We start from the raw sequence: 125,754 nt of genomic DNA on the forward strand, positions 1-125,754 counted from the left end.
TGGACTTATGTCAACGAAGTACAGCTCTGCAAACTGTTCCCATTGTGATTATAAGTTATTCAAGATGATCAAATGTTAATCAGACTTTCTGCCCTTTACCGTTTGTTACTCACTAATCACATCTCCCCTGGATTTTAGCCTATTTATTTGTTTAATACAACTGCTTTCCTTGTGACGCGATGTTTACAGTGAGAAGAGCTGCTGAGGTCAGTGCAGAAAGCACGATAATATATATCGCTCAATGATAAATGTAACAGGCCTACATTTCACACTTTATTTGTAGGTTTTAGGAGATATCTACAAATAAAAAGTAGATATTTTTCATGAAATCATATAGGCCTCGCTTCACATAATAAAATATACAAGGGCTGTATCCTGATATTTATGATATGCTTTAGGAGCTGTTTGTGTTTGTTGTACAATGTGTAGGTGTGTTTTGTAGAGTGTAGGTGTGTGCTGTACATTGTGTGTGTGTGTGTGTGTGTGTGTGTGTGTGTGTGTGTGTGTGTGTGTGTGTGTGTGTGTGTGTGTGTGTGTGTGTGTGTGTGTGTGTGTGTGTGTGTGTGTGTGTGTGTGTGTGTGTGTGTGTGTGTGTGTGTGTGTGTGTGTGTGTGTGTGTGTGTGTGTGTGTGTGTGTGTGAAAGTAGATGCGCCGGGCAGACAGGCGGGTCTCAGTAGCTTAAAGGACACCTATCATGATATATTTAAATGATATATTTTAGGGCCATACCTATATAAGTTATATTTATACGTTTCTGTTTTCAAAATACCAAACAGATCATGCATTTTAGCCATGCCTAATTTCACTCTATTTGCTGTTCTCCAGCCCTGTTTTTGCAGAGGGCTGATTCTGTGAGCTGCAGCTGACCACGCCCCCCTGCAGGAGAGGGGAGCGTGCTCTGATCAAGTCAGAAGAGGGGGAGACAAATAGATCTCCGTCCTCCGTGTTTTACTATATAATTATATAGAGTCGTTATTCATTTGTTTTAAAGCTCAATAAATAATAAAGAAGACCTTTCTAATTTTGTCCGGAAGATTTAAACTTTAACGGACATCTTGACCGGCGAAAGAAACTGAAACTCTGCTGCACGGTCCCCTCGTTCCTTGGAAGAGGCGGAGAGGTGGGTGTTTGTCCAAGTTTGTCATCTGCTGGTGGACTAACCGGAGAGAATTACAGTGCTTGCCTCGACGGGGAGGGATTGCATTAAACTACAGCAGCGGGAGCAAACGCTTGCCTCGGGGAGGGAGAAAAAGAGCCACAGCGGAGAATAAACAGAAGGGCAACCATGGCAACCATGCGCGGGAAGTCTTCTTCGCTGCTTTTGTGGCAGACTACAGCGCCACTTACAGGCCTGGCATATGTACTACAGCGTCTCCAGCGCTTTCAAGCGGCAATGGCCGGCCGTGGCCCAACCTCTCATTCCCCTGATAGGTGGAGAGTTGGCCCAATAGCCGTCAGGACAGTGTTCAAATCTGGATCAGTTTTTATCAGATCCGTTGCAGCCCCTTTTTTAGAGATTTGGGTATGGAGGAAAATAGAGAGGGTTGTGTTTTCTGACACTTGGTGAGTTCCTTGGAACACCGGGGACACATATTCATGTATAAAAGACGTACAAAAGTGCATTTCGCATGATAGGTCACCTTTAAGGTAGTATCTGACATATAAATGGTAAAAAAATGGTACATTCTCCGTTAGCCTACGAGCTCCACGTTTGAGCGATCGACTATTCCTTCGCAATGTAGCATCACATTGGATATGTGTTTAGTATGTCCTGGATTGGAATTTTCCTGATCATTTCCCTAGGAGGAGTTTGCAAAAATGTGCTTAAAGGTCCCATGTCATGCTTTTCCGGTTATTACCCTTCCCCTTGTGTGTTATGAAGGTTTTTATGCATGTAAACGGTCTGCAGAGTCAAAAACCCTCAATTTAGACCCTGTAGGAGTAGGGAGTAAAACTCTAACACAGAAAATACCTCCCCAAAATGCCTCGTTGGAGCACCAACAAGCTGTTTAGGACAGGTTGTGAATACCGGTGAATACACATACTTTACAGAGATGCTGTATGAGAAACCAATGTGAGTTTGGAAAATTGCACAGTATAAATCTATTTTAGTAGACCTCAACAATGGAATTATGATCAGTAGAAATGGCCATGACATGGGACCTTTAAATATGACACACATTTTTCAAAATGGCCGACTTCCTGGGGGGCGGGGTTAATGGAAGGCAATTTGAAAAATGTTTGCAATCATACTAGAAATGTGTATACAGCGTTTCGTGAATATTGGAAAAACTATATGCGAGTAGTTTGGAGTCTTTTTTTTTGCATGGGCCCCTTGCCGGCTCTGGGCCCTGGCTGCACCGGCTGCACCGTCGATAGTTACGCCACTGCATACTACGGTTTAAAAAAGCAGAAATAAAATCTGAGTTTTATTCCATTTTATTTATACCTGCTGATATAAAATTCATACTTAAAAGTCTTAGCTTACAGAACAGTACAGTTTACAGAGAATAAATCAAATCTGCTCCTTTTACATCAAACACTGTATGCTCTTTTATGTAATCGTAGTAATCCCATTTTTTTTTAAATATAATAGTAATCTGATTATATATTGTATATGTAATTGTAAGGGAATACAGTTTCCTATTTTGTATTCCTGTTCCATGTAATCCATTACTCCCCAAGCCTGGATATAACTCAACAGAGAATATTACAAGATGCTTACTCTCTAATAAATCAACTAATGTTGCATTAATCAGCTGTATTCTGTGTGTGTGTGTGTGTGTGTGTGTGTGTGTGTGTGTGTGTGTGTGTGTGTGTGTGTGTGTGCGTGCGTGCGTGTGCGTGTGCGTGTGCGTGTGCGTGTGCGTGTGTGTGTGTCTGGATGTTGGGGAGCAGCAGGTTTCTTGTCTGCAGCTTCAGACAGTCCATCCATCAGCTCTGCCACCATCTGGCGCTCACACTGCGGTGCCGGCCCAGCTCAGAGCCATCTGCAGCCGCTTCATTTACATCGCTCTGAGAAGTTTTACTTTGGACTCACAACAAGTGCTGAGTGGCTTTTTGAAAAAGAATAGGCGCGACATAACGAGGCTCTGCATTTGATGTTCCTTCTGCACCATCAATAAGCAAACATACTCAGGTTGAGGGCAAAATATGTTTCTCAAGTAACCTATGTGACACACTTAATGATTTGTATAGCCTTATTTAGTGTTGATACTCTCTTAGATCCGACATAACAAACTGTGATTACACAATGTATCCACAAGGGGGAGACAAAGGCCTAAAGATATTTTGGATATTCAGAATTTGGAAAGTTAATTCTACAGCATTCTTTCAGCATGAGAGCAGGGTTACTTTTAAAATGTAATCTGTTACAATTACTACACATCAGGCACATAAATCCTCCACCTGATGATCATAATGAGACTGAGACCCCATCACTGAAACAAGTGTGTCATCATTTTAGTTATGGAAGCATCTTAAAGCCAAAGTGTCTCTGGAGGCGCACATAATGTCCCAGACTGTGTTGAACCAGATGTTAGACTGTAAAAATAGACAAATGGGACAACACAGTGGACAGTTCATATTAAAGAAGTATATATATATATATATATATATATATATATATATATATATATATATATATATGTATTTATAAAAGGATCGTACATACAAATTAGGGCTGCCATGTTAACGCGTTAATAACATTAAGCATCTCAGCAAAGAGAAGAGATGCAATATGCCAGATTATAGCTAATAGCTAATTTCCATCTGTGGCAGAAATTGCCACTCCTGCTGTTATAGCAAAGAAAAACGGCAGTGTAACCACAATGTTCTTAACCCTGGAGTAAGTTGAAAACAAAATAAAGAATAACTTTTTTTTGGGGTTGTTTATTTATTTATTTGACGTTTAAATATTACATTCAATTAAATGTTTTCAATCTTGCGCTTCCTGTACTTTTGTTCCTCCATCGTACATGATGGAGGAACTTACAAAACTTACAAAGTTAAGATGGTGTATATTTTACGTGCTTATGAAGAAAATAATACACTTTTGGGCACTTTTGTCAACTTAAATCTGATTGCATACATTTCTACAAGCGTGTGGCTTGTAGAAATCAGTATGCAATGATTTAAGTTGACATGAGTTTTGTACATTAAATCAACTATTGTGAATATTTAGTGAACAGGGTTTGTTTCAGCTTTGCAATATTGGTCTTTGACTTCCAACCAAGAAAAAACCGCATGTGTTGCATACTGTAGTAATGCTTGTTGGCAAGTACAACAATTATACTGGGAGTCAATCTTGGAAATGTATACTGTATACTGTTTATTTTATTATTTAAAAAGCATGACTGCAAATCTGTGAGAACCTCAGAAAATGAGCAGAATATGTCCTCTTTAAAGTCTAACCTGGACAATTTGCTCTATTCCCCTTTGTATTGTGTTTCTGCTGCTTGATTTACTGTAAACACACACAAATAGATCTCAAAAAGAAGTCTCTCAGTCTCAATGATGCCATTTGACATGCACACACACACATGCTGTACCAAGCATCCTGCAGTATCTCCCTCAGCCGGCCAGGCCATGCTGCACGACCAGCTTTAAATCAGTTGTTCAGACTCGTCAGCATAGCGTTCCCACCCTCAAACATGAAGGCACTAAGAAATACTGGCCTGTGTGACACTCAGTCCACTCAGGCTTAATATGATTGTGGTTCGTTACCCATTACAACAGTGTGGAGGTGCTGTCATTAGGAATTCAGCCGGGCTGAAGCTCATGATAATGATAAGAATCCTGAAAAGCTCTGCGCTATAAATGGAAACCAAAGTGCTGGGCTCGACAGAAAAGGAGCTCCGGACACAATTTGTAGAATTAGGTGACCACACGACCGGTGACCCAAACCCTTGTAATGCAAGGTCAGGCGGACGATTGGGTGATCTGTGAGCATTAGGAAACTCACTTTGTTGGCACGAGCTGGTGAATCAACAGCAGCAGGAACTGATGGAGAAACGAGGAAATTAGGCTAGGGAAGAGGAAATGGAGAGTAAGAGGAGAGGAAGGACTGTGTGGGGGAAAATCATGATCAAGGTGATCATTAAAACTAAAGCAATGACTCAATGTATTGTTTAGTCTAAATATATAAAAAGAAAATGCCCTTTTTGGCTACATTTCTAAGCTCTAAGAGATACATTTAAGATATCGTTTTTTCCAAAACTCTAAAGTATTACATTGAAGGGGCCCTATTAGGCTTTTTGGGGTTTTCCCTTTCCTGTAGAGTGTTCTAGGGTTTGTGTGCGTGGTCTGCAAGGTCAAAGTTCCCTCCAGAGGGAGTTTCTCTCACACACACTCCCCCCCTGCCTGAAACGCCTCCATTGGTTTCCTTTGTTTACTTCTGTGACAAAGTGACATCACTATGTAGCACTCATACTTCTATTTGCAAGCACCAACACATTGTGCGTGATAGGCATGGTTAGACCAGAACAATCTCAGAGCCGGTAATTTACCGATCATTTTTACAGAACTGCTCTTGGTTGATATTTTGTGCTGAACTCGTCTTAAAACGTTTTCTTTTGAGACACAATTAAGCACATTTTAAGTTAGTGTTGTTAATTAAGGTGGAAAAAGAAATGCGGTTCCACAAGTACCAGGTTAAGTATTTGATGACAGCACAAATCCCTCTACTTTTATTTCTATTGGTAAATAATAAATGTTTACTTATTAATTTAATAAAATAAAGCAAACTAGAAATTAAATACAATTTCAACCAGGAAAGCTTAAATAATGATTTACAGATTTTAAAATGTAGACACCTGAAGTTTCAACTGCAGCACATTGGAATAATTTCAGCTAATAAAATACTGGAATTATCAAAAAATACATCCCATTTCAAAAATTCTTATTTATTTATTGTAATTGTAAATGGAGCATTTGAGCATAAAACCACAGAACATAAATAATAGTTCAAATATAACGAGGGGACATTCTTTTAACCGTACACAGTGCGGCAGCTCTGATCACAGGTAAAAATGTTCCAACATGTGGTTCACTGAAGAATCACAATCCTGACATGAAGGCGTATCAGTGTAGGTCCGCTCTGCCCTCTCTGTGCCGCCCGGTGCCAAGGTGCTCAGGATTTAGAACCACTACTGGTGTCCATCTGCACACCGGATTTAAAATGTGGCTTCGCTGTGACCCGTCTGTTGTCCGAGGCCTCTGGAGACGGAGGAGGAGAGGACGGCGTGCCAGGAAACACTGACAGTCCTCCACTAACACGTGCAGTGATGGTGCTTTACTGGTGGAAAAACCAAATCATAATGAAGAGTGTCAAGCGTTCAGTCATGAAGAAGAATATTCAGAGGTTTCTCTGTCTACCATTAGACTGATCACCTGACTCAATCTCTTAGTCATGGAATCATATGAACAATGTAACGATTTTCCTGATCAATGCAATTGCCATTTATGATGTCATAACGATAAAAATGTGCCTCAAACCCTTAAAATTTAATTAAAACAGGATCACTGTACCCTAAATCTTAAGAAACTAAATACCCTTACTCGCATCACAGATAATGAGGTCCCCCTATATATACAAAAAAAAGAGAACAAATTGAATTAAACTTGTTGGGAATGTTTTGTATTTTATTATGACTTTGGAAAACATTTGATTTTGTCCCATATCTAATTATAATCACTGGGATTTAAATGCTTATTTGGACAAGTGAAAAATTCTGGCTAGGCTGCTTTGTTTCCCTTATTTTCATGCTGAATCAAATTTCCGATTAAACATTTTGGTGTAAAAATGTGTGTAGGTTGGCGTTATAGCAGAGAAATGTATGACCTGTAAAAAATGACGATGTACAGGAGAGAATCTGTGTTGTGGACGATCCTGCCTGTTGGTTTAGGGCGGCTTACTGAGCGTCTGTCCCAGCCAAATCCATTTTTATTCACCCTGTGGATTATAGGACTAGTTGGCAAGGCTGCCATAGTAGAACCAAAGCCAAACAAGGCCTGTGCAGGTGGGTGCCCTGCATGTAGCAGGAATGGGCAAATGGCGGCCCGGGTGCCGCACGCAACCCCCACATCCTCTTTTTGCGGCCCTCAGATTAATTTATAAACAACGTAATTAATTTTTCTTTTGTTTGTAGTACTGATACCATCCACTAGACTCCTAGTTACTTCGCTGCGTACATGATCTCGTTCGGCAGCCAAATACCGCAAAATAATCTGTGACGCGTTTGTGCGTATTGTAACACACAAACGCCGGCTGTTGTTATGCCTGCTGTGACGTTAAGTTACCGCTTGTAATTATGCCTTTACAAGCTTAAAAGTTGTATTTATCATCTGAATTTGGCAAAACAAGTTTAATATTCTATTAACCAAGACTTTGTTTGAAATCAGATGAAAACAAACTGTCACGGACCCTGCCGTGTTATCTATGATTACTATACGCTTTTCATTCATAATTTCAGTGGGAGGGAGGGGGAGCGGCGCTGAGGAACAGCAGAGTGCGAGTTGACAGGTGTCTGTGTTGACATTCCCCTTATTGTGGAATAAGGGGAATGCAGAGACAGGCCACAAGTGTCTTAGGTTCAAGTTAGACAACTAATGTCTGGGTTAGTGTTCATGACTTTATGTTTATGTCATCTTAATGGTTCATCTTAATGCACACACAATTTCCGTGCTTTCCAATGGTTTAAAATTGTTTTATTCTACTGTTTAATAACCTGTTCAATACAAACATGCCACTTGTAAAAATGAAATAACATTTCTGTGAAATGATATTTGTTTAGTGAGCTTATTAGAGGATGTTCCCTGAAAGATTGTAAAATGTCAATGAAGATGTCAGATTTAGTATATTTGTTAATAATTACATAAAATACATGGAATGTGTGTGTGTGTGTGTGTGTGTGTGTTCCAAGTGAATCTGCGGCCCCCTGGTGGCCAGTACATAAATGCTGTGGCCCCCACCACCATCCAAGTTGCCCATCCCTGATGTAGAGCATGGAAAATTGTGGATACCTCACAAATGCAGGTTTTTTTCATCTTCCATATTTCCCTATTTTAGCCAAAGGGGCTAAAGCTTTGGATAGTAAATCAAATCAGGCTGTTGGTGTCAGGTTATCCCTCTGGGCGGCCTTTAGAGGGCGCTGACACACTGCTGACACACTGCTCATGACAGTAGACGTTTGTACAGGTGTGAGGACACACTTCTCAGCCGCAGCGTGTTTTAAGTCTCGGGTACAATGCTAATAAGTGACGCTGGCCGTCTGAGAACGTCCTTAATCAGACTCCTCAGCCTGCCACAGCAGGCAGGAGGAAACACAACTGCACTGGCAACAAAAATAAGTGTTGATCAATGCACTGGAAAGTGAAGAGCAATCATTACATCACATCACATGTCATTTGTTAGACGCTTTTATCCAAAGCGACTAACATACAATCATTCAGTACTGTGGACAATCCCCGCAGGAGCAATTTGGGGTGAAGTGTCTTGCCCAGGGACACAACGACCTGCTGACTGCAGTAGAATTCGAACTTGCTATCCCATGATTCAAAGTCCAGCACACCATCCACTGAGCCAGAGACTCCTCTTTATCATTAATGAGAGCTCTTTTTGTATGTTGTGTCTCTTGCCTTGGGCACAGTAGTCCAGTGTGCCCAAAAGCTAAATATAGTATGATAATATTTTAACAACTAGCAAAACCAAGATGTTTTATGTTATCTGAAAAAGTTGTGACATATAGTATGTTCACCAGTGATGGAAGAAGTAGTCAGGTCCTTTTACTTAAGTTAAGGTAACTATACCACATTTTTTGAAATTATGAAATCTTACTGACATCAAAATACTGTAGTACCAAAAGTGAAAAGTACTTGTTAATATAGAATAGATAGAATCGGAGGGATGAAACCCGTCACACATGCAGAGCACACAGCACACACAGTGAAATGTGGCCTCTGCTTTTAACCCATTCTTAGTACCGAGTCTAGTACTAGGAGCAGTGGGCAGCTATTGCACAGCGCCCGGGGAGCAATGGGAGTGCGGGTGGGGTTAAGCAATATGGCCCATCATATTTATTAAATTATGGCAGTATGATTACTTATGCATTGATGTGTTCATCACGTCTGGTATACGTGGAGCTTTGTCATTTATAATTATATGGAAATGTTTATGTATTAGTCGATTTATATTTAGTTTTAATAATCTGTATGTGTAAAGTCACTATTAACTAAAGCTTTCAGATAAATGTAAAGGAATAAAACTGCAATATTGGATTGTGAGTTAAAATACAAAGTAGCATGAATTAAAAATACTCAAGGAAAGTACAAGAACCTCGAAATTGTAGTTAATACCGTACTCGTACTAAATGTACTCGTGCCGGCCCTGACCAATTTGCTGCCCAAGGCAAGATTTTAGCTGGGGTTTTATAACTAAACGTAGCAGTTTGAGATGTCTTGTTGAAGGACTCTGTGAGCAACAGGGCCTCTGCACTACAGTTCTATATATATAAATATATATTCCCTGACATTTTTCTGTAGCCCCGGTAACTGTCCGCCCAGAAACGCAGAGGCCTCCGATCACTGTGACAGTTTAGCTAATGGATTTGGATTGCAAACATGTTTCCCGCTCTGGTGTGCAGTTGTGTGTGTTCAACCCAGTCTCACGGCATTTCGTGTTCACCAACACGATTTTTAATCTATTGATTCGTGTTCACCAACACGATTTCCCCCTTTTTTCGTGTTGCACAGCACGATTTTAAAAGCAATGTATTTCTATTGGTAGTCTCACGACATTACGTGTTATAGGAAGACCGGAAGCTGTGTGGTTCATAAAAGCATGTTCTTACTCAATATCAAGCCACAATTATTGCTTTTATTTTAAATCGTATAATTTCGGACTTTTGTTGCCGTCTGTGAGGAAAATAAATGGGGCTGAGAGCATCAGGATACTGAAATCTGTATACTGTATATGTAAATCTTTTTTTCCTTCTAATTTGTTATTCTTTTCAAAATAACACACTGTTATTTACTCACCAATAACACAATTATCCTTGTTTTTATTTATTTGTTTAATTCCATAATCTCTGGCTTTTTTGGCGTCCGTTAGGAACTGAATTTCAAAATAAAAATAACCGGAAACAGATGTACGCATTTCGAGTTCAGGATGGCCGTAGACACTACACTACTCATAATACCCAGCTATCGTTTAGGACTACAGTCCCCGTGATTAATCTTCAAGCTCCGGGATTGGATGTTGGAATGGCAGTGCGCCAAGGTTACGCCGAGCGTCAAACAGCTGTTTGAAATGGAACGAAACCACGCCAGACTATCCAAAACTGGAATCGTACGCCCCCCCAGGACTACACATGCTATGTTGCCAGTATTAAACACATTGGTGTTATCAAATGTAAAACATATAATTAATAAATGGGTGAAAATCGCTTGTGTCCATAATGCGCAGCATTAATATATACCCACATGACAGCTCATTGTTACTTTGTAATTCTACTCCACTACAATTCAGAGGTTAACCTGGTATTTTTACTCCACTACATTTATTTGAGTTACTTTGCAGATTCTGATTAATGATGTGAAATATAAACAACCCTTAAAGCAGACTTTAGTTACACCTGAGTAAAATTCAGGGAAGGTGATTGTCAAGTGCCAACAATCAGAGAGATATTTGATAGTTGGTGCTTGAGAAGACTAAACATTTATCTGCAATTGACATGAATGGAAACGAGTAATAAAGTATATTCATTACTCGTTATTCTCTACTAATAGTTCATTAAAGACTGTATAATGGCTATTTTGCACATCCCTTTCAAGATTTCAAGATTTTCAAAGGTTTATTGACATATAATAATATACAACTGTGTATGCAATGAATGAAAAACTTGGGTCACAGGTTCCTCAACAGCGCATTACAAGACATCTATCAATATGTGTGTACCACCATGGTACCACCACCATTAAACTGTCATATTCTGCACATTTCTTATACTATCTACATACATAAGAGTATAATTCATATGTATGATATCAGTTAAAATAAGTGCTTCAACATAGTCAACATTGCAGGAAAGCAATATATTAGACGTTAAGTACTTTGTCAGGCTTAATATGTATCTGTAGATACCCCCAAAGCTTTTTTCTTATTTAAAAGAAGACCTTAATCTAAAGTATTATTTAATGTTTGAATAAAGGTTAATTCGTTTTTCTGTTTTGCACATCCTAATATTAATATCTTTGTACATCCAGCACTAAACTGTTTTATTGTAGAGATCACTTACAGTATCTTCTTGATTTGTTATATTCTATATTTCTATCACAGACCTTCTACTTTCCCCCTATGAAAGTATGTACTCTTAATATTTTTTTAATCAAATATAACACATAAAAACAATAATTCAATAACATGCTTTAACCACTAGGCGGTGCACACAAGGTGCACACAGCCATAATAACTTTTTATTATTAGTGTAGGACACTTATGTATGTACAACATCTGAAGATGTGTAGTTTTATTCATGCTTTCGCATAATTTTACAGCATATTGCTATACTATTTCAGACTCAGTATTTACATTCTTATATTCAAAGAAAATCAGTAATATCTTTAAAAACTACAGGTCCTTTTATATCAGCTGTGCACCGTTATGGTGTAAATATAACCTATCTACCAATTGGATCAAATGTAAAAGTCAGCCGAATTAGTGCTGATACTGCAAGGAGACGAATTGTGTGAAGAAAAATTGAAGATGTTGTTTAATTGTTGATATATATATGATCCACGTCAAGTCTTCAGTTTCGGCGGCATTTCTTCCAGTTTTTCCAAAGGTCTTCTCATCAGGGCTCTATAAATAAAGAACTACGGCAGATCTGTAATATTTAATTCAGCCGAACCGTGTATTACAATGCCGTTATGTGATGACTTTCAAAGAGAAAAGCAAGAACACACGGAATTAAGTATTATTTTATTCTTTTAAAATATTTTCCGGATTTCAAATCATATAAACAACAAATCCCAGCATGCATTGCGGCTAAAACATCCAATCGGCGAGCTTAAACCATAGCTGAGGATCTTGGGTAATCGCTCGAAATGCCTACGTCTGTTTCCGGTTATTTTTATTTTTAAATTCAGTTCCTGACGGACGCCAAAAAAGCCAGAGATTATGGAATTAAACAAATAAATAAAAACAAGGATAATTGTGTGTTATTGGTGAGTAAATAACAGTGTGTTATTTTGAAAAGAATAACAACTTAGAAGGAAAAAAAGTTTTACAAATATACAGATTTCAGTATCCTGAGGCTCTCAGCCCCATTTATTTTCCTCACAGACGGCAACAAAAGTCCGAAATTATACGATTTAAAATAAAAGCAATAATTGTGGCTTGATATTGAGTAAGAACATGCTTTTATGAACCACACAGCTTCCGGTCTTCCTATAACACGTAATGCCGTGAGACTACCAATAGAAATACATTGCTTTTAAAATCGTGCTGTGCAACACGAAAAAAAGGGGAACATCGTGTTGGTGAACACGAATCAATAGATTAAAAATCGTGTTGGTGAACACGAAATGCCATGAGACTGGGTTGGTGTGTTACAGGATAACACCGGCTTGTGTCTGCCAACAGGATACATGTTTGACAAAGACGGAGGTTTATCAGAAACAGATCGTAAGTCAGCTCTGTGTACACTCGGACGTGACGATAGAGCCATGCTAAGCTCAGCTGCAGGTGGTAAATAGTATACAAGGACACAAACATGCTCGATAGAGATGAAGCAGAACCTAATTTTCGGTATATTTAAATGGGCTTTCCTGTTTTTGGGCGACATATGGCAGGAAAGGCAGAGAATGGACTAGAGTCCTGAGCACGATGTAGAGTTGTTTACATCTTCCATCAGAAAACAGGTTCTCTGCTTGGCATGGGTTCCCAGAGTGCACAGATGCTTAATGGCATGACTGGTTGTGTGCAGGCTCTCCGGGCCCTGACCGAGACGCTGCCGGATTCTGGGCGGAGACACCAGACAGCCTCAGGAGGCCCAGGGGCCCGCAGGCCCAGGCTGCAGCTACTTACCCTGATAGCTGGTTAAAAAGAGGCGTGAATAGCTGAATGTCACCACACTGCCCAGCCTCGATATGACTACATGACCTGGATACAGACCTGGAGGAAGGGAATACAACATTTAGTTGTTTTTTGTACAAATACTGTCTTCATATCTTGTGTTATGGTTTATGTTCAATCCATGCTTTGACAAATATCCCATTAGGATAACAACAATTAAAGCGAACCTATTCTGCTATTTTCAGGTTCATATTAGTATTTTGTGCCTCTACTGTGACATGTCTCCATGCTTCAATGTTCCAAAAGCTCTTTATTTTTCTCATACTGCCTGTGCTGCAGCACCTCTTTTCACCCTCTGCCTGAAACCAGAGCCAAGTCTGCTCTGCTTGGTTAGCTAAGCCTATCACGTAGGAGTCGGAGCGCTAGCCAATAGAAGTGCAAGTATTGATGTCACTATGTTACAGAATTAAACAAAGGAGTCCAATGGAGGCGTTTCAGTTGGGGGGGGGTTTACATGCACAACAACCTATATCACACACTACCGCATAATTAGTCACTGCAGTAAGCCTGGGTCAGATTGCTTTTGCCTGTCTACCATTTAGTCATTTAAAAATAATCAATGTTTTGTTTGAATAGAGCATCATCTTTAACTAAATCAAAACCAGGCACATTTTATTATTCTTGAGAGTTCCAAAAACATACAAATGCATGTTAAGTTTCACATTTATAAAACTCTAAATGCAGGATTTTCATATGAAATGGTTTACTGTATTATTGTATTGTTACTGTTGCATACGAAAATAATCTGAATCCTTTTTCAAATCTACGTGTCAAACAATAATGAGCACTACAAACATTTTCTATGATCTTTCATGTGTTTTACTAGTTTAATTTGTTTTATGTCCTATATTCATGTTGCACTGGAGGAGCCTGTGACTTAAGTTTTTCATTGCAATATCTACACTCTAGCTAATGTGCAAATGACAATAAAGCCTTGAATCTTGAATTGAATCGTTTTTCTATTTGCCAACTCTATGGTTAATCTGTCGTTAATTTGAGGCTACTTAAACTATTTGGTATGAAGAGGTTTGGTTAGACACAAAAAATCCTTGATTTTGTGAAAGGTAAAGATTGGAATAGTCCTAAAAAGTAAGACATTTTTTGTCAGACACCATCTTAGTCCTGTTTCTAAGTCTCACAACAAACATTCGGAACTCATCACTGCCAGGCTCTGAAAAAAAAACACTGGGACAGTAATTTATCCAATAATCACATGAGATAACTTTTCCCGGAAAGAATCAGAAGAGGTTCTTTAAATTATGGCCAATACCTTTGTTTATCTATTTGTGGATAGTAACTTTTGGTAAGTTTGAGGTAAAAAACGTCTATGTTACTGTACATAAACTGTTTATAACCATTGTTTATCAGCATACTGTACCAATGACTTTACTTCAGTGTTGCTTGCTTCAAACTCGAATACCAATAAGACAATGTTCCTTTGTAACCTAGAAACCTGAAAAACCTTGATATAAAACAGTCTTACAGACTTGTCGTGATGTAAAAATAGCTAAATCAATGCTTACTCAATATCTGCTATTATTAAACTCCACTGCCGCAAAATGTAGGTCAAGCACATGTTGTTCGTTCTTAGAAAGAGGGCAAATAAATCGAGACATTTGAAACACAGGTAATTAATCAACATCATTCTTGAGAATTAACAATGGTTTGGTGTGATTTATTTTGCCGATAGGCAGCAGTGTAGACAGAGAGCACTGAGAGCCTCAGTTGCTCTCCGTCTCAACCTTTTCAGGGTGTAAGCCGAGATGCAACTTGTCAATACTCAGAGAAGTCGGGGATAAATTCGGCCTTCCTCAAGGGATCTCCAACAGCCAAGTTTTTTCTTCTACCTCGCTGCTTTTCTGCGCCTCAGTCACAAGAACACTTCTTAAAATAGCCTCAAGAAAACCCAGATGGAAAAGACGAGTGCGTGATTGTAAATGCCAGGAGTTTGAGCCACGGCGACGTTGTGTTTTTCCATCTGTGAGGATATTATTTTGGGTCAGATGTGTATCTCTGCCATGTTGTCCGGTGAAGCGGCAAGGCCAGGCCACAAAGAGAGAGCATATGCCCGCCTCTTATTCTGCTGCCGCCCCTGACATGTGTTACTTCCTCCTCACTCAGCCCATCTGCTCTGCAGAGCCTTGTAGTTTACCATGAATGCCAGCCTACAGCAACAGTAGGGATGAGTGTCGTTAAGATTGGAACAGTAGCCTACTGCTACTCTTACATAAACTGTTTAACAATCCGCTACTTGAATAGTATTTTTATCGGTTCTTTTTGTTAGGTTTTATAAGGGAAAAACTAAACAAATTGGAAACATAATTGGCATTGCTTTTTTTAGTGTGGATTCTGGGCTGCTTGAACACATAACATACCTGCAGTAAGTAACAGCAAGTAGATTTACTCTTGTTTTTTTTGTATCGCCATCGATTAACTAGTGGACAATGATCCCTCGCTCTACGCCTCCTGTACCTTTTCGCTCTGCTATCGCGTGAAGGGTCTGCTAACAAGCGACCAACAGAAAGGTTCATGTTAATGTTAATGTTGTTAAAGCTCCCCCCTCGTGCCCAGCTACCACCACAAGTATATTTTAGATCCGTGGGAAACACTTAATACTAGGGAAGCTCCGATCGATATCGGCCGATACTCACTCTCTGCCGATCGATCGGTGCTCTCTAAAAATGCCGATCGCGAGAGCTGATCGCATGACCTAAAATGTTGACGTAAAATACATGACAGTTTTCTCTGTGCGCGGCAAAACAAGCTCGTCAAAATGGCTTCACCAGCCTGGCAGTATTTTAAGGTGTCAGAAAAAGACAATGTTTGTGAAGCAGAAATCCTTCAGCTCCACCCGCTGTGACGGACTGGTGAGCGGAGCGAAACACACACTAAGAGTTAGACCTAACACACTTAGCTAGTTTATCTACCTCTGGTCTGGAACAAGCTAAACTAGTTATAAATATATTTATTCTTCACTGTTGGGTCACTCATTACTGGATCAGTGAGCTGCATGAGACGATACTGACAGGCTGTCAGGAGAGAGAGAGAGAGGGAGAGAGGAAAAGAGAGCGCGTCCGCTCATTTCTCCCGTGTTATTATCCAAAGTTAATGTAAACTTGAATAATGTACTTCATTTGAATGTAATAATTATGTTGGTTGTTGTTTTTGGAAGCGCCAGTGAATGAGCACCATTAACTGAGTGTTAAACATCACTTTAAATGGAAGATCCCCATAGGCCCCGCCCACTCAAGCTGTTTGGACAGATTGCTTGTTTTACCGCGCAAAGGCGAATATGCTCATTGCTAACGAGCATCGATTGTCCACATTGAGCCTTGTAGAGTATCACTTGAGCGCTGCGTCCTCTCCGTCCCAAGCAGATCTTTGTGTGCAAGGCGCTGCAGCGTGAGTGAGATGCCCCGCCCCTCGCGCACAGACGAGAGAGAGAGAGAGAGAGAGAGAGAGATCCTCTTCTGGAGTAAAGAAAGTGGAAATAATGATTTTGCAAATAAAAAAACGTAGTTGAGTAAGATAAGATAAGATAACATTTTGTGTAGCAATAATAAATCTGAAACCTGTTTTGTATTTGTTTAACATTTTTCCAGTAACGAAAACAAAACCGATAAAGCTGGAGCTTAGTGATACCGCGGTCTTTAAAAAATGTAGCTCCTGGGCCCGTTTAATACCGGGTTTCGGTACCCATCCCTAAGCAACAGCATCCAGAAATGTATCAGTCTGCAGAGAGGAGACTTATCCAGGCTCATCAGAGAAACCTGTGTGAGAGAGAAGTATGAGTCTGGTTCAAATTAAGAACTGCTTGAAAATAATGTCCAGATACGAGCTATTTTCGCTTGTTGCAAATAGAAATACATTTGCGTTAAATATTCATAAGACATTTTTTTTTAATATAAAATAAAACGAAAGCAGTTTGAGAGAATGAGTCCACCTGACTGTGATCATTATGATTAGACCCTCCAGAAAAACGCTGAATCTACAGCATAATCAGCAAAATGGCGCATATTTTTAAAAGGCCGCATATTTATCAAAAGGCCGCATAATCCCCGCATTTTTCCACACAAAGTTGAGAAAAAAAAAAGTTAACTCGTCTTCTTGACGTGAAGTAGTGATGATGATGACGTGACGTCATCAGCTCGCGCATTATAGAAGGTAAACAACACCGTAGACTAGAGTGAACGTGTGGAACTCACACAACGAACATTTCTGCTAAAGACCGGGTAAAGCAGTACCCCGGTGTTTTTCACGAAAGTGGGGGGAAACTATTCTGCACCCCGTGCAACTGTGTGTTGGAGCATACGTCTTAGAGAAAATCGACAGTGACGACCCACTTTGATTCATTCAAACATTCGAAAATGCTTTCTGCTGCTGCGGACAAGAAAGCCAAACAACTCACGTTCACCGAGGCATCAACCTCCAAAACCCTTTCGAGGGCTACAAGAAACGAAGTGAGTAGCCTACAAGATTTAAGCTGGTCAGATAACGAACGAGTAAATGAAAACAGAATGAGGCGAAGAAGTGTGTGTGTGTGTGTGTGTGTGTGTGTGTGTGTGTGTGTGTGTGTGTGAGAGAGAGTGTGATTAAAATATCCCCATTGCTTTTACAATAAACAAACATTGAATGTGTTTAATTGAATAGGAAAGGGGTTTAACGTTAGTGGCAGGTTGTGTGTGAGAGAGAATAAATAAGACAGCCCAATATTTTAAAAAAAATCTAGTCTTTTCCGCAACTTTCCGCATACTTTCGATTTTAACCCGCATAATCAAGGATTTTTGCCCGCGTTTTTCTGGAGGGTCTAATTATAGATGTTTGGCTGTGGGTTGGTTGCACCCAACAGCCTAGTTATCAGAGCCAATTCGCACTGCCAGACATGCAAATATTTTTAACATTTTGATCGAGAAAAGGAAAGACTTTAAAAAAAAAAAATGTAAACCTCAAACACACTTTCATAAGCCTTGACATGTTTTTGTCATTATCGCTTAAAAGTGCAGAAATTTCATTTTTCGACAGAATAAGCTATTTATATGCATCATCGTACAAGTAATATAAGGATGGCCAGGACGTTGCAGTCAGGCTGTGAGGATTTGCGGTACCTCCTTCTCCTTTTTTCTGTTTGTTTGTCTATCTGTTTGTCTGTCTTCCTGGCTGGGCGTGGTTGACCTACTTTCCGTTTTCCACCAACTCACCTCCGCTGCTGTTTCTCATCATCACTGATTACCACCACTCACCTGCTGCTGCTTAAAACCCCAGTTCGATCATCAGACTTCGCCAGTTCTTCGTATACTCACAGTGGTAAACTCCAGTTCCGGCTGACTAGATTTTCTAGTACTTTTGTATACTCTTCCTGTTGGATTTTTTCGTATGCTAATCCTGTTTTGTTTTTTGCCTGTTCCAGGAACTCCACATTCCATTCCGTCCTGCCTGCCATGTCCAGCCCAACCTCCGTCTCAGCCCTGCTCCACGTTCTCCACACTCTGTTCAGAGTTTGCTTTGTCCCCTGCCTGGTTTTTGTGGACTTATTAAATCCAGTCTTTTTGACACTTCACCTAAATCTCCGTCCCAGTGTTCTTGCATAGCGGGTTCTAGTTTTGTGTCTCTTTACGAGGAGCTTAACACAGGCTTGGCGAGAAACTGATTACATGTAATGGGATTACGGAATCAGGATACAAAAAAAAGGTAAATGTATTCCCCTATAGTTACATACACAAACACGTAATCAGTTACTGTAACATTTCTAAACATAAGGGTTTACTCGCAGGATTACAATATTACTATAAACAAAAAACAGCATATAGTGTTTGTTGAAAAAGGATCAGATTGTATTTCTTCTCTGTAAACTGTACTGTTCTGTAGGCTAATACTTAAAGTTTGAATCTGTATATGCCTACTGCCTGAATTAGCTTTATGGTTTTCAATTTATTCGGTTTACTTTCTTTATTTTAACTCATCAGGTGAAACTATAAATTCATAAAATAGTGTGTGTGAGCTTAACTGTATGTATTAAACTAAAATAGAGCATTTTCTGTTAACTCAGATTTTATTTCTGCTTTTTTAAACTGTAGTATGTGCTCATGTGTTTCATTGTTGGTGTATAAAGTACTGCCTGCACATGCTAAATGAAAGGCAGGTTTTTCCTTTTAATACAATAGTTTCTGATCCTCAATATCTTGGTTTCTTTATCTAAGGTCACATTGTTCTGTTGTCTTACATGATACACTTAAGTTATACAAATGTTTTTGTTACTTTGTTTCTCTTGTATTTATTTGCATTGCATTTGATATTGAGGTAATCCAAAAGCAACAAAATATTTTGAGGTTACATTGCTGTTAAATTTGATACTCAGATAACGTTACTAATAAGATTTTCTTTAAAGCTAACTAGTAATTGCAACGGAATACGTTTTTAAAGTAACCCTCCCAACCTTGGTTGCGCTGTTACAGGTTGATCCGCGTCTAACACTACTGTAGGCTGGTCTTCAGGTAGAAGCTGTTATCTTCAAAACAAAACACATTCCTGAAACCCACCCAACCTCAGAGGACACGTATTCCTTTCTTTACAGTCCCATCTGTATGTCCTATCGATCACCTATGTGTGTGCTGTGTAAGCTGTTGAACCCAAGCAGGGGATCCATGAACATTTATTATGGTACAGCAATCGATTGAGGTCATGCTGCCCGGCCTGCACCATCGGCCACAGAGAAACAAATACGGCCTTGCCGACAAATCTTCCAGTGCGGCTCTGACAGCCTCATAAAATTACCACTGATGTCCTCCTGCCTGGGAGAAAGGATTCATTTTTCGAGGGTCTCATTCCACAGAAATTAAGATGAATGGCTTTTTGTGCTCTCCATAAGTTTGCAATTGTCTAGTAGGGAGGCATGTGGTGCAGTGGGTTGTGCGTTAGTGTTCGGATCACAGGTTCAAACCCCACTCCAGTCAGCATGTCGTTGTGTCCCTGAGACACTTCACCCCAAATTGCTCCTGTGGGGATTGCCCACAGTATTGAGTATGTAAGTCGCTTTGCATAAAGTCTTTGGGAAGGTGATTGTTTGCAGCTTGGCAATATGTAAATGTAACCTGGAAGTGCATAAATGGGTGCTCACAGAATGATGATGTGCTTATTGAAGGTCTCTGGTGAGAAGTAAAAGCAGGCTAAAATTCTAAGATGTTAAAGATTAGGGCATTGGAGAGCACAGAAGAGGGTGTTTTATTTATTTTTTGGCCAATCATTTGTCCTGCAAATCAGCAAGTGCATTTCTCTTCCCTGAACTCCAGGGGGGGCTCATGCCCTGACCCCCCCATCAGGAAAGTGGAGCTGATATTGCTTCAGGCAGCATGTTTGTGGTGAGTTTGAGAGAAAAAGGGACAGACGTGAGGCACCTGCTGACAGCCTACACTGGTCTGTTAAAGTCAAGTCCGCCTCACTGCTGTTTCTTGTCCTGAATAGCAGCGTGACCTTTCAGAAATCTAAACTTTACACATCCTGTAGACATCAACAGCGAGGCTCTGTGCTATGAGAGTTGGGCAGGTGGAGTACACGTGTTGGATTATGACCAAGGTCGGGCAAGGTCAACACTGATGCTTTCCAGCATGGTCACAGTAGGAGAAGAATAAATTCTCCAGTGGCCATTGTACCGTTTGCATGTTAGAGGTTCCTTTAATACCTTTAGTGATCTGCATTGTCAATTAAACTCTATGTCATGCATCATACATCAGGGTTTCCTACACATAGACTTTACTTTGGCGGGCCGACCAGGTATATTAACGTCCGCCAAAGTATATTTCGCGATCCATTTAGGTTAAATCATTTTTTATCCGTCCGCGAGCACGACGCTATCTGCCATCGATTAACTACCCCTCCTGTACCTGTTCGCTCTGCTTTTCGCGTGAAGGATCTGCTGTATGCGCTCTGCAGTAACTCCGCTGCGAGGCTCCGGCAAACAGTTCATGAGCTCATGAGCGTTTTTTGTTACTCTTTCATTTATATTTCATATAGTACAATTTTCGACAACAGTATGCTTCCTGTTCTTACACTTTCTTTTGAAATGCCCCAAGTTTGGTGTAAAATAATTGGACCGCTGTGCAGACGTCCTCACTTCAACCCCATCCAACAACTTTGCAAAAACTAGAACAGCAGCTAGACCTTATCTCCGAACATCAGTGTTGAACCTCACTAGAGCCATATTTATACTCTATACTATACTCATACAGGCAAAATATGTACTCCTCAATGCCAGGAACGAACTGTAAAGTAAATGTCATAATAGTTGACATATTGAATCGCTTTAACACAATTCTTATAGTCCGAAACAAATCAAATATAAATGTATTTTAATAAAACTGAGGTAGAAAGGTTTAACATCATGTGGCGGGGGGGGGGGGGGGGACTTAGGGATTTTAGCCTTTTGCAGACCATTTACATGCACAAAAACCCATATCACACACTGCAGGAAAGGGAAAATCCAAAAAAGCATAATATGGACTCTTTAAATGCAACAACTTGAAGAGCCTCTGGCATTAGGCACTACCCATTTTCTACAGCACCATTCCTTCTTGCTACTGAATGAGAGCCAATCCCTGCAGCCTTGTTCCAAAGTCAATAGAAAGATTGAAGCTAGAAGAGTGGAGGCAGAATAATGCCAATGGTTTTGGAATAACCTGTATGGGTTTCCGAATATTTTTGTTCTTGGACTGAACAGGACCAACATGGCCGTTGTCTCTGATGGGTCAGTTGTAAATATCGTACATTCACTAACCATAACCCTAACCCCAACCCTATTCACATACAGTGGATTAATGTACTTGCACACCCATATATGCAAACATCCTGCATCTTAAAGCTCTTATTTCAACAGATAAAGTCAATGATACAAAGTAAAAGGTGAGCACTGATTCTGTTTGTCCCAGAGAACGTTTCAAGGACAAACCTGTTGATGTGAGCTGCAGCAAGACACGGAGTGGAAAGAGAGAAGCCAAAAAAAAAGAACAAGCTGACAAATGAATGGGTCCCGGGGAAGATAGAGGAGAGATGATACATTATACTGTGATGGCTGAAAAAGAGGCTGTATTATGTTGTATAGTTGTAAAGCAGAGGGAAGGAAATACATGGGAGGGGTGGAGGGAGGGAAGCAAGGGAGGAGGGAGAAAGAATGAGTGGATAAATCCTTACTACATAATGATTAGAGCTCACAAGCCCTTCCTGTGACACGGAGTGTAGGAGTAGGATTACAGCCGGCCAGTGAAGCCAGAGTGACAGATCTGCGGATGGAGGAAGGAGGGGCGCAGGTAGGAAAAGACCAACAGGAACATCAACTGCGGCTAAGTGCAGACCAAACAAGCAAGGTGTTTCGAGGGGAGGCAGGGGGCGGAACAGCGCAAAACAGACATTTTAGACGACATTCCCAAACTCCAGTGGCTGACTCGCATCTGTCCCCCTGCCCCGGCCATCTGTCGCCGGTCGCCAACAGCCTCGTCCAGGGCAGCTGGATCCTTTTTGTCTTACTTTGATGGAGCGGCCACAAGAGCGCAACTCGCACCAGAGGAGGGCGAAGAAGGGAGTCTGGGAAATTAAGACGAGGGTCACCCTGCACAATCTGTGATAGATGGGACTCACAGCGCGGACAGGTGTCTCGGCCGAAATATGGAGTACATCTGTGTCTCTATGTACTGGGCAGTGACAGGCAAGGACAAGGCTGAGGAGTTTGTTTTGCGCTGATATATAACATGGTGTAAGTTTCTGGCAGCTTCCGGAGCTTTTCTGAAGTGTCAATCTCCAGCCAAGCGAGGAATTATCTGTTCCCCAGAGGTGAGCAGCTGCTGAAGACCTTAAAAAAGCAACGGCTTTACACACAAATATGCACACTGACAGGTTTTTCCTCAAAGCATTCTGGGACATCTTACCTGAACACCTGAGATAGCTGTCTCGACTTTAATTCTCAACGGGAACATTTAGCCGAAAGCTTAAGTGCGACTACAGACAGCAACAATTTGGTCATTTGTTTCCTTTTTCCTTCTACTCCTCCTCTGGCACCTGTTCACTTTGATCTCCCTCCATCATCCCATCCATCCTCCTCCTCCTGCTCCTCCTCTTCTTCTTCCCTCCCCTCTTTTTCACCAGCGAGTGATAATGTGACCTTCTGCCAAAGTGCTGGAAACCATGCTACCGACGCAGCGGGCTCCTCTGTTGCTGCCACTGAAATAGACTCAAACAAGTGCAGGGGAAGAGGAAGTGAGGAGGGAGAGGACGAAGGAGGGGAGGAAGAGAAGAAGAGGGCCAAAGGGGAGAGAAAGAAGGATGAGAAAAAGACAGGAGAGGAGGAGGTAAAAAAAAAAAAAGGGGAGAAAACGGGAACAGGACAGCTGAAGCAGCAGACACGGGATGAGTGGTGACGAGCCAGGGCTGGATGTGGATTGCCGACACAGGTAAGATCACCTTCATCTTCCACTTAGTGCTGCACTTAGATGTGTCATCACTTTACTCTCCACATTTATCTGTCTGCTTAAGGTTAAAAATCCCCAAATGCTGTTTTTCCAATTTCAAAAACTGAGTGTAGAAATGCTTTCTGCTTCTTTTTGTTTGTGTTTGAAGAGGTGTTGTAGTTTTAAGTAGCACCCCTCTCCTTCCCCATCCTCCCTCTTTCGTCTGAATGTCAATAGAGGAATTGTCTGAGCGCAGAGGATCAGATCAAAAGCGGGGCTCGACAGGATCCTTGTCGGGGGGATCAGACGGCACACTGTGTTTTGCTTTTGTGCCCGCTGTAGGTGTGTGGTGGCTGTAACTGTTGCTTTAACTCAGCGAGCTACCGGGGGGATTAAGCAGAGCGGATCGATGCGTCATTGTAAACAGTTAGAGCAGCTGAGAGGGGCTTTGATACCTGCCTGCCGGACCCTGGATGATGCCGCTGCTGCATGGGAAATTGAACTGCCACTGAAGAGTGACTTTTCAGGATGCCATAGAAGGAGAGGTTCCTGTAATTACTGAATGATCCGTTCTGGCACTTTGGCACCATGAATACAGAACAAGTTTTCTCTTTTTTAAATCCTAGTTTGTTATATCTGTAATTGGAATGTTGAAAGTGATTGACATGTCACATAATGAATGATGAACAGGAACTCATCGGATAGCTTTGTAGAGGTGAGGGACCTTTTAGGTTTACCTCGAAGAAACAATCAAGGTGTGGCGATAAATAAAAAGGCAACAAAAGAGCAGCAGAGCAGAACAGGGACAAAGCCATATTTCCTATCAACACTGCCACATGATTGCGGCTAAATCATCAGCGACAAAGTGTAATAAAACGTAGAAGCAGCTGCTTATCAGCAATGTGTGTCCTGATTAGACATTGTCAAGGTGCCGTCTGCACTGCGAGCTCAACACACGGCTGAATCCATCCATAACAGCTGATGTGACTGAGTAACAGGCATTTTATCTCAAAGTACCAGTTAGATTATTCTGTCATGGACCGCAAACGCCTGCCGAACTGAAACGTGTTGGTAAGAGGTATGAGTGTGAGAATGAGAGGTCAAGGAATGTATTGAAATGTTGATTTGATTGGTTCTGGCACTGGGACGTCCTATACTGTAGATCAGAGTGATGGTTTCCAAGAATTCAGTCTCATTTCCACTTATTTGGCAATTATCCAGCATTTAATCTAAAGGCTCAGTTTACCCTAATTACAAAATAAACACATCTTACTTTGTATCTGTAGTTGTATCTAGTCTGATACCGCATGGAGGAAAAACATGTTTTATCTACACAGCATACAAATGTGGAACGCGTGCAAAAGGATCTTCAATGGGGGATATGTAATTAAAATAATCACTGTTAGGATGGGTTAGATATACCTGCCTGATTTTAAAAGGGCAGTTCAACCAAATTACAAAAACAATATTATCTTGTTAGTCTTTAGAAAAGTGATTTCCAACATCTAGGGTAAGGGTTAGACAATCTTAAATCTTAATGAAAGACTCTATTAAACTATTAGAAAGAAACAATCTGAGAAGCATACATCTACTCACAACTGAAGCAATCTCTAAGAAAAATATTCGTGAACGGTTTCTCTACAACGGAGTTTGAAAACCTTTTAGTTTTATGGCCAGATCAAAGAGAGCCTACCTCAGCATAGGTTGCATATGTCTGGTGGTTAACTGTTTCTTTCAGATGTATATTATTTCATTCCTGAAGCAAACAATTAATTTGTGATTCATAAGATGTAGGAGTGTGTCCAAAAAAACCATAACTTTATCTTTTAAGAGACTTTTGACAAATTGACACTAATAGCATATGAATTCTTGATCCATGACTAAACCCATGTTTGTGAGGTCACAGTGACCTTTGACGACCAGATTAAAAACAGTTCAAGTCCAAGTAGATGTTTGTGCCAAATTTGATGAAATTGCCTCAAGATAAAAGACGTCAGACACCAGCAGTTAGTGGCGTTAATTATTGCTTATTGGTTATAATTTTGACAAAATCTTCCATTCATCCATCCCTCCAGGTGGAGGTTTAACTCTGCCCTGATGAAATGTGCTTTTTCTCCATTGGCTTGAATAAAAGGGAGCTTAGAATGAGCTGATGTGAACAGTGTGTCACCATTTAGGCAGGTGAAAAATGGCTGTTCATTATGTTATGCCAACCATATCCTAGTTCCAGTAATTGGATGTAGTTCTATGTATATGAGAGCATTAAGCTACAAGCATGTGTGTGACTGCGAGTGTGTTTTTGTGTGCACGCCAAGGCAACATGTGATAGGAGAAACAGATGCAAGGATTCTCAGCACATCACACAGCATGATGCAGCCAAATACACACACACACGCACGCACGCACGTACACACACACACACACACACACACACACACACACACACACACACACACACACACACACACACACACACACACACACACACACACACACACACACAAGGTCACACACCATTGACCATGATGGAGGAGTCTGCTTCTGGACGTCAGGCTGAGGGAGGAGCCTGATCAATAACACAGCTGAAACATTCAGTGATTAAGCACATTTATTTGGTTTTGGCATCACACCCGAAACACCACTGTAAACTGTGGAGCTGCAATGATTAGTCCATTGAGAGAAAAGCATTGCCTACTATTGCAATGAGAAAGTAATGATTATAGTACATTTACATGCAAAAATGGAGACCAAAATCCAGTCTTAGCCTCTATTTTAAAATGTAAAAAAAGTATGATTTTATAGAAATATTAATCTAGAAAAGGATTTGCAGATGAATTGATAGTAAAATGAATTGTTAGTCTTAATATGTTATAGTAAAAGGACCCTCATTAATATAATACCCTCAGTAGAGAAGTGAGGACAAAACGACCTTACTGTCAAGGTTAACCTCAGATTGTCCTGACGAAGGTAGCCGTGGTTACGTAAACCTGACATGTTAACACATGCATCACTTACAGTTTGTCATGCAGGGTAACTAGTCTTGTAAATAGATGTTGATATAACCTTAGAGACAGCTGTGATCAATTACATTGTTACATTACCAGGACAGGATGAGGCATCGCTTACTTTCATTACGCGCAGGAATTTAACACAAGGGATGCAATGATAATTAGCATTATTGATTAATCTACTGATCGTTTTGTCAATTAATTGTTTTGGTCTAAAAAATAGAAGTTAAAAATGTTCAATGGTTTTGTCTGTCCAAACTCAAGGATATTTTCTTTAATGTGAAATAAAACAGTGGAAATCTACATATTTGAGAGGATAAAAACAGCATTTTTTAACATTCCTTCTACTAATGAGTTATCTATCAGCTGACTAATCATTGCAGCTCTACTTTACACACACACACACACACACACACACACACACACACACACACACACACACACACACACACACACACACACACACACACACACACACACACACACACACACACACACACACACACACACACACACACACACACACACACACACACACACACACACACACACACACAAATTCATTTACATAGTAATTAACTTAGCTTTGCCTTTGGGTGTGCTGTTAAAGTCAGTGTGTCACACAATCTGTATTTATCTGATGTTCTTGCAGTGTAACACATACTGAACATGGGTGCATTGCAGCTAGCAAAGCCTCCTCCCATGAATTTAACTTATTAATCATTATTGATATTTTCATATTTACATGAACTCTAGTGTTCTGCTTGATGTTTGGCTGAATCATTTTAGTCAGTCAACTGATGCTGGATGCTGCATTTGCTGTTTTATTCATCCAGTGTCTCCTAGCTTACTTAATAAAGGATGTGATATAATTTATGCTTGTTGTTTGTCTAGTGGAATTACAAGAGGACGTGGGTTGGAGAGCAGAAACGTGAAGAAAGTTAACAAAAAAACAGTCATTGACAAGATATTTTGATGAATGACTTCAACAATAAGGTGATAATGAAGCATCTGAAATAATCACATTGGGTTGAGAACCTGGGATTCTGACACTTTAAGTGATTTAAAATAATAATGAATCTGTAATAAAAGTTGTTAGAACTTGAACTGATGGAAAAGAAGAAACCAACAGCATCTATAGAAACAACTAAAGTAAAAAAGTTTGAAACATGTGGTTGCCAAAGATGGCTTAATCACAAGAAAAAAGATTCCTTAATAGCGCCCAATCCTGGGGCAACATCCTATTAAATGAGTGTCGGACTTACAAGGAAAATGTCGACCTGCTGAGTTGTTGTATTGGAGCATCTTTGCGTCTTTGTGCAAAACGACCTCTGGGTTTGTATCTCTAGGTTAGCAGCTGCTTTGTCAGCTGTCCAGCTCTTCCACGGACACTTAGTGCCTTTGTGCTTAATCAATTCTTAAAAGACCGAACCTCACGCCGTCTTCACTGTCTCTGCAGATGAGTAGGAGGGAGTGGGAGGAGGCTGACAGGACACAGGAGACAAAAAGCAGGAGGGGTTGGGCGGACTGGCGCAAGAGTTTAAAAAAAAAATTGGGGTAAGCTTGCATAAACAACTGTTTCAAATGGGTATTGTGCTGATTGACAGCCAGTCACAAGCATCAAGGGCAGTCAAATATTTACTGCGGGGGGCGGGATGGAGGTTGCAGGACATCAGAGCAATTTATCCAAGGTCATAGGAGAGGAGTAGTAAATCTCATTCTGAATCAGGCAATCCTGCGACAACATGTGATCCTTTTTCGCGCCAATTTGAAGGGCCACTTTTACGTGTTGAAGTACAGATCAGTGTTGCGATAATGCAGGTGAACAAGTCCTTGTGGTGCTCTCGTACTATGCGGGGCTATCTGATGAGATCTTAAACTCGGGGCTGAAGAAGTCTGGCAGGCTGTGTTGCTCTCCCTCCCCAAGTTTATGGCTGCGCTCACGGGCACAACAGAGACTCCCGGCCCATTTATATTCATGGCGCATCGCCGCTTGCACCTCGTCTAACGTCCTGTCCCTGTTGAGAAGGAAAACTGACACGCCGTGGGCTGAAGAATTGGTTGTGGTGGGGAGGGGGGCATCGCCTCTGTTTCCCTGTCATTCTTTTGCCTCTTGTGGATACCGATACCAACCTGAGTGTTTGTGCACTTGTGTGGCACGGGTGGCTGCATATGCAATATGTAATACATGAAATTGATTAGCCTAATTGCTTTCTATTCAACGCTGCATGTGTGCCACTTCATTTTTCACAATTAGCCCCGAGCGGCGACACAGTGGGGAGCGTTTCAATGAAGGATGATGACACCGATAACCTTAGAAATGAAGCCTGCAAAGTGGAGGGTGGTGGGGAAGAGGTACGTCTCGCAGCGTCCAAGCAGGAAGAGCAGTTTGACTTTGCGTGATGAATCTTAACTAATCAGGCTGGATGCTCTGCAGGAGTGTCTAACAAAAAGTGACAAGGCTTCCTGGTGGTTCAGTTGGCAGAGGCAGCTTGAAATGGTGACGTAGTTTAGGTTTTTATTCTGGCCTACCTTTGTCACATCTCTTCTATCCCTTTCCCAATCCCTCTTGTCACTCTCCGTCGACACCTAACAAATACAGCCAACATGCTCAGCAGACCTGGAGAGCTGTGCTAAAAACAGGCACAACTTTTGGCTGTCGACTCATACTCGGAGTTGCATATACACCCTTCCCAAAATATGAAAAATGGTTTTCACTCTCCTGGAGACTGTTTATCGCGGCAAAAAATCTATACATCATCTGTGGAGAAAACTGTAAAAGCTGAGTTGTCTGAGACATGCTCTGATTGCTTTCCATTGAGCAGTTTTACATGCTTTAACAATTATAAGGACACGACCTGTCTGTCACTACCACGACACTGAGTCAGGCAGCCAGACAGCAATAACAGCAAAAATGCTCTGGTACATGATACTAAGTACTTATTTGTCTGGTAAGTCTTATTCTATGTTTTTTTTTGTTATTCTCATACATTCCTCCTCATAAAAAATATTATATCATGATTTAATTACATTTCAAATCAATATTTGTGACATTTACATCGATTACAATTATTCTTCTCTTTAAAACGAGTCGCTCATAATAAAATATATTTCAGTCACCTGCAGCTTTAAAGAGGTTTTTTTTTTTTTATCTTTGTTGTGCTATGTTTGATGCTGTTTTTGGTGTTTTGATCAGCAATTCAATCTATCTGGATAAAGAAAGGTGGAATAATTTATATCAGTTCAAAGGACAGATATTCTTCAAAGCTTTAAGGAGAGCAATATGTGATAGCTGCAAATCAGCTGTTATGCTTTTCAGCCCCAAGGGTCCACATTTCAGCTTTTAACAGAGGCGCGCAAACGTACAGGTTGTTAAGATAAAAACGATTCATACTCCTTATCTTTGTCAAAATATTCTGTGATCTGTGTGAAGGATTGTCATCAGACATACAAATTGGACATTTTATTATGGTTGACCTTGCTGTCTTCTTTTTATTTATCTTTTTAAAACATTCAGCAGTTGAGATTTGGCATTCATTTTGCAAATCAAGTTAAGGTTAAAACAATTATCTGGGTGACTTAATACCACAAACAGCACGCAGTGTTGTCTTAAATGCACTGGCACTTTAAATTCATCTTGTTTATTTTATAGGTGGCTGCTTTAAACACATAAGCAGGAAGAACAGAGGAAGAATACATTGTCAGTACATTTCAAAGCACCGACACAGCCAAATACACACACACACACACACACACACACACACACACACACACACGCACGCACGCACGTACACACACACACACACACACACACACACACACACACAGGATAGATTAAAAACAAAGTGGTATGCTCATATGTGGATTAAAGCATGTGTACATGTGTGTGTATGTCAGAGGTCAGCTGTATGTGTGGGCAGCCACCGAGTCAACTGGGAGAGCAGGCTGATGACAGCTGGACAGGTGGCGGGGGTGGAGGGCGGTCTTGTTCTGCACGGGCAACCACAGTTTCAGCTTAACCAGGGTCTTACACTGATCCCTGCTCCATATACGAACCCACATGAGGCTGACGAAGAATTCTTCCTTCACACTGCGGGTCACCTTCCACTGCGGGTTAATATCCAGGTCAGCCAGCAGGGTCAAAGTAGGAATATTAATATCCGATCGCCTTGTCTAGGTCCTTAAGCTTCAGGTAAACATCCGCCCATGTGTTGTGGCAAAATGGATTAGATTCACAATGCCATTGTAATCTGCAGCCCCGCAAACATGATCACGCTCCAAAAACTTGCACATACAATCTTTTCAATTTCGCTGGCAAAGAGAGAGCCGTGTGATGGAGTGTTGCACTAAATGGAGTAAAAGGGATAAAGCAGAGAGGAGAGATATATCAAACATCTGTCCAATGACTGGCAAGCACAAGGACTTGTGTTCTTGAGAGAAACAAATCTTTCTTTGATGATCTTGTTTGAATTGTGTTGATTCACCTACTGCATTATCAAACTATTCAGTTGTGATTTTTTTAATGTATAGACAGTGTGACATACACAATCAGAGTAATACTGCATATGCTGGGAAGGGAGCTTTGCTTCAGCACTATGGGATTTCAAAGGCAGAACTGTAATAAAGCACAACGACACAGCTTTCCATCTGCTGTGGCATTTAAAACCTGCTGAGCACGGCCGCTCTGATACTATACAGTCAGAAAATCCAACTGCTCAGTTCAGCTCCACTCCTCCCCTGAATATTTAAATCCTTTAATGCACACAGATACCAGCCAAAGCCTGAATACCCTTCAATTGATTCCTGTTGCAGTATGTGGAAAATGTACAAGACATTTTAGGATTACCCACCAGCCCTTGGTGAGAGAGCAGTAAAGATCAGATCAGATTTATTGATATTTCTCCGCACAGGTTTTCATCCCGTGGCAGATCAATCACTTGTCATGTATTGTAAATGTAAAGTCGTGAATGTCTTACAAATGCTACAGTGCCATGGGGAGGAGTGTAGGGAGAGACAGAAACTAATATCACAGAGTGAATCTGTTTGGTGTGCTTTTGCACCATGGGTCAGCATAAATCACGTGTGGCTTGGCCTGAGAAGGCACCATTATGTTTTCACTGTGGGTGAACCTTGGTAGAAAACGCTGCTGGACAATGGCTTGGTCTTTTTTATGACAGCTTGGGGTGGCCATTTATCACATGGCCATGATATAGAAAACTATACCATAAAGAATAGAGCAGTAAATCAACGGACAGTTTCAGATATGGCCAACAGTGGAACTTTCTCACACTCACTGCAGGAATTAGGAATCTTATTTGACCTTCAGAAATGGAGCAACCAATCATGTTTTGTCAAAAGAGTCCAAAATATAAACACACGTGTTTGATATGTTATAACCAAAGACTACAAGAAGGATATAGCTACCGTGAAGTAGCATAATGATGTGTGGACTAATTTGGCGGTTTGGTCATTGGCGTTTTGTTTTTTGGAAAATAGAAGTGCCGTAAGAGGGTGGGGCTAAGTACAATTTCGAGCTACAAAATGTAACAATTTCCTTTAAAAAAGTGAAAACTGTGAAACAGTTAAACTTTTAAGAAGAAAACATAGACAAAACCCAAACCTGATTTTGCCTGTGTTGTAAATCACAAGGTAAGCCCACCCTAAAGCATATTGTGTTTTACTCTAAGGAGACCATCATTTATAAAAAAAACAACATCATGCTGCATTGATGAAGACTTTAAACTACCTATTGAGACCAATAACTCATTACCAAGGTATTTAATCAGATGTTAATGATAATTTTCTCATAGACTTCTATAGAATCTGCAACCAGTTTTGCAACCAGTTCCCCTTTTGGCTGTTCAAATAGAATGCAGGTTTAAGGCACTTCAGCATCTCATTCACTATTCACACCTGTAGGCCCGTTGGTTGATTCACACTTACACAGACTTCTCTTAGGTGTTGTTTTATCAGTAAGAGTTGCATGTGAAGGGCATTAGCAAACATCAAAAGCAAAATACATTTTTCAAGCCTCTCTCAGATTGTGGCTGAAAAAAGAATTGTGAGATTCGGGGATTGAAAGAACATACAGAGGTGTGCAATCTTTTGTCCATTCATATTTTATTTGATATTTGCAAATGCAATGGCACGAACGCAGGAGTAGTTTGTACCCTCTGCTGTCCCATAGAGGTTTACTAAATGCAACTCTGGCTTCAGTGTTTGTTCCCTAAATGTCTCAGCAACAAAAGTCCAGATTGAGTAGCAAGCACACAACTTTGTCACGTTTATTCAAAAAGGAAGGATCAAGCCTATCTTTACTGCTACTCTCAGACTAATACCTGTAGGGATGCTTAAGTTTAAAGCCACCAGCATATTACCATCCATCCTGTCTTTCCCATCAGGGATTAAAGCCAGTGCATGTCCTCATAAAACCATCATTTTTCTGGTAGTTTTTCTTGGGGATTTTTACAGTGTAAAGTGAGTTATCTGGACTTTTGCGATGGAGAAAATGGTCTTGCCCTGTTAATTAACTCAATTTCCATTACTCAATGTCAGGCTACGTGGAGCTGTGCCAGATTCAGACAGAAGAATAACTAGTCGTTCTCATGATGGGTTTGAATTGAGTTAACAGGATGTTTGTTGTGTTTTTGTGACTCTGTAGTGGTCTATAACTAATGTTACAAGCTGTTCAAATGTTTAAGAGGAGCAGCCAAACAATTCACAGAGAAATGATACGCTGAGGAGATTTGTCTTGTGTCTTTTGTATTCTGAGCAAATATCTTTAGATCAGATAGGGATATCAGGGACAACCAGGGAAATGTATAATAATCTGGTTTAAAATCACATTCAGCATTTCCAAAATAGATCGTTCAGGACCTGCCGGGGAAGGTCAGAGATAGACGCAGGGTTGCACAGATATCTATGATTTTGGCTCCAGATATTGTTTTGTTTATCAGAGATGGGTCACACAATATTTTGGACAAATTACATTTAGACCAGTGGAGAGAAGCTTTGGAGGGAATTTGAATTAAAAAACTCCTTTTGATTTGACATTGACTTGAACAGAGTGGACACACGCCAACTATGTTAAACTATTGGTTATTTTGTTTAGTTTTTTGGCCTGTCACCTCTCTCTGCTCTCACTGTACTTATGATGCTGATGAATCAACAGATTAGGTAAATGTCTGTGGATTTAAGAAGATTAGCATGGCTGTATTTTTACATCAGAGATTAATTAAACATATTCATACAAGTGGAAGCAAAAAGAGAAGAGACTGACGGTCAAAACGTCATTATGATAAATGAGTCCTTACTCTTTGTTATTGTGGAGGTCAAATATTCATTAGGCTCAGAATGAATTGATCTTAATAATAGTCAAAAATGTATCAGGAAAACGGATTTCAATTAATTTAGTTGTCGTGTAAAATAAAACCCTAATTTATAAAGCATGTCACATTTTCTATGTTTATTTCAGGCTGTGTTTTCTGTTAAATGTATTTGTATACACCGGATAAAAAATGTGGAATACACATTCTCTCACTAATGCTTGCTGGGATAGGTTATAGCCCCCTTAAGGAATCGATAAAGTATATGTACTGATGGCAAGAAAATGACTCAATTGCTGATTTGTTTTACTTTCAAACCTTTCTAATCACAATATGTTTTAACTATGTATACCCAGATACTTTATGAAGTATCTGGGTATACATGACAGCTCATACCTAGGTTTGGCACAAAAAAACGTAATAGCTGTTAGAAAAACCTGTCATATTAAGAAGAAACCTATGTTGACTGCTGATAGGAGAAAGCAAAAAAAGCAGCATTCATCCCATTTATTCACCTCGACTCCCTCGCTGTGAAGGTTTATGGGAATATAACTAGACAGGAGCCATAATTCATGATGCCTCTGGGAATCTTGTCAGTTTAACATCAACATGTTGTATTTAGGAATTGAGAAAACCACTGCCTGTTGTAGTTTATCTTAGGAAGACAGCCATGGAGTACAAGGACAACGTTAAGAGAGTCACAACACGTTTCAATTCTCAAGCCATGTGTTAAAGCCAATATTGATAAAGCATTATAACATAATTATTTTGTACGGTGAAGCAGAAGTTTCTCACTGGAGGTCACTGATGGTTCCTTGCTTAGCTACTTGACTTGTGTATATACTAATTTCGGTAACACTTTATATTAAGGTACACAAATTCACCATCAACTAATTGTTAATTAACATGCATATTAGCAGTATATTGGCTCTTTAGTAGTCATTATTAAACACTTATTAATGCCTTATTCTACATGACCATATTCTACAAGTAATAAGCCATTAGTTGAGAGTTTTTCCTCAATAACCCTCTAATTAGTGCTTATTTATTGCAAGTAAGGAAGTTGTTCTAAATGAGTTTAGGTCTTAATATGCTCTGCTCAATATGGGCCTAGTAAGGCAGTAGTACCACAAGAATAGTAATTCTCCCATAATAACACTTAACAAATATAATCTATTCTTATGTAACAAGACATGAAACTATAAGTGTTAATTGTGTCTAAATAACTCCAATACCCTTGGATGCTGCTGATCAAGATCCTGATCCGACTGTCGGGTGTTCTTTCCCCCATAATGACCGCCTCGCTGCACATTATCCCTTATCATTGTATTAAAGTCAATACTTCATTTATTTAAACCAATATCTTTCTTGATTCTTTGTACAGTATGAAAATAGTCTTTGTACCTGAGCTGAAGTTCACTGCTGAGTCCAGTTCGGTCTCTCACTCTCTGGTCCAGCCTGTCTGTATCCCCTGGACACCTTAAACAAACAGATATATAGGTAAAGTACCATGTGTACAAACAATATAACTGATTTTCCTCTGTTGAACATGTTGGATTGTGTATTGTCCGAGTCAGGGTCCTTTTTATTTTACTGTACCTTTGGAAGACCAAATGAAACGCAATGAATAAGCTTAATTTTAACTGAAGCACACATAACGTCTGATCTAATATTTTTAACAAATCATCCCTAAAGCATTAGGTAGGCTATTCATTGTCCTTAAATGCAGGTATTAAGTTACATGTTCACGTTCTACAGCCCCAATTAGTCGGTTTCACAAGTGTAATGAAAATCAAGTAAATAAGTATTGGTATTGTCAATACTTACTATTTATTTCATACCAATTTGGTAAAACAATTAATAAAAACAACAAGGTTTGGGTTTGTTCTTCAGATATGACTGACATTAACGTGTAAGCTCAATAATGAACTCCAGCTCAACAAACCATATTGTAATATTTAAATCATCTTGAAATATTACATTAATATACACACATCTTATTGTGAGGTTCATTTGACATACACTACGCTGCTATTCAACACTATTTTGACGTTAGCTTGTCTACATTCTCGAGCATAGTGAATTTAAATTAACCTTAGCAATGCGATACAGTTACCTACATAATCAAATATCTGTCTAACTTACAAGGATGACCTTATTTTACCAACCTCAAACAGAAGCCCTTTGTTCTACAGTATTATCACCCTTCTCTATTTTGCTTAACACTTCTCTATTTAGTTTTAACGCATTTTCTCATTGTGTTTAAACATCTCCAAATGTCATCACATAAACACAATACATATTACTAATCCTTACAGTCTAAGTGTAAGGCTTACACTTACACTTACGGTCATTGCTTTCTGACGGACTTGGGAAAATTAGTAGCAGTGTACGTACTGCCATGCTATTCAGTTCACTTTCTGCTACTTCCTGTACCCGGTTTCCTGTCTAACCTTCAGTAAACATTTTACAAAAATATAAATGTGCAAATATGAAATATACAGGTCAATATCACATTGCTATTGGTAGCTGAACTGTCAATACCCCAAAACATATTCTTAGATATAAATACCTAATTTTGAGTTATTTAGACACAATTAACACTTATAGTTTCATGTCTTGTTACATAAGAATAGATTATATTTGTTAAGTGTTATTATGGGATAATTACTATTCTTGTGGTACTACTGCCTTATTAGGCCCATATTGAGCAGAGCATATTAAGACCAAAACTCATGTACAACATCTTCCTTACTTGCAATACATAAGCACTAATTAGAGGGTTATTGAGGAAAAACTCTCAACTAATGCCTTATTACTTATAGAATATGGTCATGTAGAATAAAGCATTAATAAGTGTTTTTATAATGACAATATACTGCTAATATGCATGTTAATTAACAACTAGTTGATGGTTAATTTGTGTACCTTAATATAAGGTGTTACCCTAATTTCTCTTGTGTCAATTAAAGAGCATTGTTTAGTGGAGGGGTGATATGAGGCCAGGTGTATGTTGGTTTATGGCAAAGTCAAATCACCTTTCCTATAGTTTACCAATGGAGGTCAATAAAGTTCAAAGATTATTAAATGGCTCTTGTTACAGTATCAGAACTTCACCTAGAAGGCAATGCTGTAGATTGTATGGATGGTCAGCAGTTTTTCCTGATAATGATACAGAATATGACGAGTTTATCAGCACGTGAGCCATTGACGCAGCAGGCTGCAGATGCATGGCTAAGTGTATTGATCATGTAGCAGAAGACGGGACAGGTGCACGTTGTTAAACAGCTGCAGCTGAGGCGTCATGCCCGGAATATAAAGGCAGTCATTAAACACTGTGCCTATTGATGAGACCTCACTCCTCAGCCAGATGTATATACCGCTGCAGCTTCACGTTAATGAGCTGGATCAGAAATCAGGTGGAGGGCTGGACGCCTAGGCAGCGACTCGTCAATAGGTGGCAGCTTTTCATTCAAATTCATATGGTAAAAATCAGAAAATGAAGAGCTGTGGAACTTACAGGTTATTACAAAATGAGAATATGAATTGCATTGTGGGGATGCCTGGCTGTTGCAGCAGCAAATACTGACAGAGTAAAGCAATGGCATTTCAATATAAAAATGTAGAAAAACTTTTTTTTATATGATCAAAGACAGTATGAATAAGAAAATAAATGAGAGGTAAATTATACCATGACGAAAAACCAATATGTGAGATTATAATATAAACATACTGCAGCAGTTGTGTATTAAATTGTGCTGGTATTCTCATCACCGAGTCTGTGAAAGCCATACATATTGAGCAGAAAGTGTCAATGTGCGCAAACAATTCCTTCACCTTATCAACAATATTCAAAATACAGTAGAAGCGAGCATACTACTATGTACTATTTGCTTTATTACGTTCTTAGTTGATCAAAATGTACATATATGTCAGTAGAGTTAAGGTATCGCAGGATGGTAAGAATGACGGTATAGTACGATAAAGCCCTAAATGCCAGCTAATTCTGTAAAGAGACTTCTTCCACCATATGTCACCCACTAGAGGGAGATAAGCACATCATAAATGTTTGTTAGTCAAACAACTCTGCAGACAGAGAATACAAAGATTATTCAGTACTACAGAAATGTTCTCTCACATTAGTTTTTATTTAATCTTATCTGTCATTGAAATATTCTAATAATGTTCACATTATCAACGGAACAGCACAAATAAAAGGTGAGCTATTTTGAAGCGACTTCATCAGTAACATTTCATTAAATGTCTCCTCGTTAGGCCACTAACATTGGCGTGACCCAGCAAGAGAGGTTAGAACAACTTCAGCTGTTTAAATTATCTGCCACTGGGAGATGGAGTTGCTGTGTGTGTACTTATATTGATCATGTTACGGGGAGACACATTTTGGAGATATTATGGGGACTTGACTCCCAAACATTGCAGGAAAGCTTAGACATACAACCTTCCCCTCCATACCTTATTTCAAAGGCCAATATCCTTAAAAAATAGCCCATATAATGTATTTTCATTTACTTGTTAATAGGTTAAATAGGACAAATTATGCTAATTTTCAGGTTCATATTTGTATATTGTGCTTCTACTGTGACATGCTTTTATGACTGTCTGTCCTGCAGCACAACTTTCACCCTCTGTCTGAAATCAGAGCCCAGTCTGCTCTGATTGGTTAGCTGGATGGCTCTGTTGTGATTGTTCAACCGCTAAAAGATGTTCCGCCCCTTAGACTATCATTTAGAGTCTGTTGGGGTGCTAGACAATAGAAGCGCAGGTGTTAAATAGAGATGTCACTATGGTATGGAAGTGAACACAGGAGTCTAATGGAGGCTTTTCAGGCAGTGGGGGGAGTGTGTGGATGAGAAACTCCCACTGGAGGGACCATTTACATGCACACTATATAACAAACTACAGGAAATGGAAAACTCTAAAAAGTATATTAGGGCCTGTTTAATGTTTACAATACATCAAAAGAGTATTACCAGCATGTCTATATATAACATAAGGATAGCAAGGTTTATAGTAAATGATGTCAGTCCCTCTGTCATCACACACAGTAAGTGGCAGTGTCATGACGCAAACAGCAACCTGTCTCTTGCTCACGGCTCAGACTGCAGTTTGCACATTGTATCCTTTAGAACCAGGCTTCAGAGCCAAATAGACTGTGTCATGATAATGTGTGGAGGATGTACCTAGTCATGCACAAGCCACAGCGATTTTTGATCCCCGACATCAGAGTGAAGCCTCAAGCGGTTGTTTACACAGGATGTTTTTTTCCGGAGGATTTAGCCCAAGCACAGTATAAAATCCTCTTTGTGAATTGGTGCAGTTTACAGGTTCAGCTGACTTTTTGTTTCAGGGGTCAGGGCCAAGCAAATCAGAACCAATCTGCCATTCAGCTGTATCACAAGGCTTAGTGACAGCACTATCCAGAATCTAAATACTAAATAAGTTATATTGGAAGCCCCTGTTTCCCAAACCTATCAATTGTCTTGGTATATGAAGGTGTGTTGACTTTAAAAAGCCTTGTCAAATAATTATTGATGACTCACTTCCTGTTGCTTTAACTCTATATCCACAACCCCAGGATACAACCTTCATACGTCTGCCTCAGCTGTTTCCATGACTTGATTAAACATATGGGAGGTAGAAGCTTTTAAGCATTTTCACCACGTACGTTACTCCCCATCAAAGACAATAACCCAAACCATTCCGCTGCTGTCAAAGCTGAAACATGACTAATGTCATGATGCCCTCTAACAGTGGGGACTAATCAATTTATAAAATGATTTACGAGCCAAAGCCTACCTGGAAAATCACCTTTAGGACATAGCATATACAGTTTCCCACGCATGTGCAACGTCTTTATGTGGATTTCAGCATGACTGGAAAAACATTCTATGATAACTATTCTAGTGATGATCCTCTACAACCGGGCTTGTTTACCTGCCTGCCTGTTCTTTAAAGGGAGCTCATGGCTAAGTCCCACACAGGAAGTAGAACATGCTACGGCTACAGTGAGCCTTGTGCACTATCCACATTTCTTGATAAGTTTATACACTACAATCAAGCCCTAGGCCATGATGCCTGGCAGGGATTACCAAGGGATTACAATATATTCAACCCACTGGGATTCCATCACATGGTGGATCAGATCTCTGTGACAGGGGACCAGTGTGCAGCACTCTCTCAGGGCCACAAACACTACTCTGACAGATTTGACAAAGAGCCTAAGTCTGTCTGACAGCAACACACAAACCGCTGTCGGGCTACAATGTGAAAGCTAAACTGGTGTTTCTCCCCCATTACCTTCCAGAGGGCAGGAAACAGGAACTAGGGCTTTTGAAGAAATATGAAAAGTTTGGCAAAGGGTTACTGGTTTCAATTCCAGTCCATTAGTGGTGCAATGCAGAACAAAGAGCTTGGATTCTTTCAAATTCTTTCAATTTCATCCTTATGTATACAAACTTTTTTTGTCGCAATAATTTAAAGGACAGTATCTAGAAACTAGAAAAAATAACGTAACCTAATAAAAAAACTCCAAAACAGATAACACATTGTAATTAATCAGTATAGCCAAACACATGCCTGTAGACCGTTGGTAGATTTAGTTTGAATGCTTTGGACCACTGAAAGAAATTAAGCAACAGCTTCACAAGTAATGTCACGAGAGAAAAAATGATAAATCCTCTTGTTCTCCATTTGTTGCATTAAACACTGGACACCATCTGTTGGGTTGGCCCGCAGAATACAACAGCGGCAGGGTGGCAGCTGCCACCCTAAGACACAACAGCCTGACCATGGCCACACTCTAAATATAAACCATTCTGGGCCTGTTAATGGGTTCTTACACTGTCTTAGTTATTGCAGGCTGACCAGCACACTAAGCGAGATAAAGCTAAAAGGTCAATGATCAAAATAAGCCAACTCTAAACAAAAGGCAGTTTGGTTGGCCGCCAAACAGGCACTACTGCGTATTATCACAACATTTCAGAAAAAGACAACAACTGGTGCTGTGTATCTAACATTTCAATCCCTTTGCTGATCCCTCCCTCCACTCTGACCCCACCTCCAGGCAGTAGGTGACTGAGATGGGCGTTCGTCTAGGCTGCTTGAGCGACTCCCCGTGGTGGCCGCCGCCGCTGCTGCTGCTGCTGCTGTTCTTCACCGTACCCTTCTGCTCAGGCCGGCCTTTCGGAGTTCCCACTCCTGCTGTGAACGTGGCGGTGGTGTTCAGTGGCTCGGCCTACCAGACGGAAATTAAAGGGCGGTTGAGCCGGGAAAACTTTATGGACCTGCCTCTTGAAGTGAACCCCATCACTGTGCTGGTCAACAACACAAACCCACGGGCACTGCTAACCCGCATCTGTGACACCCTCTCCACCAACCGCGTCCATGGAGTGGTGTTCGAGGACAACGTTGGCTCTGAGGCCGTGGCCCAGATCTTGGACTTCATTTCCACTCAGACGGCAGTCCCCATCGTGGGCATCAGTGGAGGCTCTGCTGTTGTCCTGCCTTACAAGGTCAGTGTGATGGAAGGGACAGGGAAAGGGCTAAGAAAGAGCTGCTTTGCGCTTTTTCCAATTGCAAGGTCATCAACTATAACAATTTGGCAGAAAAAATAGGTATGATTGTCACTACCCGATCCGTACCCCTGCCCGATCTGTACTGCGCATGTGCGAGATGGTCCGCCATATTGGAGAACTCCGGACAGCAACTCAAGAGGGACACTTGACACAGTGGCTTTTGGCAAAGCTGAAAAATAAAACTCGAAAGAGCTGAGTTATTGTTATTACAACGTGACTTCACTATTATTTAACAACTCTTTTTATTGGGTTATTTTATTTGGGGTTAAATACATTGTCAGAATAAGTGAGAAATGAATTTAACTTCTGTTAGACATTTTTGCATACATTCACAGTAACTATTTATTCAGTATGATAGCAGAAGTTAAATTCATTTCTCACTTATTCTGACAATGTACTTAACCCCAAATAAAAGAACTAGGGCCGGGACTCGATTAAAAAAATGTATCTAATTAATTACAGGCTTTGTAATTAACTAATCGCAATTAATCGCATTTTTAATCACATATAAATATTTGACCTGAGAACAGTGAAAAGCAATTTTTTTCACATGGATTTTAGTATACCATTGAATAATGACTGAATACATAAGCTTAAGCAACAAAACATTGTTTATTTTTTTCAAGGTGGTACTTAACCAAGACCAACAGAAAAGTGCAATTTTTGCCATAAAGTGTAGCAATAGCATATTTAGGAATATAGTACATTTCAGAGATTCAGGTAGCCTATAGGTAGGTAGACCTTCTGTAAACTATAACACTTTGTTTTTTAAGTAAAACACAATACTTTCAAGTACATTCAGAACATTGGAAACCCTGACTATTAGAAAACATCTCTCTGTTGCTTCAGAGGCCATAACAGACTTTGTTGATTTACCAACAGTTGATTTAAAAAATCTAATCAATTTCAGTCCAACTCTCTCAATAACCTTGGCCAAAACAATAAACAGTTCAACATAAAGTGCCAGTTGCATCAACAACGTAATAAATAGTTCAACATAAAGTGTACCATTTAAAATAAAATAAAAAAGTGCCAGTGATTGACCTCAATCCCTCCTATTCTTCCAATATCCTGATATAAATATATATAAAATCTCTCTGTTGCATAGGCCACTGTTAGATCAACGCGAATTGGGTGTGGGTCCTTGTACTCCGAGTCGGGCTAACGTCCACGCTAGCTTCCACGCTAGCTGCTATATGTTTTGCATTGAGGTGATACTTGAGGCTTGATGTGCTGCGGTGATATGCAAATTCCTTTTTGCATAATTTGCAAACAACCGTGCTCTTATCGATGCTTCCATCCGTCCGTTTTTTAAAACAAAATGTCCCATCCACGGGGCCAACCAAAGCGGTCTCATCAGCTTCTTCGTTCACGTTTGACTATTGTTCACTGTGGTTTGTTGTTGTTTGAAGTCATGAACGTTAGTTGGTGCTCCAGTATAATCGGTACCCCTGAAACTCATCCAGTGAGAAACGTTCCGCGGTGCAAAAATAAGTGCGATTAAAATGCGTTAATTTTTTTAACGCGTTAATTTTTTCTGTAATTAATTAATCTTAATTAACGCGTTAAAGTCCCGGCCCTAAAAAGAACCCAATAAAAAGAGTTGTTAAATAATAGTGAAGTCACGTTGTAATAACAATAACTCATCTCTCTCGAGTTTTATTTTTCAGCTTTGCCAAAAGCCACTCTGTCAAGTGTCCTTCCTGGGTTGCCCTCCGGAGTTCTCCAATATGGCGGACCATCTCGCACATCCGCAGTACAGATCGGGAAGGGGGACGGATCGGGTAGTGACAGTGATAACATGATAACGCCACAATAAATGAATGTCCACACACTGGTGGGACAGGGAATAAGCTATGGAAGGGCTAGTTTGGGTTTTACTTGTGGACCCTTTAAGATTACAATTCTAAAGTCATCAAACTATAACAATTTAATTTACTTTTCAACAACTTTCCTTTGCATTAAATATGCCCTGAAAACATCATTGAAATATGTCAGGCTGCAAGGTCTAACGGAGCGTCCAAAAAGCAGCGTGCGTTGGCGCTTGGCGGTGGGCGTGTCTGAAGCTTGGGGAGTCAACGCAAGCAATGCGACCAACCACCAATCACATGAATCTCCTGCCCCCGACATACAAAGCAAAATGCTAGCATTCCATGCTCGCTATATATACTGTCCATGCCTGCTAGCTGTCCATTCAATGTTTAAACGGGGTACACTGGATATAAACTCCCCAAACAGGCGAAAACCTACCAGTTTCACCGGTAGATGAACAGAGACTGATCATACAGCACCGGGTGATTCACTACTCGCAGCATACACACGGTTTGATTGGCTAGCAGTTGTACTGGCAGATTTTCATAAACGGGATTTGATTGGCTGACGCTTTCGTCGAAGCTTCAAAAGTTGAACTTTTGACGCGAGCAACGCGTAGCTAAGCTCCCCACAATGCAATTCGGCGAAGCGTGACGTCACCCCATTCAAAGTGAATGGGCAGAAGCGTTGAAGCTTCAACGCACGCTGCTGTGTGGACGGGCCGTAAGGTCTAAAGAAAATACAACTTTTAAGTCTGATGACCCTGATTAGATCTTCAGGTAATGTCTTATTAATATCATTCACAGTGAGCAACTCACGTAACATACTTCAGTTAAACTGAGAACTGTAATGAACAAGAAATTACAGCCTGAATACAGATCATCATCAGTTGAATCTGGGCAATAGAGATGCCATCAGCTGCAGTCAATCATTACAGTAGGTTGTAAATCACACATAGTTTTCCTCATGTTATAGGTTAAATAATAGCCTTTCAAATTAATACGCTAGTGGCTGAAAGCCATTGGTTTTCCATAATTTCTTGCCATAATCCTGGTTGGTAACTGTTATACATGATTAGCTTTAAGGGAAGTAGGCAGAGCAACAGAGGCCGGTTATAAAATATCCAGACAGATCAATCTGGAATTGTGTGAGGGAATGGTTTCATATATCCTGAAACATTAATAGATTAGGCCTCTGTGATGAAGCAGTTATAATGTAAGTCTCATGTACATATTTAGATCTTGCACTTGACGTTAAAGCGGCCGAATAGCAGTGTAAAAAATATAAATGTAGGCAAAGGACTTGCAAAGTATTTTTTAAACGTACTAAATGTGTACCGGTTAAAGTACCCGGCACTAGTACTGTGATTCAAGTAATTTACCACAAATGCGTTGCAAAGTATAGTACTTGACTTAAATTCAATAAAAAAAGTTGCTGTTGAGGAGTTTGCTAATGAGATCAGATCTTTTATTTTGTTTAATTTCAGCAGCATAGAGTGAAAATAATACGAAGTAAACTTAGTAAATATCATAAAAGAGTGTCTTCTCTCCAAAGGATCACAACTCCAGAGGAAAGCATAAGTCTTTAAAGGAGAGGTGTCATGGCCATTTCCACTGATTATAATTCCATTGTTGAGGTATACTAAAATAGAAAAATACTGCAATTTTACAAAATCACATTGGTTTCGCATACAGCATCTCTGTAAAGTATGTGTATTCAGCAGTATTCACTTTCTCCACTAAACGGTTCGCTGCAGCTCCTCCCCCCCCCCCCCCCTCCGCGATTTCCTTGTTTAGCGATACACAGCCAAACACAGCCTCAACTCAACCTGAACACACACAAAGTCACAGCCGTAATAAAAACAATAAGTGTGGCTTGATATTGAGTAAGAAAAAGGTTTATAGGTTGATAAACGCTGTGATAATGGGTCTGCAGAGAGAATTTTGCGCGATCCCAACTGTCTGTTATCAGCCTGCAGCAGGGAGCAGAAATCAGCAGGGCTGCCTGCACTGAGTGTGTGTGTGTGGATTGGTCAATTTGGACCAATCAGCGGGGGCTTAACGTAACGGCTCCGCGGACGTAACGTAACGGCTCCACGGATTGGCCCATTTAGTTCCGGGTACATGCTTACAAAAGCACGTACCCGGAAGAATCAAATGACGATGACGTCATGATGACGTTTCACCATCGAGGCGTTTTGGGGAAGTATTTTCTGTTTTAGAGTTTTACTCGCTACAGAGTGTAGTTTGAGGGTTTTGACTCTGCACACCGTTTACATGCAGAAAAACCTTCATAACCCACAAGGGGACGGGTAATAACCGGAAAAGCTTGACATGTCACCTTTAAAGGTCCCATTTCATGGCCATTTCTACTGATCATAATTCCATTGTTGAGGTATACTAAAATAGATTTATATTGTGCAATTTTCCAAACTCACATTGGTTTCTCATACAGCATCTTTGTAAAGTATGTGTATTCACCAGTATTCACTCTCTAGCCTCATCCCAATACCCCTCCTCGACTCCTCTCTTCCCCTCCTCCGGGACATGACCCGGAAATCGATCAAGACACGCCATTTTGAAGGACGTCCCAATAGCTGAAATGCACACTGAGGAGTCGAGGAGGGGTGAGGGAGGAGGGGTGCGAGAGGAGACGAAAGGGAGGATACACGCGAGCAGACTACGCGGAAGTGTTTTCACTACTCGCGTATAAAAGCCCCGACAGAGGAAAACCGACAACTGGAAGATGAGTGGAAAAGTGTCACATAAATGTATAAGTGCTCACAGCTCCGTGGGAATTATTATGTGCAATTCATTTCTAAAAGGCTTTCACATTACTATAATTATAGTTTTATTTAAATGTAGGCTACATTTTACACCAAAACGGAACACAAAAGCAGGACCCACCATCATACATTAAATTCCTTGACTAACAAGAGAAAGATTCATTCATTTAAATAAATATTTAACAACAAATGGGCCGGTTCTAAGGAGGTATCCAATTAAGCCCGATGAGAGGAGATACAGCTGTGCACATGTCATCATTAACATATGTCGTTTAAAAGTGACGTTTGAGTGAACGAGGACATCCCAATTAATACCTGAGGACTCCTCTGTCCTAGCGTCACCTCCTCGTGTCTCTCGCTCGCATCTTACGGAGGCGGAGCTAAGATGCAAGGAAGGGAAGCAAGTGAGGGAAAGGAGGAGTCGAGGAGGGGTATTGGGATGAGGCTTTCGTCCTAAACGGCTTGTTGGAGCTCCTGCCCCCCCCCCTCCCTGTGAGCCCAGTGTGCTCTGATTGGTCATGACGTTGCGAGGCTCGCTGCTCAGTGAGCTGGCTTACTGGTGTGGTTTCCGGGTTGGCGATACAGCGAGACAACGCGAAACTCATCCTGAGCACACACAAACACTCACAGCCGAAGTAAAAACAAGTGTGGCTTGATATTGAGTAAGAAAAAGGTTTATAAACGCTGTGAGAATGGGTCTGCGGAGAGAATTTCTCCGCAATCCCAACTTGTCTATTACCAACCAGGGAGCTCTATGCAAGTCAATGGGACTCCCTGTTAGTTGAAGATTTACGCTAAAGGTCCCCCGACTGCGTTTGATATCCTGGTGTTTGAGGAGCTCCGCGGATTGGTCCATTTTGGTTCCAGGAAGAAACAAATGGAAAAAGAGAAGTCTCCAATGAGGCGTTCTGGGGCAGCATAGACAGGTATTTTCTGTGATAGAGTTTTACGCGCTACAGGGTGTACTTTGAGGGTTTGTGACTCTGCAGACCATTTACATGCAGAAAAACCTACATAACACACAAGGGGACGGGTAATAACCAGAAAAGCATGACATGGGACCTTTAACTTATATTTTAGTCAGAATTAGAATTGCCTATAGTTTTCTTTATTTCTACATTTGGAGTCCTGCAGCATTTTATTTTTAGTTTGTCACAATTAGACAATACATAGAGTGCATTCATTCCCTTAATTTATGTGGGTTTGTAAACAGCTCCCCTGTCAGCTAAATCCATTTCAGAAAACAGGGCTGATCTTGCCATCAGCATGGCTTCTCCAGGGTAATAAAAAAGATGCCACTCAGCAGGTAATGCCTGCTGCTGCTCATTTGCACTTTGCACAGTAACGGCAACTCAATTGTAATAATTTACCATGTAAACACATCTACTAAGAAACACATGTACTAAGAAATAAGTCTATTTACCAGGGCCAGGAGATGCTACAAATAAATGACTGCTTTTTTTAATCATTAATTAGCCAATGACCAAAGTTGAGAACATAACTGAATGGTGTATACAGTGAATGCATTAAAAGTGCATCACAGAACAGTGAGTGCATGCATTATTAATAAGGATGAACCCAGTCGGTAACAAAATGTAATCTTCTGGTACCCACAGAGGTACTACCCCTGTGATTGACATGTACACCTCCCTGTGTCCCCTTATAATTACATGTTTTTTGCTATGGTCTTGGGCCTCCGTGGAGTACATCTTCCATTTTTAGGTGCTCAAACTTTGACTTAAACTGCATGTCTTTTTAAAATACTGTTAAGTGTAAAAAAACTTAAACCTCAAGGCCTTTTCTGAAAAAAACAAAAACATTGTATGTAGTGATCGCCGTTTACCGGAATCAGTATCGGCCGATACCGATCGCCGATCCGATTGAGTGGGTGGGGGCTATGGGGATCTTCCATTTAAAGTGATTTCAAAAATGATTCCATTTAAAACTCAGTTAATGGGGCTCATTCACTGGCACTTGTTTTGCCGCGCACAGAGAAAAGTGTCATGTATTTTACGTCATGTGATCGGCTCTCACGATCGGCCTTTATAGAGAGCACCGATCGATCGGCAGAGAGTGAATATCGGCCGATATCGATCGGCGGCCGATCGATCGGAGCATCCCTAATTGTATGTAATTGAGCAAGGTACCCTACATTTTCTGAGTAAAAAATGTACTTTGCTAAGATAAATACGCAAACATGTAGTCTTATGGTCTACATCTAAGGCTATATTTGGGGAAATGTTAACAATATGTTTTATAACTACACAATGTGTCTCATGAATTCACCCATCTCAGATTTGAAAAAAGAATATGATTATCAATGAAAAGACAACTACACAACCGTATAAAAGTGTTGAGATTGCCTAGCCTACTTTACAAGCTCTCAGTGACATGCTGCCTCAGTGAAAAGGGGCTGCCAATAGCAGGCTTTCTAGAAGTAGAAAGAGGGGGTCTGTCAACATTTGCTTACCATCCAAGGGACCAACTATGGATTGTGCCAAGAGAGCTGGTTTAGTAGGACTTTACCTCTGGGCATAGTCTTTCAAAAGTTATTATAGTGCAGCATATCACACTTTCCAGTTTGCAAAGGACCGGGATTTTATAAGTGGAAAAAAATGGACCACTAAGTACTAACGCAAATAATTATTTCACACATATTTCTTCTTTCTTTAATTTTTAATGGGACTTAAGTACTGTTTTTATTAGTTACAACCTATTCTGGCAGTAATTCTTTAAAGTGGCCCTATTATGCTTTTTGATGATTTCTCTTTCCTTTAGTATGTTATATAGGTGTCTGTAAATGGTCTACAAAGGCTAAAATCTTAAAGCTCCCTCCAGAGGGAGTTTCTCTCCCACAGAAAAAAATAATGTTTGAACATTTAAGCATGAAAACATGTCACAGTAGAGGCACAAAATACAAAGATAAAACTGAACATTTGAAAAATATGTCCTCTTTATTCATGTATTAATTTAATAGTTTCCGACGCCGCCCCATCGATTGATTTATTGGTCTCTGTCAAAGGTAGTCAATAACGCAATGGCGCTCATTCACTTTTCATACATATCGCTTAGAGCCCAGGGTTTGATCTTTCTGGAAGTGATGGCATCAAATTATAAACTGATTTCTATCCTCAGGACACTTTGTTTGACCGATTTGTTGATCGGCAACGTGAGGGCGCACTAAGCATCAACCCCTTTTCATTTTCTATCCCAATGAGGAAATGTAAGGAAATTATAAAAAGCAAAAGGTCAGAAGAAACTATAGATTACTTACGTAACCCCAGTTCTCAGAGTAACATGAAGTGAGATGTCTCACTATGGGGATGCGCCTCAACGCGTATGCAAACAGAAGCATCAATCTCATTACGCCAATCCTGATTGGCTGGTGATCTTGACGTCTACGTCAGGGAATCCACCCACCCTTTAAGTAGCTTGCGCTACGTCGCAGCGTCATTCAAAATAAGCACCTCTTCTCGCTTCGCCTTAGCAAGAAGGGCCTTCTAGTGAGACATCTCACTTCATGTTACTCTGAGAACTGGGGTTACGTAAGTAACCTATAGTTCTCATTCATAACACTCCGTTCGATGTCTCACTATGGGATATTGAAGCTCCCGTATTGCTAGACATGCTTATCTCGAAAATCACCAAAACAACCAGAACTTAACAGGTAGAACCCTGTCTCAACACGGGGCCCAGGACTGCACGGGCCACACTTGGAGCAGAGACATCTAGCCTGTAAAAGCAGACAAAAGTGAGAGGTGAGGACCAGCTCGCTGCTGCACAAACTTCTTGGATGGAAACACCCTTGAATAAAGCCCAGGATGTAGCCAGTCCACGAGTAGAATGAGCACGCAGGCCCGTTGGTGCCTGCAAACCCTGACTCGTATAAGCCAGAGCAATCGCTTCCACAATCCAGTGGGAGAGCCGTTGCCTGGTAACGGGCTTGTCCTTATGAGTGTTAGCCCAAGATACAAAGAGTTGGTCATTGCATCGAAACTCTTTTGACCGTGCGTAAAGCACGGACTGGGCACAGCAAATTCGGCCGCTGTTCCTGAGAGGAACACAGCGGCGGAGGAAATGCCTCAATGTCAATGGGGGTACATGAGGCAACCACCTTAGGTACAAAGGCAGGGTTGGGCTTCAGCAACACTCTCGTTTGCCCCGGGGCAAACTGAGTGCATGAAGGATGTACAGAGAGCGCATGAATGTCACTGACTCACTTGGCTGATGGCAGAGCCAGTAACAACACTGTCTTCAGTGACAGGTGTTTAATGTCAGCTTCTTCCAGGGTTTCAAATGGAGGTCGAGTGAGCCCATCTACAACCACTGCCAAGTCCCATAAGGGCACCAGTGACCTGGAAACAGGGAGGAGCCTGCGAGCCCCTTTCATAAAACGGCAGACCAAGGGATGTTGGCTAGCCGTCTTTCCCTCAAAACCCACATGGCATGCAGCAATAGCAGCCAGGTACACTTTGATCGTAGAGAAAGCTCTGTGTTTATCAATCAGGTCCTGTAGAAATGATAGAATCACCCCGACAGGACATTGAAAAGAGATGTGTCCCTTTTGAAGGCACCACTCCTCAAACACCCTCCACTTACAGTCATAAAGAGACCTGGTGGAGGAAGCTCTTGCACTCTGAATAGTGTTTATCACCTTCTGAGGGAGCCCCACTGTATTCAGGTTATACCACTCACGGGCCAGGCCCATAGTGCCAAGCGCTCTGGGTGTGGGTGAATAATCCCCCCCCCCCCACCCCCGCCTGAGACAATATGTCCCTGCGTAGCGGGAGCTGCCACGCCTGCCCGCACAGCAGCTGAGATATCTCCGCAAGCCAGTCCATTGCAGGCCAGTACGGAGCTATTAGGATCAGTGTGTGGCGTTGTTCTCTCACTCTGGCCAGAGTTGGGGGCATCAGAGCCAGGGGTGGGAACGTGTACAGGAGGACCGGAGGCCAAACGTGCGCGAGCGCGTCCACGCCTAACGGTGCATTTAAATCGCGCATTGAAAACAACAGCTGACATTGAGCGTTTTCTTTTGATGCGAACAGATCCACCGCGGCCCGGCCGTAGCCTAACGCACCCACAGCTGACTCACAATTATTGGATGTAGAGTCCAGTCTGCATATAGTGGTGCACCTCTGGACAGCAGATCTGCCCAGAGGTTCATCACTCCTGGTACGTGCGTCGCTCTCAGAGAGAGGAGACGTCCGCAGCTCCATAAGATGTTTGCGTGCCAGCATGTGTAACTGCAGAGAACGCAAACCCCCTTGGCGGTTTATATACGATATTGTGGTCGTGTTGTCTGTCCTCACGAGGACATGATTTCCTCTGAGAAAAGGCAGAAAGCGTTTCAGGGTGAGGAACACCGCTAAAAGCTCCAGATAATTTATGTGTGACTGTTGGAGGTCTCTGCTCCAGAGACCCCTCACAGGTCGACCTTCGTATATACCCCCACAGCCCGTCAGACATGCGTCTGCGGTGACCACCTTCCGCGATAGGACAGCACCCATAGGCACGCCCCGTACTAGAAAAGTCGGGTGCAGCCAGCGGCGCAGTGCCATTACGTATTTCATAGTGACCATCACTCTCCACGCGCCATGACGTGCGGGGTCCAGTCTGAGGGCAGCTACCCAGTGCTGAAACTCCCTCATGTGTAAGCGTCCCAGTCGTACCACCAGGATGGCTGACGCCATGAGCCCCAGTAACCGCAGACATGATCTGAAGAGAACATATATTTGCGTGGCTGGAAATGAGCGAGGCAAGCCCTGAAGGCTTTCACTCTCTCTGCTAACAGGCGGACTGTAAAGGGCACCGAATTCAGGCGTAGGCCCAGGAAGAGTACAGTCTGGGCTGGGGACAACATGCTCTTTTCTGTGTTTATTACGAAACCCAGGTCGAGCAGGTATTTTACGAGGACATTCGTCTGTGTAATAGCCTCTTGCTCCGACTGTGCGAGAAGCAGCCAATCGTCCAGATAAGTTGCCAGGCAAATACCCTGTTGTCTTAACGGGGCTATCGCGGTTTCCGTACACCGTACAAACACTTGTGGGCTGAGAGACAGACCGAAGGGAAGTACTCTGTACTCGTAAAAGACACCCTGAAAGGCGAACCTCAGATATTTCCTGTGTGGATAATATACTGGGATGTGGAAATACGCGTCTTTCAGGTCGACTGATGTGAACCAATCGTTTTGGCGCACGAGACGCAACAGAGACGTGTGAGTGAGCATTCTGAATTTGTATCTTTTGAGGTATTTGTTCAGAGCCCTCAAATCTAGTATAGGCCGAATTCCGTTCCCTCCCCGTTTGGGAAAGAGGAGATACTTGGAATAAAAGCCGCTCTGACTCTGTTCGGAGGGTATTATAGATATAGCCTTCTTTTCTAGTAGCGAGAGAATCTCTTGCTCCAGAATATGGGACGACTCTCCCCGGGCTTGCGAATGCAGAATGCCCGAAAAGTGAGGGGGGGGTGACAGCGAATTGGAGTCTGTAACCCCGTGCTATTGTCTTGAAAACCCAAGCAGAATCTGTGAGCATCCTCCACTTTTCGCTTCTCAAAGCGAGTGGAGATGTCACGTCTGCTCTCTGTGTCTTTATTTGTTGTGTTATGGGGCCCTCTAGTGTCTGAACACGGTGGTACCCCAGGTTGGCAACCTCGGTCGACACTGCGCGTGGCGGTGGTGCCTTCACAGCCCCGTCCATCGTCCGCCTTCTGAGAGAGGCAGCAGCCGCTCTCAGAAGGGGGAAAGACATCAGACTGTTTATTGTTTTTATTGTTTTTCTCTTCATTTGTATTGACTGCGCCCTTGGCTTTAAGCCTGGAAACGACAGTGGAAAATGATTTATTGAGAAACAAGAGTGATGACATGTGTTTGTGTGACTTAAACGAGCAGTGGAGCTTGCGGTCTTTGATGTTAAGACCATTTCGGCGGGAAGATGGGGGCATGGTTGCACCCTGGAAACACATGAGCATTTAACACTGGAACGTGTTCTGGAGCTGGAGAACAGGAAACTTCCAGCTCTTTTATCGAGGAGAGGAGAGGAGGCTGTCAGGCCGCTCTTTTCTTCTTCCTCGCTTGATGGCTGAAAATCTGGGCCGGCTGTGCCTGAGCGGCTGCTGCCGGAACCGGAGACTTTCTTGGCCAGCTTGTCCTCGCCTCGAGTCTGGGCTGGAGACCCGGGGCGGGCTGTGGCCTCTGCTGTTTCGGGATCTTGAAACGGGCAGGACGTGAGGCAGCCTGAGCGAAGGACTGCCGCGGGGCCGTTGAAGGCGGCGGCTGGACCCTTCGGGGAAGACAAAGCCGTAGAGCCTAATCCTCCTTCTTTTTTGGATTCACAGCGCTGTTGTATTGAAGCCAGAGCGGTGCCAAATATGCCCTCGGGAACAATAGGCATGTCCAAGACGTCCTCTTTATCCCGGTCTGGAAGGTTCGTCAGGTTAAGCCACCTGGCTCTCTCCTGTACCACCATTATCCCCAGCGTTTTGGCCGTGGCTTGGACTGCACAGCGCTGCACACGGAGGCAAATGTCCGTGATTGCTGTGATTTCGTCCCACACGGCAGGCTCAGGTTTGCTCGTCATGTCCTTGCAGAGCTCCGCCTGGTAGGCGGTCAGCAGCGAGGAGACATTGAGATCCCTGGCGGACAAAGCGGCGGCTTTATAGGCTCGTTCGGTCATTGCTGACTGGAAACAGTCTGCCTTTGCCGGCAGCGTGGGGTTCCTGCTCGGTGCCGAAGCCAGCCGCGGTTGGAGGTGGGCTGCCATCACCGGCTCCATGGGCGGCATGCGGAGCAGGCCGAGCTTCTCCATGTCCTCAAAGTCCAAAGAAGAGGAACCCTGGATTGGGGCCTTGTTGTTGAAAGGGCGGTCTCTCCACGAGACCGACACCTCATCCAGCATCTCTGGAAAGACTGGGAGAAGCTGCCTCTTCATCCTCGCTGCTTGGGGCAAGTTCTTCCCCTCATAGCGAGATCTGGAGGTCTCCTTGGCCACTTCAGGCCAGGCGATGTCCAGGCTGGACGCAGCGCGTTGGCACAAGGCCTGCAAGTCCATACTGAGGCAGGGCGAAGCTCGTGTGCTTTCGCCCGGGGGAGCGGACATTGCCTCCGGCTTGGCAGCCTGGGCAGATGAAACGGAGATGTTATCTTCGTGCTCATCTGAGTCGGATAAGAGGAACTCAGAGGCACCCTCTTCATCCTCCTCCATATAATCCAGCTCTAGGACATCCCCCGCGGGTGGAACCATGGTGAGGTCCAGTCGGGAGCCCCAGCTTGACACAGCGTGGGGCTCCGCTCTCGCGGTTCTCGCCGCCACCGGGCCCCAGCCTGACATGGAACAGGGCTCCGACACAGCGTGGGGCTCAACCTCCGCTGCGGTCGTCACCATGTCTCGATTGCCGGCCGGCGAATCAACAGACATGAAGAGGTCCTGTCCCGACAGGCTAGCTTGGTGCGCTAGACGTCGGCGGAGGCTCTTGGTGGTGAAGCGGGCACAATGTCCGCACGAACCGGGGGCATCGATAGCCTCCTGGGCGTGTTCCAGCCCAAGGCAGGACGAGCAGATCTGGTGTGAGTCCGTGCTCGAAATCTTAAACCCGCAGCCGCAGAGCCGAGTCTCCTCCGGTGTGAGCGAGAGAAGGGTCCATCCTCGTTAGCCGGGGTGTTGGCGTGGAGGGACAAACTAGTAACAGGTATGTTACCGTTTGAAAGAAAAAATCAAAACCTTATTGTTATTCCGAAAGGAAAAAACGGCGGGCAGATTTTTTAATATTAACTGGTGTGTTAATATATTTTATCTCCGTCTCCTCTGGTGTGAGGGAGAGAAGAATCCGTCCTCGCTCGCCGGGGTGTCGGCGTGGAGGGATAAACTAGTAACAGATACGAAAAAAAATCAAAACCTTATCGTTATTCCGAAAGAAAAAACGGCGTGGCAGATTTCAATATTAACTGGTGTGTTAATATTCAATTCAATCTTCTTGCAAAGCAAGAGTAGCCGGCAGGCGCCCGTCGACCGAAAGTTAGCTTGTGGTTCAGTCTGTGGACAGTTAAGCTAGCCCGGCTACTGATATTTTGAGATGTGCGCCGAAGCGAGAAGAGGTGTTTGAATGACGCTGCGACGTAGCGCAAGCTACTTATAGGGGGGTTGGACCCCCTGACGTAGACGTCAAGATCACCAGCCAATCAGGATTGGCGTAATGAGATTAATGCTTCTGTTTGCATTCACGTTGAGGCGCATCCCCATAGTGAGACATCGAATGGAGTGTTATGAATGAGAACTAATGTTAAGATTAAGAAGTATTACATTTCTCTCCACTAAGGATAATGCTTATTGTTTATGCATCTCTGCTAGTTAGGATTCTAGCAGGCATTTGTCAATCCAAGCTAGGCACTTTACTATTGCCAGCAGATCAATCATTTCCCAAAAGTCTGCTCAATTTGAAAACAGTGGATATACCAATATCATTCATAATGGCTGTTTCTTTGGCAGAACAAAACAGCCCAGAGCTTGAAAAGTCCTCCAAAACGATGAAATAAGCAGTTGTTTATCAGTCTAAAAAAAAAACATGATATTAATAACATAGACTCTAATCTGCTACCTGTATGGTCAACATTTGGCTAGATTATTCTATCTAAAACTATTTGGGTTCCATTATATTGATTGAGTTCATATTATAAAAGCTGAATGGTGCTGGACTTTAATCTATGTTTTGATTAATCAATTCCTGGAGCATGAAATCGGGACAGTGAAAAAACTATTAGAGCACTCAGTTAGACAGTTAATTTTAAAGGAAAATCCTTCCAAATGTGTCTTTGAATAAACTTGTTTTGTTGTATTATGCAGGAAAAGTTGTCACAAATCTCTGATCATATAAATATATGCAGTGATTTCCTTCAGTTACACACAAAATGCAGTTGCACAAAATCCACTTGTTCTGTCATTATGCATTTAGTTCAATATACTGACCTAAAATACAAGCATTCTTTGAACCATTCATCTTGTGGTCTGACAGATCACATCCTCCGAGGCACAGCATTGTAAAGTGGACCAAACGTAAGTTAGACAAGAGCAAAACTCTGATTGTCTTCGCAGGAACATTTGCCAGAGGCTTTCTAAAAAACTAGAGCAGTTGTTTTTGTATCTGTCTGTCTTGGCTCAGACCTAAACTTGCTTTTCTCTTCCTCTGCCATCCACTGCATTTAAAAACCACTGACACAGTTGCAGTGTCACCTGTCTAAAGTGAGTACAGAAGAGTAATATAAAGCAGCCAGGGGGGCAGTGATCCAGTATGTACAGTTTGTGAAGAGTAACTTAAACTATATACTGCTCGGATCAGGGTAATGTTGAAGAGAGATATATAGTGACAAAATAAATTATATATCAGCAAGTACAGTGTTAAAGGGGCAACCATCCCTCTTTGATGTTTAGGGTTAGAAATTGGAGGAAGTCCTTCCCGCAACAATCGGTTGTTGTTTTTTATGGTTTTCAGAATGATTTTAGAAAGTCTGAACACCGAACAAATAAAAATGTTGATCCAAACCGTGGTTTGAAATACATATAAATACTTTATTTAGATGATCTCAATGCAGATAGATAGTGGACGAACAAATCCAATTTGACCACTTGCAAATAATAGTGTAAAAGGTATGATATTTCAGGAAAAATTCAAATCATATAAAGCCTGTCTAGAGAAAGAAGGTCCTTTAAAAAAATGTATGATAATTGTCTGGGAGATGAGTATTATCTTTTGAGAAAGGTGATACAAATGCAAGATAGTGAAAAATAAGGAAAGTACTTGCAAAGCCCTTTTTAAACCGTCCATTTGTCTGTATTTTGGTATTACAGTACGATAAGCCATATTTTTTATGTAATGCTTTCTAGTAAAACCTGTTTGGGTAATTCATCTTGCCAATCAACCGTGCTTTATTCTTGTCATTACTGTATTTTTCACGCTAAAAGTGAACATGGTGTTGCGAGATTATTCAAAAAATATGTAATCCAAGATGTTTTAAATGATTACTCTACTTCTCTTCCTTTTATCCTAGCAAATGCAGAGAGAAAATTCATGCTCAATTGAGTATTACATGAGTCTTGCTCTACGCCATCTATAGTGTCATGTTTTTTTTTAAAGTGGCACATGGCCACGGAGTTGTAGGACTGTTCCTGGTTGCCGCGCAGGATCTACGTGACGTCAACAGTATAGGAAAGCGACTCCAGGGCATTTCCTGCTGCGCCGTGGAGGCTGACATATGTCGCAGCAAAGAGCCGTTGCCAGAAGGAACAGAGTGATATGGCTGCAGTTTAGTCATGTGACCAAGGGAACCATACACCACTTCCATCTCCTCTGCTATAATGCCAATCACTGCAACAACAAATAAAGCACAATGCATAATGTCAATTTGGCTTCAGCCTCTTTTGAGCTAAGTGAGTGCAATCTCTTGTTTCTTTTAGATTTTTGGATTCTGTCCAAGTCTATCAATATGCACTCCTCACCTGAGTCATTTAAATAACCTTCAGCTACCCATTGGGAATTGTAGTGCAGGTAAACACAGCAGTTTGTGTAGTGGTCCAGTAAAATCTGAGAAGAAGTATTGGTTACGCTGACACAGAAACAGCTGTGGTTTAGAGATAATCACTGCTTTACACTCATCTATCTCCCACTCAGACCAGTTTTAAAGCATCTAAACACTAATCTTCGAGCTGCAAAGCATTCATTTAACTGGAAATCGCAAGATTTCAGCGCAACAAATGTGATAACATTTTAGATGGTCAAAAGAGTTGACTGAACTGTAGTGCAGAATGTCTGGATGTGTGTTGGTATAGTGATATGAGGTATTCTGTATGTTTTACCCTTGTGAATGTAATCTCAGCCTTGAGAAGCTAAGCTTCCACTCAATGGTCGTAATCTTCTTTGGGACTGTACACTATTACTGTGAGCTTCTGTGGACAACACTGCAATAGAGCTTACTGACTGAATGGTTGATACCCATTTACATTTACCCTGGTCATAATCTAACATACATTATCCATAGTATTGTGCACTATGATATTATTCTGTATGTCGTGAGACCATAGAGATTCATCAACCAGGGGAGATTTCAGTATTTCTACAATGTCTCTAATCGTCTCTATTCTAGATTTTAGATTTCTGTATCAACCTGGAAAAGTACTTTGGTTCTTCGCAATCTGTTATGATATAAAAATACATTACATACAGTAATAGAAAATGTAATCGTTTTCGCCCTATGCAACACAGTTTCTATTAGCCAACTGTGAAGAGCCTGCTGGCAACATTATTTGCAAACAACAATGGTGTGATCCAATGGATGTATAAAAAGAACTGGATACAGCTTCAGAGGCAGGGCCACGTTCATTCCTATCAAAGTTGCTCAGCCACTTCAGAATGTGTTTCAACAGCTGGCGCACTTCCCAGTGGCTTGGTGTGAATGCACATTTAGTGTGAACCAAAACAGAAAAACATGTTTACATATAGTCGATAAATGTGGACGTAGATAGTGAGTCTTTAAAAAAAAAGGCAAAGTCATTAAATACCATCTCTGGTAGAAAATACCCTGCTGTAATAACAGATAATAAGAGAGGTGGGATGAAACCAAGAAGAAGCTACTTCCAAGTGTGGCCATGTGGAAAGTGTATTCATAATTAGCCTTTAGATGTATTCAGATACAACAATATAAAACTTGTTAACTCCAAGCCTACAGGGGTCTGCATTTTGCTCCTGAAAATCTACTGGTGAGGAATTCATATTACATTTTGTGTAACCGACTGTGACTGTTTCATCTCTTTCCCTACAACCATATGCCTTGCACAGTACCGTACATGCTCTGCACATCGACAGTGCGGTCGTGACTTCAGGCTTTGAGCTGCAGCTGAGCCTTTGGTAATGCCCCAGGCTCATTTGACCTGCGCTATCAGTCTGCTCTCTGCTAATTGAGCTGTTGAGATCGTAGTTTGCAAGGGCCTTTATTCTGACAGACCCTTGGGCTAGTGAGTATGCACAAAGCATACACAAACACATGCATAAACACAAACACTTGCTCGCTCTGACACCCTAGCATCTGTCGCGAGGCAAACTGATTGAAAGGCGTTGCAGAAGCAGGACGAAGAATCAGCACATATAGGAATAACGCAATAACGCTGACAGATTTGCTGTGGGATGGCGAACGGAAAGGGAGAAAATGAGTAGATTTATACGATCTTCTCAAGCTCCTCCGTGACTAACCTGCATAAGAACCTTGCTCCCAGTGTAGATGTATGCAGCCAGCCTGCCTCCACTGCAGACTAATCCATCTTAGTCCGCGGCATGTCCCTTACACTGAGCTGAGACCAATTCCTCGTGAAGACGCTGATAACCGCATTTCATTTTTGTGAATATTACAGTAATCAGTCATTTGGGGGCAAGCGTTTAAAAATAAAAGAAAGCTAAAAATAGTAGCAACATTATGGCATCGCATAACCGCTGGCACAGTTACAATGTAATTATATATTTTATTTCTGTAGGTTTTGGTGTAATTTGCATTATTTCCGTAAAAAAACAATGCTTGAAAAACCTCCTCACTGTTTGGTGGATGTAAAAAGAGAGGTGTGAGAAAAAACAGCAGTGATTTCTGAACATCTTTCCAGGGGTGTGAGCACAGTACAGTCAGAGGCACAAAGTCAAGGGATTTAACAGTGACGTCTGAAATCATAAGATGCTCATACATCACAAGACCACTGAACTTCTTTCAAGGACAACAAGGAGACAGGCGGAATCAGATCACAAGCCTGTTTGCAGTCTCCGGATACCTGACCCCTTCAATTCTCAGCTATGAAGACCTGGCACTCAAGGTGGAGTGGTTTTTCCCAAGGGAGGGACAGGGTAAGGAGGAGGCCACCTACCTATCAGCCCAAGGGAGGATGAGTCAAAACATATATATTTCTACTTTAGATTCAAAGCAAGGGTTATTTTTCATTTTATACATCTAATAACTCTATACCCTCACACCAAAGTCACATTCTACAAATGACTCACCATTTAATTACAGTGTTTGTTTTGCAGAGCAATGCAGCACAAGATGAGGCACAGTAATAGGAATCTGCTAGAGAATCAATAATCTCTGCTGTACATGCACAGTCGCATCAATCCATCATCACTGTCACATTAATCGTGATACCTCTGTATAATTACTTTAAAGAGACGAGGCCATGGTTAAGACGACTGCAAGCCTGGTATGTTATATATTTTAATTCTGCTTTCTATAAATCTACCTTTGCTTATGCGTGACTCATTGCTTATTGGATTTAGTCATTAATTATGGTTTCATTTCCATATTAAGTGTGCGGTTGATGAATAGTCTGTTAACACATTGTTGATACAAATGTTTTTGGTCAAGATGTTTGGTGATCGGGATCCCGATACGAAGCACGACTACGTATTAAATAAACGACTTGACTCACATGCTGGTGTTGCTTCCGCTAAGATGAAATAGTCCACTCCACTGTGTACCAACGGCTGGAAATGTGGCACCAGCAACTCAACTTAAAATGACTACGTTTTATGTAACTGTCCAAGTTTCTTCACGTTTATTTTCCATTAACCAGTCTTTAAATACTGAAGTGCCCATACCATGTTCCCGTTAGTGTTTACTCCCTGTTTGTCTTCTTCTGATGTACAGAGATCTTTCCTTTTCTTGCACTGTTTTTCTTTTCTTTTGGGTAGTGAATTTACAAGCATTGCATTTAATACTTTTTTTATTTCATAAATACTATCCATTGCTTAATATTTAAGAAACATTTACTTATCCTAAAGTTTAGAGATTGGGATATACAGCATATTCGGGTTGCCAGATTAGGAGAAATTCCTTCAATGTGCTCATCTTTATGCCTTGATTAAAGCTAATGGTTGCAGATGCACTGCAAACTTGTTGATGCCTTTTTAAAAAGTAAGAAAACACATCACACAAAACTGTTTAGCTTGTATCTAGCATTTCCAATGAAAGAAAGCCCCTTTGAATAAGCCAACCTACACTTACTACATACTACTAACTACCTGCTACTAACTACCTTGTGGATGAAAGCAAAACTTAGACTCTAGACATTTCAGCAACTACATCAAAATGTGTGATACAGTCTTTGTGTTCAGCCTTTTTCCACCAAATACAAATGGTTCGGTAAAGTGCACTGGCCAGGTTTTCTTGCCTTTACTGTACGTTCAAAATGATGCAGAAAGCACTTTTAAAGGGTGTTACGTCCCCACTAAGGTCTAGGGGACCTGGAGACAATAACATACAACCAATAAAAATTAGGGAGTCAGTGTAACAGTTGACAAAAGGTTTATTTTGCGTAAACCCAGAACCAAACAGACATATAATTGAAACACTCGGTTGGTGAGGAGGAGGAGGAGTCAAAGGATTGTGCCAAACAAAAGAAACAAGCATAACAAAACCAGGCCTATCTCTACATCTATCCTTTGAAACCAAAACTCAAACAAAAAAAACCCTCACTAACTAAACTACAAAGAATTTGACAAAACAATATACAGGGGTGGCAACAATCCGCTAACCTAGTGTGTCTGAACATTAGTTAGCTACGTGGTGAGAAATGTACAGGGTACCCCAGACTTAACTAACTCCTCCACCTCTCAACACACACACTTTCACAAAGGTCAGACAATTCAAAGTTCATGAGTTGCTAAACACTGCAGGCTCCTTCATCAGCAACAGGCCCAGAGTGAGAGAGAGAAGACTTCCTGGGTGCCTCCTTTATGGTCGGCCCTGGCTGCTGATAGGCCAGCTGAGGGTGAGAGGATCCAATCAGCCATCAGATTCAGGTGCACAGGCAGATTCCGATCAGCTGCTGATTAGCTGTGCAGAAGACAGGGAGAAGAGAGAAACACAGGAGGGAAATAAAACCCCACAAGTACAGCCTGCCTGGCACGTAACAAAGGGTAACTCTGTACTAAATCACAGCCAAGAAACAGTTTCTGGGTTTTTTCTTTCAGGAATTTTACCAGGAAGATTTGGCCACACCCCAGTCCATGATGTCATTGCGTTTTTTACTTTGACAACTGATTGTAAAAACTCTTTAATTGAGTCCTACATTGAAGAAAAAACGTATTTAAAAAGGTAAAAGCATCACACACCACAAGACAGTAAAAAGTATTTTTCCCACCACTTTTGGAAGATAAAACGCCCTCATTCCCCTCTCAAAGTCATTGCATTTCCAGAAAAAAAAGGACATGTAGGGTAGGGCCAGAGCTGGTTAAAGTTATAGTGCCATCCCTCTGAATTTGCAAGTCGTGATGACGGCCAGTGTTTGCGCTGCAAAAGTAAGACGTGTGAGTTTAAGTGATGAATGGGGTCTACAGTCCCTGCAAGAGCAAAATAAAGCAGAATCACTTAACTCCTGTCAAAGCTGCACTACAGACCCTACTGGTTGGGGAACACACTTCTCTATATGCGATTTGTCTGAGCACAAATTATGCGTGTGTTCCCTAGTGTGTATAAAGAGGGTCCTCTAGAGATCCCACTGCATATTATACAAATTCAATTAGGGTGCGGTAATTCTGCTTGTTAGTCAGGAGAAAATTGCATGCAGTTAACTAACCATTAAGGTCTTTCTATGGTTTCCATCTCCCAGCAATATGATGTTTTCCCTCTTCCTACAGGGCGAGGGCTCCAACTTCCTGCAACTGGGATCCTCCATCGAGCAGCAGATCAACGGCATGTTCAAGGTGATGGAGGAGTACAACTGGGACAGCTTCGTAGTCATCACCAGCCTCTACCCAGGCTACGAAACCTACGTGGATTATGTTAAATCTTTCACCGACACCAGCTACTTCACATGGGACCTGCAGGACGTGCTTACCTTCGACATGTCTGCTGATGGCATGAACGACCTACGTGCAGGAAGGCTGCTGCAACAGATCGACGCCCAGGTGCTGTTGGTGTACTGCTCCCATGAAGAGGCTCAGTACCTGTTCAGCATGGCGGCAGAGGCCGGACTGGTTGGGCCGGGTTATATCTGGATTATCCCCAGCCTGTCAATGGGGAACCCAGACATGCCCCCGCCTGAAAGCTTCCCTGTGGGGCTCATCAGCATCATCACAGACCGGTGGAGGATGAGCCTGAGGAAGAGGGTGCGGGACGGAGTGGCTATCGTGGTGAAGGGCGTGCAGAGCTTTCAGACACAGAGGGGCTTCGTTCCCGAGGGCCAAAGTGACTGTCACAACCCGGTCAAGCCATCTGATAGTAATGACACTCTGTTCAGGTATTTCTAATTATTCACTATATATGTTATGATATTTTAGTGGGGAGCTGTTTTTTTTATCTGCTCCTGTTGCTGTTGATTCTTGTCCATGTTTACATGTTGTCTTGATAAATTCAAGACTATGTTCTTTTCTACAAAACCAGTCCACTTTTAGTATTATTAGCTTTCAGGAACTGACAATTCAACTCAACACTTCCTGAACGCATGTTTCACATTAAAGCTTTTAGGCAGCTGAGAAGACAACATTAGTCTATTTCTTAGTAAGTCTTTAATCATATAAAAGAGCAGAACATGTAAAGTTGTACTGACAGTCACTTTGCAGCGATTTAAGAAACAGCCAAGTAGAAGAAATTGGAAATATATTTAATCCAATAGTTCAGTATAAATATAACTAAAATTACAAACACTTTTTTAAATAAAAACACACACAATGGAAATGTACACTTCCAATTCCTTTCCCCTCTATGTGTTTTATCATTCTTTTAGAAACTGCACGTTTTTTCTGTATTGTTAGTCAACTGCTGGTATTTGATTCATGGTCATTATTTGAATACCACTGTTATTTGGAAGACTCATGCTTCATAGTTTCTGTGGAATAGATCAAAGTATTTACATTTTGTAAATGTTTAAAAGGATGTTTAAAAGGATATTTGACAGCGGGGTTGGACATAAATTCTTTGTACAGCTCTTCTACATCAAAAAGGCACTAACACAATTGTGATGCTTGTTAAAAAAGGAGTTAGTGGCCTGTGGTGGTTCTCTTGGCAAACTACACTCACATTGAACAAAAATGGCCACTTGAAGTCAGTGGTCATAAATGACAACAGTGAGTTACTGAGTGGAGGATCGTCCCACAGAAACAACTTTGTAGTGGATGGCTATTAATGGTGCTAATGGTGATATACAGTATGAACCCATGTAGCTCTAGGATACTTTCATTTTTCAAATTTAACTCCTGACTACAATGAATATTAAAGTTACTGTAACTAGGCAAGAGTCAAATCAAATATACAATACAAATATAATCTTCAGGACTAAAGCTTGTTTAATGACATTATTTAGTCCTTATACCTAGAAAGTAAAATAGGTCTTAGGTCACTGCTCTCCTTAACAATGACTCTTATGAATGGATAGGCTTGGATCATAAAAAACTTTGTTGCTTGAGATTAAGACTTTTGTAAAGAATTTTAAAAAACAATGCAGACAATTGGCGATCTGCAGTCTTTTGGTGACATAGCACTAGAAGTAGTGCCTTTGTTTCTCATAGAGGACAGACATTACTTGTAATGCCCCTTGGAGGTCATATGCTCTTTTTTGTCTCTTTCATTGCCTCGATTTACATGTGTAGATTATTATCTGCATAACCTTGATGGGATACAACAGAAGAATGTTGGCTGATGTTTACATTGGGAAAATGATTCTCTTTAAATCCTGATAAATCATGAGGTGTCTTCATGTCTTTGACTTACATCTGTTGGACCTGGCGAGAAAGAGTTCAGATGTTGTTTATTTATTCATGACTTCCCATCTGTTTGGTGCTGTGAAGCACATTGTATGGCGACTGTCACATTCCCAAACTGTGTCCTCAGCCTCACTGCTATCTATCAGCTCTTGTCCTCAGCACTTAGCGCTCCCCTATATCGCTTGAAAGCTGGGTGGGTTGGTGTTGATGACGATAAAGGGTGGGGCTTCTCCTTATTTAAATCATGTCCAAAAGAGCCATCTGACGCCATCTGTGCTACGCATCGTAGAGCACTTTTGAGGGAAAATGTTTCAATAAGCAGAGGGAAGAGCCAGAAAAGAAACCAGCATCAGCTTTTAGCTCATATAAACCAAGGTCATACATGGCAATGTGTGTTCAAAGCATATTGTTGTATGGTCACCAAAGGGATGCTAACATCGTCAGACAGTACTCTTGCATTATGAAACATCACTTTCTCTCTCTGATGTCAGAAGCTTTTTTACTTTTGGAGTCTTCAGAGCCGTAGGGTAGACAACTTTTTCTTTTGTAAACCCAAAACGTCCAGAATGTAGAAACAGTGAACCTTATCTCAGCTTTGATACTGTAAAACGCCCCTTCTGTTAGACTTCCTAAACACAGCAGGCTTGATTTGCGTAGCAGCAGCTCTCGTCTGTAACGTGAAGGTTGGGAAGATAGAACAAAGCGCTTTCCATTAACTTTATAGTTCGTAATTTATTCTCTTTCCAGCCAGATCAAACATTACCATCCTCCGCGGTTCTCAGATTTGTCCTCACTTGATTGGAGATTTTTTTTCACACAAGCTTTTGATAATGAGTCAGCACACCTGTTAATGGGATTATTGCAGATTACCAGATTAAATAGGCTTTTCACACAGACAAGAGCTGAAGGCTATTCTCCTCACAGCAGGCTTTCATCATCTCTGCTGGAGTATTGGCTGAGGTGAGAGAGCCGTGTCGCAGGTCTAATATAACAGGAAGTGAGTGAGGACACAATGGAATCAAAGGAGATCACAGTTTTTGTATCACGGTGCAGAAGCTGTCAGGAAACCTTGTGTCTCTGTTATGACAACGACACAGCTTTCTGTACGATGAAAAGGCATTTGTGAATTTATCCAATCAGCCTAAAATGGCTTTGACACAAGAGTAACATAGATGCTATTCCCACAACTTGGGAAACATTTAACACAGTAAAAATGCAATATGTATGGCATTTAAATAGAACAAAAAAGTTTTTTTAAAATGGTTTTAAATAAAAATGAGACTACGCTGTGCCTATGTGAGGCCGCACATGAGCTAAATGCCCACTGTATTGTGATGTTTACATGTTTGCATGAGCTAAACAAAATAAAATCATGGCATCATTATATTACGGTAAAACTATTATAGTCACATTGACCTTGACTATAATCAGTTCATCATTGGATGTTTGTGCCTAATTTGGAAAAATTCCCTAAAATCCTTCCTGATATATCTCTTTCACCAGAATTTCACGGAATGTGAACAACTCTGAACCAAAGTATTAAGTCAATTAAAATGTTGACATGATCATGTCTCCTGATGAAAAGTGAGGACATGAAAAGAGGATTTAAGTTCCTGAGGCAAAAGTCTATATCCTTACCAAAATAAAAAGCAAACCAGAAAATAGTTGTCTAGATATTTCAAAAAGGAACTAAAAAGTCGTGCCGGAAGACAATTCAGGGGTTGATCAAAGTAAAGGGGTTCGTCCTCTGCTGACCAGAAAGTTCTGTACAGAATGTTATAGAAATCGATGTTATAGTTCGTACTTCAGTCATACTTCCAATTATAGAGCCAAGACACTTTTGCTGTTATATGATGGTGAAAGGAGCATCTTCCAGGTTTTGGTGTTTAACCGTTCAGATTCAGGACAGTACTCAAATATACAGTATAGTCCATCAAGAAGGAAGTACTGTATAGACGGTGTTTTGATTACAGGAAATTGCATACTGTTGTTTTTTTTAAATGTCAATTATGATCATCTTTCTCTTTGTTTCTCTGTAGGCACATGTTGAATGTAACCTGGGAACACAATGACTTCTCCTTCAACAATAACGGTTACCTAGTGAATCCAGCCATGACAATTATCACTTTGGACAGAGAGAGACAGTGGGACAAGGTGAGCCTTTCACAATATGTTGATAAAATATTATGGTTTCTTTCCTTCAAAGGATCAGTTTTGCACAAAAAAATGTATTTTATATTTGACTGTTGCTAAACGGTTATGTAACAATAAAGACAAATTGCAGTTTTGTTCGGCAGGTACATTGTTGGTTTCATTGATCTTGCTAAAGGCAGTCATTTCATACATCACTGGTCTGTTTGCAAAGACCATTCAGAAGAGTCAGAGCACCATTGATACCCATTAACTATTTAATAAAAGGATAGTTTCCCCACACAAAGTACAACATCACACACACCTCCTACCCTCCATCTCGTTAAAAAGATATTACAAGAAAACCCACGCACACACGTTTATATGTTGCTTCATTGACTTGTCTGGAGATTGATTAATTTAACCGCAGGAGGGCGGATGTGTTGTTGACGTCCTGACTGGAGGGAGTTCACTTCCTCCACTGGTTGTATGGGTGTTCAGTTAAACATCCAAAAATAGTAAACAGCCCCAGGTGCTTCAAAAGCTAATTATGTAATATTTTTAAAAAAGATCTTCCCGGGGGAGCATGATCCCGGACCCCCCTAGAGTATGTGAGATCCACTCAAAAAATAAAGCAGGTTCACATGGATAGGATACTAGATAAGTTTGCCAGACATTTGGTGTTTTCCTTTTCCTATAGTATATTTTAAAGGTTTTTGTGGATGTAAATTGTCTGCAAAGGCTAAAATCCCAAAGTTCCCTTCAGAGGGAGTTTCTCTCCCACAAATAAAGCACTTTTTGAACATTAAAGCATGTAAGCATTTGACAGTACAAAATCAAATATGAACCTGAAAATGAGCATAATATTTAATATCTTTAATATTTTCTTTGGAAAAAACAAAAAGGACTAGGTATTTGGAATAATCAAAGTGGTTAAACATGTCACTAAAATAGTATTGTATGATGGTCCATATTGGGCACAATTCAGTACAATTGTTAAACTGTTAGCAATGTAAATCAACGCCTCATGTTAGAGTTGGCTTGGCATAAATTCCAATAGAAAAGCCCTACTGTATAATACTGTTACGAACTTGTAAAGTAATATACTTTATTTCCAAAATGTGTATACAAAAAAAGATCGACACTCTTAACGAGGTGACAAAAAGGCTAAAAAAAGGCACAAAGAAACTGGGGTCGTTTCTCAATCTCGAGTACGCTTGCTTGGTAGCACATGTCTTCCGAGTCACTTGCTTCAGAAGCGAGGCAAGAATACTTCCTGGCATTCGGAAAACAACGAGTGGAACAGGCTAGCAAGTGTCATATGAGAGGCTCCGCCTTACATTTTCCGCCGCAGATTTGGGGAAATTGGTCCGTGCGCAAAACATTGTGGGGATTTTAAGACCGCGGAGTCTACACATGTGCAGCCTCAAAATTTCTCCAAACGAAGTACGCCGGGCTCGGTAGAATTCCAAGTATGCTGGACATTGGAACAGTACTTCGGCGGCACTCGATGACGTAGTATGCTTGAAATAGTGGCTCTGGAGCAGCTTTACTCGTGATTGAGAAACAGGAATTTAAACAAGAGGTAACCGGGCACAGGTGGAAACAATCAGGCTGGCGCTGATGAGAGAGCGGGAGACATACACAAGGGTAGGGAGTCAAGGAACCTGGAATGAAACGTAACAGGTGAGTGTCAAAACAAAACAGGAAGTGGGAGACAATACAAAAATGTACAAAACTAAAACACGAAACATGACTAGACTCAACACTTTTGACGGGACACAACAAATACAGATGCTGCATACCATCATATCAATCAGGAAAATATATGAAATATTTTTTTTCTTTTTCTGCCTACCTGCACTTCTGCAAGATGCAGTGCATAAAACAGCAGCAACTGTGTGGCGTCAAGAATGGAAACAATATGAAATCAATCAATCAAAGAATGAAAGGCAGTAACAGATTACAGAAGGAAGGTAACAAAGACTGATCACCTTCAAACTAAAGCCTTTGTTCTTCATTCCTTTTGTATTCCTGTTGAGCTTTTTCTAATAACAACTTTCACTTTTATCTGGGCCTCCTGTCCTGCCGATAGACGTACATGTTGAAGGGCATTGTTCTCCCCTGCGAGCCAGTAGATTAGGGATTTATTTAGCTGTCTTAATATCCTCGTCCTCTGTGCTGTGCTATCAAAGACAAACAGAAGAGTTGGCTCTGGTGATAAAAGTGTCTCGTCCAATTGTAAGACTTTGAAATGTAAATTGAATCCAGTGACAGTAACATGGATTGGATTGGTCATTTTGCTATGAAGAGATTTACTTATATAGCCAAACGGTTTGAAGTATAAGGCATAAGGGTTTGGTCAAGCAGAAAAACGTACCGTTACTGACAGAGGAGTTCTTGAGTAGCAACTTGAACCCAAATGTGTCCCCTCATTCAACCCCTGATTTTAGCACTCATCTCCATCACGCTGACCTTTACATAAACCTTTAGTGGTAGAATAAAGTATTTTTCTCACCCCTTCAGAGCCTTACATTGTGCTCATTTCAGAAGAATTTTTTGTGAGGTGACACCTTTGCAGTGCTTAACTTTCTGTTGCCTGAGGGCTCTGAGAGCTGTGAGCTGAAAATCAATTCCATCTTTTGATTGCCTCTTTGCCAGCCTTCTTATTGTATGCGTTTACAGGGCAGCCTCTCTTTTACGTTCATGCACCACCAATGTGTAACTGGCCTCAGCCTGACACTTTACAGGCCAATAATTCGCATCACACTCAACTTTTGTATTTATTAAACCTAAATCACCTCAATGGTCTTATCTAATGCAGTTGTTTTGCTATTTCCCAAGTCGTTGTTCAGCTGGTGTTACAACTTCCTCCCGGATTTAAAAGTCGAGGTAACTTGGGAAGATGGAGGGAAAACATGACAGAAAGAGAGTAACGATGGAGTAAAGAAGCCTGGTAGGAAGACAAGGAGTGTTTCTGTCACTGATGTTATTAGGCAGGGTGATATACAGGACTGAAAAGCAAACATTTTCAGGCTGCCACACGCACAAACACTTAAATTACAGTCCAACTAGCCAGTTATAAACGAAAAATATGAAGTATTTTCCCAATGGATTTCCTCTAATATTACTATGCTACGGAGCCCCCAAAGGTTCATGGAGAAAAAAAAGATACTTTCTCGTTCGCACAAAACACTATTTTGTGCGCACAAGATAGTATTTCGTTAGTTTCTCTTTCGCACGAGAAAGTTACCGGTGCGCCAAGTAGGAAGGGGAGCACAGAGGAGACAACCGTTTCATTGCAGACTGTTATGTTTATGTGGAGAAATGGCAGTGCATACATTATTTGAGATATATTTCAAACTCGGACTTCATTTAGGGATATTTTGGCCAGGGGTTTAGAGCTATTTGTTTAAGCACCAGATTCGCAAAACAGAAGAGTCTGTAAACCAGTCTGCTTTGATCTATGAATTCATGTCCGTGACTCTCACAGTATCTGCTGCCCACAGCTGTTTTATAAAAGGAAAACCTCCTTCACTTTATGAAATCTCTGCGGCACCAGTGGCCTGTACTACGAAGCAGGATTTGCTATTTAACTATTCATTCATGAAGTATGCGCTGTCAGCACGCTTCTCCATGTTTGTGATTGGTCAAATGTTGCTAACCCCATCCCTTTCACGTGAACGCACACTCAGCCGGACAGAGAAACCCTGGTTGATTTAGTGAGTTGATAACCAGCTTCTTAGGACCGCTTAGGAAGATCGTGTTTGTTAGGGTTAGTTAAGCCGGGTAACTCAAACATATCCAGGGTCTCTTGAACTGGCTTCGTCGTACAGGGCACTGGAGGCAGTAACGTGTAACTCAGCAGAATCTGAGAAGAGCAGCACCAGCTGCAAAGAGCCGTGCCTTTTACTGTTTACTTCACTGTGTTTCCCTTCATTAGAACAGCTGAATGGAGATCGAGGCTGCTACGTTTAGCCACACACACCTATACACACATATAACTGCCCGATTATTCCCCCTATTACTTGTTTTATGAAGGAGATGCACATGATGTGTGTGTGTGTTTGTGCTCAGCTCCGCTCTGTGTGTGTGTGTTCGGTGTGTTTGTGTGTGTCCGACACCGGCATTTGTTTTCAAATGACCATGAACACTAATTTACACACATCTGGTGCTCCATGGTTATGTATTCTCAAGTGAAAGACATTTGTTTAATCTCAATCTCGATGTAGTGCTATAGTCCTGCCGGAGTGCACCGGAACGAACAACACTATCATAAACACACGTACGCCCTGGCGACTGGACATATTCTTCATAAAACTAATAATATGGCGTAATAATCGGGCAGTTTGATGTGTTTTACCATAAAAAGTATTTTGTGTGAACGAGAAAGTATATTGTGCGCACAAATTAAAAAAGCGTGGCCTTGTTTTATTTAAATTGAGGCCACGAATTACATCTCGTGCGCACAAATTGATAAAACGTGGCCTCGTTTTATTTTTCTCTCCAGGGCTTAACTTTTCAATATGAAGTGTAAAATATGTTTATTTGGTGAGATCATTACAGTCTGAGCAGGGTCGTGATGTTATTCATCTCGGTATATTTTCCTAGAATTAGACATTCTGATTGACTGGACTAAAAGCCCATGAGTGGAGCGCTCGACAAACAGCCAGACTGATCAAAATGACTGGCAGGAGAGAGGAATAACTAAAAAGTCCACAGAGAGTTGGGATTGCACTCCCCCTCCCTTTCATTTGTATGATTCCGTCATTCCAAGCTTTACTGACTGGTGTGATCAGAAAGGATTGTCCCCCGTCCTGCATAAACAGCAGAGATTATGTGGGAGGAAAAACATTTTGTCCAGAATCTTTTTTTGTTGAGCCCTCCAGGAATATCATGACTTTTACAGAAGCACAGCTGAATGTGTGTGAAATAAACAGACTAATGTTTGGCTTTGAGTTAGCTCCCGTTTATACCAACTTACTCACTATCAGAAGTATAGTGTATTTGATCCATGTACAGAAAATGAAACAAAAAGGGAAACTGCTCTTCTCACCTCTTATTTCTCCTAACTGTGACACATCTATTCCCACATGGTAAACTGTGCAGATTAAGCCTCTTGTCGAGACTATATAGATTACTCTATGGAAGTGACTGATAAAGGGGTTATTGACTTGTGAAAAATAACATATTTATATTCTACAGATGATACAAATGTATAGACTTTGTATCCCCAGTAGTAGGAAATAATTAATAAGGCATTTCATATTGGTTACTACTTGGGTTTAGATGTTGCCTACATCTTAAATGGATAAACAAATGAGAAGCGTATGTACAGTATGGGGACACCTATGTCAACCATTGTAAGTACCTTTGGAGCTCTTTTAGATGTTTTGTCCTTATTTTTTTTAAAACTTTGGGTCAACATTTTTGCAGATGACAAATAGGCAAATAGGCTTTTCTTTGCGGTTATTCATATAGACCAGGGGTCAGCAACCCGGGGCTCTCGAACCGTATGCGGCTCTTTAAGCCCTCTGCTCTGGCTCCCTTGAGCTTAGACAAAAAAGGAAATAAAAGAAGAAAAAAAAAGTAGTTGTAGGACTATTTACATTTTGTTGAATGGTTGAAAATGTTTCGTATCTTCTATTTTGAGGTGATACTTTGACACATAAATAAAAAACAAAACGTTTTTTATTAGGTCAACTAAAATATGCATACTGCGACGGTCCCGCGCCAGCACCTTTTCTTGCAGGTGAATAACCTGATCCCCAGCTCTTCCCAGTTATATGTTTTCAAGCAAAGTTTAATATCTCTAAAAGTGAGAATCAGATTTAAAAGTAGTTTTACACGAATAATGTCAGAAAGATGTGTAACATTTTAAAGTTGGAATGAGGTGTCTGGGTGAAAGTATGAATGAACAGTTGGCAGTTGAATTGCATGAAGATTTGTTGAAGTCTGAAGATTTTTTCCATTGACTTCAATGTTAAAAATTTGATGTATTATGGGATGTATCTCTGGAATTATGAAAGTTATGAATGAGAAAAGTAATAGCCATCAATTCCCGACCGAGCTGAACGTTTTGATGTTATAACGGAGTTTCTGCGATGTTCAATGCGGGAGGAGAAGCGCGGCAAAATACCGGCGGAATAATAATAAACTTTTCGTCCGTAGAAGAACAGTTAGTTGGAATGCTGTTAACAGCATTCCCACTAAATAACACGGGAATAATAAACAGAGCGCTCTCTCCCTCTCCTGACAGCCCGTCAGTATCATGCAGCTCGCGGATCAATAATGAATGACCCGACAGTAAAACTAAACATACCTATAACTAGTTACGGTAGTTTGAGAGGTAATTAAAATAGCTACGTGTGATATTCTAACCTGAAGTGTGTGTTTTGTCCGCTCACCGCTGCATGTGATTAAGCAGAACTGTGTGTCGACTCGTCAGCAGCAGCTGATCTCTCTCTCCCGTCAGATTAGACTTCACTCGCGTTTATGTCCATATCGATCAGATCCAGCTAGTTCTAGCTAATGATAGGACTACCTGCTTATTAAAAGAAATCGAAACAATAAGCGTCGCTATGCAACCGAGTGAGGCCGCAAAGTATAGCGCAGCATTATGCATTTGTTTACATGCCCACCGGAACCCCGAGGCATTACCAACAGATCAACGCACTCAACCCATACAGTACATCTCTTTCTCCACATTAAGTGTTAGACATTAGAATTTACTATTCTTGTCTGTCACATACTCTTTTGTCTGTCACATAAGTGGTGCAAGTTGCGCAACTGATGTGGTATTGCGCTAAACGGAAATTATTTTGAACGGACACTTTGACCGGAGAGATTTAGATTTGCCGGTCTTCAGCATATTTTACCAGTCGTAGTCCGGTAATTACCGGCTAACGGGAACTCTGGTCAGGGCCTTACAACACAGATTGCGACCCAGACCTAATCACACAGTTTTGGACTTCCCTGATGCTCTCATTGCTGAATGGGACCAAGTCCCTGCAAATCCTTCCAAGAATAGTGGATGGTTTTGTAGTAGCAAAAGTAAGTAGATTAATACCCATCATTTTGGATTGGCATTAGTATAACCAGATTTAGCGTGCGACGTTGTGCTGAGTCCTGCCCAATATGGACAATTGTACCATCTCTTCATACTATTTTGTTACATTTTCAGGCTCTTTGTTAAACAAAAACAGTCCAATGTTGGCATTTCAGGCAAGGTGGGGAGTGTGTCGGAGAGAAACTCCTTCTGGAGAACATTGCAGACCATTTACATGCACAAAAACGCATGTAACACACTTCAAGAAATAGAAAACGCCAAAAAGCTAAATAGGGACTCATTAATGCTGTACAGTTAATCTCATGCGGCTTTCACACCAACAACAACAACAACAACAACGGGGGACGGCGTCGGGTCGATGATCGTGATGCTTTTAATCATACGAAGCCAGATTAAATTAAATAACTACTTCTCCAACCTTATGCTTTTCTCCAGAGTGCCGTGGTTCATTGTTTATTAATGTGCTTCAGCGGCATTTACTGACCGCTGCAGTGCTGCTCGTCCATGGGAGTTTATTCTCCCGTTAGCTCCGGGTTAGCTAATACTTTAGAGCGGCCTCTCTAAAGTACTCACTGTCTGACTGTCACACAAGCAGCTGATACATATCCCTAATTCCCCTTAAGTGAATGTGTCTCAGTCTGAATTGACGCTGTTTGGCATCACAACACTGTTATTAAAGTTTCTCTGGTATAAAATGGGTGATAGCATAGCAACCGACGCTAAACTGACTACTTGCTATTGCTAACCTATTGTGGCATAAGCCGTTTTCTACAGGTACATTTTACCGGCGTATTTTTCATTATGATTCTACTTGTGATAGTCGGACATGACAACCTGTGCTGCCCATGTATTGATTCCATCCGATAGCTGCTATAATACAAAACAAAACGTCTGCCGAACAGCGAACGGATGGTCAAAGTAAGGTACAAATCATCACGCAAAGCCTGGTTAGTGTTGTCTGACTTTATAAATTGTGGTTTTTTTTACAAGTGTGTGGTTGCCTTCTAGTCACTTTGCTCAGGACTACTGCTTGTAGGCAGGCATGACGAGACTCTTCCGTCGACCCATGTTCAGGGGAGGTGGGTTTAGTCTCCTGCACGCCTCGACGTAAGAGAGACGTAAGCGGCGCCGCCTCTTAGCTCCGAAGCTCTTGCCTATAGACCGACAATTATTTGGAGCTGGAAGTGAACCGGATTCCGGAGCTAAGAGGCGGCGCCTCCGCGGTGTGAACAGGAAAAAAATTGTACTTTTCAGGCTGCAGCTCCGAGCCGGAGCTGAAAACGGATTGGTGTGAAAGGGGCATAAGAGTCATTTATATTGCCTACAGAGGACGTTGGAAGTGGCAAAACATGTAGACAGTGTGGGACACTACGCAAAAACATGGCAAAAAGTTGCCCAAAGACGTTGAATAATCAGCTTTTTCTGTCAGGGCCTTACAACACAGATTGCGACCCAGACCTTATCACCCAACACAGTGTTGGACATCCCTAAAACTCTCTTGGCTGAGTGGGACAAGTTCCTGCAAAGCCTTCCCAGAAAAGTAATGGCTTGCGTAGTATTCAAAGTAAGTAGTAGTGATGCACCAATTTGACCTTTTTCAGCCGACGCTGATTCCGATGTTAACAGTAACAATTTTGCCAATGCCGATGTTTTACTGTTACTTATAATAGTAGGTTATTTCGATCTAGGGGAGCCTATCCCTTTAAGAGAAAGAGGGGATGGGATACGTGTGTAGCGTGTGCATTTGTGGAGCGAGAGAGGTTGAGTGAGTGAGCGTGGTGTGTTTTTGAAAGTGGACGGGAGTAGCAGCAGTATAACAAAGTCACAAATATAAACAACGGCCTCACAAGAGCATTAAATGTTGTATTTCATTAATTGATCCTGAAAACACTCTCTACACGGGGCAGAAGTCCAGCAGCACGCTTGAGTCGAAAGCTAATGCTGGTGTTTTGCTTTACCTTCACAGTACAATGAAAATATTAATTATATCTTCCATATATTCATATAGTTGATCATTACTTCTGGTTGATTACTGCATTGTAAATGGCAATCCCTGGATACTTTTTTTGCATAATCAATCTTAGTAATTTCATTTCAGCCTTTTCTAGTTACGGAGTTTTGCCTTTCCCACGCATGTGATAAAACGTTTTAAATACAATGTAGTAAAGAGCAGCTAATTCAATCAGAAAAGCGGATTGTTTTGTTGACGAATCACCTCCGTCTAAATTAACTGGCTGCTTCTCATTACTGTGTCTAGTGAATGCTCACAAATGTAAAATCAGTTTGTAATGCACATGTTGAATTATGGCAGCCGAAGCAGCATTTAATAGCCCCATCAGATTCTGAATAAAGTCAGCAATCGGTGGGATGAGTCCGCATTCTGGCTAATTGGGCTCCAATTGGTCCTCTGCGACCTTCATTGCTTCATTTCCCAGCTGTGAGTCGGAGGAGCACATTTGTGGAACGTAGTCCTAAACAGGTCACGGGTTCTTCAAACAAAAGTTTCATTCCAGATGTTTATGTATTCAGCTCATTTCCCCATAACATCCAATTAAAATTAGCTAACTGGTAATATAGCAGAGGGTGGAATTGCTTTCATTGCATAAGATGTGTAATTGCACACTCTTCATCCCCAGTGACCCGAAAATCAATTTCCCTCCAAATCGACTACGAACAAAATCTCACTCTGCTGCACATGCACATATCACAAGGATGTGCGATAACAATGTATACAGTCAGAGAATTGGTGACAACTGTATTAAGATTGGAGGTCAAGATAGACAATGTTATGCAGTTGTGTCATTACTATTCATTGGAGATATGCGTGAGGCAATATGGCTGTATGGTAACCATCTGGAGCTAGATGCAGGGATTTCTCACTGGCTCGAGTTGATTCACCGCTTCTCTCTCAACTCATTCAGGTGGGGACCTTCGAGATGGGGATTCTGCAAATGAGATACCCCGTGTGGCCGCGGTATGGCACTTACTTGGAGCCAGTGTCGGACTACAGGCATCTGACAGTGGCTACGCTGGAGGAGAGGCCCTTTGTCATTGTGGAGGCAGTGGACCCTATGACTGGTACATGCGTCAGCAACACTGTACCCTGCAGACGCCAGTCCAACAAGACGGAGTCGTAAGTGATGTTGGCAATAAGAATCTATAAAAAAGTCCCATTTCAACATAATACACTCAGAGCCTAAAGGATTGATTTGCATAAACCTTTTGGGGTGGTTGATAGCTATTATTGTTATTAAAGCAGAAAAATCCACATATTGAACTGTCACGGTTAGGAAAGAAACATAATCTGAAAACTGGGGGTCCTGATTTAGAAACATTAGGCCATCAGGCTTATATAAGAGATGTTGCATTCACAATTGGTGGTAATTTTTTTGTTTGAGTTGTACAATGTAGTGATATAATTTCAAAAGAGAGGACATTTTAATCTATCAACCTTCATGAACTACCAAAATGCATTCAAATTTGAAGTGTGTGGTCATGTTATTGACAAATGATCCCAAGATCAGGCTTGCTGAGTTGAACCAGCCAACAGCCAAATATCATTTAGGCCAGTTGGCAAGTTAGATATAGCATTATTGGGAATTAGCTAGAGCTCAACTCCCATTTTACTCGAAGAATACCCTGTTAGAACTGTCTAGTTGCATATCGCTGACTGACTGTTTTTTAAACAGCTACTAAAAATACATATTTTCCAGATGTGTTTGTTCTGATCAACAGGAGTTCAACAAAAAAAAAGTAGTTGTTATTATTTATTCTTGCGCTCTCAGATCTTTTTTTGCCAATGTAGACGCCAGGAATGCGTCCATGTTTAATGCATTATCATTAGAAAATCAATTGCTTAACACAAAGAATCCCTGTTATGCAAAACCACTTAACAGTATATCACTGTATGATCCCGAATGCACTCTCACATGTTAACAAACCCATCTTAATTGATTTTGTATCCAACTTGAGAGCGCCATTAGGTATGAGATTAAGATGCTCTTCCCGCGCCATTAGCCCAGGCATGACTTCTTATCACTCAATGAGGTGAGATACTCATTAGGCTGCTTGGCCAGAGCGTAATATCCCAGGCATCACCCTGTGACCCAGTCAGGGAAATATATGTGCTGCATAGTAGGGTATCAATTAGATGGGTTGATTAGGCCATGTCATCAATCCTGAACACCTAGAGACTGATATTGGTGTGCATTAGTGGGGGGAAGAAGCCCTGGCCATTATCCATTACTGACAATAGTGTTAACCAGATGAAGGGGGCAAAATATGAGGATCACTTCCCTTCAGTGTTATAAGACTATAGTGCTTCATTGCTCATGCTGAACAAATCATCCTGCTGGTATAAATTGCATAACTCTACAGTTTGTCGGGCTAATGTTCATGAAGGTGCAAGAAAATCCAAGGCGGAGGCAGATAAAGTCAATAAGAATCAATCGGTACTGTGGTCTGCTGAAGTACAAACACTTTAGACAAGTCCGAATCCCAAATGCAAATTGGTCTGACTCTGGAACCTCTCAGTAAATATTTAATTTCAAATGTTTTTGTATTAACAATGTATCAGCATGTGAGAATACTGAGCGACAAATTACCAGGTTTTTCTGATATAGATATCCAAAAGTAGTTTTGGTTGTGATCCAGATAGGGCTGCCCCCAATTATTAGACTAAATGTTTGTCGGCTCAAAAAGTCTTAGTCGCATAGGAAGAAAGAAAAGAAAAGGAAAAAAAGGAGGGACCATCGGAGCGCAACTTCCCGAATGCCGGCTTCATTGCAAAACATGGAGCTTAATAACCTCTTGCAATGTGTGTTCCTTTCTCATAATCGGAAGAAAACAACAGCAGTCTGGCAGTAGCCCAGCCTTGTATCAACAATTACAGTTTAGACCTATAACATACTGTATATATATTCTTACCCCAGAAAAACATTTATTTAATTTAATTAAAGCTTTAATTTCATGATGAGGGCGTAATGTGCGGAGGTATTTTTGCCGACGTTCACATTTTCAGTGTTTCCGTTTGCTGTGAAGTATTTATTGGGTTGTTATATTCAGATAAGAATGATAGAAATGAGAACTAAATGTTCAGTGTGTGTCCTTGCTGCTTGTTCCAACACACACTAACCCTCCTTACCAGAGTCTCTGCTGTTTACACCGCTGACTGCTTCGCCCTGCGCCGTGACTCTCGTGCTCTTTCTACATTTTACATTACATTTAAAAGGTTCATTATTACGCACCATGCTGTTATAATAATGTTCTTTCCCCGCCCTTGAAACTGAAACTAATTTAGGATAAAATTATATAAATAATATTAATAATCATAATCTATCATATAAATAGGACGATTAGTCAACTAATCGCCAGAATTGATGACTATTGGTGGACTAGAAAAATCTTTAGTCGAGGGCTGCCCTAGATCCCGAACACCTCAACAGCACTCCTCTTTAACAGTTTCCATCACCAACGTGCCCAATATTAGATAAACAGTTTTGTTTGGCCCAGCATGAGTCCACTGATTTACAGAGTCGACAGTCCACTGTAAATCTGCCTCAAGTGGAGGGAGGACTAACCAACATGTTGCGACGATTGCTGAAGACAACAATGCTTTCTGCACTACTAACAGTCGGACTGAAGAAAGCTATGTGGGCACATTAAGACAATGGCTGCATCTACAGATCCTTTTCAATCAATATTTGTCAGTGGACTGTTTTTTTTTCTCTCTCACAAACCCCAAAGTGAATAATTCCGGCGCAGACTGAAAACTCATCTCTTTCGACTCCCCTTCGAGCGATAGAAGTACTAACAAAGAACTGCTAACAAAGCACTTATATACTAATCAAGGACTGGCTTATCTAAAGCCAGTTGAGTAGCACTTGAAATGTTTGGCTCTTTGAAACCTGATGTACTTATAGGATTCTGTTTTCTTCAAGGTTGTATCTTCCTGGTCGAATAAAAGGGTCAGCTAAATGCAATGTAATGTAATAATTGCTAATTCTGTTCATGTAACTTTCTAAAAACCAAATATAAGCAAATTACAATGATATAAAACAAAGCAAAGCAGCTATTACTATTTTTAGAGAAATACACATCATGCGGGTTAAAACTATGAAATGGCAACACCAGCACCAATTCCATGAAACCTTTTTCATTTTTTCTGAATTGCAATCCCTTTTTACTCGTCTGTAGACATGTGTGGCAATAATGACACATCTGTGATACCAGCCAGCCAATTTATCACTTGGCCTCTGTTTGAACCGATATGGAATCGTGTTCTCCAATACTCGCAGCAGGGTCACCTTTGTTTATCTAATTCTCCTCCCCGCCCTAATGTTGTATCACTCAAAGTGTACACAACTCAGACCCACATCAGTGCTTTCTGAATGGGGAGTCATTGGTCATGGCAGGCTCTTCATTCCAATCCCTCAACCGCCTTCAATGTCATATACGGAGCCGGCATGGTATACCATCTGTAATTCCCTCATTTGTTCTCACAGAGGCCTGACAAACAGCCAACAGTGCCTATCTCAGACCTGTTTGAAGCAGCCTAATGCAGATAACTCCAGCTTTTTTCCTTTGAGCCATACATGTTCTCCAGCAGGGGCGGGAAAATCTTCTTCCTGACTGCCTTGGTATTGCAGGCAGACTATTTTCCCTTATATCACAGTGGCAGAGATGAATTCAGAGGTAATGCCCTGTAGAAGGGTTGTATTGACCTGGGAAGATAATGTCATCATACATTAACTGCGTTCAATGCAAGCTAGATCATAACTTGATTTAATTGAAGCTGAGACCGAGTGTTGCTGTATATATGAGCTCCCCAGACTATCGAAGCAAGACAAAGCTCAATTTAGCAATGTTGATGCAATGCTTTAAAAGTTGTAGTAACTTTAATAGTGTCCCGTAGCGTCAGTATACTGCATATACATTCATATACAGGGAATGTAGTACTCATGTTTACAAGCTCACTGGTTAGTCACACTTTGGACAGAGAACTTACTCAATACCGTTTGCTACAACTGTTCCCAAACCTTTTATAGCTACTTTATCATGAATTGATTACCCAACAGGCCTCAGGGCCCAAGAGGTCTAGGGAGCCTTAATCAGAGCATGTGTGTGAAGGGACTGTTAAAACAATTTCTCAAGTGAAAGTCCCTGTTCTTTCAATAATTCTTAGAGGTCTAAGGAGGTAAAACTTCACGAGAAAGAAAAAGCTTATCTTACGACCTGAAGGCTAGGGTTAGAAAACAGTTACCACAATTGAAATGCCTTTTTGCAAGGGACCTTACTTTGATCTGCTTCAGAGGAATGACAAACAGAACAGATACAAGATAATAGGCAGTTTCAGGGTGTGAATGTGTGTGTGCCAATGTTATAGGGTGGCTATAGTTAGCGGCGTCCTGGTGACCAAGTGGTTAAGATGCACATCAAACATGTGTTGCAACTGTCCAATGCCTAATGAACGTAGAAAGGTCCCCAAAACAAAATATTTTTAAAAAGAGCAATTAAAGCTGTACTCGAATCAGAATCTGTCCAACCTAAAGATAAGACTATTTGTTCCATTATCTATTTTCCTCAGTGGCGGTGCCCTGTGACTGGCTCTGGGTCAGCTTTGGAAGCCCGTCTCAAAGCCGATCATTGAACTGGTCGTACACAGGGACCTCGCCACTTGAACTCGTTTGGCGTGACCTCTTTCCAGTAGGAACAGGGCACTTGGCTCCTGACACGACTCAACGGGGACATACTGAGTGCATCACGGCCAATTTCGGCAACTCATCGGACCCGTCTTGAAACAAATACCCTGTCACATTTACGATGCTTTCTTGTTTTGACTTTGGCTTGTCCTGACCTTTCATATAAATACAAAATATATTTATCAAATTTGATCGAATCAGACTAGAAGAATCTCCAGTCTCGCAAGCAGTTACCGACTTTCAGAGTGCAATTATTTTTATAGCTAGACTATATACCCTGCTATCACTATGAGGCTTGGACAGAAGGCCAGTAGAATCACTGTACTTTTCAAACGTTTCATGGGTAATGCAGCAGTACCGTTCTTTAAAACAATTTAGTTTAAGGTCAGAACGAACAAACTGTTCAGCTGTAGCTAAAATATTGTTTTGTTTATTTGATTTACCTTGCAGCGTGTACAATTCTCAAGACCCCTTAGCTGCAGATGTTAACATTTTGCATTTCAGTTTCTTCAAATGTGTCAAATGTACAGCACAGCTGGGGAAATGGAATGGGATTTTCTTTTCATTTTAATTTGGTGAAGGCTAACTATTTTACATAATAATCCCCTGCTTTACAACTTGATCAAGAAGAACATATTTCAGAGAGTGTTTTCTTCTTGAAAGGGAAACAACATTCATAGATAGCTACTGTACAGGTACAGAGATGGCCACTGACAGTGACACACAGACACTGAAATAACGTACTTTTGTCTGTCATCACCTAACCGTCCATGAAGCAGCTTCCAAATTCACAAACTGTGAAGTCCACCGAGAAAAATGTAACATTTGTGATATTGGGCTGTATAAATAAACATGGATTGATTGATTGATTCCAGACAATATTCTTAAACAATATCCGCACTTTGAATAAATACCTCACACATACATTTAACACAATTCCAAATCCCACATTCTGCCAGCCATCTTAAAGGCCAGACATGAACCCTGGCAGCTGGTGAGTTGGGGGATGTTAGGAGCGCTGTGTTTACTCGTGGTCTGCTGGCAGCCATGTTTGACTCTGAAGTGTTCATTTGTTTGGGTTTGTTGTGGCTCAGCTCTGCCTGTTCGTCTCATTGCTTCCCAGTCCTGATGTGTGGCTGCAGAGTCCATTAGACTGAAGGTCTGGTGGAGGTTAGGGGTGACGTATCATTAGTGCTCTCTGCATTGCGCCCATGGCTCACTAGTTCGCTGCCGCATCACCTCACACTGCCCACCTGATGCGCTATAGAGGTGTGTCTGTTTGGGTTTCTCTGAGAGCAAATAAAAGTCTAATGGGGGACCATAACACGTATGTGGATACATATAAACAGATAAAATGGATCTTCAAGTTTTTCTAAAAATATTCTGCTAGGCTGAGATAGACAGCAATTCTGAAGTTTTTCGAGTTTTAGGAATACATCCCCCAATACACAGCAGTAGCAGTAGCGTGGCGTGGGGAAAAAATTAGGGGAAGCCAATAATACCTCCTTTCTTTTTGGGTGGGGGGGGGGTGTGGTGGTCAATGTAATAACGTAGCCAGATGAGTGATTACAGCGCCCGGTATCATTTTACACACATTTGTATCATACAGATGCAGGACTTACACACGCCGGTTATCTGACCGACAGGTCCGCACACACTCTCCAGCCGAAACTCTAATAAGCATTCATTCACAAACTAAATCAGGAGACCTTTAACGTTTTACGTCCGGTTCGCTCCTTTGTTCCTCGCTGTACACGGCTCCAGTTTGGGCATTGGCCTGTCATCAGATTGTATTTGTTGTTGCTGCTGCAGCGGAAGTTTAGTCCAATTATTTTTGATTAAATACTCCAAATCTCCACCCTCCATAATTGCACTTGCTTCAGTTGCTTGCTACTTTCTAACGGCGGTGTAAGTGGTGCAGTGACGCTATCTATCTTCTATCGATTAGATTTATCATTCGAAAATTATAAAAGTAGGGTAGACATGTGGATATTATCCGACTGAACAAAATGTGCATTTACCTAACAGGTTCGTTTTCCACTGACCTTTTTTCGAGCTATTTTCCAAAATCCTATGGAGAAATCCCATTGCTTTTTTGTCGAGGGAAACCGAGCGCAGCTTACTTCCGCTTTTTGGGACGCGTCACTGCACCACTAAATTGATGCGATTTGATTGGATTGTGAGGCAAGGGAAGCCAACCGCCTCTGGCTTCCCTTGGCATGGCCCTGACCAATCACAGGTTGGCAGGGACATGACGTGAGCCTCATCTGATTGGTCAATCCCTCCATTTTTTTTCACCAAGGGAAGCAAATTTCGGCTGGCCTCCTCTCGCAACAGAGAGTGCAATCTACTGTTTCACCATAACATCTAGAGGGGCGCTGTTTCACTATTTGTAAAATACTCAATGAGAATGGGGGAGAGACGGGCCGGCAGCAACACACAACAATGAATTTCCGAAACTAAACGAAGTGTTTTTATCTATTTATTAAAATTATAACTATAATCCGAAAAATCAGGGGAAGCCTGGCTTCCCTTGGCCTCCAGGAGAAAACGCCACTGAGCAGTAGTTAATTTTCTCACTGTGAAAACTCACCACCCAATGGGCTTTTCAGGTGCAGTGGCCTGTATTAGTGTTTAACTACAACTAATGGTTGATATTACTACAAACAGAATATTCTCACGCCTATGAATCACTGATTGCTCATAAAGTAGAAAACATGGTCAGTTCCAGCCACCAGAACTGACCTTTTCAAAGTTTATTTACATCTTTAGACTAAATTAGCTTCTTGTTAAACGCAAAAACCAAAAAGCTTCCTGCAGGCTATTCTTCCAACTAATGATAACAAGCAACCAAAATCTCAAAATCAAATGCCTTGAATTTCGGGATGCTATTAAACAAATAAACGTTCAACAAGTTTTCCTCTCTGATGGGATTATAAAATTCCCTAAATTGTGAGGATTACAAATTCAGTTATTTTGCCCATTAAGGATAGTAAAGTCTATTGCTTTTGGTCTCGTGAAGAAAATAGGAAACGAAGAAGAAAACGTTTTCTATAAATCAAATCGAGAGGCTGTGGCTCAGTAGATAGTGTGATGGACTTCGAATCAGGGTAGCGAGTTCACAGTCCCACTGCAGTCAGCATGTCGTTGTGTCCCTGGGCAAGACACTTCACCCCAAATTGCTCCTGTGGGGATTGTCCACAGTACTCAATGTATGTAAGTCGCTTTGGATAAAAGCATCTAACAAATGACATGTAATGTAAAAAAAAAAATCACAGACCGAAGCAGTACACTAGGCTGTCTTCTGCCCTCTTCCTGACTCACTGACATCATCCTGTTAGTGTGAAACTGAAGGACATGTTCATCCCCACGTTCCTGGTAATCCTGCTGGTAAGTAAGAGGGAATTGAATTCAACCCTTACTTCAGCGTCTTGTACTTTGTATGCTGAGCCTGAAACTGTCCGTTAAGCTTGAGCTGCATGCTCTGTCTGGATATCAGAACTGTATAAGCAGGTACGCCGTGTCTTTTTATGCCAGGGTCACTCAGGCAGTTTGGCAGGTGGACGGTATTACTCTCATTAAAACAGTTTAGCATATTGTAGTCCACACCAAATCCAAGTCTGGGTCAAACTTGGGTCTGGGTGTTGCTTTGTTTCTAGATTATTTAAAAGATGCAATGCATAGCTTTTGAACAGCAATAAGAGATGTGCCGCAGTAGACTCAACAACTACAATACAATACATTTCAATGGAAACCGACAGCTTGACCGTTTTTACATTTTGTTTTAAATTCTAGTCTTTTTTTTATTTTTTTAAATGTGGTTGACACCTGCATAATAGAATGGTGCAGTGACGCGTCCTAAAACCCGGAAGTAAGCTGCACATGGGTTCCCTTGACAAAAAAGCAATGGGATTTATCCATAGGATTTTGATAAATAGCTCGAAATAAGGTCTGTGGAAAACGAACCTGTTAGATAAATGCACGTTTTGTTCAGCCGGATAACTTCCACATGTCTACCCTACTTTTATAATTTTTCAAACATAAATCTATCGATCACAAATCTATCTATTAGATTTATGATTCGTCTGCAAAGTCACAAACCCTCAAAGTACACCCTGTAGCGAGTACAACTCTAACACAGAAAATACCTGTCAATGCTGCCCCAGAACGCCTCGTTGAAGATTTTTCTTTTACCATTTTTAGTTCTTCCTGGTCTAAGTGACGTAGCGACAACCAAATGGACCAATCCGTGGAGCTCCTCACACACCAGGATCCCTTGGCATCACTATCAAACGCAGTGGGGGGACCTTTAGCGTCGATTTTTAACTATCAGAGAGTCCCATTGACTTGCACACAGCTCCCTGAACGTTGGTAATAGACGAGTTGGGATCGCGGAGAAACACTCACTCAGCGTTGTCTTTTCTCAGCCGTGCTACTCCGCAGAGTTTCGCCTGTGTGGCGAACAGCTTGGCTGTGAGTAGGGGTGGACTGGGACAAAAATTCAGCCCTGGCATTTTCTGTCCAGACCAGCCCACTACATTATCAGCGGACACTACATAGAAGTCCACTAATCTTGCGGCATCTTCTCTCATGCATACTACAAAGGAGAGTCATATTCCTTGATAGCAGTTAACAAATGAAGCACTTAACTATGAACTCAAGGACTAAAATTGACAGCTATATCAATCAATCTTTATTCATTATAGTGTCAAATCACAACAGATGTTATGTAATGACTAGGGGTGGGACGAGACTAACGGGAAGAACCCTTATGCTACCCTTTCAGTTTTTAGTCTGTGACTATGAAAATCTTTTGGTGTAAGCCCAGTATTGGTTAAAACCAGACTCGGACAATAATAACAAAAAAATATTCTGACAAATAATCTAAATAGAAACATATTACAGACAGTAGCAGCATTAGAGCTGAAATTCACTCACTCATTATGAAACCATAAATAGAGAATTGGAAGAAAAAAAAAAATATATATATATATAGCTGTGTGAAAAGTCTAAGACATGGGTTACAGGTCTGAATAGATATGCATTCTCATATACGTGTATGTGCACAAGTATGTATTGCTCTATACTTCCTCGTCCGCAGCCAGCCAGCTCCACTCCTCACCAAATTTGTGACCTGCAAGAAACAGCAAACAGAACTTGTACTCAGTATCTGTGTACTGACAAATATAAGTAGCCATGTAGCCATATTGTGACGTAGTGACACTTAGTGAACAAATGTATCTGTCATGAAGGATGACTTAAGTCTCAAAAGAGCCCTAAGGCCTACCTGCATAACTGTTAATTGAACTTAAAAGATATGCAGATGTTTGAAATTAAAACCATCAATATGAAAATCTTCAGCCAGGAAATAGTCATAATCAAACCTTTTGTTTCAATCTGAGACAAAACAAGTTGCATAATAAACTCACAAAGTCAAGACGAAGCTCTCAGATATGATGGATGACTCAAGCATCATAGAAGAACTTCTAGCAGGTCAGGAAAACCTGTTTGACAGGAGATAATGGTAGCAGAGAATATAAAGAGACATTTATGAATTACCAAATGTAATTTTATAACACATATAGTATGTTTCTTCACACAAACCTTTAAACATACACATATTGCATTCCTCTCACCACATGAAATAAGCTCAGGAACCCAAAAGTGGCCCAGTGAATGATGGAGGAGACGAAGCAGGTCCTCAAAAGGGGACAGAGGGAAAACAACTTCTTAGGCTCTCGGGTGGTCAACCTAAAAGAGACATGGAAACATTATTAAGTCTCTCATCATCACAAATCAAGTATGAATTCATATAACATTATAAGACACATGACATACTCAACAAATCATAGACTTCTCAGTAGCCAAAAAGTGGTGAAGTGGAGGAAGTAAGGGAGCAAATCCTTGAAAATGGACGGAGGGGGAACAACTCCTCAAGCTCTCACATGTCAAGTGGTCAACCTGAGAGGGAATTGGATACATTATTAAGTCTCTAATCATCACAAATTAAGTATGATTTCATAAAACATAAAAAATGATAAACTCACCATACTAGAGGAGACTCAACAGCCAAACTTTGGTGCAGTGAAGGTAGAGAGTGGACGCAGAGAGAGAGCAAGTCCTCGAACATGAACGGAGGGGGAACAACTCCTCAAGCTCTCACATGTCAAGTGGTCAACCTGAGAGGGAATTGGATACATTATTAAGTCTGAAAAATAAATAAAATATTTTCCTCTGTCCTGCACCTAAAGTTGAAAACTTTTGGGATGTGCGTTTCTTTCAAAACTTTTTGGAAATGATGAAGTATGAATTTATACAACATTAAAAAATACATGATAAACTTACCAAATTCTAACAGTGACAGAACAAGTCGACATATAGAACAGAGGGAGAACGACTCCTCAAATATATCAGAACAACCCGTAATGGAGAATAATTGATAATTTAGTGTACATGATCACACCATTAAGGATCAACACATAAGCACAATACAACTTCTGAAAAGCATAATTAAAATGACAAATAATGAATTACTACATCCATAATGTGTGATAATAACAATAATATTAAATATTTCTCGCCTTATCAGTGGACCAGCTTTTTAAGCAGCTCACTCTTCTCTGGAAGTCTGTCTATCACAGAGTCAGAGTCCAAGGACATGAGGATGTCTTTCTCTGTGGCCATCAACATAAATGCCTCCAATTGATCAGATGAGAGGGTGCTTCTGAGTCTGTTTTTAATAAATTTCAAAATTGAAAATGTGCGCTCACAAGCCACCTGTGTGAGGGATAATGTAAGCAGGTATTTATAAGCAAGGCCTAGGGCAGGGTATGCATCTGTTAGCATGTTGAAATGGCGAAGTATCTGGTAGCAGCACAGAGGGCATTCTTTGCAGGAGCAACAGCTTATGGGAGTTATCTCAACCTCTTCTGTGTTGTCCTCCTCACCACCTGATCCATCTTCTACTGTTCTTGCTTTGTACTCTGCCAATGGGGATGCCTTCAGCCTGTTCCACTGGAGTGCAAAGCTTTTCAACTCGGCCTGCATATTTTCCTTGGTTGCCCTGCTGTCAAATCCTTGCAAGCACTTGCTTAAGTCTTGGAGGGCAGACTGGGGAAGAGCACTGGTGCAGAGCTGAGGGAAGTTTCTGGGATCCAGACATGCCAAGTCCGCATATAGATTGCCGTGTGTTAAAAAGCGCCTATGAATGGCTTCAATTGCTGTGTCCATGATCCGGTTATGCACATTCACCTCATAGGATTTTTCTGCATCATCCAGGGTCTCATCCTGAGTCATCTCTCCAGGCAAGACTTTCTTCATCCTCCTCCTCTTTTGTGACAGTGTGGCCTCCACTTCAATGTCTGTGTCATCTCTCTCTTGGATTTCTGTGTTTGTCCAGTAGACAAATGTGTCTGCTGCTTTTTTTACAGATTCAAAATCTCTTCCCAAGCTTTTCAGCGTATCCTGTGTCGATGCCACTATTCTGTGAGCAGAGAGGATGTCCAATCCTGCCGTCTGAAGGTATTTAGACAATGGAGAGGTATGTTCAAATATGCGGAGGAAGATTTGAGCAGTCAAGATCGTCTCATACTTGAGCAATGACTCTGCATATCCTCTGGCCATGACACGGATACATGGATTCACTGTTGCCTGTTTCTGTATAGCTGATAATGTCAACAGCACATCAACGTACAGACCATCTTCCAGTTTTCCAAAGGAGCCAAACACCTTCTTCGGGGCCTCATGCTTGGCCCACCAGCGTGTCTCGCCAATAGGAGCAAGGCGTCTACGTCTCTTGTTTCGGCCTGACTCTTCCCACACATTCATCCTTTTATATGACTGTTTGATGAATACCGCAATGCCATTGAGGAGCGCAAACAGGGACCCACTCTCAATAACAATCTGGGTTGTGTTTGCAAGCACCAGATTTAGTACATGTGCGTAGCACCATACATGGTGTATATGCCTCCAATCTGACATTCCACTGATGAACAGACTGCTATCAGTTCTCTTACCGAATGCCATGCAGATGAAACAATACAGCATGTGACGCTCTGGACAGTACGTCAGCCACCTTCTACTGGTGCCGTCTCTGCTACAGAACACTTTCTGCACCACTGGTGGTGGTGGTGCAGTCTTTGGGCTGCCTGAATTGGTCTGGCTCTCTCCCTGAACTGACACATTTACACAGAAATTAAAGTTACACACAAATTATGAAATAGTTATCACCTCAGTAAACAATAAATGAATTGAAAGATTACAATAAATTCAATGGCAAATATTGCAAATTAATGTAATTATTTCCTATAGGTTTACTTGTATTTTGTGCTCAAATTCAAAGTATCTCATCTGTATTTACAGTACAGCTTGATTTCGCAGCTTCATCTCTACTTACAGCTCGTTGGTCCATGTGAACGTTTACTGTTGCTATGGCAACAAGAAACCGCTGACGTTAGCAGCTCTTAGCTAGCCTAGCTAAATCATCTGAACAATAATAACCCATAATATCACAATTCGGCATATTTAAACAAAATCAACCACAACTACCAACATTCACAGCCCTTCAACTCTGGGCTAATATGTTGTCACAAGTAGGACTATGCAGTTAATTAGGTCACATCACATTCAATGTAAAAACGTTTTCTACTTTTTTTTTGGACATGTCTCAAAAATGTAGCCTAGCCAGCCCCAGGCTAACGTTACTTACCATTTATGCCTCCACTCGCTCGTCTCCCGGCGCAGCAGCACCTGCTGGGGCGGTGACCCCGGCACCAAATAGGTCCGTCAATTTAGAATATTTAGCAGCCTCCACCTCTAGAGAGTTCAGCTTTTTAAGTCACAGTTTTTCAGCGCCACCCGGGCGTTTCTTCTGCTTATCCATTTTCAGCTCAGCAGCAGCCCGTCCCGCGACTCCCGCCCATGCCATGAGGTCCCGCCCCATCCTGGTTTGTGTTGGGATTGACAGCACTGTCAGGGCTCTCTGAGCCGGTCAGCCCATGATTGATTGACAATGACAAACAATAGACCAATAATATGTGTCGATGCTGGCAACACACTGCTAGCCCTCTGTAGCCAATTGGCCGGTTCAATTGGAGGGAATTTAGAGAAAGAAAAGAAAAGAAAAAAAAACCATAGCGGACCGGCCCACATTGGGTCAACGGCCCACCGGGACGATGCCCGGTATGCCAGATGGCCAGTCCACCCCTGTATGTGTGTGCTGAATCCCGCGATGTCTCACTGTCTCGCAGACCCCACGCAGCAACCAGGAAACGACACCCATTAATACAGCTCACGCTCTCCGCTCCTCGATCCTCAAAGGGCGGAGCAGCGAGCCCTACAACGTCCCGCCAACACGGTACCCAGACCCCACGCAGCATTACTGGTGTCATTTCCTGGCTGCTAACAAACGCCATTGTAACACCTAATCACTGATGTTCCGCTGTAATGGTGGTGGGCCGTTACAGAACAGAGTGGGCGAGCTGACCAATAAGAGCACAGTCGGCTCACAGGTAGGGGGGGTGGGGGGCAGGAGCTCCAACAAGCCGTTTAGGACAGAGAGTGAATACACATACAATACAGAGATGCTGTATGAGAAACCAATGTGATTTTGGAACATTGAACAATGTAAATCTATTCTAGTAGAACTCAACAATGGAAATATGATCAGTAGAAATGGCCATGTCATGGGACCTTTAAGGTTATGGTTTATCGTATTGTCATATTGATATTCCGTACAAACTGTGAAGTCCACTGGGATAAATGTAACATTTGTGATATTCGGCTATAAATAAACATTGATTGATTGATTGATTGATTGATTGATTGATTGATTGATGGACCATTGGTTGGACCAAATGACCCATTTCATTTCTTGAGCTTTAGTTCTCGAAATTGTTATGTTGATCCCTATGTTTTTTTTGTATACCAAACAATTAATCATGAATTCATATCCTATAATCTTGGCAATGAAAAACTGAAGTCTTAGATTCTCATTGAATACATTATGACATTACATTACGTTATGGCAGGCAAGGGGCCAGACTAAGATTGGTTCACAAGACCTCATGAAAGACAAAACAAGAAGTGAGGATACCCGTGGTCCCCTTCTGGAGCCAGGCCCAGAAGGAGGACTCGTTGGCGAGCGTCTGGTGGCCGGGCTGGCCACGGAGACCGGCCGGGCACAGCCTGAAAAGGCAACGTGGGCAACACCTCGGCTTCTCCGTCCCGAGGGCCCACCACCTACGGGAAACAGTGATGGGGTCGGGTGCGCTGCCAGAAGGGTGGCAGTGAAAGCAGAGGGTCTCGACGGACCAGACCCGGGCGACAGAAGCTGGCTTCGGGGACGTGGAACGTCACCTCTCTGGGGGGGAAGGAGTTGGAGCTTGTGCGGGAGGTGGAGCATTACCAGTTGGATCTGGTTGGGCTCACCTCTACGCACAGCGTCGGCTCTGGAACCTTACTTCTGGATAGGGGTTGGACTCTATTCTTCTCCGGAGTTGCTCAAGGTGTGAGGCGCCGGGCGGGTGTGGGGATACTCACAAGTCCCCGGTTGGGTGCTTCGTTGTTGGAGTTTACCCCAGTGGACGAGAGGGTTGCCTCCCTACGCCTGCGGGTTATGGGGGGGAAAACTCTGACTGTTGTGTGTGCTTATGCACCCAACAGCAGTTCAGAGTATACAGCCTTCTTAGAGACCCTGGAAAGAGTCCTGTATGGGGCTCCTGAAGGGGACTCTTTAATCTTGCTGGGAGACTTCAACGCACATGTGGGCAATGATGGAGACACTTGGAGGGGAGTGATTGGGAGGAACGGCCCCCCTGATCTGAACCGGAGTGGTGGTTTGTTGCTTGACTTCTGTGCTAGTCATGGATTGGCCATAACAAACACCATGTTCGAACATAAGGATGCTCATAAGTGTACGTGGTACCCTAGGCAGAAGGTCCATGATCGATTTCGTTATCGTATCATCGGACCTGAGGCCGTATGTTTTGGACACTCGGGTAAAGAGAGGAGCGGAGTTGTCAACTGATCACCATCTGGTGGTGAGTTGGGTCGAGTGGTGGGGGAAGCCTCTAGATAGACCTGGTAAGTCCAAATGTGTAGTTCGGGTGAACTGGGAACGTCTGGAGGAGGCCCAAGTTCAGGAGGCCTTCGACTCACACCTCCGGCGGAGCTTTTCGGGCATTCCTGTGGAGGTTGGGGACATTGAACCAGAGTGGTCGGTGTTCAAAGCCTCTATTGCCGAAGCCGCGGCGGGGAGCTGTGGTCTCAAGGTCCTAGGTACCTCAAGGGGCGGTAACCCTCGAACCTCGAGGTGGACAATGGTGGTCAGGGAAGCCGTCCGACTGAAGAAGGAGGCCTTCAGGGATTTGTTATCGCGGCCCGAAGGGCAGCAGCCTCAGCCGTGGCCGAGGCAAAGCAGCGGGTGTGGGAGAAGTTCGGAGAAGACATGGAAAAGGACTTTCGGGCGGCACCAAAGTTGTTCTGGAAAACTGTCCGATACCTCAGGAAGGGGAAGCAGGGAACCATCCAAGCTGTGTACAGTAAGGATGGGACGTTGTTGGAAGGAACACTTTGAGGAACTCCTGAACCCGACAACTCCGCCCTCTATGTTAGAGGCAGAGCTGGAGTATGACGGGGGATCGACACCAATCTCCCGGGGAGAGGTCACTGAGGTCGTCAAACAACTTCACAGTGGCCAAGACCCGGGGGTGGATGAGATCCGCCCAGAAATGCTGAAGGCTCTGGGTGTTGAGGGACTGTCATGGTTGACACGTCTCATCAACGTTGCATGGAAGTCGGAAACAGTACCGAAGGAGTGGCAGACCGGGGTGGTGATTCCCCTTTTTAAAAAGGGGGATCACAGGGTGTGTGCCAATTACAGAGGCATCACACTACTCAGCCTCCCCGGGAAAGTTTACTCTAAGGTACTCGAAAGGAGGGTCAGGCCGATTGTCGAACCTCAGATTGAGGAGGAACAATGCGGATTCCATCCTGGTCGTGGAACGACGGATCAGCTTTTTACTCTCGCTAGGATACTGGAGGGGGCCTGGGAGTAAGCTTATCCAGTCTACATGTGTTTTGTAGACTTGGAGAAGGTGTATGACCGGGTTCCCAGGGAGTTACTGTGGGAGGTGCTGCAGGAGTATGGGGTGAGGGGTCTCTACTCAGGGCCATCCAATCTCTGTACTCCCAAAGCGAGAGCTGTGTCCGGGTCCTCGGCAGTAAGTCGGACCCATTTCCGGTGAGGGTTGGCCTCCGCCAAGGCTGCGCTTTGTCACCAATATAATATACATTGATCGGATTTCGAGGCGTAGTCGTGGGGGAGGGGGTCGGCAGTTCGGTGGACTAAGGATTGCACCACTGCTTTTAGCAGATGATGTGGTTCTAATGGCTTCATCGGTCTGCGACCTTCAGCACTCACTGGATCGGTCCGCAACCGAGTGTGAAGCGGCTGGGATGAGGATCAGCACCTCCAAATCTGAGGCCATGGTTCTCAGCAGGAAACCGATGGACTGTCCAATCCAAGTAGGGAATGAGTCCTTACCCCAAGTGAAGAAGTTCAAGTATCTCGGGGTCTTGTTCTCGAGTGAGGGAACAATGGAGCGTGATATGGGTCGGAGAATCGGAGCAGCGGGAGCGGTACTGCGGTCGCTTTACCGCACCGTTGTGACGAAAAGGGAGCTGAGCCAGAAGGCAAAGCTCTCTGTCTACCGGGCCATTTTCGTTCCTACCCTCACCTATGGTCATGAAGGATGGGTCATGACCGAAAGAACGAGATCGCGGGTACAAGCGGCCGAGATGGGTTTTCTCCGCAGGGTGGCTGGTGTCTCCCTTAGGGTTAAGGTGAGAAGTTCGGTCATCCGGGAGGGACTCGGAGTTGAACCGCTCCTCCTTCGCGTCGAAAGGAGCCAGTTGAGGTGGTTCGGGCACCTGCTGTAGTTAGGATGCCACCTGGGCGCCTCCCTAGGGAGGTGTTCCAGGCACGTCCAGCTGGGAAGAGACCGAGGGGTAGACCTAGGACCATGTGGAGGGATTATATCTCTTCGCTGGCCTGGGAGTGCCTTGGGATCCCCCAGTAAGAGCTGGTTGATGTGGCCAGGGAAAAGAACGTTTGGGGCTCTCTGCTGGAACTGCTACCTCCGCGACCCGGCCACGGATAAGCGGGAGAAGATGGATGGATGGATTACGTTATGGCATTTTGAGAATGGTGGCTATGGCCACGTTGTAATTATCCAGTCCAAACAATCTTGTGATTAATTTACGTTGGATTTGTTTTGGTCCACCCAGCTGTCTGTCCATCTGTCGGGGCCGTGACTCAATGTGCGAGCCTGTGGAGTGGCTCCTACTGTCCCTCCTGCACCCCTCCCAACACCCCTCCAACAAAGTCAGAGCGTTTTGTTCTCTCATCAACTCTGTCACCTGCTTTAAATATCTTACTCGCTTATTCTTTCTAATGTTTTTGTTGAAATCTGTGTAAGGACTAGCTGTACAAATGCATAACATTATAGCACACAGGTGTTTTTGATTATCACGGTTATGCAATAAACTGTTATTAGTTTTTTATATGCATGATGCATGTTTTGTAAAATAGCGGTTTCTCAGATGTAGTGGATTGTTGAAAGTCATAATTTTCCTTTCTTCAGATATCAACCCTACATATTTAAATATTATTCAATGTTGCATATGAGACTGTTTATGTTTCCCTATGAGCCTTGATTATACTCGGATTTTCAAATTTTACAATCCAAATTATTTATTGGATATAATTATTGTTGATTTCCAATTTAATTGATAAAATATAAGGAGAGTTTAATGGCATCATTTATAACAATGACAACTGAGCAGTCTGGGTCAACATAAACCAATAATGTGAGAAAAAATAAATCAGTTCTCACAGAGCTAGACACTGCACTGATCTCCACATGAAACTTGGAGAATAAACTTCTGTTTTTGATCATTATAACCAACACATTCTTTGTTTTTCCATCTTATTTTGCCTTTCAGCATTGTGGGTCACACTGAGCCGTACACTAAGCTGTGCTGTAAAGGCTTCTGCATTGACACCCTGAAGAAGTTGTCCCGCACCATCAAGTTCTCCTACGACCTCTACCTGGTCACCAATGGCAAGCACGGCAAGCTGGTCCGAGGCATTTGGAATGGGATGATCGGAGAGGTAAGAAGTACCAGCAGTTATGGCGCATTTCCACTGCAGGGCCTCGCACGGCTTAGTACGGTATAGTTAGGCCTTGGTAGGCCAGGCTCACTTTATGCTGTGTTTCCATTACAGTTTAGGAACTGGGGTTGTAACTATAGTAATGCAGTGTAGGCGGAGCAGTGAAGATAATTGGATGACCATTTTAGTTTTCACCTTATACAGCACTGTAAATTGAATGAAATTATGAGCTGTTTTGTTTTGTTTTAATTTTGTTGTATGTATATTTATGTATGTTTTGAGTGTGTGAGGACCCCAGGAAGAATAGCCAATGCTCATGCTAGTGCTAATGGGGATCCTAATAAAGACAAAGACAAAGTCATCCTCAATGCGAAACACAAAACCAACATCAGCCGTTAGCTGTTAGCCCTCAGAGCCCACAGCTCCTCATATCTTTTCAGAAACTAGACAAAAGTTAAACAAGTACAAACCACAGACTGTCTGTGTCATGGTGAATACAGTCACTGGTTTATTTAAGTCTGTATAGGCCAATTCTCTCACTAGTTTAGCATACTCAATTCGGTTGTTGGCCCGGAAAGAACCTCGATTTTGGAGAGCCAGCAAATTTCTTGGATTTTTGAGTGGACAAAATCTGCAAAGCACAGGTGGAGTTGTTGAGAATTTTTCTTAATCTGACCTTTTGATTTTTATAAACTGTATCGTCAAAAAGGAATGTATTTTTGTTGCTCCTGTATAAGGAGTAAAACTCAATCATTTACTCATTATGGTATAAGAATGAAAAACTATTGTGAAAGTAAAGGTTGTATCATTTATATTAAGTAAGAATGAAATGAGACTCAATTCCTTAGACTTTTTTGCTTCAGTTAAGAAAAAAACAATAATAAGGAAAAACTATTTTGGAGTTGTGATTAATGAGTACTAGGTTCCAAGGTCATCGCGGTGGGTGAGGGAGGGACTGCTGAAAGGAGGGGCAGGTGAAAATGATCCTGTGCAAGAGTCGGCCGGCCCTCCTCTTGAGGAGTTGGAGTATACAACATTAGTCGGCCTGTTTTCCCCTCTTTTTTCTAAAACAGGAAGGCTATTGTGCTCAATGAGGCATCAACCTGCATAGGAGAGTTAATGGCTTGCATGAGGCAGAGTGCCTGGACTGTAAATCTACCAGCTTTCCATCAATATGATAAACAGTGGTGTGGGAGGGCCGAATAGGCTGGGAAAAAAGGGCTTTGGAACAAAAAAGGATCACTTCCTATTTGGCCAGAGCAAGCCCCAAAAGTAACAGTTTGCTAGTTCAGGGGTTCCCAAACTTTTCAGCCCGCGACCCCCAAAATAACAGTGGGGGGGGTGCTAGTGAATTAATTTCCGAAAAAAACGAAAAAGTTTGAGAAATACTGGGCTAGTGGATTGTCAAAGAAAAAAATGTCTATGCAAACGTTATTATTAATAATCAATTTTTTTTAATAATTTTTTTTTTTAATTTTCCATTTTTATTTTGTAATCATCTCGGGTCGCGACCCCCACTTTGGGAACCCTTGTGCTAGTTGACAGCTATTTGGAAAAATAGACAACCAAATTGGGGTTCTCATTCGTAACACTCCGTTCGATGTCTCACTATGGGATGCGCCTCATCGCGGAGCAAACAGAAGCATCAATCTCATTACGCCAATCCTGATAGGCTGGTGATCTTGACGTCAGCGTCAGGGAATCTACCCCCTATAAGTAGCTTGCGCTACGCCGCATGCATCATTCAAACACCTCTTCTCGCTTCAGAGCACATCTCTATTGGTAGCCGGGCTAGCTCACACAGTCCACAGACGGAACCAAGCTTTCCAAGCTAACTTCGGTCGACGGGCGCTCGCCGGCTACTTCTATATATACTTCTGCAAGAAGACTGTTAATACTAACACACCAGTTAGTGTTGCAATCTACCTCGCCGTTTCTTTCTTCGGAATTAAAGGTAAGGTTTTGATTTTTCAAGCTGGTAACACACCTGTTACTAGCTTGCCTTTCCTCACTACCGACACCAAGGTAGCGGGGACGGTTTTTTCTTTTTCTCTCTCACACCAGAGGAGGGGAAGATAAAAAGGGTATTAACACACCAGTTAATATTCTTTGAGAATACAATTCTACACTGTCGTTTTTTCTCCGGATTAACGACAGGCAGGGAAGGATTTTTTCTCAGCAACGTACCTGTTACGAGCGGGTCCTCTCCACGCCGTCACCACGGCGAACGAGATGGACGCTTCTCTCCCTCACACCAGAGGAGTCAGGGACTCGGAGGCTCGGCTCTGCGGCTGCGGGTTGAAGATATCAGGCACAGACTCACACCAGGTCTGCTCGACAACCCCGGCTCGTGCGGGCATTGTGCCCGCTTCACCATCAAGAGCCTCCGCCGACGGCTAGCACGCCAAGCTAGCTTGTCGGGACAGGACCCCCTCATGTCCGCTGTTTCGCCGGCCGGCAATCAAGACATGGGGGCGTCCGCCGCGGAGATTGAGCCCCGCGCTGTGTCAGGCTGGGGCTCAATAACAGCGGCAGCTGCTGAACCGGAGCCCCGCGCCGTGTCAGGCTGGGGCCCGGTGGCGGCAACAGCCGCGAGAGCGGAGCCCCGCGCTGTGTCAAGCTGGGGCTCCCAACTGGACATCACCATGGTCTCGCCCGCAGATGATGTCCTGGAGTTGGACTACATGGAGGACGAAGAGGATACCTCTGAGTTCCTCCTGTCCGACTCGGATGAGCAAGACGATTATGTCTTCGTGTCATCAGCTCAGGCTGCAAAGCCGGGAGCGATGGCTGCTCTCCCGGGCGATAGTGCACCAGCTTTGCCCTGTCTGGGCATGGACCTGTAGGCCGTGTGTCAACGTGCCGCGTCCAGGCTGGACATCCCATGGCCTGAAATGGCCAAGGAGACCTCCAGGTCTCGCTACGAGGGGTAGTTTTTGCCCCAAGCAGCGAGGACAAAGAGGCAGCTCCTTCCAGTCTTCCCGGAGATGCTGGACGAGGTGTTGGTCTCGTGGAGAGACCGCCCCTTCAGTAATAAGGCCCCAATCCGGGGTGCCTCCTCCCTGGATTGTGACGGTATAGAGAGGCTCGGCCTGCTCCGCATGCCGCCCATGGAACCGCTGGTGGCAGCCCACCTCCAACTGAGGCTGGCTCTGACACCAAGCAGGAACCCCACGCTACCGGTGAAGGCAGAGCGGTTCCAGTCAGCGATGACGGAACGGGCATATAAAGCCACAGCGTTGTCCACCAGGGCACTCAATGTCTCCTCACTGCTGAACGCCTACCAGGCGGAGCTCTGCGAGGACCTATCGAGCAAACCTGGGCCGGCCGTATGGGACGAGATCGCAGCGATCACGGACATTTGCCTCCGTGTGCAGCGCTGTGCAGTCCAGGCCACGGGCAAAGTCATGGGCATAATGGTGGTACAGGAGAGAGCCAGGTGGCTCAACCTGACCAACCTCCCAGGCCGGGAAAAGGAGGATGTTCTTGACATGCCTATCGTTCCCGAGGGTATTTTCGGCTCCGCTTTAGTCTCGACGCAGCGGAGATGTGAGTAGAAAAAGAAGGAAGACAAGGCCCTCCACCTCTGTCTCCCCCGAAGGGTCCAGCCGCTACCTGCGACGGTCTCGCGGCAGTCCTTCGCCCAAGTTGCCTCACGTCCTGCCCGGTTCAAGGTACCGAGGCAGCAGAGGCCACAGAGGCCACAGCCCGCCCCGAGTCCCCAGCCCAGGCAGGAGACGAGGACGAGCTGGCTGAGGAAATCTCCGGTTTCGGCAGCTGCTGTTCAGGCACAGCCGACTCAGATTTTCGGTCACCAGTCGAGGAAGAAGAAGAGGGCGGCCTGACAGCCTCCTCTCCTCTCCTCGGTGACAGAGCTGGAAGTTCCCTGTTCCCCAGCTCCAGATGTGTTTTCGGGGTGCCACCAGGCCTTCATCTTCCCGACGCCTCGAGTGATGCCGCAACGCCATCCTCAAGTTCGCGCCAGAAGGGAAACAGACTTAATACCAGAGACAGCGAATTCTGCTATCTGCCTAAGTCACAAAAACACATGTCACAATTGTTGTTGTTTTCAAATAAACAATTTTTCACTGTCGCATCCAGGCTTCAAGCCGAGGGCGCAGTCCAAAAAAAAAGAAAAGAAAGCCAATAAAAACAATAAACAGTCTGTCGCCTGTCCCTCTTTTGAGAGCAGCTACGGCCTCTCTCAAAAGGCGGATAATAGACGGGTCTGTGAAGGCACCACCGCCATGCGCATGCACAGTGACGACTGGGGTTATGGAGCCGCTACCGTCACGCTCATGCGCAGTGCCGGCTGGGGTTGTGAAGGCACCACCGTCACGCGCATGCACAGTCTCGGTGGGGATTGTCGAAATGGGGTACCATCGTGTTCAGACACTAGAGGGCCCCATAACACAACAAATAGAGACTCAGAGGGTAAGAGACGTGACATCTCCGCTGGCTCTAAGGAGCAAACAGTGGGAGATGCTCACAACCTCTGCTTGGGTTTTAAAGACAGTAACACGGGGCTACAGACTGCAATTCGCTGTCACCCCCCCTCGCTTCTCGGGCGTTCTGTATTAACAAGCCCGAGGAGAGTCAGCCCATATTCTGGAGAGAGAGATTCTCTCACGCTATATCTATAATACCCGCCGAGCAGAGTCAGAGCGGCTTTTATTCCAAGTATTTCCTCATTCCCAAACGGGGAGGGAACGGAATTCGGCCAATACTAGATTTGAGGGCTCTGAACAAATATCTAAAAAGATACAAATTCAGGATGCTCACTCACACATCTCTGCTGCGTCTCGTGCGACAAAACGACTGGTTTACATCAGTCGACCTGAAAGATGCGTATTTCCACATCCCAGTATATTACCCACACAGGAAATATCTGAGGTTCGCATTTCAGGGGGGCTGTTACAAATACAGAGCACTTCCCTTCGGTCTGTCTCTCAGTCCAAGAGTGTTTGTACGATGTACGGAAGCCGCGATAGCCCCGTTAAGACAACAGGGTATTCGCCTGGCAACCTACCTAGACGACTGGCTGCTTCTCGCACAGTCGGAACAGGAGGCTATTACGCAGACAAATGTCCTCGTAAAGCACCTGCTCAACCTGGGTTTCATAATAAACACAGAAAAGAGCATGTTGTGCCCGGCACAGACTGTACTCTTCCTGGGTTTACACCTGAACTCGGTGCCCTCTACAGCCCGCCTGTCAGCGGAAAGAGTGAAAGCTTTCAGAGCTTGCCTCGCTCATTTCCAGCTGCGCAAACATGTTCTCTTCAGATCATGCCTGCGGTTACTGGGGCTCATGGCGTCAGCCATCCTGGTCGTACGACTGGGACTGTTACACATGAGGGAGTTTCAGTGCTGGGTAGCCGCTCTAAAACTAAACCCCGCGCGTCATGGCGCGGAGAGTGATGGTTACTGTGGAATGCGTAATGACACTGCGCCACTGGCTGCACCCGACTTTTCTGGTACGGGGCGTGCCTATGGGTGCTGTCCTTTCACGGAAGGTGGTCACCACAGACGCATGTCTGACAGGCTGGGGAGGTATTTACGAAGGTCGTCCGGTGAGGGGTCTCTGGAGCAGAGACCTCCAGCGGTCACACATAAATTACCTGGAGCTTTTAGCGGTGTTCCTCACCCTAAAACGCTTTCTGCCTTTTCTCAGAGGACACCATGTCCTCGTGAGGACGGACAATACGACCACAATATCGTATATAAACCGACAAGGGGGTTTGCGCTCTCTCCAGTTACACATGCTGGCACGCAAACTGATCTTGTGGAGCTGCGGCCGTCTCCTCTCTCGGAGAGCGACGCACGTACCGGGTGTGATGAACCTCGGGGCAGACCTGCTGTCCAGAGGCGTACCACTATATGCAGACTGGACTCTACATCCAATGGTTGTGAGCCAGCTGTAGGTGCGTTACGGCCGAGCCGCGGTAGATCGGTTCGCATCAAAAGAAAATGCTCACTGTCAGCTTTTCTTTTCAATGCGCGATCAAAACGCACCATTAGGCGTGGACGCGCTCGCGCACATTTGGCCTCCGGTCCTCCTGTACGCGTTTCCACCCCTGGCGCTGATACCTCCAACTCTGGCCAGAGTGAGGGAACGGCGACACACAATGATCCTGATAGCTCCGCACTGGCCTGCAATGTACTGGCTGGCGGAGATATATCAACTGCTGTGCGGTCAGCCGTGGCAGCTCCCCCTACGCAGAGACATACTGTCTCAGGCGGGGGGGACGATCTTTCACCCAAACCCGGAGTGCATGGCCCCTATGGGCCTGGCCCGTGAGTGGTATAATCTGAATACAGTGGGTCTCCCGCAGAAGGTGATAAACACTATTCAGAGTGCGAGAGCTTCCTCCACTAGGTCTCTTTATGACTGTAAGTGGAGGGTGTTTGAGGACTGGTGCCTTCAAAAGGGACACATCTCTTTTCAATGTCCTGTCGGGGTGATTCTATCATTTCTACAGGACTTGATTGATAAACACAGAGCTTTCTCTACGATCAAAGTGTACCTGGCTGCTATTGCTGCATGCCATGTGGGTTTTGAGGGAAAGACGGCTAGCCAACATCCCTTGGTCTGCCGTTTTATGAAAGGGGCTTGCAGGCTCCTCCCTGTTTCCAGGTCACTGGTGCCCTTATGGGACTTGACAGTGGTTTTAGATTGGCTCACTCGAGCCCCATTTGAACCCCTGGAAGAAGCTGACATGAAGCACCTGTCACTCAAGACAGTGCTGTTACTGGGCCTGGCATCCGCCAAGCGAGTCAGTGACATTCATGCGCTATCTGTAAATCCTTCATGCACTCAGTTCGCCCGAGGGTTAACGAGAGTGTTGCTGAAGCCCAACCCTGCCTTTATACCTAAGGTGGTTGGTTCATGTACCCCCATTGACATTGAGGCATTTCCTCCGCCGCTGTGTCCCTCCGGGGAACAGCAGCCGAATTTGCTATGTCCAGTCCGTGCTTTACGCACTTATATGGACAGATCAAAAGAGTTTCGTCATAATGACCAACTCTTTGTGTTCTGGGCTAACCCTCAGAAGGGCAAGCCTGTTACTAAGCAACGGCTCTCTCACTGGATTGTGGAGGCAATTGCTTTGGCTTACACGAGTCAGGGTCTGCAGGCACCTTCGGGTTTGCGTGCTCATTCGACTCGTGGTCTGGCTACATCCTGGGCTTTGTTCAAGGGTGTTTCAATCCAAGACATTTGTGCAGCAGCGACCTGGTCCTCGCCGCTCACTTTTGTCCGCTTTTACAGATTAGACGTCTCTGCTCCCAGTGTGGCCCATGCAGTGCTGGGCCCCCTGCTGAGTTAGAGCTCTAACTGTTAAATTCTGGTTGGGTTTGGTGATTTTCGAGATAAGCTCGTCTGGCAATACGGGAGCTACAATATCCCATAGTGAGACATCGAACTGAGTGTTACGAATGAGAACTATAGGTTACTTACGTAACCCCAGTTCTCAGAGTAACATGAAGTGAGATGTCTCACCAGACGGCCCTCCTTGCTATGGTGAAGCGAGAAGAGGTGCTTATTTTTGAATGATGCATGCGGCGTAGCGCAAGCTACTTATAGGGGGTAGATTCCCTGACGCTGACGTCAAGATCACCAGCGAATCAGGATTGGCGTAATGAGATTGATGCTTCTGTTTGCTCCGCAATGAGGCGCATCCCATTGTGAGACATCGCACTTCATGTTACTCTGAGAACTGGGGTTACGTAAGTAACCTATAGTTTCCTTCTATGTTGGCAACCACTTTTGAGGTGATATTTAGCGCTGCAACTATCAATTATATTATTTCCGATGATTTATTTATCTATTTTTTATTTTTTAAATCTAAGAAAATTGTGAAACAAGTCTGTCACTGTTCCTCAAAGTTCAAGGTGTCAATGTCAATTGAGAGGGGCCTTATTATACTTTTCGGGGGTTTCCCTTCCCCATAGTGTGTTGTTTTTGTGCATGTAAATAATCTGCAAAGGCTAAAAACCCAAAGTTCCCTTAGTTTCTCTTTTGAAAATATTCACTTTATTATCTTACAAAAAGAGAAAAACTGGAATCTTTATAATAAAGGGGCTGAAAGCAGTATTTTTCTGACATTTTTGTATGAAAATGTACTAATTGTTAACAAATTGTTGCAGCTTTAGTGGTATTTTAATACCGCTGTCAAAGCCAGAACTGGCACAAGACTACGCTACCTGTCGATGTATTTATTCGCTTGCATACAGTAATTTTTTTGAGAGAAAATGTTGAATAATTTTTTGGGGGATGTAGGGTTTTGTTGGGATGCTGTAATAAAGCTTTAATTTTTTTTTTAACAACTTCGAAAAGTTAGTGTTTGGCACCCTGCAGATCGCCAGGTACGTTTAGTCTGCAGTGATTAATTCCACTTCCTGTTTCCAATGTTTTGTCAGCATGCCTTATGTAATAGGCATTATGCTATACTGTATGCTCCACTATTTTATAATGCATTAGAGAGGGATTAGATGGTGGTTAATGCATACACAATCCAGTGGTGAAAAAAGGCAAGATAACATTAGGATAGGCAATAGAGTAGTGCCAGTGTGGCTGCTGGAAGAACCAGACAGTACATCACCCTCAGGGACAGAGGCCGAGGGTTTTGACTTCACTGATGGATGAGATTTGTCTCAAAGGTCACAAGTATATTGTCCGATGCTGTTACACTGGGTCCAATTTATGGTAATGCCACAAAAACATCCACTGTTTTGCCACTCTCATCTCACCTAAAGAAATATCTCCATTGTCTTCTCCTCCACGACAGGTGTTCTACAAGCGGGCCGACATGGCCATTGGCTCGTTGACCATAAACGAAGAGCGCTCAGAGATTATAGACTTCTCAGTGCCATTTGTGGAGACGGGGATCAGTGTGATGGTGGCGCGAAGTAATGGGACTGTCTCACCATCTGCCTTTTTAGGTGAGAGACTCCTACTTGTCTGTGGTAATGAATACATATGTGGGTATGTATCTCTTTGCTTGAAACAGTCACGGTTTAACTCAACTTACTCTTTATAATTGTAATAATCAGTAATATGCATGTTTAATTTTTGAAATCTTTCATGACTGGTTATTTATTTTTATATTAAACTGTATTTGTATGTTTTTGTGTTTAATGTTTATTTGTTTACATTCCTTATATAATAAAATACATTATTAGGGTGCAGTGTAATCTACATTTCTGGCCAGGGTCAACAGATGAAAATTGGCCTTCTTGGCTCATTACAGTTTTTCAACTGATAGATTAATAATGTCACATTATGTACCCTCACAACATGAATACAATATGCATTACTAACTAATTAGTGTTATTGGACTTTTATTGGTGGGATGGAATTCAGCTGCTTGCAATTCCTATATGACAAAATGTATGATAGTTTGATGATAATAATTTGTCATTGTTTGCCAGTTTGCAACATATGAGCTTTGAAGGTGGAGTGTTTCTGTGAACTCTTTCTTCTGTCTGACTGTGTCCTATGTCCTCTTCCCCTAAAGAACCATACAGTCCAGCTGTGTGGGTGATGATGTTCGTCATGTGTCTCACTGTTGTGGCCATCACAGTCTTCATATTTGAATACTGCAGTCCAGTTGGATACAACCGCAGCCTGGTCACTGCTAAAGGTAAGTCTTGCCTCTCTGTTGTTGTTGAACTTGAACAGATTGACAGATTCAGATCAGCACAAACAGCCTTTATGCTGCAAATCAATCAGTGTGCCGAGTCTCTTTTTTCCTCTGCAAACTAAATTACATTTGCCATTTGTATGCACATGAAACAGAACCAATAATGAGATGGAGTATCTTCTTGCCACACTATTGTTTGTTTTTGAATTCACCTTTGTCATACTGCAGACGATATGGAATTATTTTTGTATGTGCTTGAATTAATTAATTTCAATATCGTCATCCCTGGAGTTCCACATATAAAGATCACAGATAGTAAAGTCTTGAAGGTTTTGAGGGAATTCGGAGAGTATGTGAAATCCAAGCCTCTTTACAGTGGCCACATATTGGATCAATGCCCGGCAAAAATTGACTGCGGTTTCATTTCGAAGCCATGTGGTCTATAAAGCTTCTTATAATGGATAAAGAAAGGCTAGGATAGGGACTAAACTCATGCCATGGCTTCTCACCTCCGTTTTATGTATTTTAGGATGTTTTGCGTCTGTTTTTATTTAGCTGTTTTTGTATTAAGACAAACAGGACCTACAGTATAGACATACACTAATGGAGAGGTGTCAGAGAGAAGGTGCTGTTATTGTTTCTGCGCCCGGGAGCAGTCTAGACTTTGATGCCTTGCTCAATGGCAGGAGGTGAACTGGCACCTCTCCAGCTACCAGACAGCACTATGTATTTTCCGATCACAACTTCAAACAGGCAACCCTTAAGTTTCTAAAACAAGTCCTTACAGGCTGAGCTAGTTCAACCGCAGTAGCCCCCAACCTTAACTAATTTAGTTTTTTTAGTTTGTTTTACACAAAGGCGGAAGTATAAAAACATTATAGGGACCATTCTGATCTTGACCATTGTAAATAGACGAGTGCATTTCCTCCAACATTGTTCACCATGTATAGACTGATACTGTCTACTCTACTTCATCCTGTTTAGATCCCGGAGGTCCCACCTTCACTATTGGGAAGTCTGTTTGGCTGCTGTGGGGAATCGTTTTCAACAACTCGGTCCCCATTGAGAATCCAAAGGGAACCACTAGTAAGATCATGGTCCTGGTTTGGGCCTTCTTCGCTGTCATCTTCCTGGCTTCCTACACAGCCAACCTGGCAGCCTTCATGATCCAGGAGCAATACATCGACACGGTCTCCGGACTCAGTGACAAAAAGGTACAGAGCTCTGTCATTGCCAATGACAGAGCTGTGCGTATGTGTGTGTTATCAGGCGTGATGTTGTGTTTGATCTACAGCTTAGGAAAAACACAAAGTGGTCTATTGTGGGTGTGTAAACAGTGTGAGATACAGCTATGAAAGGCAAAAATCCAGAAGTGTCAATGTCATGGCTATGACTTTTCCTTTCCCTGGAAAACATAAAAGGGTTCGTAGAGTAAGTGGTGAAATTGAATTACATCCCCGGGTTCTTTGTATGGGGTTTTTTGTAAAATGAAATGTATTACACAAGTGGATTTTCCGGGCAGACGGTTATTACAATTATTTGGTATTATCTTATGCATATTTGTCTCGCCTGAGGATGTGTTTTATAAGAGTATTGACAAGTAAATCCATGTTAAACCTCCAGCATGAGAAATGGTTTCTAGAAACTTTGCTCACAGGCAACTGAAGGGAATAAAGAGGCATTTGAGGAAAAGAGCAAGCTGTCCATTGCTCATTACGATTCTGGCAGTCATTCTCTTCTCATTATACATTAACATCGCTTTGCAGACAAAGAAATAGAGCCATTTTGACAGTGATTCCATCGATTTTTTAACAGTATTCTGCATAGCAGCATGGAGGGGATGCAGGGCTGTACTGCTGTTTGTCCAGCTGTGCAGCACCCTTCAGGTTAAGTAAATGTAAATGAAGTACAAGATGAAGCCACAGAGAATGACCTTGTATCAGAGAGGGGAGTGATGAGGACTAGCATAGAGACTCTAAGGAGAGTGTGCTGTGTTAAGACAGATGATTACCTCATCCCTACCGGAGAGACACTTTACTTATAAGTCCTTGTGATGGGGTAACATATCATATTAACTCTGACATTGTCCAGCCTCCTTCGACCCTCCATTTGTGCCCACTATACCACATCTCTGTCCTGTGTAGTACAATAAGGTGTATGCCAAAAGTGTTTCATGTTGTCATTGAAAAGAACAGTACTAGCAATGTTTACGTTTTTCAGAGTAAGTAGTAAGTTGTTGTAACACTACATAATATTTTAGCGGGAAGTCGTAGGGCTGGGCGATATGGTCTCTAAATGATATCGCGATATTTACTGACTATATCGCGATATACGATATATATCGCGATATTCTGAAATGTCCTCTAAAACACATACATTTTTTTTATTTAACCCCTTGATGTTAACAGTCACGCCAGTATGATGATTCTAGTAGTCCCTGCAACATATGTCTGCATTAAAAAAATCGACTAATAATGAAGACAATTAACACACTTGTTGCAATAGTAATTTATGCACTAACTACATTACTACTTGTACTACAACATTTGAATCATCAGTTCTTCCTCATTTTCCTCAATTGTTCATATTTGGTTTATTAAAATAATGATATTGTGGTCATTGTTCAAAAATGTCTGCTATTATTATGAGTAGTATTATTATTATTATTAGTATAATGCGCTTTCTGTCTTCCTGTCATTATCAGGAGTTAGACATGTAATGGCTATGTATTAGATTAGATTAGAACCTTCATTCTCCTAAACTGCTGGGACATTTCCCTATAGCCAATACCTTTTATATTTTCTACTCTTCACTTACTTGTCACCATAGGTCGGCATTGATGTACAGAGCCGACAGAAGACCTTGTTTATATTGGCATCATATTGAGAGGTGCAGTGACGCGTCCTAAAACCAGGAAGCAAGCTGCTGGTTCCCTCGACAAAAAAGCAATGGGATTTCTCCATAGGGTTTTGGAAAATAGCTGGAAATAAGGTCTGTGGAAAACAAACCTGTTTGATAAATGCACGTTTTGTTCAGCCGGATAATCTCCACATGTCTACCCTACTTTTATAATTTTATAATCATAAATCTAATCGATAGATTATAAAAGGGTTTTAGGACGCGTCACTGCACCACTAGAAAACAACTCCATCGATCAAGCTGGCTGAAACTTTCTCTCCCTCTTCTTCTCATGCTACCTGTCACTCTCCTTTAACTCCTCCGGTGACTTTCTTTTATTTGAAGATAGTTTTTTGCCCGGCGCTCACGGGCAAACGGGAGCCTGCTCGCGCTGGCTCCGCAGTAAACAGCTGTTTGCTTTTCACCCAACAACGACAACCGCCTCACGAAACGCTATGTTGTAGCGTTAATAAACGAAACAATTTCACAACATTGCTTGTCAAAATACATATACCACAGGAGAATTAAAAAATGTTCAAGCAATATTTTTAGTGGCCCGAGCGGGCAAGTGGAAAGAACGTTATGCTGGCCCGGGGTGTCTAAATAGTGCTTCCGAGCCAGCGGGCCATTTATAATGTCGAGCCCTGCTCTCTGTCACTGTGCATGTGTGTAATGTTTGTGTGCAAGTTAGACGGGGCCTGCGTGTGTGCCTGCGTGTGTGAACTGTGTCTATGAGGGAGAAAGGAAAGCTCATTTTGGCCGCGGCGGGAAATTGATTTGACAACATAATACTCGATGTTCACGATGTGGTCATTTACGACATCGTATGTAGTGCAATCCACGATGTATCTTGTAAACTCGATATATCGCCCAGCCCTAGGAGGTCGTAGGGTATATTGGGTTGTACAAGGTTTGTATCCCTTTTTGCACTATAAACACAATCTATTGGAGAGGATTAAATCCTAGCAAAAGTGATATGTTTTTCTAGATCTGAGATTAAAGTCAGACTTCAGAAAAAACTCTGAGATTGCTTAAGGTTTGATTTCAGAATGCAGAAGATGTTGGGTTGATGTCTAGACAATATTACCCCTATTCTCATCCACAAACTTATCTCAAATTGTCCCTCTGCTACTGTACTGAGAAAATATTTGCATAAGGTTAATGAACCTCTTAAGCCCCACGGACCCGGTTCCTGGGCCGAAATCGCGTCATTTGCAGGAAACAACGTCTAAGGAACTTTAATATTGAATAAACTATGAATATTTTATATCCATATAATGGGAAACTCTCATTTAACTGATCTTTTTCATTTTTTTTTTCAAAAAAAACACACAATGCTAACAGTGAGCCTCTGAATTAGCCCCCGAGCGAAAAATGCTAACCTATTACTCCACCGAAAATCACTCCTAGCTCCCTTATTACTTATCCTAGCTCCACATCCAACACATCGTTTATGATCGTAAAGACGCAGAATCTAACGGTGCCCACCTCAACACTGAAAGATACAAACTTGCGACGTTATCAACAAAAACGTACATCAAAACATGTGGCGCTAGGTAGCCTACAACGCTAACATGGCTTACCTTGGTTTTGTCTGGTCAAAACGGGTCTTCAATTGCTTTAAAACGATAAAAAACGATGCTGTAGTTAATTCATAGGTTAATATCCAATGTGACTGTGTCCCCATTGAAATGTTCTGATAATCTATAAGCAATAAAACTGCAATTCCGTTTTCAAATATCAGAGCAGGCCATTCCTACGCTCTGTAGCAAGATTGAATGCGCGAAGACGCAACCTCTTTTTTTAACATGAGTGTGTGCGGGGTGATTTCCCTTCGATTCTATTGGCTCTCACGGTCAGAAAGAGATGTCACATGTCAAAATCAAAGAAGGGGAGCCAGAGATAAGAAAAATCCACCCAAATGGCCCTAGAAGAGGTTTTTTTTGCTAAATCTGTCTAAAAAGGTCAAATATCACTTGTTTTGCATCAATCTTGATACAGGGTATTTATTATATATTGTACTTTGGATTCCTAAAGCTTTTAGTCTACTAACCCATCATCCAAGGTTAGTTTTCACTATAAGTACAACATATATTTTTTGGACGGACACTATCATTTACAGTTTTTTACCATGTTCAATCTGAATTTTCTTTAAAATAAAAAACATCTATATTGATTCTGACTCTTCTACATCCAACTCACAGGTTTATCATTACTTTCAGAAAAAATATTATTCATTTAACCCTTTTAGAAGGGAAGATATGGTAATTTGTTCTGGGAATGTCATTTTCGAGCCTAAAACCTGAAAAACAGGCTTGGGGCTTGAGAGGTTAATGAAAAAGTACAATTTTCACAATTGCATTTTCACTCTCTCAATTGCCTCCTCACACCTAATTAAATGCATATAGCACTGCCAAAAGCAAAAGAACAAGTGTTCATTTCTTACAGCAGACAAGGATATTTGAATGTCTTTGAACACAGTGTCTGACTGTTCGTCTTTGAATTGTACAGTTTAATGTGTAAATTAGTAGAGCAAAAGGCCAGCAGGATAACCAGCACAAAGCACTTGGGAGTTGAGGCTGACCACATTTCTTAGGTGGTGGCTGTCATTGTATTAATGTATTTGAAAGGTGTTCATCCAAGCTTTTGTACGCTGTTACGTTCCCTCCTGGACTAGGGGTAGCAAAGGGAAGTGACAAAATATAAAATAACCGGGCAAGAGAAAAAAGGAGAGGAAACTGATTTGTGAAGCCACAAGATGGTCTTTTAATTAATCAAATAAAAAGAGGGCTCACCAGCCAATTTGCAAAGCAAACTTAAGGCGAGACACCCCAGGTGAATAGGGTAATTTTGTTAACTTAAAAGGTATCAGCTAGAAATTTCTCCAGTTAATTACTTACAATAAGGCAATTGTTCTTTGTATTACAAGTTTTCTGAAATAGCATGTTTAAATATGCAAATTATCCATTATCTCATTAAATATGCACATATTTTAACACATTTCAGGAATCAAAATCTGAACTTTGGATAAAGCCAGGTTCAAAATTCTTGTTTCATTTTGTAGTCATATTAGTATAGGCTTTTACAGAAGGGATATTGGATATCTCTTTTTATCACTCCATAAATCAGAAAATACTGTCAACAGCCCTAAAATATCAATTTTCAACATGTTTTTAGGTATACAATGTTGTATAATTCAGGCTATGAATGATATATGAACAAACCCTTCTGTAAAGGCCTTCATAATATTGATAGGAATATAACTGGAAGGTTTGGTGTATCTACGTGCTTCTGAAGTTGAAATTTCATTTCAGAGTGGGAGAAAAAACTCAGTTTGAGAAAACGACCTTTAAAGATTGCAGTGAGGCGCTAGCTAAACCCTCCTGTTCTTTGGATGACAGCTTGCGCATCGACGCACTCCGTGAAGGTATTTCATGTTCGGGATCATTTGTTTTTTGTATAACCTTGCTTCGTGCAAGTGACAATTGTTGTCGTCTTCTCTGTAAACGTTTTTTTCGCCGTTCTTTTGCCATTTTGAGATTTCAATTTCTAGCGGAAAGCTAACCAGAAAGTGTTTTAGCACACCACGTGACGCATCTGAACGAATCACGTTGTAAGAAATTGACACCAGCCAATGAGATTTTGTTTCTTGGTTTAAGACCCCTTTGTACTTTCACGATTGGTTGCTGATACAAAGAAAATGACCATATTTGGATCCGATGAGATTGTGCAGGAGAGACACAGCTTTCCAACAATATCTCTGTTGACATGGTGAACACAGCGGTCGCGGTACTTTATGTTACGTTAGAATGCTAACTTTTGGTGAATTTAGGAGAAATCTACAGACGCAAATAGACAAACTATTGTAAAATAAACATTTAAATGTGTATTTGGTACGTTTTCCTTCCAAAAGCCTGAAAGAAAACATATTATAGAATCAAAATAGCACAAAATCTCAAAATTGACCAGTACTTGAAAAAATATGTTTTTGCCTGCCGTGTCTCACCTTAAAGGGGACCTATGCAAAATGCACTTTGTGATGTATTTTATACATAAATATGTGTCCCCGGTGCGTTTGACAAGCTGAAAATAAAACCCTCTCTCTTTTCTTCCGTACCCAAATATTTTAAAAACGGGTGTACAACGAGCGGATACAGATGTACTGCCGATATGAAGTCAAATCGGCAGCGGACCCACAGAAAGTTGCTATCAGAAACAATGCCTGACATGTTTTGGACGTAATTTCATCTTTGTTTACATTACCAAGCCTCGCTAACACTCAGAGCTAACCTGTAATGTAGAGCACATGTGTTTAAAAAGCAGGAAATAAAAAAAGGAACTCACCTTGTGATAAACCCGCAAAAGAAAAAGCATTTGAGCTCCATACTGTTTCAGAAATAATCTTTGATGTGGTTTAGAACAGGATGGCATTTTATCATAGCAGAATTTAACTTTATCTCCGGTAGAATTCTGATCAGGCATTAGCTCCGCCTCCTTTTTTTTTTTTTTAAGCTAAGGACCCAAAATCCGCATTTCTCTAACAGGGCAACAAAAGAGGGGTATGAGCAGTATGAGGCATGGCTACAATGGGTGAACTGTTTGGTATTTTGAGCAAAAAAATTCACAGACATGTTTTGTAGAGGTACAATATATTTTTCTAATATAGCATGATCGGTCCACTTTAAGGTAAACTAAGAACAACTTTCTCCTAAAAGAAAGTGACTAAAGTAAAACAATACACAAAGATACACTGGAGCACATCTCCTAACAATCAACAAAATACAGGTTAAACTAGTAGGCCTCACACAGAGACACTAGACTACACCACACATGCTGCACACATGCAGCACAGAGGAGAAGGAGAGAGACGCGCAATCCCAAACCACACCCTACACACTACCCCTCTGTGACGGAGTGAACTCCGTGGAGCGACACACGCAGCTCAACGAGGCTCCCTCCTGTCCAACCCAGTCTCACATCTAAACGTGTAATAACTACGTTGGTCCAGAACTTGGTACGTAGTATTTCTACAAAAACGCCTCTGAAATTGTAGGATCCCTACTTTTTTTTTACCATTCATTTCCAATGGCTGGCGTCTATGTCATGTGATCTTCAAATTTGTCCCCGCAGAATTTATTCTCTGTGGAAAATGCCTATTTTAAGGTTAGTTTGGCCATTATAATGCATTTTGATGTCATTTGATGCGAGAAATATGAGTTGTTATTTCAGATTATGTGTGCAGTGGATGTACATGATCTTTAGTTTGCTAGTTATTACGAAGATTACTTAAGGAAATTGTGTCCATACAACGTTTTCATTGTTACCAAGGTGGTTGCTAGGGACGTTGCTATCGATATTATTTCTGTTATGTTGTGTAACTCTTTAATGGTGTTATCTTGTTACCTCCTTCCCCGTCAATTTATAGTGTTGGTCCACAGCGCAAACATATTAGTTTAACAAAATCTGCATCTAAAATTGTGGCATAGATACGTTATTTTCCCCTGTGCAATTCTCCAACCCAGTCTCACATCTCACATCACACTGTCATAAACAAATACCGGAAACAGAGGTAAGCAAGATCCTCAGCTTGGTGACTGGATGGTTTAGCCGCAATGCACGTTGGGAAAATGGTGTTTATGCGATGTGAAATCCGAAAACATTTTTTAAAAATAATACTTTATTGTGTGCTTGCTTTTCTCTTTGAAAGTCATCACATAACGGCATTGTAATACAAGGTTCGGCTGCATTAAATATTACATATCTGCCATAGATATTTATTTATAGAGCCCTGATCAGCAGACCTTTTGACAAACTGTATGAAATGCCACCAAAACTGAATACGTGACATGGATCATAAATATATCATCAATTAAACAACATCTTACATTTCTTTTCACACAATACGTCTCCTTGCAGTATCAACACTAATTTGGCTGACTTTTATATTTCATCCAATTGGTAGATAGGCTATAATTACACCAAAACGGTGCACAGCTGATATACAGGGACACCTGGTGGTTAAAGCACGTTATTGAATTTTATTATTTTTATTATTAGATATTAATAGAATCCCTATAAAGTATATTCATTACTCGTTATTCTATACTGATAATTAATTAAAGACTGCATATAATGACTATTTTGCACATCCCTTTCAAGATTTTCTAAGGTTTATTGACATATCATATACATAACTACGGTGTAGTTATGCAATGAATGAAAAACTTGGGTCGCAGGTTCCTCAACAGTGCATTACAAGACATCTATCAATATGTGTGTTTTGTTAAACTAATACGTTTGCGCTGTGGACCAACACTATAAATTGACAGGGAAGGGGGTAGCAATAAAGATAACACCATTAAACAATTACACAACATAACAGAAATAATATCGATAGCAGCGTCCCTAGCAACCACCTTGGTAACAATGAAGACGTTGTATGGACACAATTTCCTGAAGTAATCTTCATAATAACTAGCAAACTAAAGTTCATGTACATCCATGCGTAAGGGAAACTTCTGCAGCAATGGAGAGTCAGGACTCAGAGAGACACGAGGAGAGTTGGAGCTTTGATGTCAAACACTGAATGTTTATTTACAAGAATCGGCTGGAGAAATTCACATCACAAGTCACACAGCTGAGGTGAGTTGAGGTGGTTCGGGCACCTAGTTAGGATGCCACCTGGGCGCCTCCCTAGGGAGGTGTTCCAGGCACGTCCAGCTGGGAAGAGACCAAGGGGTAGACCTAGGACCAGGTGGAGGGATTATATCTCTTCGCTGGCCTGGGAGTGCCTTGGGATCCCCCAGTCGGAGCTGGTTGATGTGGCCAGGGGAAATAAAGTTTGGGGCTCTCTGCTGGAACTGCTACCTCCGCGACCCGACCACGGATAAGCGGGAGAAGATGGATGGATGGATGGAAGTCACACAGCCAGAGATTGTGACTGCCCTGGTGGGTTGCCATGTTAAATCTGACCAGCCCCTCTCTCGATAGACATTTTAACTAGTTTACAGAGAGTTAATCCACATATTGGGGGATGGTACGTAAACACCTGGAGACACTGAATCACTTATCTGACTCTTAGGCTCTGTGACCGATAGTTGACTGGTCATAAAACTGAGACTAAGTGCAGCATCACATTCCTTAAAGGAGATAACAGACGTCAGGGTTGGTGATAAACGTCAACAGGCAGACAGGTTAAATATCTAGAAGTAAAGACAGAAATATTCCTTCACACACTGCACACATAATCTGAAATAGCAACTCATATTTCTCGCATCAAATTACATCAAAACGCATTTTAATGGCCAAACTAACCTTAAAATAGGCATTTTCCACCGACAATAAAAGGAAGGTCGGCCATGTTTTTTTTCTTTCTGTGGGGAGACATTTGAAGATCACGTGACATAGACGCCAGCCATTGGAAATTAATGGTGACATTTTTTTTAGGGATCCTACAATTTCAGAGGCGTTTTTGAGATACAACGTCCCAAGTTTTGGACCAACGTAGTTATTACACGTTTAGATGCAAGACTGGGTTGTCCTGTCAGATGGAGGGAGTAAATACAGCGGCAAGCTTTGGGACAAACTCCCCTCTCTCCGGCAGAAACAGAAAATGCCGTAAATGTATGTAACAACGGTTTCAAATCAGCATCTCTTAGACAAAAAATTAAAATTAATAACTCAAATAAAACTCCAAACATCTTTAATTGTGTTTTTTTTTTGTAAAGCTCTTTTAGTTTTAAACCTGATGTTTTTAAGCTTATTAGTTTTTGCAACAGTCAGTAAATATACACAACTTTATAATAAAATGCACACATTTACCTTTTTCTAGACTAAACACAGGTATACGATCCTAAGTTAAAAAGATATGAGGTTATCATTACATTACATTACATTGCATTTAGCTGACGCTTTTATCCAAAGCGACTTACAATAAGTGCATTCGACCAGGAAGATACAACCTTTAAGAAAACAGAATCATATAAGTACATCAGGTTTCATAGAGCCAAACATTTCAAGTGCTACTCAACTGGCATTTAGAAAGCCAGCCCTTTATTAGTATATAAGTGCTTTGTTAGTAATTCTATCGCTCGAAGTGGAGTCTAAAGAGATGAGTTTTCAGTTTGCGTCGGAAGATGTGTAAGCTATCTGCTGTCCTGATTTCAATGGGGAGCTCATTCCACCATTTTGGAGCCAGGATAGCAAACCCACGTGTTTTTGCTGACGGGAACTTGGGTCCCCCTCGCAGTGCGGGTGCAGCGAGCTGTTTGGCTGATGCAGAGCGGAGTGCACGTGCTGGGGTGTACGGTTTAACCATGTCCTGGATGTAGGAAGGGCCAGATCCATTCGCAGCATGGTACGCAAGTACCAGTGTCTTGAAGTGGATTCTAGCAGTTACTGGAAGCCAGTGAAGGGAGCGGAGGAGCGGTGTGGTGTGGGAGAATTTGGGAAGGTTGAAGACCAGACGAGCCGCTGCATTCTGGATGAGCTGCAGAGGTCGGATGGCACATGCAGGTAGACCAGCCAGGAGGGAGTTGCAGTAGTCTAGGCGTGAGATGACGAGAGCCTGGACCAGAATCTGCGCTGATGTCTGGGTCAGCTGGGGACGTATCCTCCTGATGTTGTAAAGCGTGTATCTGCAGCAGCGGGTTGTAGCAGCGATGTTTGCAGTGAAGGACAGTTTGTTATCTAGGACCACACCCAGATTCCTTGCAGTCTGAGTCGGGGGAAAAAACAGAGGTGCCGATGTTGATTGTTAGGTCAAGAGTGGGACAATCTTTTCCCGGAAGGAAGAGCAGTTCAGTCTTGTCAAGGTTGAGCTTGAGGTGATGAGCAGACATCCACCGAGAGATGTCTGCTAGGCAAGCAGAGATGCGTGCGACGACCTGGGTCTCTGAGCGGGGAAAGGACAGAATTAGTTGGGTGTCGTCAGCGTAGCAGTGGTATGAAAAACCATGCGGGCTAATGACAGACCCGAGCGAGTTTGTGTACAGGGAGAAGAGGAGGGGACCAAGAACCGAGCCCTGAGGGACCCCTGTAGTTAATTGACAAGGATCGGACTCGGACCCTCTCCAAGTAACCCTGTAGGTGCGGTCGTTGAGGTATGAGGTGAGGAGGGAAAGTGCAGTGCCTGAAACTCCAAGTTCTTGGACAGTGCGAAGGAGGATCCGATGGTTCACCGTGTCGAATGCAGCAGACAGGTCCAGAAGGATGATGACAGAGGAGAGGGAGGCTGCTTTAGCAGTGTGCAGTTTGTCAGAGACAGCAAGGAGAGCAGTTTCTGTTGAGTGACCTGCCTTGAAACCAGACTGGTGCGGATCCAGAAGGTTGTTCTGATGGAGATAAGAGGAGAGTTGTTTAAAGACAGCGCGTTCAAGTGTTTTAGACAGGAACGGGAGGAGAGAGACGGGTCTGTAGTTAATAACATCAGACGGGTTGAGAGTGGGTTTCTTTAGGAGAGGGTTTACTCTTGCCTCCTTGAGACTGTTTGGAAAGTGACCAGAAGTTAGAGAAGTGTTGATGAAATGGGTGAGAAATGGTAGAATATCAGGAGCGATAGTCTGAAGGAGGTTTGAGGGGATAGGGTCCAGAGAACAGGTGGTAGGACGGGCAGAGGTAACGAGGGTAAGAACCTCACTTGGAGAGAGAGGGGAGAAGGAGGTCAGTGTGTGGGTGAAGGGAGGGTCTGGTGACCCAGAGGTGAAGGAGGTCAGTGTGTGGGTGAAGGGAGGGTCTGGTGACCCAGCGGTGAGTAAAGGTGAGTCAGAAAAAGAAGAGCGAATATCATCAACCTTTTTTTCAAAATGGTTAACAAAGTCGCTTGACAGAAGGGAGGAGGGGGGAGGAGCTTTGGGGGGGTCCAAGAGGGTGGAGAAGATAGAAAATAGTTTTTTGGGATTGGAATAGGAAGATTGGATCTTATCTTGAAAGAAAGTGCTTTTTGCCTGAGAGATGGAAGCAGAGAAATGAGGTTGTTAACATCGCAATTTATAAGCGGATGTTTGCTGGAACTACTTGTAAACAGCGTTTTTCCTGACGGACACACACAGCGTTGAGAACGGTCAGCACCGATGAAGACTCGCTGTTTGAGAGCTTGATAGCCCACTCCCCCTCCACACCGCTCCACACTCGTTGGTTTGGAACAGCGCTTAATGTGGCGGACCCTCCGTGTGAACGCGCAAACGGAGGGGTAGTGTGTAGGGGTAGGGTGTAGGTCGTGGTTTGGGATTGGGCCAGAGACAATCGGGGGGAGAGGGGGTGAGAAACACACACAAACACAACACGGCACGTAACACCCCCCCACATAAAATCAAACTACCGTTTGAACCGAAAACACACAAGGCCGTCACCAAAACACACACATTATACAGCTCCCAAGCAGCCAACATTGGAGCGACACATGGAGAACACACATAACTCACTGAACACACCTACACCGCTCTGAGCCAGGTCCACACCCACAGCTTCAAAGACGGGAACAACCACATCCACAGCACTCCCACAGACGGACGTAGAACTTAATCACCACTTTGTCGCATTGCATCTGGGTTCTGGTCTTTTGGTTTTACCATAGACTGCTTGGAAGTCAATATGTGCAATATATAAATGCCGTTTTAACTGTGTAATATATACCTGGCTGCTAAATCCTAACAACTGTTACAGGAATGTACATTTTTATTTTGTATTATATATGTTTTTCTAATTATATCATAACTTAGTACTTTAAAAAAAATGCATGTCACATATTTAACATATGTAACATTAAGCTGTCTGTGGCTCTGTATCCTGCTGTAACTACGCAAATGTCCCCTCCGTGGGACTAATAAAGGAATTTTGATTCTGAAGCTGCCGCCTGCTGCTTCCAAGCTTCACACTCTGCCACTAGACTCTGCCATATATCCAGTCATTGATTGTGTTACGTTATTATGAGAGAGTAAATTCTGAATATTTGTTTTATATTTGTGAATATGTCTGGGTGTTGCCATCTGTACGTGGCGGCGCTGCATTCTTACTTACGTTGCTATGGTTATGGCGGTGATGCCGGCGTGGTATTTGAAATGTTCATATTGATATTTTTGTAACTCTGGCTTTGTAATAAAAAATATGACAAAACGAAAACAGCAAAGCGTCACAGCTTTTGGATTCACAAGCAAAGAAGCGAAGGAGTCTAAAAATGACAACGTGAACGGAAAACAACTTTTAGTTGGCCGGCTGTAAGCGGCGTTAGGGTCGAGCTTTACAGCTCCACACCGAGGGAGAGGCCTGTCGATGCGGAGCCTGAAGAGGCTTCAACAGCGGCCACATCCGCCGGCATAGTGACACCGTCTGTATTAGTAGAAGAGTGTTTTTATAGCAATTGATCGCATCCGCGCTGCTGCGCCAGTCAACAGAGCGTGCGTGTGACATATTTAGTAGCAGGATGTGCTCTGAAAAATAGGGATCCCCGAAAGCAAATGGGTAATTCGAAAACTGACAGATCTCCCTCTATACAAATCAAACTGTAGACGGTGTGGAAACACCTATTGTTTTAAATAATGGTCGGAATGTGACCTGTGAGCCTTCTGAATTACCGTGGGACAGCACATTCTAAACTAAAATGTTCAATCAATAAAGTAACATCTTATCTTATCTTAATAATATCTTCCTATTAATAATAATAATAAATCATACAGTATGTGTCCGAAAGGGAGCAGGAGGAAGCAAACACAAAAATATACAAAAAATATACTGCATATTAAAGCAAACGATTGTAAAGGTTAAAGTATGAACATAACAAATAAAGAAGAAAGAAGTGTAATGTAAACATTTACATTATAATTATGATTATTTAATATATAAAGACTATATTATTGAATTACAAGATTAGATATACTTTAGTTGATCAAAAATATTGATTTGTTCAAATGCTCTTCAAAACACAACTGAAAGTCCATGAAACTTGTCTTTCTGTATTTGTGAATGAAGCGCCATCTCCTGGTATAAACCTGAAATTGAAAATCTGGCAACGCCCTCTTGGAAAATAGTAGGAGGGCTTAACATTCCTCTATACTGGTCTTTGGCAGGTCGTAGGCAGGAAGCTGGAGTCTGAAATGAAGTGCTACATCTGTAAAGGTTAAAGTATGAGCATAACAAATAAAGAAGTGTAATGTAAACATTTACATTATAATTATGATTATTTAATATATAAAGACTATATATTATTGAATTACAAGATTAGATATACTTTAGTTGATCTAAAATATTGATGTGTTCAAATGCTCTTCAAAACACAACTGAAAGTCCATGAAACTTGTCTTTCTGTATTTGTGAATGAAGCGCCATCTCCTGGTTAAAACCTGAAATTGAAAATCTGGCAACGCCCTCTTGGAAAATAGTGGGAGGGCTTAACATTCCTCTATACTGGTCTTTGGCAGGTCGTAGGCAGGAAGCTGTAAGCTGGAGTCTGAAATGAAGTGCCACATCTGTACTTGTTTGATTCTGAAATTGTATATGTATATAAATATATGTGTGTATATGTCCGCATCTGTAGCCTGTCATTGTCTCATTATACCGCACTGTGAATGAATTAACACTAGAACCGCCAACAGGTAAATTTTACCCGCAGCTGTTTTTTGATTGTATGTAACTTTTTTTCCATAAGATATTAAAGTCTCCCAGTCCGTGACTTTTCCTGAAAGTGTGTTATGTAGCACCCTCTGTTGTTAACAAGTGTCAATATGAAGTGAGATTGAAAAAATCGCCAAAAAAAATGCCATTTATACCTATATCCGCCAGCGGGTAATATTTACCTCATAGAAAATGCAGCGTAAACATGACGTGTTGCTATAGCAACGCCTTTTGTCTACTGCGGTTCCTTATAGAGAGAGAGAGAGAGAGAGAGAGAGATAGATAGATAGATAGATAGATTGATAGATGGATAGAGAGATAAATAGACAGATAGATAGTTATAGATAGTGTAACATCTTGGAGAATACAAGATCTTGGATGACTGAGCTCACGTTGAGGACGTAATTCATGTGTGCAGGTTACGTGCCAGTTGAATAAAGATGGACACTCGGAATGAGAGAAGTAGTCCGCGTCGTCTATTTATGTAGACAATTATATGTTCATAGAACAGAACATTACAGATATATCGATAGAGAGAGATAGAGAGATTTGTACCTAAACAAAACACAAGTCTAACACCAAGCGTTTAAATCAGCACTCTTAGCGATATTTTAAACTTCATGCTATCTGCACAACCTATATCATATGAAAAGATGAGAGTCCACAGATTCTATTGGTATAAGTTTCATCTCTGTGTGATCAAAACTCACTGTTCTGTATGATAAATAAAATAACATTATACCTTGAAAATCTATAGCGGGTACATTTTACCCGTTGGCGGTTTTAGGTATACAGCGACCTCTGGCGGTTCTAGTGTTAAAAGTAAATATATAAGTCGTCATGAACACATCTGTCCATCAGACAGAGTGCTGCTGTGCTGCTGGGTCTCTTTAAAATGACCGCTCAGAGGAGAGGATTTCTCATTTCTCTAACCACCTGCTGCTTCCACTCCTCTCTCCTCGGTTCCCCTCCTCGACTCCTACGCTCGCATCTCCTGTGGGTGGGACTAAGTCATGAGGATGGACGAGGAGGGGAAATTAGAGAATTGAGAAGCCTTTAATCTCTTAGTCTTGGGACCTGGAGGAGAAACAGAATGAGCATGTGTGGCACGCCTGTTACAAGCTTTCCGGAAAGAAACGCGATGAGGAGAATCGCTCTGAGCCAAAACACCACTGTGTGATAGCACAATCCCTCCCTCATCCGCCATAGTGGCAGCCTGCTTTTGCTTCCAAGCTGCACAGTCTGCTATCAAATGACCAGGGTTATGACAAAAAAAACAAGGCTTTTCTAGCTTAGGACCTGACACCGGAAAACTGGCACAGGGGAAGTATGTGTCAGGAGCTCTATGATTAGAATCTCGATGAGGGGGATCACGCTGAGAAAAAACGCTTTTATGTATAAGTGCAAACTCATCTGGCAGAGTGGCAGCCTGCTGAAGGGTAGTAACTTTTTGCTCATTAAAATAAACTACAGTACGCTCGGGTACACAGTTTTTAAACTCCTCCAACATCATTAGCTCACACATTGAGGTAAGGTCATCAGCTTTACAAGCTCCACACCACCTGTCAAAGAGGATTTTCTTCTCCCTCGCGAAGTCCACATAAGTCTGGCCAGGAGTTTTTTTCAGGCTGCGAAAACGCTGCCTGTAGGCCTCAGGCGCAAGCTCATATGCCAAACTATCCTCGACAGAAAGAGAAGAGCAAGCCTCCTGAGCCTTGCCGACTAGCTTGCACTGTAAACGTTTGGCCCACACATCTTCTAGCAGCGCAGAGCAGCAGCAATGCACTCAAATGCACCAAAGTAGGTCTCCACTTCTGACTCACGAAAAACAGGGACCAGCTGAATGTTCCTACCAACATCAAAAACAGCAGCAGAACCTCACAATGGTTGTAGACCCGAAGAGGTACCAACTGAACCTGTTTGCAGCTCTAGCTGATGCATCCTGCACTCTAAAAACAAATGCCTTGGCTCAACAAAGAAAATCAACGCAACAGTTTGCATCGATGTTTATTGAGTTAAGACAACTTCTAATGAAATTGTCTTAAAGTAACAAAGTTATTTGAGTTAGGGGAGAAGGATTTTCCTCTACAATCAGAGGTGTTTTTAATTACCACTTACTTAATAATTGGTAGCATAAACAGTTTTGAAGTTGATTACTCAAAAGATTAAGTAGATTTTTATTTTTTATTTTAAGATTTTACCACATGATTTAAAACGGATTTTAAGTTGTATGTACTTAATTACCCTCATTGTGAACAAACGCTTTTAAGTTGACAACCATTTATAAATGAAGTTGCTCCAAATATATTATATTCAATAGTTTTTTTTCTTAGCTTTTTCATGTTTTTGCCTTTTAAAGAAAGAAATTCATTGATTCCACAACAAACATATTAGGCAATTCACTTTTTATTTTGAACTGCAGTTGTTTATTTCAACATATGATGTTTCAATCAGGAGAGAATTCATTTAGTTTGAACATTTATTGACACATGCCATATGATAAGGTGCATGAACACCTGAAATCACAGCTGACTGCAGGAGAGGGGAGAACCATTTTATAGTTTGGCTGCAGCACGTTGATTGGCTGTGACACTCCTAGGCTCATGTCACGTTGGTAGTTTTGTATGTTTAGGTTCTGTCACGTTCTATGTCTAGGTTTGGGTGTTTTGTTGTTTTCCCTGTCATGTTTTCCTCCTGTTTATTGTCTGGTCCTTTCCCCTGTGTTTTCCTCTTGTCATTAGTTTCCCTGGTGTGTCTAATTGTCTGATTATGTTCACCTGTGGCCCCTGGGTTTCCTCCTCCCTCCTCACCTGTGTCTTGTTGTGTGATTAGTCTTTTGTGTATTTAAGTTCTGGGTTTTCTGTCTGTCTTTGTTGGTTCGTCTTGTGTCATGACTAGTTATTTGGTGAGTGTTCTGTTTTGTCTTTGTTTATATCATATAGCCTTGAAATAAAGGAGTTGTTTCAGTTTATATCTGCATTTGGGTCCTGCTTCCTTCACAAACCGTAACAGAACGACCCGACCAAAAATATGGACCCAGCGGATATGGAAGGTTTTGAGTTAGATCTGTCCGATCTAGACTTTTCCCTTCAATGCTCTCATGCCGAGTGGAGAGGAACTCCTTCTAGGAGGGACAAAGAGGCTATTCTCGAGAGAGCACGAATGGAGGTGGCCGAAATGCCTTGGTTGAGAAGTTCGTTGCCGGATTGGTTACATCTTTTCACAAGTTGTCCTGGGGACTGGTCCGACGCTTCTAACCCTTTCCTCGGATCCGACTACGGTCCTGTTGGAGGTCCACGGAGTCTCCAAAGAGCCTCTAGGAGATACAGGGCCAGGATTCCAGCCCGTGCTCCAACAGCCATGATCCCGGTGTGGGATTCCCAACCTGGTACCATATACCTCGTGGGATCCGTCTGAAGACAACCCATGCTTCTGCCCCAGTTCCTGCTCCTGTCCAGGAGTCGTATGCTGGAACTCGTCTGGCTTATGGAGGTCCACGGAGCCTTCAGGCGGCTGCTAAGAGAAGGAGTCGCAAAGCCAAGCTAGCAGTCCGAGCCCCAAGAGCCATGGATCCTGCCCCAGTACAGGCCCCAGCAGCCATGCCTCCATGCTCCAGTACCGGCCCACGCAGCTTTGCTTCCATACTCCATTACCTGGCTTGCACAGCCGGGGTCCAGGCTTCCGCTCCGCGCCCAACAGCCATGGTTCCGGCTCCAGTGCCGGACCCAGTAGCCATGGTTCCGTGCTCCAGTACCATCCCACATAGCCATGGTACCGTGCTCCAGTACCATCCCACACAGCCATGGATCCGTGTTCCGGTTCCTTGCCCAGCAGCCATGGTTCCGGCTCCAGTGCCGGCCCCAGCAGCCATGGTCCCTGCTCCAGAACCGGACCTTACAGCCATGTTTCCGGCTCCAAAACTGGCCCAGACAGCCATGATCCAGGCTTCAGCCCCGGACCTTACAGCTATGTTTCCGGGTCCAGAACTGGACCATACAGCCATGTTTCCGGCCCCAGTGCCGGCCCCAGCAGTCATGTTTCCGGCTCCAGAACCGGACCTTACAGCCATGTTTCCGGCTCCAGAACCGGACCTTACAGCCATGTTTCCGCTCCAGAACCGGACTTTACAGCCATGGTCCCGGCTCCAGTGCCGGCCCCAGTAATCATGTTTCCGGCTCCAGAACCGGACCTTACAGTCATGTTTTCCGGCTCCAGAACCGGACCTTACAGCCATGGTTCTGGCTTCAGTACCGGCCCCAGTACCCATGGTGGTCTTCGCCCCTCCTTGAACTCTGCCTTGCCCCCGGGCCGTCCGCCCGAGTTCCCCTTTTTGAACTCTGCCTTGCCCCTGGGCCGTCCGCCCGAGACCCCCTTTTTGAACTCTGCCTTGCCCCCGGGCCGTCCGCCCGAGTTCCCCTTTTTGAACTCTGCCTTGCCCCGGGCCGTACGCCCAAGACCCCCTTTTTGAACTCTGCCTTGCCCCCGGGCCGTCCGCCCGAGAACCCATCCATGGTCTCATCCTTGCCCCCGGGCCGTCCGCCCGAGATCCGTCCTCCGGACCCCCTCCACCCACCCTGCTGGACTTTGTTGTTTGGGACGTCTGGGATCCGTCCCTTGAGGGGGGTTCTGTCACACTCCTAGGCTCATGTCACGTTGGTAGTTTTGTATGTTTAGGTTCTGTCACGTTCTATGTCTAGGTTTGGGTGTTTTACCTGTCATGTTTTCC

The 125,754-nt window shown here is 42.3% G+C and overlaps 2 protein-coding genes and 2 long non-coding RNA genes across 7 annotated transcripts; 2 read left to right on the forward strand and 2 right to left on the reverse strand.

The window, feature by feature from the left end:
- Positions 1–18,288: 18,288 nt before the first annotated feature.
- Positions 18,289–19,387, forward strand: LOC307014542. Its single transcript, XR_013801245.1, has 2 exons — positions 18,289–18,437; positions 18,541–19,387. It is a non-coding gene; the product is annotated as an uncharacterized lncRNA (long non-coding RNA).
- A 2,963-nt stretch (positions 19,388–22,350) lies between these two features.
- On the forward strand, positions 22,351–111,775 carry grin2ca (glutamate receptor, ionotropic, N-methyl D-aspartate 2Ca). Of its 3 annotated transcripts, XM_079643357.1 has the most exons (10): positions 22,351–23,566; positions 40,981–41,428; positions 62,748–63,349; positions 66,851–66,965; positions 76,932–77,143; positions 95,715–95,883; positions 104,670–104,823; positions 105,399–105,524; positions 106,509–106,738; positions 111,737–111,775. In XM_079643357.1, the coding sequence occupies exons 2-10, from the start codon at positions 40,997–40,999 to the stop codon at positions 111,758–111,760; spliced, it is 2,064 nt and encodes a 687-aa protein (XP_079499483.1). In that variant the 5' UTR covers positions 22,351–23,566; positions 40,981–40,996; the 3' UTR covers positions 111,761–111,775. The 3 variants fall into 3 exon arrangements, with proteins under 3 accessions (XP_079499483.1, XP_079499482.1, XP_079499484.1); XM_079643356.1 differs by lacking the exon at positions 111,737–111,775 and having other exon boundaries at positions 106,509–111,711; XM_079643358.1 differs by lacking the exons at positions 22,351–23,566; positions 40,981–41,428; positions 111,737–111,775 and adding an exon at positions 61,935–62,205 and having other exon boundaries at positions 106,509–111,717.
- LOC307015023 lies at positions 86,872–91,146 on the reverse strand. 2 transcript variants are annotated; one of them, XR_013801382.1, is made up of 5 exons: positions 90,418–91,146; positions 87,758–87,889; positions 87,549–87,671; positions 87,347–87,461; positions 86,872–87,214 (listed from the first exon to the last, which is right to left on the reverse strand). It is a non-coding gene; the product is annotated as an uncharacterized lncRNA (long non-coding RNA). The 2 variants fall into 2 exon arrangements; XR_013801383.1 differs by lacking the exon at positions 90,418–91,146 and having other exon boundaries at positions 87,758–87,948.
- LOC307014287 (uncharacterized protein) lies at positions 88,296–90,113 on the reverse strand (the record flags this gene model as incomplete). The annotated part of the gene is made up of 2 exons (XM_079642160.1): positions 90,106–90,113; positions 88,296–89,884 (listed from the first exon to the last, which is right to left on the reverse strand). The coding sequence occupies exon 2, from the start codon at positions 89,754–89,756 to the stop codon at positions 88,296–88,298; it is 1,461 nt and encodes a 486-aa protein (XP_079498286.1). The 5' UTR covers positions 89,757–89,884; positions 90,106–90,113.
- Positions 111,776–125,754: the final 13,979 nt, after the last annotated feature.

Source organism: Notothenia rossii (genome assembly GCF_949606895.1).
Source record: "Notothenia rossii genome assembly, chromosome: 8".
Classification (NCBI taxonomy): domain Eukaryota; kingdom Metazoa; phylum Chordata; class Actinopteri; order Perciformes; family Nototheniidae; genus Notothenia; species Notothenia rossii.

What these genes read in the sequence shown, in the direction of transcription:
- grin2ca (XM_079643356.1), top strand. Translation starts at nt 40,997, where the DNA reads ATGGGCGTTCGTCTAGGCTGCTTGAGCGACTCCCCGTGGTGGCCGCCG. An exon ending in CTGTTGTCCTGCCTTACAAG is followed by an intron (nt 41,429 to 62,747) that starts GTCAGTGTGATG and finishes CTCTTCCTACAG; the next exon opens with GGCGAGGGCTCCAACTTCCT. An exon ending in AGTAATGACACTCTGTTCAG is followed by an intron (nt 63,350 to 66,850) that starts GTATTTCTAATT and finishes GTTTCTCTGTAG; the next exon opens with GCACATGTTGAATGTAACCT.